The following is a 134,343-nucleotide window of genomic DNA, read 5'->3' as shown; positions in this document are numbered from 1 at the left end:
GAAATGTACACTTCTTTGGAAGTAACTCATGCTCGAGAAGATTTGGTGCTCATCTTCAAGTGAGAAGAAATGACACAGTGCAAAAGAAAAAGGAGATCAGTAAAGGCGAGGGACAAAGATGGATTATAGTCACCAACATATTCATGAAATGAAAACAAAAGACAGCATTTTATGTGCATTTGGGGATGCAGCTCATCCCACGTCACCGCCTGCAAGCCTTCCACGTGCTCACTGCTTCCCCTGCCTTAGCCAACAGATGACCATCAGCACGCATCTCGTAACACTGTAGAACCGCCGACCATGGCTCCCTCGCCGCCGCGAGGCACCTTATCCTCTCCGGCGCCGGCTCCTCCTTGGCATTGCCTGCGCGACGCACACTGGCCCATCTCATTAGCCTGCCTCCAACACCTACCTCTTTCGGAGCAGACTATATAATAGCTTTCTCTAGCTACGCGACTCTGCCAAACTCGTATCTCTCTTGTGAGTCAAAGTGAGAGGGAAGAAAGAGGGGGAGGAAGTAATAAGGGAACAAGAGAAGTAACATCACTCTAGCTAAGTCTCATGGTGCCTGTATCCAAGATCTCCCTCCATTAGAGTAGACATTAGATCTCAAGCTAGCCGGTGCTACAGAGCTCATCTTTATAGACATTCTCCCATGGGGCCTTCCAGTATGCATTTACCATCACAAACACATCTTTGGATCGTCAATGTCACAAATCTCCTGCTAAGAACTCATGCACAACGCCTTCAACTTCAATCATACTTGTCCCTGAAGACCGCCTGATACCCATATCACACATCACCTTTCGCACCCTCAACGCATCTTCTGTTCTACCAACCATAGCATAAAGATTCTGCAGCGCTACATATCGACCTTCTTCCAATGGTTGGAGCTGAATGAGATGCACAGCAGCTTCTATGCCTAGTTCATACTTGCCGTGGGCAAAGCATCCACCTAAAAGAGCACCCCACGCAGATGCATCAGCTTCACACGGCATGCTCTCCAGTAGCGATCTCGCCTCATCTAGATGTCCTCCACGAGACAGAACATCCACCAGGCATCCATAGTGCTCGGCGCTTGGCTCGATCCCGTAGAACCTTGTCATGCAATCCAAACATCTGCGAGCATCGTCAACCATGCCAAAGTGACTGCAAGCCATCAAAACCCCGACGAAGCTGATCCTGTCCGGCCTCACCCCAAGCTTCATCATCTGCGAGAAGAGGGAGAGAGCACTGGTTCCGCATCCGTTTATCGCGAATCCAGTCAACATGGTGTTCCATGACTCCAAGTCCCTGGAACCGTGCTCAAGAAACGTATCCAAAGCAGCATTAATCTTTCCACACTTGGCATACAGATGCACGAGGGAATTGTTCAGCGTCGTCGTGCGCCTAACCTCCGGATGCCTCCTGAGATAACCATGGATCCATTCACCCAAAGCAAGACAGCCTATCTGAGAGCAAGCCGAGAGGGCACCGATGAGCGTGACCTCGTTCGGCCTACAATTCGACATCTGCATTTCCCTGAACAGTTGGAGAGCATCCTGCGGGAGCCCGCAGTGAGTGTAAGCACTCAACATCGCGTTCCAAGCAACAACGTCCTTCTCCATCACCCCATCGAACAAGGCCCTCGCTTGGGTAATTTCACCATTCTGGGCGTAGCCGATGAGCAAGGCGGTCTGAAGCGCAACATCCTTAACAAGAACTCCGTCGAACGCCTTGCGGGCAGAGTCCAAGTCGGAGCAGGAAGAGTAAAAGCTGATGACGGAGCTGGCGACGAATCTGTCGGTCCCCAGTCCGGCCTTGACGACGCGAGCATGGACGGCTCTGCCGTCATGGGAGGACGCGAGAAGGGAGCTCACCTTCATGGCGGAGATGAGGGCGGATTTGCTGGGCACACGACACCGAGGGAGAGCGTCATGTGTGCTGTGGGAAATGGAGATTTCCGAGGGTAGCGTTGCCGCCATATCCTCTTTGCTCTCGTAATGTTTGCGGGTAAAGAACGTTGTTTATGCTTTTGCTCCGTTCGACGGCTCCAATTGCAGTGTTTCTCGGCAATCAGAGCCACCACCACATACATACACACGAGATATTTTCGAGTGATGCTTATGGCTATCATTGTCTTGAATGATACAATTTCTTGATGTGGTTGAAACATATATATATATATATATATATATATATATATATATATATATATATATATATATATATAGTTCATTCATTAAGGTTGAAACAGAGTCTACTGAGGTGGTTCCAATATTTACTGGGCCTTCAGATCCATCGTTTTGTGATCCATGGTTTGAAGGCCAATTCAAATCAAAATAGAATGTGGATAGACATTATCTAGCTTGAAACAATAAAACCAAAGAATGATTTATACTTAATTTTTTTTTTATTGTAGAGGACACATCAAGAGAATTAAAAGAAGTATTGCCAACAAAATAAGAATTTTATCTTATCATGAACATACAAGAAAACACCTCAAGTAGGTACGAGCGCAAAGGTAGCAAGTCTTCTCCAAAAATAAAAGAATCTCTTCAAGTCAAAATACTGAGGATAGTTGACCTCCTCTGTTATCATCGCCATGAATAAAGAAAATTGGTAGAGACTACAAGTAGATGTCATTGACTTGTAAATGCAATTTAGACGATTTAGGTGGACTCAATGTCTATGATTTTTAAGAATAATTCAGTCCACTTAAATAGAAATGATCCAAAGTGGAGATGTGCATGACCTAGGTAGGTGTTGAAATATAATGATCCAGGAGAATCTTATTATTAGAGCCTAAAACCAATAACAAAAAAACATGAATAGCTAATGGCTAATGACACACATTTAGGAAAGAAATTTCTTGCATCTGAATTCAAAGCAGCATCTCTCAAGAGTTTGACGGCTTTATGTTCCAAACATTATGTATCATCTTCACACAGTACTTGGTGGAAGCTGTTGCCATATGGTTTTTGTGCATCATTGGAACTGTTTGACTATGAGAAACCTTTTACAGCATTACAATCACATGAAAACTTGTGTCTGTCAAAACTGCAATTCCAAATCTCTGGAGTCAATCAGAAGAACACACCCCACAACATTCAATCTTTTGATGATTTATGAAAAAAAAAATCTAGTAATGAACTTTTACCATATTTAATTTTTATCAGAACACTTATTTTATTTAAAAACTTGTTAATATTGTAGAACCAAATTGTATTAAGCATGATCGATTCATAGACCGATTCAATCTAGTTGAGATGTCTCGAGTTAAGTCAATTCGGATAAGATCCTTTTAGATTAAGTTGTGTTGGGTCAAATTTCTTCTACCAACCCATGAATTATCTCAGCTTTCTCCTCCTCCTACTCCACTTCTTTTGCATCATCTCCCTCTCAATTAGTTTCCTCCTCCATCTCCATCATCTCCTCCTCCTCTTACTCTACCTCTATCACCTCCTCTCTCTCTCTCTCCATTAACTTTCTCCTCCTTCTCCCACTTTGTCGCCTCCTCCCTTTCTCCATTGACTTCCTCCTCATCCCACTTCATCTCACACTCCACCTCCATCGTCACGTCCTTTTTCCACTCTGTCGCCTCCTCCTCTTACACCACCTCCATCTTTACATCCTCCTCCTACACTATTACCTCCTCCCTCTCTCCTTTGCCTTCCTCATCCGCCCACTCCTCCCCCTCTTTCACTGTTCTCTCCCTCCCCCTCATCATCTCTGCTTCCTCATTCTCATAGTTTTACCTAAAATTTTTTATTACACTCGGGTTACAATCAAGTTACAATCATTCACACAATCTATTAAAGATATATTAATTTTTATAAAAAAAATTCTAAATTCACCATAAAATAAAAAATTAGTATAATTTGTTAGAATTATATTATAGTAGAATTCTCAAAGTTTTGATAATTAATTATCCTAAAATTATCTAAAAATAAAAAAATATTTATTTTTAAGATAGGTTAGGTGATCGCATTTAACTTAGTTCAATTTCTAATGTAACTAAGCTAACATAGGAAATAAAAAATATATGATTTTATGATTAGTTTTATGATAAATTTAAGATAATTTTATATAAAAATATTATATTTTTAATATATTATGTGAATGAGCATAACTTGAGTGTAATAACTTTTCTAAATAATTTAGGATAGTTTTATATAAAAATTAATATATTTTTAATGATAACTCATTTTTAAAATTTTATGATAAAATTAGGATAATTTTATATAGAAATTAGTATATTTTTAATATATTCTATATGAATGAGCGTAACCCAAGTGTAATAGTTTTTTTAGGTAATTTAGGATAGTTTTATAATAAATTTAATATAATTTTATATAAAAATAATATATATTTTAATACGATTTGTACATGAGTATAATAACTTGAGTATAATTACTTTTTAAAATAAACTATGAGAAGGAGAAACAGAGGAGGAGGGAAAGGAGGGACATAAAAAGAAAGAAAGTAGAGGAGGAGGCCAAAAAAAAGAAGGGAGGTGATGGCAAAGTGTAAGGACGAGAAGATGTGGAGTAGAAGATAGAGAAGAGGAGAAGAAAAGGGAGGAGGAAAATGATGAAGAGAAAGGGAAGGGAGGAGGAGGAGAAGAAGAAGGAGGAGACAAAGTTGGAGGATAATTTGGAGAAAATTAAAAGACAATCTAGGATTCAATTGAACCAAATTAGATGATTAACATTTAGTTAAATCGGTCTGATCTGGTTCATCATAAAAAAAAAAAAATCAGTTTAACTCTAAATAATCATCATCTTTTTATAATTTTATTGAGGATATTTTAATCAAAATAAAAAAATACTTCTAATAAAAAAAACAGAATGCCATATGTTTAAACTCGGTTACTAAAAATGTGTGTTTTTGATAAATTACTGAATTATTTTCTTAAGCCATGTCTGCATCTCATTTTCTTGTTATGACTGCTAAGACAGTGCAACCTCAACCTTATAAAGCTGTACTCATTTACAGCCTTGTTAAGATGTAAGGAGTGATGCAGACTGTGCCTCCAAGAAAGCAATAAAAATGTTGTCTTATGTGCTTAACTTGTTCATAGGCCCAGAAAATATATAAAGTTAATGAACTTTCTGAATTGAATTGGTCACACTTTTTTCTTCTCAACGACTATTCCTTCACCTACACCCGTACTGATGTGTTCGTGTTCTTAACCCTATTTAGGGTTTTAAGATTGAACAAGCAAGTCGCAATTTAGGTTGATTCATTTCAGAAAATTTTCTAGGGTGATTCGACTGTGATTTTATTTTGGGGGGTCTAAAAATATCGACCACCTTTATGTAAATAAAAATGCAGTAATTTTCGTGGACCTTTTGCATAATAATCACAATGCTAGTTAGGTTGATCGTGATCCAACCTAGATTTTTAGGTGACAACCATCCGTCTTCTCATTGATCATATATCTTCAATTTGGAGATCAATGATTGCTTCTTTAAAGTGAACCTTTTCTTTTTTCTCTTTTTTTTCTTTTTTCCGTTCTTAGATACAAAAGATTTGATATAGAGATCTTTCTCTATCTCTTAGTACAACAGCTATTTCTCTATGAAGTACTGCACATATCCATATGATCATGACGAGATTTAAGGTAGGAAAAGACTTTGATGTTAACAACGAATAGTTTTTATTGCCATCACACTTCCATTTTTAGGTCTACTTCCATGGCATTTTAATAGTTTCAATAAGATGCAGGAAGAAAAACTGAAATGTAAAAATTCTAATTTTTTTAATAAAATAATACAAATGAGGAAGAATTTGTTAAATTTTACCATTACAACTGTTATTACATTGAGGCTGCCGACTGATGACAGCTTGGTTTGGTTCAGAAACTATAGATTCATCCTAGAGAGTTGACGTGGCGAACTATTATGGAGAGTCGACGTGAGGCGTGAGCATACAGAGCCACTTTGGAGAGCTGGCCTACGGAGATAGGCATGAGGCACCGACGTCGAGAGCAAACGTAGAGAGCTTCTTGCTTGTGGATGGAACAAACTGGTCTAGGAGGACGAACCGTCTTGCTCATGGGGGAGTCATCTCGTAGTACCTCCTTTGTTGCGCTGGAGATCCTGCATGACAGGTCAGCATCAAGGGATGTCTCGGCGTGACCTTTATGATGCTTAAGTCAGAGGGATAGGGGAAGAAAGAGTTAGCAATATTCAGGAAAGTATAGTGTTTACTTGCTTGCCCCTATTTGGCATGGGGCTCGATTTTTATAATGTAGGAAAATCTATGAGCGACATTACATACGTAGCGGAAGAATATAAAACAAAAATCTCAAATTTCCCAAAAAGGTGTTCGTCGTCGTGCGAAAATTGGTACGCAAAGACCCACGAAACTGAAAACCACGTGTGAGATAGTTGTATTACCTAGGGAGATCATATGTTCCTAAATTCCTATAGATCTGTAGAAACAGATAAAGGAGGTCAAGTGTCCTCCTCTCTAGTGGCGATCCACACGATAGGGGCTGCGAAGACTCCTCTCTAGCGACGATCCACACGATAGGGGCTGCAAAGACGCTCCTCAAATTGCTACCCAAATCTCCATACCTGTTGGCTAAGGAGGAGAAGGGGAGAGGAGAATAAGAGATGACAACTAAAAAATCTAGTCTATGGTCCTTTGGTTCCCTCTTATTTATAGAGGTCCCTTGTTAACTTAATGGATCCTGCCCTATTAGGTATTGTATCTCTACCAATTACCCAAGCCTCTTAGATTAGTAGGTCTCTATTCAATAATCTCTTATTAACTTTTATTAGATCTCATCTATATGTTCCAATAATTTAGGGGCTTAATGGATATCCAATAAGATAGGGGCTCTAGTAGATATATCATATCTGAACCTCTACTCATTGCAATATCTACCATATATGTATGACCTTTTAAGCCCAATATCAAGCTGACCGTGAGTTATACTTGTTAGTACTCCTTTTGACTCAATAAATTATTATCTTCTTAATAATTCACTCGACTTATCGACTGCGGACATACTAGGCCACTACGCCATAGTCCCGAAATGATATAGGAGAATCCTGTTAGGACTGAAATCGGTACGGGTGAATTAGTGCCTTCGTAAAAATTATGTCGATTCGAAAATCTTATTTGATAAAACTCATATCAAAAAGATATTAACTTAAAAATACGTTCATAAGCGTAGTGAAAGTAAAAAATCAATTTATAATGTAAATGAAAAATATAAATTAAATATAAACAAGATTTATAGTGGTTCGATCGTCGTGATCTACGTCCACTCTTGATTCCTCTTCACTTGAGGCCACTAGCTTCCGTTATAGACCCCAAATAGCTTAAAAAATGAGTGAAAAAAAATCTTATCCCAGGTTTCCCGGGTCTTGGCGGTACCATCGCTATTATTGGGTGGTACTACCTATCGACTGACTAACAACTGACGATTCCATATATCTCAGTCTAACATTGATACTAGGCAGTACCATTGCCTAGTCTAAAAGATTGTGACTGGCGGTACCATCGCCCAGACTGGCAGTACCATCGCTTGACATAGTCTGGGAGACTATGTCTAGGCGGTACCATCGCTATTACAGGTTACTGAATGGGCTAAACAATAAGCCTAATTCAGCCATGATTTAGGCCCAATGAGCCCCTAATCAAGTTGGCATGGTTACAACTAAAACCAACTCAATTAGACCTAACAAACTTGATCTAGACATACACGATTACAATCATGAATCCTTTGTCCAACATGTCATTGGTTCATCCAACGCTTTGTCTAATCCTTTCGATGTGTCGTCTTCTCTTGTGGTGTATTGTCCAATTGACATGTTGACCTCCATAATATCTGATCTCCTTAATGCAATGTCCGATCCTTCTGGCCCGGTGCCCGAACTCATGGCATGAAAACTTCTACCGACATGTCGACTGATCATCCGGCCCGACGTCCAATCTTCTTACATGTTACACTCTAGCTCAATGTCCAATTCCTTCTACTTTAATCGATTTGTCTTTTCTGATCGAAGTTAGTCCCGCATCACTCAAAATGTAGATTAGGTCGTAAACTCATTAATTGATTTCATCATCAAAATCTGAGATTCAACAAATCCAACCCTTTGGACCTATTTGTCCTTAGTTACTATGTACATATAGTCCCTCATCTATCTAATATCTTAGAGACCATATACCGGGTATGGTGTTGTCAGACTCATATAGTTTCTTCTCGAGTCTCACTCTAATAGGATTTTCCTGGAGAACTCTTTCTCTCTCAATCCAAATGACCTTGGCCAAGGAAACAATGTCATGAGTTAGTTTATGACTAATTGAGTCGATTTTGGGATGAAATAATAACAACTCAATTAGAGGTCAATTGGGCCTGAATTAGGATTGAATTGGGCATGTTGTTTGGCCTATTCAGTGACCTAGTAAGGTCTGACTATAGTACCACCCAAACTGTGTCTCCTAGACTATGTCAGACAGTGGTATCGCCAGATTGGGCAGTTGTACTACTTATTGTCAATGTCAAACTAAGCGATGGTACTGCCCATTATCAGACTGACAGGTGGTGGAACCGCTATTTATTAGTTTGTTAGGAGGTGGTACCGCTAAGATTTGAGAAACCCAGATGAGACTTTTTTTGCTCCATTTTTGAAGTCATTTGGGGTCTATAAATATCCCAGCTATTCTTGTTTAGAGAAGCACGAATTTGAGCAAAAAAAGGGGAAAGAATACCTGAGAAAAAAATTAGAAACTCTCTTAGGATTTAGAGTCTTTTCCTCCTAGAGTTAGAAGTTTTCTAAGAGAAGAGTAAGGTCTAAAAGAGAGGTGTAAATGTTCTCTCTCCTGTGAAAAGGAGAAAGAGTTGTAAGGGTAGTTGATCTTCGCCCGTTGAAAGAAGATCGGTAGTGGAAGTCGGTGGTCTCGAGTAAAGAGGAATCGAGAGTAGATATATGTCACGACTACCGAACCACTATAAATCTGGTTTGCATTTACTTTAAACTTTCATTCTATTTCTTACTTTCACTATGCTTAAGAACGTTTTTTCAAGTTAACATCTTCCCGATATCGGTTTTCATCGAACAAGAATTTTTAAATTGATGAAATTTTACGTAAGCACTAATTCACCCTCCATTTTAGTGTCGATTTCGATCCTAATAATATTGTCCCGAGGTTGACAACGATGCTGGGTGATCGGGATGGCATTCTCTGTCCGACCTTTTAGCCGCTGTGCGTTAAGCAAGAGTGATCCCTCCTTCGGTCACCTAGAAGAGAGGTGGGGGAGGCGAACCATGATGTCATCCATTAATGCGAGGGCATGATCTTTTCTTTAACCGTGGTGTCAATAAAGAGTAGGTCTTGCGAGCTTTTTTTGGGAAGTCAGGACATGCATGGATCGTGAGCTGATCCCTTGTTGGCGGCTATAGAGTATTGGTGGGAGCTTTCATACTTTTACTTAAGTGGCCTTCTCGATCCGAATTGTGTGATGAGTTGGTACTGCTAGTATTTTTCCTATCAATAACGTTTTTTAACCTTCAATGGAATGTCAACTTACATGCTGTTATTTTATACTTGCTATGTTTATCTATGACCTACATGCCAACATTAATATGTTTTTGTCTTTATTTCTAGATGTTGATCAAAATTAGGATACATTAACCACAACAATATTAGAAGCCTTGGAAGATTGCTTGTCCCTTCCTTTATATACTGAAACGATGGGGCCATGCATGTGATTTTTAAATGCGATGATCTGGCATCTCAGAATTCACCGTATCGGCAAAGATGCAGAGTTCCACCGCAACACACACACGCAATCTATTACTGTGATAAATAATGCAACTATCAGCATGACAATTCGTCGTGCATGACCTACATATAAGTAATATGCCTGATTTTGTGTAACTGCAAAATATACTTTAAAAAGGATGAATTCATAAAAAAAATAGTTGGTTTTAGAAAGTATCTCTTATTTTCAGGAATCTGATTTGGAATTAACATGCTTTTCTTTTTGAGCCGATCTCAAGATGTATTTCTTTGAGAATCATCTAAATTTTATTTACATCAAGAAAAATTTTAATAATAACTTTCCGATGCTTAAATCAATTGATAAATTGGACAAGTACGATGAACATATTTAGTGTGCCTAGAGGCCCCTTTTATAGTGGGCATTCTAAGTTGTTACAATCATCTATTGTATGTATCGTACGATTAAATTCGAGTGTAACTATCGTTTGCCTATGTTGAACTCGGGATTATGAAGTCTTTCAACATATGGCATTGATCGGACATGACCAATTGTTTTATATATATATATATATATATATATATATATATATACACGGAGATATGTATCTCACGGTCTCGGGGAGTTGTTCTACTCAGCGTTCAGTCTCCTGTGACTTGGATTTGTTGTCGGGCAAAATAATTATGACATGTTTGATGGACACACTTATTCCCTCCCCCCTCTTTGCCAGCAATAATTGGTTTGGCACACACTTCAAGTCTATGTCACGTTCGACGAATCGGTGAAAATTGGTTCACGTCTCCTTCCGTTTATTTAATGGTAAAAAGCGAGGGACGTCTTCTCATTGTCGAGTACAATTAGTGTGGAATTGAATGACGATAATACGTCACATTCATCTTAAAGACTCCAGCCATGTGATTGAATGATACTTCTCGGGAATTATCGTCACATCCTCAAATGAAACGCAGCATTTCTTTTTGATGTCATCTTTGGCGACGAAGACGATATTATCTTTTATTGTCACGAAAGTAAAAGCATGCCAATTAGATAAGAACATTTGTTCAACGGATCATTTCCCACTTTTATTGAAGGGAAAGTTCAAATTTGAAGTACTATTAAAAAAATTCAAATCAATAAACAATATGGTTTTTCTTGTATTTTGCGATAGGGTTAATCTACGGTATGTGACCGAGAAGCCATGAGGGAATCTTTTTCTATCTCATATGGCAACAAAGACCAATCATTGAACGAATAATTTCCCACATTGTTCTGATTTTTATGTTTTTTTGATGTCACAAAAAAATAATTGGATCAGACACAGAGTGGCCACTTCCTTTTGCTATATAAGGACTTGGTAATAGGAGGAGAGGGCCCAAAGGAGAGATAGGAGGAAGAGCTATGGCCAGTGAACAGATGGCGGAGCCTCTGCTTGGGAGCGGCAAAGAAAGAGGAGACTTGGAGGAGATCAGGAGCTTGAAGCAGTTCCTCAAACAGTGGGTGGAGGAGAACAAGAGGCTGTGGTACTTGGCAGGCCCCTCCATCTTCACCTCCATCTGCCGCTACTCCCTCGGCGCCACCACCCAGGTGTTCGCTGGTCATCTCACCACCCTCGAGCTCGATGCCGTCTCCACCGAGAACATGGTCATCGCCGGCCTCGCCTTCGGCATCATGGTAATGCAACCGATCAGATCATCCTCTCTTTCTTGTCTCAATATCCTGCGCTTTCTACTTTCCCAGATAAGAACAATAGTAAGACATAGTTATGTTCATGGATATGCATCCGATATGTATATTGGAACCTGATATTATCCTGTCATGTCATGGAATCGGCTGTCTTTTATTTGGATTTTGTGGATCCAATCCATTGTTTTGAGTAGTTCAAATCAACCTTGCTGCTATTTCTCTTTCCAATCTCCTCTGCTTTGATCAATTGCAGGATAAAAAATGCCCTGTAACTCCTAGAAATTAATGATAACTCTTGTCCTTATGCTTTTATTATCTTTTGGAGGGTAATAGAAGATTATAACAGATAATAATTTTATATTTTTAATATATTTTAATCCTCAATCGATTTAAATATATAATTTAAGTATAGGATCAATTAATCTATAGATCTGATCACGGCCTCTCGCCCTCCTTACTGCTGCCTTAGAGATCTTCAGATCAAGCCCCACTCTTAACACTTGATTTTGATTTCCCACTTTTAGATTCTAGCATCGTCCGACTCCTCATATCTCCACCGTCTGTAATTTCACATATCTAATCCTCCCTTATGTACTTCTCAATCTCATTCATTAGATCAACAATAAATCAGATCTTTACCAACTGTGCATCCAAATCAGTTAATTCTATATTTCTCCTTTTGTATCACAATATCTTCGTCTTCCTCATCTTTATTTGATATTTTTATTATTATTTTATCATAAAATAATAATTAAATTTAATTTATAAGATTTATATATATTAATATAGTAACTCTCCAAAAACGATAACTATGCATCCTAACGAGTACAATTCATCAACCTCTTCTTTGGATATGATTAATCATACTACATTGATGACTCTCTTGGTTGTCCGTGAGAAAAAATTTAAATATTATGAGAACATATTCCAATAACAAATTCTAATCATAAGTTATGACTATGATAAGAACATTTTATTCTACAAGTCATTCAAGGCTCAATCGTTAGCTCTATAACACCACTAATCTCTTCGTGTAGCATTACAGTATAATATGGTCCAACTTATAAATTACTTTTGTCGATCACTCTCACACTTGTATGCTAAGTTTTTATCTACTATAATGAAAATAAAAATAACATAAGAGGGAAGTACTATTGTTGAATATATATACAATCTAAAAGTTATTAAAGATGAATTAATTTTAATAGGTCATTCCGAAGAAATCATTGTTCATACTCTTGATGACTTATGAGACAAATATAAAAAACTAGCGATAGTAATTCGAGCATATGACTCACCAATATTATTTAAAGAATTGTATGACAAGTTGATTGATCATTAAACATATTTGAAACGGAAAAAGAGGAAGACAGGACTAGCTACTATAATTTAATTTAATAAAAAATCTAAAAGAAAAAACAATCAAAGAAACAAAAATTTTAATATGGGACTGAACAAGATACCTCCTTGATACATCGATAACACACAAAGTCATCATCCTTCATTACACTATTAATTCTTCAATCATGATGACAATTTCAAAGTAAATAATTCAAGAAATAATTTCAATAATAATCACTGCAACTATCGATGGTTTTATGATAGTTTTATCATCCAAATAATAACAATCAACAAAAAATCATTAATTAGCTCTATGATAAAATTAGACATTTAGTAAAAGTTTATCGATCTCGACCCAAACCTATTGTTATACACAAGCTCATCTTAACTACTTTGACTGTTCATCCAAGCAATATAATTATTAACTTTGGTACTTCTCATTATATTACTTTTGATCTATAAAATTTATCCATTTACATTAATTATAGAGACAATGAAGACATTATCATTGGTGACGGTAATAGAATCTCTATCACTCGGTTCCATAATACTTAATACACACACAAACACTTTTACGATTGATTATGTTTTGCATGCACCTCATTTCAAAAGGAATTTTATTTTTGTTTTTCAATTTTGCAAATAATATAACGTTACTATTAAGTTTTTTTCCTGATTCTTTCTTATAAAGAATCTGAGCACAAGAATATCATTATTCCGAGGCTAGAATAAAGACAATATATACGAGTAACCATCAATTTCATAAATCATTCCATTAATCGTTCATGCTTTAGTTACTGTTCTAGTTGATATGTGGCATTGTCGTCTTGGTCATTTGTTATCCTTCATTCAATAATAGCTAATTTCTCGTTATTCCCTTTCAACTTCAAAATCAAATAGAGTTGCAAATATGCTTGCATTAATAACAAAAGTTGTATAGTACCTTTTGAAATGTTTTTTATATCTTATATTTAGTCATTTGAAATTATTTATATTGATGTATGAGACACTGTCTCAACCATTTCCTATGATAATTTTAAATTTTTATGTAATTTTTGTTGATCGCTTCACTAAATATAGATAGTTATATCCTCTCATTTTATAAAGATGATGAAAATTTTTTTTTCAATCTATCATTAAAATAATTTTCTCAGATAATAACAAGCTCTAACATTATATCTCTTATTATGTTGAAAACAATATCTCTAAGTCATCAACGCACCTCAAATTCTTTTACTTTCTAAGTTTAGTCATCCAGATGACGATCAACTATTGTAAGAACTTGCGATCCCCTCCCCTTCCTTCCCTTTCACTGTGTGGTCCAGCAGAGACGGAAATTTCATAGCTGTTCTGTACCTGCAATGCACTTGGCATTGTGCCCTTTGCTTGTGATCGTCTTCTTTTACAGTGTCAAATCGAGCGTCGTTGAAATGGAGACTTAACATCTCTGAGTTCTACTAGATGGGCATGGGAAGCGCCCTGGAGACACTGTGCGGCCAGGCCTATGGCGCGAAGCAGCTCCACATGCTTGGCGTCTACATGCAGCGGTCCTGGGTCATCCTTCTCACCACGTGCACCTGCCTCTTGCCGGTCTACCTGTTCGCGGCGCCCATCCTTCGTCTGTTCAAGCAGGACGCGGATATCGCGGAGCTCGCCGGGAGGTTCTCCCTGTACATGATCCCTCAGCTCTTCGCCTACGGCCTCAACTTCCCCATATCCAAGTTCCTGCAGGCCCAGAGCAAGGTCATGGTCATGGCGGTGGTGGCGGCGATCGCCCTCGTGTTCCATGTTTGCTTAAGCTGGCTTCTGATAGTCCAGTTCAAGCTCGGCCTCGTCGGTGCGGCAACCTCACTCAACATAGCTTGGTGGATCGTAGTGCTCGCACAGTTCGGCTACATTGCCATGGGTTACTGCCCTGGTGCTTGGAATGGCTTCAGCTGGGGGGCTTTCAGGGGATTAGGATCATTCGCCTGGCTCTCAATAGGATCTGCTATCATGCTGTGGTGAGTAAACCTCTCATCTTTAATGCATTGCACCAAGTCGTTGCTATCTCAATCATGCTGCATTACTCATCTACGATTTCTAGCTTGGAGTTCTGGTACTACATGATCATCATAGTCTTAGTGGGCCGCTTGGAGAATGCTCAGATAGCTGTGGCCGCCGTATCTATCTGGTGAGTTACTCGTTGATACATGATCGTAGACGTAGCCAATTGCTAATGCTTGATTCTCAACTATTTGTCTTGCACTGGCAGCACCAACATTAATGGTTGGGAGTTCATGGTGTTCTTCGGATTCAATGTTGCAATCAGGTAAATATATACTCACTTCCCTTTGTTTTCGAAGCACAAGAGGCTTAATTACCATAAGATGTTTGGTTTGGGTAATGGCATAGCGTGAGGATATCAAATGAGCTCGGAGCAAGAAGGCCGAGAGCAGCCAAGTTTGCGATAGTATGCGTCATTATGTCGTCGTTGACGCTGGGACTCATCTTCTTTACCCTCGTCTTGGCTCTTAAAGATGTGTATGGGATTCCCTTCACCAACAGCCCCGACGTAATCCGTGCTGTCTCAAGTCTCGCGGTGATCTTCTCCTTCACACTCCTCTTCAACAGTGTTCAGCCAGTCCTAACAGGTAGGAATTCACCCATGGCTTTCATATGCTCGTGAAGACTAAGTGCAGAGTACAGCAGATGGTGAAGATCTATATCGTTCATAATCAAAAAATTTGATGCAAGCGAGGCAGTTCTGATCCCAACTAATACAAGAAGCATCAGGAATCTGTGCTAAAAAAAATAAAGAGGTTTCGACTAATATGCTTGAGGTAAAAGAGACAGAGAGAGAGAGAGAGCTAATCCGGTGCAGGATTGCAGGTGTTGCAGTAGGAGCTGGGTGGCAATGGTTGGTGGCTTACGTCAACATCGGGTGTTACTACGCGTTTGGGATTCCCGTGGGCTGCTTACTGGCGTTCCATTTTGGCTTTGGAGTTCAGGTATACATGTCACAAGCTGGAAGAGGGTCTCCCTGGTGGTTTATGTTTCCTCCTCCGATCCTTTGCCTTGTTGTGAATGATTCTTATTGAGTCGAGTTCATTAAACGCAGGGGATGTGGAGCGGGATGTTGTCGGGAGTAGTCTTGCAGACCATGATAATTGTAGCCATGACAGTGACTACAAACTGGAACAAGGAGGTCTCTCTCTCTCTCTCTCTCTCTCTCTCTCTCTGACAGACATCTGACCGTGTCTTGATCATATCAGGCAATGGAAGCAGATTCTCGAATAAAGAAGTGGAGTGGTTCAATCGAAGAAACCAGTATGAATTATAGAACATCTGAAGGACCAGATAATCTTGCATAGTTCATGGTCGTCAGTATTAGCGAAGATGAATTCAATAAATATTCATTCAGTAAGAACTATGTTAGCTTTTTTTATATTTTTTTTTGTCAGAATATATTTTTGTTGTGTGCTACAAAAGGTTTAGAAATCTCACGCTCACAAATATCCATCTGAACTAATACAAAAACCATGAAAAACTATTTTGTTGTATTTGGAGATTTTTAGGAAACAAACGCGACTTCCATACCATCTTCACAATCTAATGGGGTGCAAACCTTATGCTAGTTCAGTTTCAACATCAAAAATCTAAGAGCAAATTGAATTTTATTATTCTTTTCAACATACAAAATCTTCACGAGAAGACGAAGAAAAAGGCAAGTTATATCAATTGCAGAAGAAAGAAGAAAAAGGTAAGTTATATCAATTGCTATCCATCTTTATATCTATAAGCCCTCTTTGTTTCTTACATTATGTAATTCTATTTAATTGGATAAGATATATTATATTTTTTATAAATCGAAAACTCTAGAAACAAAGTGAAGTTGCACGAATTGTTATCCATCCTCGGATCAATCAAGTCCTCTTTGTTTGTTAGATTATATAAAATTTTTTAAGAGATAATTTTGATAAGAAAGACTCTTATAATCACATATCTTAAATCCTTTATTCTCATTTATAGATAAATATGATCTCCTATATATTATATATGATACATGATCTATTCTCATCTCTTTTTAACTCATATTCCATCGCTTATAGTATTTCTTTCGATGATAGGAGAAAAGCTGAAGATAAGTCTAATTCTCTTGATCAGTATTATTGAGTTGTACGGATCAAATAAAAATATTTTTAATAGTATCGAAAGGCATGCATGCTAATAATATGATTATAATTTTATGTTTATAATTAATATTAGAGTTAAATTAATATTTTATATATTAAATATTATACTTTAAATATATATAGATATATTTTGTATTTATATTTATTTGTGAATATCATTCGCTAATGAAAAGTATTATTGATCTGGTTGTTCATCTTTCCTTCTGAGAAAACGAAGGTTTCCTTGCCCACGGTAGAAGGATCGTCATGAACATTGGGTTTCCTGTGTTGTAGCTGTGGTCAGAAGCGGGCGGCGACCTGATTGAGGGCTGTGGGCATTGCAGGCGGCCGAGGGCGATGAAGTCGTGCATCGCAGGAGTCGGTGGTGAGGATCTCTGCGGAACAGTGGCACAAGTGGGACTCGGCCGCGCACTTGGTCGTGGCCGAGTGCTGTACTCGGGCGTTGGTCGCGGCCAACAATGCCGAGGGCTGTGAGGTTTCATAACGCATGCGAGCGACAGACATCCGCACACAGTCGACGCCGCAAACAGCATCGCCGTCGTTCGATTGGGGACAGATGGTGACGGAGGCGACGCCCAACGACGATACAGCGTCGCGGCAGGGTTGTCCTCGGCCAAAGATGACGCTGCAACGAGGAACGATACTTCCCCGTGTTCCTTCGCTGGCAATGGGCGTCGCAGTGATGTTGGCAGCGACGACGCGTAGGACAGACGGCGGTGCAACACTGTTGATCGCCGATGAGGGATTGTGCAGACGTCGTGCACGACGGAGAGCGGCGGTGAGAAATCGCTGCAACTGCTCGATTAGGGGAAAGCCCTAAATTTCACCCGGTCAACTTCCCCAATTTTATTTTGATATGGTCAAAGTTCTATTTTGATCGAGCAAACTTAATTTTTAACTTTACTCTCGTCGAAGTTCTATTTGGTCAGATATGTCCAAATTGGTTTTTGACCTAATTTTGACATGCCTTGGTTAAATGTTTGACCAAAATCTTATTTTCGATCCTGATTTGAGATTTTGATTGGATTTTCATTTTGACTTTTGTCAAAATCTAAGTTTGATCCAGATCAATTTTACTTTTGGCTGACGTAATTGGATTAATATTTACTTTTGATAGCTCAATTTTGGGTTGTCCGATTAAAAAGGATTAATATGTCTAATTTAGGATTTCATATGATATTTTAAAAATAAATTATTAATTTTTTTTCTATTTTTTCATAAGAAATATTGATAAAATTGTAATATTTATGATATTTAAATTAAAATTATTATATTTAAATATTTATTTAGTTATTCATATACATATGTTTAAAAATTATGAAATAATATTTATTTTTTAATAAAGGCATGATCTTTATTTTATCATAATTATAATATTTTCTTTTATATTGATTAATATTTAATAATTATTATGATTATTATTATATTATTATATTATTTTTATATAAATTAGATTAATAAGAACTTAAGTAAATATTATTTATAATTTATATTCTTAAGTTTTATCTAACTAGTAGTCGTTAAAGTGGTATATTTATCATCTATAAGATATGAGATATAAATTATAATAAATATTTATCATCTATAAAATATTTTAAAATATATTTTATATTATTATATTAGTTATAGAGTCGCTAAAGTGAAATGGATTAATAATTTATAAAATTATATTAATAAATTAATTTTAAATTATATTAAAAATAATATTTATAAATAGTATATATAATTAGAAGATCTAGAATCTATTTTAAATAATTATATGATTGGGTAGGATGATATTATTTTAGGATTATATATCAAAAGTAATAATATTATTTTACAATGATGGTATAAATAAATTTTGAATGAACACTGGATATTTAATATTCCACTTATGAGTAAAATATAGATGAAATCAATAATCATATTTTGAAAACTTAAAGCATTAATATTATTTTATACTTTATAACAGTACTTCTTTCTAAGTATTCTAATACTTTTAATGTTAAATTATTGAAGCATTAATGTTAAATTTTGAATGTACTTTTGATTCAAATTATTGTTACAATATATATAGTCCACACTTGGTATATTACATCTTGATATAGTATTACTTATTGAAGGGCCCGTAGACTTGATTGATAAAAGCACTATAAAATAAATTAATGAAATGAATGTTTAGAAAAATAATAATAAACTTAGTCTAATATTTATAAGAACAATAATTGTAAATAACATCAAAACTTAGGATAGTGCACAAAAGTATTTGAGAGCTGTTGAAGACAAACATAAATATACTAATAAGTCATTAGTTGACACATCAACGAGAGAATTTACAACGACTTATGATGACACTCGAGGGATTTAAGATCATATCCCTAATATAACTGATAAAACCATAAAACTTAAAGTATTAAACATAAACGTAGATAATTTTTTTCTCATACAATTCATCATTAATTCTCTTCGTCAGCCTATTAATGATTCATACAAAATAAATAATGATAAATAAGGTTTGAATAAGTTAAGTAGTATGTGTATTTAGGAAGAATTAAGTTTAAGTCATGAACGATCTTATAATGTTTTGATTATTATTCTAGGAATTGGTAAAAAAAAAGGTTACAGCGTTATCCACAAATTAAATTTATTAGGTTTGAAACTATTAAGCAGACTAATAAAAAGAAAGTCATCATAGCAAAATATTTTTTTGGTCAGAAATAACATATAAAAAGGACTATGTAAGACTTAGTTTGAAAAAAAAAATATATAAACTTGACCTTTATATGATTTAAATTAAATATTATAAATATTTTTTTAATACTTTATAGATTGATTTTGGTACTTCAACTCATATTACTTATAATATGTCGATATTTTTTTTAACTCGAAACTAAAAGAACATGAAAAAATTATCGTTATGATAAATCATCTTAAAAAGAAAGACGACTTATGGCCTATGCCTGTAGATGAGTAATCTAATGGATCTTACATACATATGTTTTTACTAATTCTAGAAATTTAGTTTCTTCCTATAAAATTGATGAGTTATTATATTATATTTCTTTTACCGATGGTAAACTTAGTATATTTTATGATTCAATAAGAGTAAATTTTGAAATTCTATGTGATGATTTATACAAAATTAATTGAGTCTAAGTTTACAAAGTCATTGGTGATCTTGTAATCAAATTTTGGATTGAAATATAATTTTAATGATAAAATTTTCTATCTTGTCACATGGATATTTGAGATATTTCTCCAATAAAAGAATCAAAATATTGGTAAAGAATAATATTTTGAAAAATTTAGATTTTACTAATTTTGTTTATATAGATTGCATTAAAGGAAGAAAAAATAAGCACATAAAAATAATACTACAAGAAGTAAAAAACTCTTTAAGATTATTCATTGATATACGTTGACCACTTCATATTTTTTTGTTTCAATAGTAAAAGATATTTTATCATATTTATAGATAACCTATCAAGATATGTCTATATGTATCTAATACATAAAAAGTGATACTATTAAAATGCACATAAATGAATTCGATAGATATTTAGATAAAAAGTTAAATTATCAAATCTAATAAGAGAATTAAATTTTATGATAAATATGATGAGTCAGAATCTTGGTCTTTTTGTTAGATTTTTAGAAAATCGAGATATTTATACTCAGTATGCCTTTACATATATCTCACAATATAATGATATCGTTGAATGATAAAACAATATAATTATAGATATGATTGGAAGCATAATGAGTTATTTCTTTGTACTTGAGTCGATGTAAGGGTGAAACTCTTAGGATAGTTATGTATATCATAAACAAGATTCATAGTAAATAGATTTCTATTAGGAAATCTAGTTTTAGACATCTATATATTTACAATTGTCATACAGAGATAAGAGTCTTTAATTCAAATAAAAAAAATTAGATACAAGAACTATTTCTAGTTATTTTATTGGTTATTCAGAAAAATCCAGTAGATACAAATTTTATTACCTTAATCATGAGAAAAGTATAATCTAGTAATTTAATATTCTTAAAAATGATAAAATTAATTGGAGTAAAAAATCATGAAATATTAATTTTGATATAGAAGAAATACAAGTTGATGCTCGTTTATCATTCCCTATTCGAGAGATTATTGTTTCTCAAATTACTAAATAACAAAATAACATTAATGAACTCGTACATGATGTCGGTGCTAATGATCATGTAGAACAACCATAACATATATTTTTGAGAATATTTTAAAGAGAAACGAGACTTGTCGTTACTGATGATAATGTGATATATCTACAAAAATTAGATTATGGCATAGGAATCAAAAGGGACCTATTATCATTTTCATAAATCATTGAAAGCAATGATCCTAAAAGGTGGTACAATATAATAAAAGAAGAGTTAAAATTGATGAATCAAAATAGTATTTGAAAACTCATTGAATTACTCAATAATTATAAAAAATCAATTACAAATGAGTTTATAAGGTGAAACTTGACTCAAAAGATAATATCGAATAATATAAAGCCAAGCTTATGGTCAAAAATTTTTCTTAAAAAGGAGACATCAACTGTAATGAAATATTTTCTCTAACGAGATAGATGTGAAAATAATATTTTTGAATGAGAATCTACATGACAAAATCTACATTGAACAACTTGAAGGATTCGTATAAAATGAAAAAGAAAGTTAGGCTTGCAATTTTAGGAAATCCATTGATGATCTTAAATAAATTTTGAGATAATAGTATATAAAATTTTATGATATCATTACTTCCTTTGAATTTAAGAAAATATTATTGATCAATATATATATATATATATATATATATATATATATATATATATATATTTGTAGGTCAATGAGAACAAGCTTATTATATTTGTCTTATATGTGAATGATATTTTACTTGTAAGTAATAATCTTGGTTTATTATACAAAACTAAGGTATTTCTTATTATGAATTTTAAGATGATTAATAGGAATAAGATATGTAGATGAGACAACTTATGTTATTCGCATTGAAGATATTTAGGGATAGATCTATATGATTGTTAGGAATGTCTTAGAAAAAATATATTGATCGAGTTTTAGAGAGATTTAGTATGTAGTTTTGTTTAGCTAGTGATCACCTATAAATAAAGATGAAAAATTCAATCGTCCCAATAATAACTTAGAAAGGAATCAAATGTTAGTTTATTATAACGAAGGATGTTTGTTATGAATACATAATTGAAAGTCTATTATATATTCAAATATGTACAAGATCATATATTAGTTTTATAGTTGGAATGCTTGATAGATACCAAAATAATCTGAGAATAAAATATTAAAAAGTTATAAAACAAAGTGATGATATGTCTATTGACAAACGATTATATGGTTACATATATGAAATTAGATCTACTTGAAATGATGGGATATTCATATGCTGATTTTATAAATTATCTTGACGATAGGAAGTCTATTTTGTGATTCATATTCATATTAGTTGAAGGGGCAATTTCATCTAAAAGTATAAAGTAATCACTTATTACATCATTAATAATGAAAGCTAAACTTGTGATATGCTTTGAAATCATATATCAAGCTTTATGGTTGTAGAATTTTATCTCCGGACTTAATGTGATGGACTTAATTACCAGATCACCGAAGATATTTTAAGACAATATTGTAATAGTGTTCTTCTCTAAGAATGATGGGTACTAGAATGGTTCAAGCATACTGAGATAAGGTACTTGTGGTTAGAGAATATATTCAGAAATAATAAGTGTTAATTGAAAACTTAATTACCACTTTGATGATTGATGATCTACTTACTAAATTTTTACAATCTTAAATGTTTAAATAACATGGTTGGGGTTTGTGAGCAACTCGTAAAAAATATGATGATATATTATTATTTATATTTATATTTTATTTAAAGTTACTTTTTTTGCTATCATGTTTATATTTATATGTATATATATTATAGTTAAATGTAATAATAAGATTGTCTGAAGAAGACAAAAGTTATAACGATTATTAAGGAATACATTACGAAAGATCAATAGTATCATGGTATATAAAAGAAAATATGACATTGATAACATATAATCATTATGATTTATATTAGTAATAAAACTTAATGAAGTATTATTATATTTATTGGATTTATTGACTTATTTTAAAATTCATGATCATGTGTAAAAATTTTTAAAATCTAATTATATAAAATTATTTTTAAATATTTTATATTTTATATTTTATTAATTAATGAATCATGTGAAACAATATTAAATTATATTATCATGTTTAATTGATAAGATATATTATAATTTTGATTGATTTTTTATTATGATTATCAACTAATAAAAAGAAAATTCATAGTAAGATGCCTTAAGGAGATGATGTGAGGACCTCTTGTTAATCATTTCTCCAAACCCTCTAATCTCACTTATAAATAAATAAGAATTCTTATGGAGTACAAAACACACATAATCTATTCTCATTTCCCTTTAATCCATATTATATTATTTATAGTGATCTAGGATAAAAAAAGAGAAAAATATTTTGATGTATCTAACTATAAAATATATTTTATAAATAATCTTAATGACATGGAAAGATACACATCTTAATCTCGATTTATTATTATTTGATTTCATATTTTGACATTAAATTTATTTTACATAATAACATAATTATAAATTTGTTTTACATAATAACATAATTATAATTGTATGCTTCCACTCTTTTCTCACAAAATTATTTAACTGTTTATAGTCACTTATAAAGAGTGTTAACCCTTGATCATGATTAATTTCATAACTATTTTTTGCTCAATATATTTAAATAAAATGTTTCAAGAACTAGGAAACAATTAGAAAACTATTGAAAAATCCATTACAACACAAAACACTAATCTGCCAGTGACCTAAAACTATTGAAAAATCCATTACAACACAAAACACTAATCTGCCAGTGACCTATTTGTCTTGACAAACCTAAAGATTAATAGAAATGCTACTATAGCATTACATCCAGCATTAGACATGAACCATCAATCAGTTGTGTATCTGACCCAAGTTCCACTAGCGCGCTGGACATAAGGAATAGCCAAAATGTGCAGTATGAAATTATTTACAGAACAAGATAGCTTTGTTAGTATCATCTGGGAAATCATATTCTCTAATCTTCTTTGTCATAATCCTCGTCCTCATCTATCTGCATTGTTAATTGTACAAGTCTTGATGGTTCTATGCTGATGCTGCCTACTCCATCGGGAACAGGCCAAGCTGGGTGCTGTTCTTGCTTAGTCTCCATGGGTGAAGTTGCAGCTACATCAGTAACTGCAGTCGAGGAAGGATGTTCACTCTGATGAGTGCTTTCCTTCTCTGCGTCTTCATGCTGACCTGGCAACGCCGAGGGGGCCTCATCATGTTCACCAAACATGCTGCTGTCATCCTCATACTTCACATATCCTACATCTCTATGCCTTGTAGGTGGTCGTCCTCTACCTCTTCCTCTGCCTCTTCCACGTCCTCTAGGGTTAACATTAGCATTTGTCATAGCCTGTCATAAAGTCAGCTATCAGAAAAAGGAAAGATCTAATTACTTTGCAGAAAAATCAAGCAAATACGAGCACATATACTACCATCTTAGAGGACCTTGACTGGAGATCCTCATTGCTCTCAACTTCATCACCATGTGGTAGTGTCTTCCTGACCGTTTTCTATGACAGTCAGTGATTCATTATTCATAGAAATAGTACCATGGTCGTAAATGAACATGATTAACAAATTACCTTCTTCGACAAATTCCTTTTTCATCTTCACAAGGTTCCATGCCACCAAGGTTTGGTACCTTGTTGACAACACCAGTTAAGAAATCATAAGCATTGTAAGTCTTCACACACTGTTTTCTGTAAAGGTCGGAAAAAGACAATGACGAACTATTACTAATGACATCCACTGTTCCAATCAGCTACAAACTTGTTTAACTTTTTAAAGAGAATATGTAAGATAGAATAAAAGAATTTGCTATAAAATAAGATCAGTTCATAAATAGGTTTACCATCAAACTTAAATTATTACGCACATAATAAACTGCATGTGTTTTTTGGTGAGGAGCGAGTCTTGAAAATTTGTCAGGTGGACCTTTCTCCTGCGCGATGTGATGATTTTTGGTTTTGAAAGCCCGATTTACATGGGAGTGTTTCTACAAAATTTGCTTATGCTTTTCTCCTCCCTAACCAATGTGGCTCGGTTGACTAAGGGGATTGGTGGCGCCAATTGTGGAAGCTACCATCGATACCTCATATTAGGGTGTTTTGCTGGAAGCTTTTACACAGCCGCCTCCCCTTGGCTAAGAGATTTGTCAAGATGGGGATGGGTGAGTCATTCCTTTGTCCTCTTTGTGCTGATGCCCCTGATTCTCTTGAGCATTGTTTCTTTTTGTGCTAATTATTCATCTTCTTTTGGCAGCTTGTGAACTAAAAACTTCATCTTAATTTGCTTGCTCCTTCATGGTGTATGGGTGAATGGATCATTAAAGGGGCTGATTTGGAGGGTGAACTGGGACTCAAGGTCACTGCCCAAGGGGAGGTGCTGGTTTTATATTACGCAGTGTGAGTGTTAAGCCTATTTTTGTTGGATGTAGGTTTTTGGAGAAGGGAATGTGTGGGATTGCAAGCGGTTGTGGTAGTCGTGGCTAGATTGCAAGCGGTTGTAGCTGAAAGATTTCGGCGAGTATATGTGAAATCTGATTCATTTGATCCTTATCAATACTTTAAAACACATTTTGCATGTTCCATGGTCCATTAGAAATGTTATTCTTCATATTTGGGCCGCGTTGGATTGTTTTGATGTATATAACCTTTCCATGTGTATAGGGAGGGTAATGAGATGGCCAATTGGTCGGCCAGGTATGCTAGGGAGTCTCAGTCTTTTATTTTTATAGAGAGGGGAGTGGCCCTCTTGGCTGAGTTTTTTGATCCACTCTAATGCTAGGAGTGTCTTTTGTAATCCTTTGATATAGTTAATCAAGTTTAGTTTCTTTGGGAAAAAAAAGAAAAGAAAACATCCCCTACCACAAGGTCACCTCATTTTTGAACATATATCTCTTTTTATTGTGCAATTAATACCAATTGAATTACATAACTAAAGCTGGATAAATGAATCTTCTCCAACTGTTTAGCTCTATTAAAGACCACATCCATTAATCAAAAAATCATCAAGATCACTAATATTTCTAACCTGGCTGTCTTTGCTCTTCCTGCCCCTTTATCACATAATATTTCTCAACCAACAAAACAAAGTGAACATTTCATCAGCAACTGCAATAATCATTATCAAATACAAATGCAACAACTTCATAAAATCACTTAAGACTTCCAGATCCACTTCTGATTTCTGTTAACACCAAAAGTTTCGAGGATCTCTAGACAAGTAGGTTAAAGGGTTGCATTGAGTTTCATTGTGCTGAATCTTCGAAAAAGCAAATTATTCTCTCCCAGAAGGCATCCAAGTGAAGGCCTACTTAACAAGTAATGCAATGTGGAAACAACATGCATGCCAAAACCAAGGTAGTAACTGATCCCAACTGATCTCAAAGCAGAACCGATATGGACAAGTTATATTAGTTCCACGAATTTAATGTATCCATAACATGTAAGTTTCCAACCCCAACTCACTGTCCCACAGTTGCGAATCACAGATTAACTCCCACGTGCTCACTCCCAGGCATTCAGACCTACCATTTCTTATAGAGTTCCTGAAAGCGACTCAGATATTGAGATTCATTTCTAGAAGCATATGCTTCCTATCACTTTTCTCGAACAAACTCTTTATGCAAAGCCAATTGTACATGTTTACTGCACATATACATAAAGTTCCTGATGGAACCTCAGAAATTATTGTTTCTACAAGCATGCTTCCTGGTGCTATTCTTGAATAAATACTTTGTGCAACATAAGTCAACCATACATGTTTACTGCACATGTACTATGTATGACATTCTTAACTCACCTTATTTTTCTAGTCATATTCAAATATCAAACATTGAGGACCATCATGTTTAACATCGAATTTTCAGACGGGAATGCAACCATAGTACAAAAATAAAGCAAATCCAAGTACTAATATTTCAGTCCTGATATCCTTTGTTAAACTTATCATAAAATTAAAAACAGTGACCAGGTTAGACAACTTAATAATTGTTCCTTAGATATGATAGCAATAATCAAATCTGCTGAATTTTAAATATGAAACTGCAAGTTCACTGAGGAAAAAAAAGGTGTGAATTTTCTTACAAGTGTGATGAATTCAATGTCTTGGCTCCCCTATGAAGGGTGATTTCATATGTCCTGTCACAAAGATCTTGCAAGAATAACTCCAAAGCTTTTGCTGTCAGTCAGTCAACAAAGAAGACATCAGCCACTCATAAAATGGCTGCCACTTCCGCAAATAAAAGATAAAAATTACAATATTTCAAAGATAAGAACAGAAAGTATTGGCAGAGCTCTACTTGTTCTTTCACGATACGCACATACTGAAAAAGAGGAACTTTATTGCAGTAACTTGCAGAAAGTAAAAGCAAAAAATCATAAGACAAACAAGTGAAATAAAAATCACATACCAAGATGAATACTAACCGATCACCTACTCATATTTCTGAAGAAAAAAAAAAAAACAGAATCAAAGGATTCCCTTTGATTGTCCCGGCAAGAAAGTTGCCAATCATAGTTCCTCGTGATATAAACATTGGCTTCTCTTGAAATGTCACTAATGCAATATATAAGCAAACTAAATTGCAACTTCATTAGATTCAGCATGGTTCCATGTACTTGTTCTCTTCAGTAATAATTTAAAGGCTTAGTCAAGTTAAAACATGCAGTAATCATACGAACTTGATTTTATGCATCTAATAGATACATGTGCACCTATAAAACATTAAGAAAATATGTTTTTGCCAAATTGGGCACACAATACAACTGCACCAATTTCTGAAACGTGGATTCTTTTTTTTTTAAATGAAATGCCAATTATAGGCAAGATATGGCTCAAAACTCAGCAGGTATTGTTAGAGGAGGCTAACTATATCATGATAAATACAACTTGATTTAAGTTGCAAATGATCTCAGCACAGTGCCATCATTCGAAGGTCCATGATGGTCAACTTATGAAAGCCAATGTGAAAAGTATTGTCTCCCCACTAAACGAATCTTGGTCGACGGTAGCAGTCACAGGACTTCCGGTGCATTCATGCCTTATTAGTCAACTATAAAATTTCTAGTTAAGCCTTCTATCTTTTGAATGTCAAATGAACTGGATATGCAAAGGAACATAAATGAAACAGACATTTATGTTTCATTAAGGTTCGAAATTTTCTACGCATGAACTGGATATGCCAAACCTATGCATCAAGGTTCGAAATTTTTACAGCTACTGGTTTCCATGAGAAATCCTCATTATTGATTAGTGCACAGGCTGAAGCAGGTAAGTGGCTAGTAGAAAAGATGTTGACAGCTAGTAGTACAACAGAAATCTAGCCAAGAGATATAAGTCATCACAAACCCAATAAACTATCATAGTAATGTCAAAGCAAAGCACAGGAGATATGAAGAAATAGATCCTTCAAAAGAACAATGAGGGAGCAGAAACAATAATGCAAGTTCATCTCTTGTAAACTAAATAATGAGATACAAGTACTTCATCAGAGACAAAAGAGTATTCTACTGCATGGTGACTAGAACTGCTCAAACACTTACAAACAAGAAGAGGCACAGCCGATGCAATTTTGCCAACATCTTCATCTGCTTGCATTATCTTCTTTATTCGTGACTGTTGAAGCAAAAATAAAACAAAAGGCATCAGTTCCAACTCATTGCTCAAATGACAACACCATAGACAAAGCACCAATTTATTTTCCCAATGGCATGACAATGTTAAACAAAGAAAGTACAATAAGTGGTTTCCTCTAGAAGATCATATACAACAACCACCATGAAAAATTATCCTTTAGTGATACTTCATTGAAGTAACTTCAGAAACAATCATCTAAATCACAAAAGTAAGCCGAAAAAATAATTTGTTCTGATAAGTTGGGTCCAGGATAGACCGTTGCACTAAAGATCAATAAATTTTAATCAATAAATTTTTAAATGTATAGGATAAGTGGGAGGTGATGACACACAATGACCAATCCTGAAAGACACTTACCTAATATACCAGAAGCTAATGGTGCGCTTGCACCATGACATCTACAAACATGGACAACACAATACAGGGAAGCAAACATAATCCATACGACACCAAATATTAATGTCATGAATTCATTGACTGTCAAGAAATCAATTAAGACTAAATCTAATTATAAGAAATATCCGAAGTGAGACAATTGACGAAGAAAAAGGTTCACTTAGTAATCATCAGATTACAAAATAATGTTATGAGTATATGCATTCAATTGTAACACAGTACATTTAAATCCTAGGTACATAGAGAAAGAAGCAAAGGATTGTTGCCAACAGTCCATCACTGACACAGAAAAGGAATCAATAACTTAAAATGATATGGAAACGCTGTGTATTTTATGTATGCTTCCCAATATATGGGAAGCATCCAAGGAAACCAAGCTATCTAAATTAAAAATCTGATGGACTGTCGGATGGATCTTTTGGATAGAACACATTGCTCAGACCTTAGGATTATTCAAGCACATAAGGTGAAACTAAAAGCCAAAAGCAGTCGTACCATACAAAAGAAAGATTTGGATGAGAACACTGTTCACCACATGCATGTTTCTTTACCACCATACAATGATCCACCTCATGTGCGTCAGACGTATCGGCAAAGGTTGCAACCCTAGGCATCACCGTGTCAGTGGCTGAAAACATACTCACCTGTCCAGTTTCTTCACTGGCTAATTTAATCCCCAACCGATGGCTATTTGACTATTATTCTGACATGCAGCACCACAATAATTCCCTAAACTCACATGCTCTCAATGCGCCCATGGTTAATGGAGAAAAGAAACATAATCAACAATATTGGAAGATCCAAAATGAAAACCTAATTTAGGGCCTCCTCGATCAAACGAGCCATGAGGCAAATCAGAGATCCCACAGAAGAAAAGACCGATTCACAAATCAAACAACAGATCCACCAAAAATCCCTCAAATCATAAGAAAGCCTAGCGAATCCGTCGTTCCAAACGACGGAAAAAGACGAATGGTCAAATAAGGGGGAATTACCGCAGGGAACCGAGTACCGAGCTTCTTCCTCATCTCCTAAATCCTCTTCTGCTTCCTCCTCCACAAATTACCGATCCAGATCTCGCTGATGGATGCAAATTACAGATACAGCATCAGCAAGGGTGAAATTTACGCGAAGCAAGGTGAAAAAAGGGAGAAAGAGCTTTACCGGTCGCCGCATATGATGCCGTGGTCTTCGATCGTGATCTATCGTTCCATCGATCATTCGTCTTTACCTTGCCCCTGCCTTCCCTTCTTCTTCCTCGTTTCGCTCTCGATTTCTATGTACGAAATAGAACGCGAGCGTCGGATCGGAAGGAGATTCGGGGCACGGCTTCGACCTTTTCCCCGTTTCTTTTTCATTTCTTGCACTTGCGGTTTTTTTTATTTTTTTAATCGAGATAATTAGGCAAGTCACAGAACACGTGGCCACATCCGCGAGACTGTCACGGTTACGATTCCGCCGTCAAATTGTGATCGTTGACTTTGGAGATATTCTAATTGAGGTCCTTCAAATTCAATTATTCTTGGTAGACTACCTAATCTTTTAACGAATAAATTTGGATGATTTTCTCAGAAAAAAAAATCCTTTTTTCACTTTTTTTTTGAAAAAGCCTCCACATTTTTATTTTCTCTAAATCATACTTTTAATTTAAAAATATCCAAATTACTCCTAAGTTGTATTAGATGGTTGAATTTGGTTTAATCATTTAACCAATAGTTTGATCTGAAACAATTAAACAACGATTTCATATAACACTACATTCTATAAAGGACTATGGTCCAAATTAACTAAAGCAAACCTTTAGCTAATTCAATTCCAGACTATTTTTAGAATTAGAACAAACTTCATGTATTGCTTGGGTTAGTTCGGTTGACATGGCAAAAATTATTTTAATATTTTTCATTTAAGTTAAATGTAATTTATGAACTCTCATCTGACATAAAATATTTAAACTCATGTTAATAATATGTTTATTAGATTCTTATAATTCAATACACTTTTATTGTTGGACTAAACCTGAATGTGTCTTGTTTAGTGGCAGCTCCATCACACATTGCTCATGTATTACCATGTTTAATTGTTTTTAATTTTTATTTATGTTAAACATAATTAATCATAAGTAGTACAAAGGTTCAAAATATTTAAGTTCAAGTTAACAGTAATATACCATCAAACTTTTGTAAAACAATCCACATCTTTTTTCTTACTTATGAATTAAATCAGGATTTTTTTCCTACATCAAGTCATAATACAGTGTATATGAAATCTAGTTTAGTAGTAGTTTCATATTGTTCTAATCTCGCCTATGGATGCCTTTTTTTCATTTGAATCCCTCATAATATTCAATACTATTGATTCATAATATTGAAATTTAATTTATTAATAATAAATCCATCCACGACTGTACCCATTGAAACACTAAATCTGTAACACTGTTGCTTTTGAGTTTGAATTCATTCATCACTTTTGATAGTCGTCCTTTACACCGTGGTAAAGGGGTCATTACGGTTTGGTCCGATCCCGGGTGCGTAAAATTGTCCACGTTGGTGTTCGAGCGACGAAGATCGTCGTCTGATTCGATCAGGCTCAAACTCTAGCTTCGAAGATCGAAAACTCCTCTCGGTTGATCGCCTGCTTTTCTAGCGTCAGTCCCTGCACACGGGTTGGGGTTGGGAAGGGGGCTCTTGACTTCGATCCCTCTGAAGATTTAGTTAGAACTAGGTGAAAAAATCAATTCAGACTCCCCTGTTGGTGGCCCTATGATGGGTTTTTATCCTCCCGTTGGGGAGTCAACCGTACATGTCATGGCATCGGGCGATGGTGTTGTACTCGGTAACATCCTAACTTTCGCGGACCTATGTTGTACTTGGTCAGCGTTGTCCCGATCCTCACAGGACGATACTGTACTCGGTTGGAACTATCCTGATTTTCATGGGACGACACTGTACTCGAGTGGCGCTGTCTTGCGAAGATCGGATGGCACGATACTCGAATGGCGTCGTCCTGCGAAGATAAGATGACGTGATATTTGGTTGGCATCGTCCTGACTTTCGCGGGGTGGTTCTGTAGTTGGGTAGCATCATCCTGCGAAGATCAAACGGTGCGATACTTGATCGGTGCCGTCCCGAGGGATCGGAACGGTATTGTACTTTGGTGGTATAGCTCGTTATACTGACCTTGATATTGTCGGAGTTATGCACAGCGGTTGAAGGGCAAGCTGTCAAAATATGCCCTATCAACTAAAGTTTTATATCGAGTCACTCGCGGTACTCGGTGTCCGCATTTGCTATAGATGTTTGGTGCCTTCTATTATATATAATATGATTGATTTCTCCCTCGGACGAGGCGTTGGACCAAAGTATGATGACGATGGAGAAGGTAGAAAGAGAAAATATGAGACAGTGACACTGCAACTACCCAAATGGTACTCATTTCATCGGTCATAAATGCTTGATGAAGGCTCTCTTGATTTATCAACCTTCTCGGCTTCCATCCAATTTATTATTTATTCATAGGAACCGTGTAATAGCTTGTGATACAAAGTTTAAGTCCGCTGCCAAATTCAAGGATTTCATATATGTGAATAACAAATCATAGTTTATTAATTAGATACGAGGAACACAACATAATCATAACAAGCTTCTACTTAATCCTCTCACCTAAGCACTATACTTTACTCTTATTCCTATTTTCTAACAGATTTCTTCGTTGACTAAATGTCGAATTCAATTTTTTAGCTCACAGTTCACAGTCGACCGTCTCAACCAAGAGAGAGAACTTAACTACATGGAATTCTGAAAGTAGATCTACCACCATAAGTTTGTGACACTGACACTGTGAAGAACCTTCGTCGCTGCTGCCATCATCATCATCATTATCATCTTGTTCTTCCTGTTGTCTTAAATCTTTAGTTAGACTCTTGCAAATACATTATTATGATTCATATTATATCATTACCTTCCCAATTTGGTTAGGCAAAAGCCACAGGCAGAATTCTCAAGTAGTACCTCTCGACGTCAACCACTACCCATTTAATTGCTAGCATCCAAAGGCCTGCCATTTGATTCCCATGGCCATCGCCGGTAGTCGAAGCCGACCGCTCATCCGCCTATGGGTTGTCCTCGCCGCGGCGCTGGGGCCGGCGGCTTCCTCCGCCACCGGGCTCGGCTTCGAGTTCCACCATCGGTTCTCCGACCGCGTGCGGCAGTGGGCTGAGGCCCGCGCCATCCCCGGCGTCTGGTGGCCCGAGAAAGGCGCCGCCGAGTACTACGCCGCCCTCGCTCACCACGACCGCGCCCTCCGCGGCCGCTCTCTCGCTGACGCTGGCGGCTCGGATCTCACGTTCGTCGACGGCAACGCCACCGTCAGGCTCAGCTCCCTGGGATTGTAAGGCCCATGTTTCCTTGTGCTCCTCTTCTCCTCTTTCGGGTATAGGGCCTGCGAGTCCAAATTGTGATCTTTCTTCTCCGAAAAGATTGCTCTTTTGATCTGGTTGAATATTTGGATTCAGCTTGCATTACGCGATTGTGGCGTTGGGGACGCCGAATGTAACGTTTCTGGTGGCGTTGGACACCGGGAGTGATCTGTTCTGGGTGCCCTGTGATTGCTTGCAGTGCGCTCCCACAGAATACGGAGTAAGCCTATCGAATCCAATCCTTCTCTGTTCTAATCCTCGAAGCAGCTTTGTTGATCGGTAGTCCTGCTTATTGGTGGATTAAAGATCACAAAGTCACAAGGTCTTGGAAACATCGGTTGAGCATGCCATCTTTGTTGGCATGATACACTGTTTTAAAAAATGCCGGATTTAATGTTCATCCTTCTGATTGGAATAGTTAAGAGTGAACCAAAAAAGTTTAGAGATGGATGAGAAGTTTTTATTCCATTTTATTGTTTGTTTTGGTACTTATATCTGATTCATGTATTGAAATTGCAACAGAACCTTATGTTTGACATATACAGTCCCAGTAGATCATCGACAAGCCAATCCATCCTCTGCAACAACAGCTTATGTGACCTCCAAAATAGCTGCCCTGGAGCAACCAGCAGTTGCCCTTACATTGTTCAATACTTATCTGAAAACACTTCATCTTCTGGAGTCCTAGTTGAAGACATTCTGTACCTGACGATAGAGGACGCTACTGCTCGAGTTGTTGAAGCACCAATTGTATTCGGGTAGGTTGCCTTCAAGAAGCACAATCAATTTAGGCTTAAACTGGCTAATTGTGTTGGTAACTTTCTATCTGTTGAATCCTGCAGTTGTGGAGTGGTTCAGACTGGTTCATTTCTACGCAGTGCAGCTCCTAATGGCTTGTTTGGACTTGGCATGGAGAAGATATCAGTGCCCAGCATTTTGTCTAGTAAGGGATTGACTTCAAATTCTTTCTCCATGTGCTTCGGACGTGATGGTTTTGGTAGAATTACTTTTGGACATAAAGGTAGCTCAGACCAACAAGAAACTGCACTCATTATTGACAGCAGACAGTAAGTGTCATTGTTATCTCTGCTTTATTTCCATTACATTGTGGTTGGATCAATGATTCCATTGACTTTTTAGCATATCATGTTCATATAATAACTTTTGAATGTTTCTATGCAGCCCATCCTACAAAATCAATATAAATGGAATAATAGTCGGGAATAGTTCCACTGACATGGTGTTTAGTGCTATTGTCGACTCTGGTACCTCCTTCACATACTTGGCTGATCCAGCTTACACAAATCTCGCTGAGAGCGTAAGATGTTTACATCTTGACAAGGTTTAAAACCAAATTTAGATTATTTAGCAATTATGAATCTCTTGTTTCCTTTTTGAACAGTTCGATGAACAAGTTCAGGAGAAACGGTACAAAGCAGATGCAAATGCAGGTTTTCCTTTTGATTATTGCTACGAGTTGAGGTCATCATATCTACGATGAAACAAGCCAATCACTTGAAAGTTTAATCCTTTATAGACATTATCTAATATATTTGCTGATGATTTCTGCAGTCCCACGCAAACTACAATCTCAGGACCTAAAATAAATCTAAAAACAGATGGTGGAAGTGCTCTTCCCGTTAATGATCCAATTATTGTGATTGAGATTCAGGTAAATTCATCAATATGTTATCTGTCTATTCTAGCAAGCAATATATGAATTTATTTGCTTGTGTTATGCAGAAAATGCAGTCTGTATATTGCCTGGCTGTTCTGAAGAGCACTGGACTGAATATAATTGGACGTAAGATTTCCATACACCCTTTGCAACATATATCAAAATTTCTTATTTCTTGTTTCATATTGAAGATTATAATTTCCTGGTAGAAAGACAAAAATCTTGATTTTGAATCATAAGTGTACTTTACTCCTAGTTATTTCATACTCTAAAACTTCAGGGTGATATAATTAACAGAAGATCTTAAAGAAGTTCGAGAAAAATATTTCTAATCTATATCCTCCTAGACTAGATTTTGTGCAGTAAATGATCTGGCTTTTTTGATAATAGGATTAAATACTGAAGAAAGTCATTTTTCTCCAATTAAATCTGGAATCTGACACAAATTTACATGCTTTCATGCAGAAAATTTCTTGACAGGGCTTCGCGTAGTCTTTGACAGAGAGAGGCTGATCCTGGGTTGGAAGAATTTTGACTGTAAGTATACACCCACTTCATAACATATTTCACAAGTCAACTCCGAAGCAGATTTGAGTGAGATTACCAATCCTTAACTATGCAGGCTACAGTTTGGAGAACTCTGGCAATCTCTCTGTGCACAATTCTTCCACAACTCATCCAGCTGCTCCTGCACCAAGCACTTACACTCAGGAGGCCACAAAGGTCAGGAGCAATACTGCTCAGGCTCCAGCAGCAGTTGCGCCTTCAATCCATTCATCACACTTCTTTACAAGTCTCTTCCTGACATCTCTAATTTTCTCTCTGGTCAGCCTCTAATGATTTCATTTCAGACTCTAAGCCTCATACCAAAATTCACACAGGGAGCTCAGTGATTATAATGTTTTCTTTTTACCTTAATCCTTACTATACTTCCAGTCCCATGAATTGTCTGATGTATAAATTGCAATTGATGCCAATAGAAATCATTCCATGTAAAGATAGATGTTATAAGTTAGCTGTCTGTAATTCTTGCTAGCTACTATTAAATGTCAAACTTATATAAGAAAGTCATCTTTCTGCGGAAAGAAAATCCACATTATGGTAGCTTATGATTTACGATTGTTGTTTCAGCATAACAAATCATGCCAAATTTCTCATGACATTACTAAATCCTGCTGGGAAGAAAAATGAAGAAAAAATAGTATGTTTCTTCTGATTAAATTGAGTTTTTTCTCCATTTTTCATCTTACGTTTGTGTGTTGTCTTTTAAGTCGATTTTCTATTTTAAAAAATGAAAATAAGAAAATTATGTCAATATATTCAAATTTAAAGATAATCCCTCTTCCTATTAATTTTGGGTAGCAAAGTCATTTTGCTGATGAAAATAAAGATGGAGATATAGATAGCAGCATTATCTACGGGCCTTTTTGGTTGCAAGGACACAAAACAATAATATCATCACATAATACTAACAAAAGCACAATACAGGAAAAACTTTTCACTTTTCTATGGGCTTTTTGGTTGCAGGGAAACAAAAAAATAATATTTTTTATTAAAAACTTTTTTATATAAGATAAATTAAATCTTTTTGTATTAGAAGAATAAATTATTATTTTTTACAACAGTCCTATTCGGAAGACATAACGAAAAGTTATCAAATGAGGTTATGAGTTCTCTTTATTTTTTGAAGTATATATTATGTAATATTTCATAATATTTTCATATACAGCAAGCATGTTTTTCCATACCAGATTAGTATTTATACTACAAATACGTTTCTCGTACCAAAAGGGGAGTAGCGGCTCTTGATCTCCGTATCCTAATCATCCTACGGCAGTGGTTTTCTCGGCCTTGATGGTAATTAAATGGTTGGCAAGGGGCTATTAACCGGCCAAAAATCGAGACGGAGCCCTAAGCCGGAAGGAGACCAGTTTTCCCGGCTCCATCGAAGGATTGGCTGATACAAGATGAAGCGGTCTGCGGAGGTAAGGCAGTGCGGGGAGCCCACTCGATCCCCTTCTTTCTTTGTATTCGTTTGTGTCCGCTTTCCTCGGGTTTCTCCTCCGCGCTGACTGGTTCGTTTGGGGTCAATATCTGCGTGTTTGTTCGGTTTTATTTGGACCTCTTGATTTCCAGATGCAAGTTGGCCCAACTTGGATCCCTTGTTCCGTTTTCTTCTCTACTTAATCCTTTTCCATTTGAAGTTTGAAATACTGAAGGACGAAGATCATATATGCACAGAGTATATGCTTCACCTCGAATTGGAGATTAGTTAAGCAGGTTTTATGATCAAGTGTTTCTATATCTGAATATTGTTAATGCTATCTCACTGCAGGTTGTGGTAGTGGGAGTGACCAAAATGGACTGGTTCATGCTAGTGCCATTGAAGCTTAATATTGATCTCAGATGCAAGATTTCTGCTTTGTATTTGGACAGATGCTTGCTCTGAAGAGTATTTTCTGTCTTGTAGCGCTGGATTATGGATAGGAGTTCTAGTGTCATGCTATAGCCTTACAATGTATCTCTATGATCCCAATATCTTAGGCAGCTGTTAGTTTCATCTTTATAGGTAGACTAATTGTAGGATCTAATTAATAGATCGGTATATTCTTTTATTATTTATTGATAGTGTGATAAGTGCTTAACCATCTTGTCCATTCTTACTCATGAGTTACCCATTTTGATGGCTGTGGTGCTATCTTGTAATAACTATATTTTAGTCAAATTAACATGTCTAATAAAAAAATTTGACAGATTTTTGCATTAGGTTCAGCTTAAGATTTTCCGTGAAGGCTTTGTTTTGGCATTTTATGTTATTGCAGTCGTTTTTTCTCTTTCCTACTTTATGTTTGGCTTCTTGTTGTACTTAAATCCATTATATGAGTATGGTAACTCAAACAGAGAGCAAGAGTTCTAGTCAAGTCATGAGAAACTAAATTAATATTTGAAAGGGTCCTGTTTTTGGGTTGTTTGGTGTATTTGCATCTATTTAAACTTGTAACATAATTCTGTCTATGTCGAGTTCTCTATACTATTAAATGGATATCTCTTCGCAACAGGCACTTTGCTGTTTTTCTTTCTGGCACTAATTATGTTAATAATCTGGACTTTTTCTAATGTAAATGCTTCCAACAAGTGTTCAATTCAAGACTGATTATTTTCTCTTTGTTTTTTTTCTTTTTTTTTAGTTGCTACCTTCTGTTTCTGAATTCCTATCTCCAAGCCTCATTAATTGGCCCACATTGGCCACTACAAAAGGGTATCTCCGCACGCAAATTACTGTTAGCATATTTGGATTTTTCATGCTGAAAAGAGCCTCTGACAGTAAGTTCAACTCTCAACTTGAGAGTTGAGACAGCTCCATTTGTTGGAGCTATTCTGGTAGTCAGCATCTACGCTTCAATTAAAATCTTTTTATTTGAGAAGAAAGCACAGAGAGTAGAGTGCTGTCTCAGTTGCTCACTGTGAGTTTTGCTAAGTCTGATAGAGAAAGGAAAATTATTCATGCATGAAACTGGAAATGTAGATAATTTCACTGACAAGTTGTAGGAGAGTTTACTGGCATGTTTACTGATTAATTTCTGAGTCAGATAAGGATGTCAGGTATGTGGTTATAGCTATGTTGCTTGCTTGCTGGTATACTTATCTGGTAGTTGAATAACAATATATAGATTCTTAACTATAATGCAATTTCCCATTGATTGTATCTTGAAACAGTCACATGCTAGTGTTGGTATTCTGTTCTTGTTTGACAGAAAACCATGAGTGTTTAATGAATTTATTCTTTGCAAAATAACAAAAATCAAAGTAATTTAAAGCATGATTTTAGATCTGAATACTGGGCAGCATGCAACGTAAGGGATCAGGAGAGAGAGAGAGGTTATAAAGAAGACGACAACAGTTGTTAAAATTTTAAAAGAAATTGCTGCAATTATCAGACTAGTTCGGGCGAAAAACCCTTCTCTACATACCGGCTCAAGACTGGACCAATAAACACTGTCTGGTATGTACCAAAATTTGATACCATTGAAGAAATATCACAATGTTGCTAAGGAAGCAGTCAATTGAGATCCTCCATTTTAGTAAAGATCAGTTGTTAATCTGCTTTAATGGGATAGCAGTAAGGGAAATGTCTGCTTAATTAGTTGTATTCTACCACATGAATTGAAGAGGTTGTTTGGTTTTACAGGATGGATATATGCTGGCTAACTGCTTTTGTAACAGAGGCAAATATGGGCATACAGGAGTAAGGGAGCATGATCTGATATTACTGACGCTGCACTGAAAGCTTGCTAAGAAGAAATAGAGGAGCTCCTTGTTATCACTTTTATGCTCCAACAATGTAATTATATATTTGTAAGATATCAATGTTTTTTTACAGTTGATCACTATAAATTTGACTGTAGTGATGATGATTGTGGAAGCAGCAAGGTTCACTGATATCTTGTTGTAATTGTGTGGTTATCATACAATCATCCTTGATCATGACTTTGTTTGAATGCATTACTTTTTTACTTTTATTGTGAGATACGTGGAAAGCAACTTCCATCTTAGTTTTGGATACAAGAGATGATCCCAATGAGGTAAAAAGTTGTGTGGTAAGATTTCCGAGATGATCTATTTCCTCTGTTCACAACAAAGCAGGTGGATGAAAATAATAATAACTTAGTTATATTGTTGCTTGCAAGCTGTTCTTGGAAACATAGGTAAACTGAATTCTGATATCAACCTTTTTTTAACCTACAACTTAGTCTGATGGATCAATATGCATATTAAATATAAAAATAGTTCTTCAATATGAAAGAATTTTTTTCTGGGCAGTTTATGTGGTTTTTGTGGCCTTGGCTCTGAGTTGTAATTGGTCAACTTATTCCCTCTTTGACAATGCAGGTTCAGGGTTTCAAGCCTTTGTCAATAATTTTCCTGGGTGAGGCAAGTTTCAAGAGACAAAGCCTTAACATGGATTTTATCTTCCCTCCTCTTTGGAAAGCTTGTTGAGAACAGTTGCAATCTGATACCAGATTCAATGGCTTAGAACTCTGATTAATTATGTGAAATCTTGTTCACAAAATGCTACAGATCCAGAACTGTTTTGATAACATGGTCTTGTTCCTTGATTTCCTGGCATGCATGTGAGTAAATTTGAAGTAGTTTCTATAGCTGGATGCTATTTTGTCATTGGATGACAGAACTGACTTTTTTGGCCCACAACATTAGCCTTTCAGCCAGGCCTTCAATATCACCTGAAACGGAAGATGTTGTTTACCAAGAAACAGTAGTGCAAGTTGAGACTGCATTGTCATATACCCCCTTCTAAACAAGTATGTCTGTTCCATCTTATACTTTGATCCTAGGCTTGTGTGTGTCAAGGATCTAGGTTGTGGTTGAACCTTATCCCAAACAACCATGGTAGTAAAGTGTGGTCTTCCAGGATCTATCTTGCCAGATGGTTATGACCGACTCTGTCGGTGATCTTGAGTCAGAATCCATCTGGTTTTGCCACTTTTCTTGAAGGACTGATGAGCTTCCATGACCATTTCTGTCGGTGATCTGGAATCAGAGCCCATTTGGTTTTCCCACTTGAAGTGAAACTGCACCTGATGAGCTCCCAGGCTTGTCCATCACTCTCGCCTGGACTGCCTTCATCATAAATCCAAGCCAACCAACCCTGTCTTGGTTGCTGGCACTACAGAGAGATCAGGAGCCATGTGCAGGGACACATGACCATGTGATCCCTCTCATCTAATAATTCCAGTGAACTGGAGCACCAAATGGTTCGCATTGCAAACGAAAAATGGACCAAAATTGCCACAGATAAGGTCTAGAATATAGCTATTGGGCACCCCACAAGGTATGGATGTGACTGCATCATGCCATGTGCAAAGCTTGCATCCATTATTGGCTTTCTCCTTCTCGTATAAATCCCCACCATGGATCTTAGCATTCAGTAAAGAGAACTAAGCTTGAGGCAGTTTTATCTTAACGATGGATAGCGGTGTTGGACTTGTGCTGTTGATGGTATTGGCGGTGAGCTCCACGTTCTGCGTCGTGGAGGGCTTCAAGCCATCGGGATGGACGAAGGCCACCGCGACGTTCTACGGCGGAAGCGACGCCTCGGGAACGATGGGTGGGATATCCGTCGGCGTCATGCATTGTTGTATCTTGTTAGCTTAATCCGATACGGCGCTGAGTCGCGGTGGATGGTTTGTAGGTGGAGCTTGCGGGTACGGCAATCTGTACTCGACCGGGTACGGCACCAGGACGGCAGCTCTGAGCACGGCCTTGTTCGGCGACGGCGCAGCGTGCGGGCAGTGCTACAAGATCATCTGCGACTACAGGGCGGACCCGCGGTGGTGCCTCAAGGGCGTGTCGGTGACGATCACGGCCACCAACTTCTGCCCCCCGAACTACGCCCTCCCCAACGACGACGGGGGGTGGTGCAACCCTCCTCGCCAGCACTTCGACATGGCGCAGCCCGCATGGGAGAAGATCGGCATCTACCGCGGAGGAATCGTGCCGGTGATGTTCCAGAGGTGAGTCTCCTGATTTCCCGGTGACAGTCTTCGTCTTCCTGGTTTCGTCGAGTGCTCGACCGATGGGATATTGACGCAGGGTCCCGTGCAAGAAACATGGTGGCGTGAGGTTCACCATCAACGGGCTCGACTACTTCGAACTGGTTCTCGTCAGCAACGTCGCTGGCCCTGGATCGGTCCAGTCCATGTCCGTCAAGGGATCCAAAACCGGGTGGCTGCCGATGTCCAGGAACTGGGGCGCCAACTGGCAATCCAATGCCTATCTCAATGGCCAGCCTCTTTCCTTCAGAGTCACCACCACGGACGGGCAGACGCTGGTCTTCAGTGACATCGTTCCGTCTAACTGGGGATTTGGGCAGACCTTCTCCAGCCGCTTGCAGTTCAGCTGAAAGGCTGGGAAGCTTCCGAATCTAAGATTTAGGTTGGCTGCGGCATGCGAAATATTTTGCTCGACTTGCCCGCCGTCCTGCGAAGTACGTGTGTTGTGGATCGAAGCTGTCGCTTGAAGCATTAAGTGGAGGTTATCTTGCTCGCTTCTCTTTGAAGATTAAGAGAACGTCAATGGCATTGCTTTTGCTGTGAAATAAATGCTGAGCGTTGTATTAAAAGAATATATATATATATATATATATATATATATATATATATATATATATATATATATATATATATATATATATATATATATATATATATAACTTGATAAACTCTTGTAATAACATATTTGTTGCTATGAATTTTAATAATAAGACCATGGAACGAAAAGGTACAAATGTTTGGCTATTAATCTTTTTGAATCTTTTTAAAATTAACATGGGTTATAAAAAATAATGGTAAATTATAATCATGCCACAATAGTTTGTACTGAATGTTGGAGAAGGTTTGAGTCAAGATTAAGCCTATTCTCATTAGCTTCAATAAAAGTATTCTTCAAGGCATCTTTTCCTCTCTCTCTCTCTCTCTCTCTCTCTCTCTCTCTCTCTCTCTCTCTCTCTCCCCCATCTCTCTCTTTGATAGAGCAGGTGTGATTCCGACTCGCTAATAATTGCTCACTCCTTCCAACCGCTGTTATCCAGGGAGGTTTTGCTGGATTTCCATCGTATAAAGATACATATAGTGGAATGTGATGACATTTGTGCTTTGGCTTTGACTAGTGTTCTTATGCCTCATCATTAATATTTCCTGTTCTGTTGAATGATTCCTCCTCTACCAATCTCTAGCCAGCATCTAGCTACTCTTCATTCAAGCTAAGTTTGCAGATCTGCTGCAATCAATCACTCAGTAAATGAAGTACCAGTGCGTTTAAAGTACACAATGACATAATCCAAGTCATAACTCCCTCTTCTTCTTCTCCCTATAGATTACCACCTACCCTTCACCTCCTTCAGACGACCTTTCCCTGCTAAACTTGTACTCCATTTCGCCATTAAGGAAAGCCCAGCCTAAGCATCTCCTTTTGCAGCTCTGCACCTTGAATCAATCTCATGGCTCAAGAGTAAAACTACGTACGCTTTATATTTATTAGTCATGAGGACTGAGCAGTGCATGCGAGAAGGTGGGTTTCTGCAGATGAGCTCCAGGTTATAGAGGAGGAAGCCTTCATGGTGCAGGGCATGGACTTCTCTGCAATGTGGAGAGGTCAAAGAAGACCCCCTCGAAAAGATTGGTGTAAGAGAAGACACTGTGTCTTGTTTTGTTGATGGGTTCCCTTCCTGCATTCCGTAGGTCTTCTTGTTTGTTCTGCTTCAGTTTGTTTTGTGAAGGTCTAAAGTATGAATGCATGTCATATTCTGCAAGTTGAATAATTGTGTTTAGCTCTTTGTTGACTGTATATTTGTATATATGTAAGATTATTCCTTTTATTGTAAGATTTACTTGAGTTTGATGTACAATCTTCACAGATGGATCACAGATGGTTCAAGTAAAGGACAAACTAATGGGTATGTAAGGCTCTGATGTTCAGCCCACTAAAAATTAAACATAGAAAATAAATTTCATTAAAAATGAGTAGCCAATGCACAAGACTTCTGAGTCATTAGTCTTATCCTTCCATATATTTAATTTGTTTCTCTGTGCTTAGTATCAATTTCATTTGTCATAAATAATTAATGGAAGTAGTCAAATATTTTACTTGATAATGGAGTTATAATTCAGCATGTGAGTCTAATGTATAATTCTTGGCACACTAAATAGGCAATTCATTCCAGATGAGTACATCCAGGCAGCTAATGATCCTATATGATCATATTGGTAATGCAGTAAGAAGTACTTTAGCAACAATTAAAACTGAAATTACAAGCATTATATTATCTACTAAATTAGGTTATCATGTTTCTTCTCTTCTCTTAAAGTTGTCCAATCAGTTAAAATTAGCAAGCAAGTGAAACCATAATTCATTTTTTTTCCTTAATATAGCAAGATTTGTGTCTCTTAGCCCACATCTCTTTGATTAGTATTACTTAATAATTAAGTAGCACAAAAAGAGAACAATATGAACCATCAATTTGCATGCAGATGATTAATCAATCATCCAATGTCCAAACTTGAAACAATATTTGTTGATCATGTGATGCGGCCTAATTAATTGAGGGGGCCAACACGCATCTATCAAAGAAATATTTAGTCAGCTTTTATGTACTCAATCGAACTGAGAAGAAAAAATTATGGAGAACTCAAAGAATATGCGCTATCAATCAAGCAATGTCATGGCATTGTCTCGGCTGCCGCCGGGGAAGGCACAGCATTGGCACCCATCGTCATCTCCTGCGCAACCATCCTCCTGCTCCTGTTGATCGTAATCAAACACAAGTACACATGCTCCTCCAGCTCTTTCAGCTGCTCCGCCATACCTGCCGTCCCGCCCTCCACCTCCCTCGCGGCCTCCCTCACGAGCTGCCGCTCCCTGTCCCTCAACACCATCCTCGCCACATCCCGCTCGTGCTCCACCTCGTCGTGCACCCGCCGCACCATCCGGCTCATCGTGTCGAGGTCCCTCCCCACGATGTACGCGCCCTTGGCCGCCGAGTCTACTTGTGCGCCAAGCTTCTCTAGGTACCTCGCTTTCCCTGCCCTCGCCCAACTCATGGCCGTCAATGGTGCTGTCGTCATTATCGCCGGAGCTATTGCCACCACAACCCCGACGCCGATCACTGTGTGCACCGCAATCACTAGTGCAACTGCCACGGCGATGCTAATGGTCAGGATTCCGGTGGCTTTCCTGGTCAAACGGATAAGTCGCGCCCTTCTGAGGATTCTCCGGTGCGCTGCCGTGAGTTGCTGCATCAGACGAGTATACTCGGATTGCGCAGAGTGAAAGTGAGCAAGGTTTTGTGGTTGGAGCGGATTCTCTGTGTTGACGAGGGAAGCAAGACGGTCGAACGCGGTGCAATCGCTGTCATCAGAACAAGCAAACGATAGTTTGTAGAGAAGATGTCGGATCGACCGATGGTGCACTCTGGTACGGTTGATGGAGGCCAAAAGATTCGTGCAGGCGGTGCAGGCCTGTAAGGTGACGTCAAAAAATTCGAGGAGGAGGGAGTGGACTTGGAGGTGGGCGCTGCGGTCGTCAGTGACGGCCGTCGCAGCGACAAGCGATTCTTGACTCGGCTCGAGAAGGAAGTCCGGGAGGTCAGCGTACGGGAGAGGAGACGACTCACTAGGCCGGCTCGAATCTAGCTTCTCCTCTGGAGAACCGCCATCGTCGTCATCACTGCCATCATCCTCCGAAGACGAGGAGGCGATAGATGAGACAGTTCGCCGGAGCTGTTGATGGACTTTGGAGCACATGTCAAGGAAAGATTTGGTTCTGAGTGTCTTCTTGTACTCCTCATTGACATTCAACGGGCTCCGATAATGGTTAGGGTTCCTCGCCATGGAGAGCTGTCCTCCTGTGGGAAGAACGAAGAGGCAGACAAGCAAGAAAAGCCAGAGAGATAAGTCCTGACATCATCAGCATGCTTACTTGAGGAGAAAGTAATGCAATCGTTTAACTTCCTGTCATCTCACCAAGAAATGATTCCTGCTATTGGCTTTTTATTATTAAGCTTTAATCCCATCTTAATAAAATTGAGATACGACCAAACAAAAAAGAAGAGATTAAAATGTTCCTCACCAGCCGCTAATGAGTCGCTGGATTTGGATTTGGATTTGGATTTGGATGAGGAAGAATGCATCCACTTCCACCGCATCGCCTTCTCTTCCAAACTTGACGCTCGTACTTGCAGCGAAGCTCACAAAATAGATGCAGAGCCTATAGAACCTGCAATGACTTGAAAGCTTCAAAGCGTCAGCTGCACTGCCGTATATATAAGGCAACCAGAGTCTGCCGGAAGAGGAAGGCAGGCAGGAGCTTTCTTAAAAGGCACGGGAAGAGGCGGCTGCAGAGTCCCCACCACCACAGGACGAAGCCGTGGCACGCGTAAGAAAGCTATGGATTCCTCCTTCCTCCCCACGCGCCTCCATCTAACTGTGATTGCCGCGTTATCTTCCTTAACTTTGCCTCCCTCTTCCTGCCAACAAGCTTGCATCTGAGTGCAAACGCCACAAGCACACGCTACATGGTGAAGCCTCGGCCACCTCTCTATCCTCTTCCACTTTCTCACGCTCCTCCTCTCCCTTATCCCTGTTTCCCTGTGATTTTATCTTTTATGGCCATGTAAATCCACAGAAATCTACTGTTTCAGCACATAAATAGAGTCGATTTGACAAGGGAAGCAAGTTAAAAGTCAATTTAGCATGTAACTTTATCAAAAGTCAACATAATTCTATAAATGTATCTGATGGATGTTCCATGTATCGAGAAAAACACTCAAGCTAAGAATATTTTTCCATGTTTATAAAAGAAAATCAAATCCTTTATCATATAAGAATAATTAGCTATCAGACAAAAATCAACATTCTCTCTTGAATGAAATCTTGTGCATTAATTTTCGCAACCTTAAGATCTTCGAAGAGAAAGAAAACATAAAGAAAAATTAAGAACGGTATTGGAGCATCTAATCCTTGACTTTGAAGGAATCATCTTTCTTCATCAGTATTATATTTGAGAGTTGAGCCTTAGGATATCTTTCATGCTAATATTAGGCCATCTTTATCTAGCTATGGCCTTCAACGGGAACTCCGGAGAGAGAAACGGACATGTTTCCGTGTCCACATATATATAGAAAACAAGGTTTTGTAATATAAATGTGGCCATCGAGGAAGTCGTCAAACAGAAATAATGGAGACATCATACTATAATTCGGAAATCATGTTGTATTATATTTGTAGGACGAGCAAGTAGAAACTTTGTTGAGTGACTTGTTGCATTATCATCTACATAGCTAAAAATAAGATGCTCATGAAGGTATTGGTTTCTTGTGGAGTCGGGGTGAAAACCAAGAATCGAGTTGCTTCCGAAGCTCAAAAACAAGATCTTTAATGTTTATAATGTATATGAATTTATATTATTTCTGAAAATTAAAAGAACAGGAAATAACCCGTATAATGCAAGAAATATTTGCTACAAAAAAAAAAAAAAAAAGATTGGGTTTGAGTGGGCACGGAGTGCACTTCACCATCAACAACATCCTCCTCCTCGTCCTCCTCCTCAGGATCTCAATCTGACACAAACAAAGCTAAGCAAGGTTCAACCCCTCTCATGCATATCCAACTAATGACGGTGGGGCACATGTCCTGTCTTCCCGGTGACTTGGCTGCTGCTCAGTTTTAGTTCCTCAAGAAAAGGTTTCCGTTCCGTGCGATGGGCGGCAACAGAGACGAAGAGTCGTGATTCATGTGAAGCGATTGGGTCACACGCGGGTCACGTCCGAGTCGAGATGCATGCGATTGTGATCCAAATTTCCAGCTCACTGTTAAGCAGGACTTGGCGCACCGACGTCAGCCGCAGGCCAAGTCAATGGCATGACGACTAATGCCCCGTATTGTGGGGCCCACGTTGCCGACCACTTTACAGAAAGTCAAAAGGTCACATAAATATTGCGTATGCTGATTTGGGCCACGGTGGCGACCAGTATCGTGGGGCAGTAGCGTTCTGGCAAAGTTGGAAGGCGTGACGTAGTGGTAAGAAAATAATACCTTTTTTGAAGACTTGGACGTATAAGGTTTAGGCTATTTGATTCGAAATGATACTGGGACTGTTTGATTACATGTTGTAAATATTTTGAAAGGAGAGATTGCCTGCACTTGGAACTGATACCTATGCTTGAGGTATTACGACTTGCCTTGGAGTAGGGGGTGGACTTCTGATTATTGAAATCGACTCATTTGAGATGGTCAAGTTGTTGACACCTTCAATTATCTCTCATTAAAAATTATTTAACCTTGTTAGAACGATTAAATGATCATTGTGCTGATTGATTGCTTGCTTTTGCCAAGTCAACCAAAAATTCTTATTTTTGAAAAAAAAATAAAGATTGTATATACCTTACTCTCGAATTACTAAAATGTCCATTCATATAGTCAAGACAATATTTGTGGCTAATAAGAGGAAAAAAAAAACAACAGAAGGTATTTAGAGTTGACAAACCTACACATGTATACAGTATATTATAGCATTTAGCAGATGTACATCAAAAGTTGTCCTTGTTTACTTTGAACATTTAGGTATAGCACACACTCGCACTAATCTTGACAGGTTGGATATATGGCAACTAATCAATGATACCATAATAACAGTTTGAATCACTGATATAATAAAATTAATCAACCATAATAACATACCTGCAAAGAGTCATACTGGAAACAAATGTTTTACAAGGAAAAATGGAGGCCTTCCCTAGTTGAAACATATCCTCAGGACCTTAAAAGATGCAGCTTAGTATGAATCCTTGGTTATCCCAAAAAGAAAAAAAAAAAACTTGGTTATAGCTGATGCTTTAATTATTATTTTTGGGGATCCAGCTGGGGCCTAAGACTACATGATCATTGGTTGACAAATCTGAAAGAGCTGTGGTGTAGCATTGTCACTTTCTTCTTGCAACTGGCAACTCCTCTGTTCAGATAGCGGTTACAGAATCCTGCACCAAAATGCCTCTTATAAATGGATACAACACCTATGGCGCACAATGAGGGTGTGGCTTTATGACGAGAATCTTTGGCAACATTCTGGTTCTACATGCAGAAAGCAAATTCAGAGAGATTTTGTAACTACAATCAGATGATACTGGGCTCCGATGACTAAATTTAGTGCTAGCCAACAATAGGCTTTAGAAAATCCACGAGCAATATAAAAACGAGAGTCAACTAGGAATAAGTTGTTTTACAACGAACGAGAAGGATCAGAGACCATAGTTTTATATTTCCTTTTAAATGGTCAAAGAAGCCAACAGGTTGCAAGAAGCACACTTCAAAGTAGCACAACACATTTTTGAATGAACTTAAGAGCAAAACATGTGCAACTGTAGAATTGAATGCAAATACTAATTTTATGCCCAAACTCAAAAACATGACACCAGTAGCAATTGAAATGTTATTATACATGTCAGTCTCCACAGTCAGCTTCTGTCTAGTAGGTGAACAAGATAGTTGATTATATTTGAGAATGAAAGCTCCTAATTAGTGTGACTCCATTGTCTGGATGTGAAAAACAGAAATTATGAATGAAGATCCACAGATTGGTCAAGAGAGGTCTGAACAAATAAAGGATGAGAAAGGACAGGAACAGAGTGAACACACTTGCAGTGAATAGATGCCTTGTGAATGACCTTGGTTCACCATCTGAGATTACATGTCCATATTTGACTTTCTAATGTTAAGTAGGATTGATAAAATTCTACCTTTGACAATTAAGCAAGGAAGGGAATACTCGGTGCAAAGTATAAAGTTTGGTTCACCATCTAAGGTTACATATCAAATTTCCATGTTTGAGTTAAGCATGTTTAATAGGATTAGCAAAATTTCACCTTTGACAGTCTGTTTATTTGTCCAGTGATAAGTCATAAAAGACAATACCTTTGTCGTCTCAAGAAAGGCCTCTCAATTTCTTGTAGTCTTCATGGCTCAATAAGGAATCTTTGATCTTGGGCCAATCTATTGGCTTTGGCATTATAATTGCTATGTATCCTTCTCTGTCAGCCTACGCATACAAACATGTACATGGATCAGAAAATAAGAGATAAGAAATCTGTATTTTAACACTAAAATGATATTCTTATTCTGCTGCTAAAGAGGCATAATTTTCACGTTGCTATACCACAATAGAAAAATGACTAACGCACAATAAGCCATATACTAATCATTTAGATTTCTATATTGAATATTTCGAGTAATTTAGCTTTGTGTGTCAGATTATCTACAAAAATAAATAAATAAATATCCATATCATTTCTTGTATATAATTGATATTATTTGGTCTTCCTTGCCCTAAATTGAGATCTCTAGCTTCATTGACCTAAATCAATGCACCAGTGCAATGCTCACACATTTTCTTCTTGCTTTGTGTTGCATCTAACTTTTTGCAAATGCAGTCATATCTTGCTCTATTTACTACACATACAAGATATCCATTATGATAGTCTCTTCTCAAATAAACTAGCTTTTAATATACCCAGTTTCCTGAATGTTTAAACCTCTGACTAATAAAGAATTTTTGGCTTCTATCTTATAAGATTTCAAAACAATAAAGTCATATTTGCCTGCCACATACAATTTTAACCACCCTGCACCAGTAATACAAGCAATATTAATATATGCTTTTCATCAACTGAACAATATATATTCAGCATATATTCAACAAAACTGGTCCTGATAAATGTTCTATTGGATTCTTTCTTAAAATCAATTCCTTTCATCAATATTTTGGTTTGTTTCATGGTTTTTAATTTCATTTCGACCAGTATGTACTGGGTGATATTTACCAGTCCGAAGCTAAATATATATGCAGACTATGCCTTCTTGCTTGGTTAAAAATAATTATTATATTTTAATTTTAGGGTTAGAATCTTTAACAATCTCTCTCTCTCTCTCTCTCTCTCTCTCTCTCTTATGAAAGAGGATTTCTCCTCACACTGTTGCTAGTCTGCCAAATACTCCTCTTTTCCTCCTCCTAGTCCATTCCTCTCCCTCCTCCTCTAGCTCTCATCCTCCCCCTCCTTTCCTCTCCTTCTTCTAAAATAATTGTCTAAAATAATAATCACAAGAAATATCAAACTACAAAAATTAAAAACCACATCATAAATTTAAAAAAAATCCCCAAAAACGGCTTCTATCTGATCACTGATTAGATAGATTGTTGTACAAAATCAGGACCACGCATTATGTATTATCTTCATGAGGAAAAGGGGAACTCATACTTACTGATGAATTAAGTAGATCAGGTTGCTTAAGTAATCTGTCATTTACCTCTAAGAGGGAACCTTTGACACAACACCTGCAGAAATCAGTCACCAAAATGATATATCTAAACATCACTACGGCTTAAATTTGAAGACAAACAGAGCTCCAAAATTTCCAACCTCACAATAAATTCTTTTCCATTTGCACAAACTTTACACAATGAAGTTTTGGCATCGAAATGCTGTGCATTCTGCAAAACCAAGCAATTCCATCATCGCTCAAGCCTCAACAAACAACAATCCATCAAGCTTAGCACTTCAACTAATCGACAATCTTCTTCAAAGTTCACTTACCCTTTTGCGCTTTCCGGTGACCTTCATCTCGCTCCGGTCAGATTTCCCCACATTGAAATTCACAGCTGTTACTCCACCTTCCTCTCTCAAGGCGACATGGCTTGGAGCCAAACCGACTACACACAATCTATGATCATAACCCGGAACAAAAACGGAAAACATAGACAGATTATGTCTCAGTTTACAGAGTGGTAAAGAAAAGTCTGGTTTTGGTTCATGTCTTGTGTTACCCATTGGCATGGCGATATACGTACTGATCATGCCCTGGCTTCAGAAAGTCTGAGTAATAAATTTTATGAATTTGAGAGTTCCTCTTCGAAATCCTTCGATCGTTGATGAAAATTTCCCAAGGTTTAAGGAGTACCTGCGGCATAGTAGCGAGCGAAGTTGGACTCCACAGCCGATGGAGGAATTGACGGGAGATCCTTTACATCTGGTATGAGAAGAGACCTGAGCTCCTCGTCTTCTACTATATTGTCCATTTTCACTAGAGCATCGCTCTGTAGGGGTTCGCCCTCTTCTCCACCCCCTTCCATTGTCGAAACAAAACGAGGTCTTTCGAAGCCGAGAAAGGTTCTTATGGGTTCAACCATCAAGTACCCAACGATCAGGATTAGATCTACTGGAGGCTTAAGGTAAATCCAACGGTGTCAGTTTATTTTCTTTACATGGATTCCTTAGAAGCGGCCGTGAGAGAAACCCATTAAAAAACCCTGATCTGTTGTCGGTCGAGTAACAAAACCTCATCTGAACCCTAATCTTAATCTCGCAGAAGATGGCGTTCGCAGGGCGGTGGTTCGTGTGGCCGCGAAAAGCAACCCGGGGGAACGACACTCTCCAACGAGGCTCTGTGCCGATCACGGTCTCGCTGACGCCGCTCGTCGCCCTGTTCCCTGCGAGGAGGAATCTCATGAAGTCTCATGTATGATCGGATCCCTAATCCGTGGCTTTCTCTATTGTAGATTCTCAACTTCGTTTTGTACATCAAATAACTTGAAATAGAAGAGGTGTAAGTTCTCATTGAATGGGAGTCATATGAAACTTGCTCCTAATTATCGAAGAAGAAATGCAAATTTGAATCTTTTTGGGTAGTTTTTTCTAACAGTGCAAGAAATTGCACTGATGTACAGAACGCAATATCTCATAGTTGATCCCTTCAAGAAGTCTCACGTCGAGAATCTATTTCTTCTTATTTAGATTGGCATTATGTATAGAAATATGGGCATCAGCCAATTGTAAGGGCATTTTTCATGTACCTCAGAGAATCCTCTCATCCATCGTTAGCATACTTATCACCGTAAAATTTATTGTTGCTAGTGTCTCAGCGTATTTTTACCTAGAAAATATTTTACTATATTGGATAAGAAATCATTCGTGCTTTTCTGTTACTCTTTTTATCTTTCGCTTTTAGTAGATTTTCTTTTGTTATTTTACTGTTGTAGTTTGTTGGCTCTATTTCATGATATCATGTGAAAAGTAGCTGTAGCTTTCGATTATCCTATCCGTATGGTAACATTAATAAATGTTGGATGTGAGGAGGTGCACTGGCGTTTTTTGGTTTGGAAACTTTCTTGTGCTAGTGGCATAATTTTTGCTTCTTGAGTACCTTTTTAGAATTTAAAACTAGCAAGTAATGCTTATACCTTGCCTTTTCATTGGTGCTATGCTTGTTCTTTTCTAACTTCTATTCAGATGCTTGAAGGTGGTAAATTCTTGTCATCTCAATAACATATATATTTACCTCAACCTGATGAATGAAGATCATGTATGTGCATAGAAGCTTGATTATTCTGCCAGCATAAGATTTGGGACCTTTTTACTATATTATTACTTGTATTCATGTCGCCATATGACTTGTAATTTTTCTTAATTTTCTGATGGTACTCGATGAAGACTATGAAATATATTGAGCTCTGCTATAGACATTTATACAGGACATGCAATTTGTCAGTCTTTAACTAAAATTTTGGTTTCTTAATCCCTAGGAATATATGCAGTTAGATTTTCTGGTTTCTTGAGGTTACATAGGACTGTTATCTCAGCCCTATGCGTTCAGTTGGTGCCTGCATTAATGGACCCAATCTTTGGAAACTTAGATTTAATGCCAAGGACTGTGGAATAAGTGGTTCAGCCTTGTGTTTAAGGGCTGCCAGAGAGCACTAAAGGCCTGGAATTTTTTTTTTTTTTTTGTCTCAGATCATCTGCCCTTATTAAACAATAAAGTAATAATTTTGAATGAACTAGGACTTTGATGAATATATCTTCCTTGGAAAGAAAACAAGCAATAGTGTGATACATCATTTGTTTGATGCATGTCTTGTGTCGCTTGTCATAGATGTTGGTGTTTTCAGTTTTACATTGCATGACTCACATTCTAAAAAGTTTTGAACACTAATAAAACATCATCATTTTGTGTAGTGAAGTCACGAGTTGTTTGGGCGCTCGCCCAGGCGAGGCCCGAGCGCTCGCCTGGGCCCAAGCGTTGAGCGAGTTGAGCGGACACCTGGTTAAACTCATGCCAGTTCGAGCTTGAGTTGAACCAAAGAATCGTATCTGATTCGATTAAACTAATTAGACCCTTAATCGGTGGCTGCAGAGTTCGATTAAAACATGTCCACACACGAGACCTAATGCAGAAACCCTTTCTTACATGGTTTTTGTAGGCTAATTACAGATTACCCCATGTAGTTAAACCTCCTTAGCATTCCAATCCCTAGACTTTGAAAATTTACATTGAAATCTCTATAATTATGAAAGTGGAACATTTAACCTCATCTACCCTAACATCGTTGGCTTTACTGATGAAAGATATAATACGTGACAGCATGTTCATGAATAACACGAAAACGATAGGCAAAAGGGTAATTTTATTGGTGATGGTGAACAATAGTGCCGTGGGTGGCTGTTGTGGTGGTGGATGGCAAAAACAACACAGTAGTCGACCTTGTTGATCTTGATCTAAACATTGACAACGAGGAAGCAAAGCAGTAAGACATGTGCATAACACGTCTCATATAATTATGAAAGTGAAATATTTAATCTCATTTATCCTAATATCGTTGGCTTTACCGATGAAAAATAACACGTGACAATATGTGCATGAATAACACGAAAACGATAGGCAAAAAGGTAATTTCAATGGTAGTGGCGGACAATGGTGCCGTGGGTGGTTGTTGTGGTGGTGGATGGCAAAAACGACGCAGTAGTCGGCCTTGTCGATGTCGATCCAGACATTGACAACGAGGAGGAAGAGGAGGCAGAGCGGTGAGGCATCTGCGTTGGCGCCGAAGGAGAAAGAATAGGGAGGTGAGGCATTTACGTCAGTGTCGCACCGCTTTGCCTTGTCTTCTTCCTCTGGTGTTGCTCTACATCTGTGTTAGCATCGGAGGAGGAAGAAGAGGCAGGTGACTACCGTGTCGTTCTCGTTGACCACCACCACAATAGCCACCAACGACGCCACTGTTTGCCACCATCGTTGAAATTATCTTTTTGCTCATCATTTTCATATGATTCATGCACGTGCTATCTCGCACTGTATCTTCATTAGTAAAGTTGATAGCACTAGAGTAAATGGGGTTAAATGTTTCACTTTCATAATTATAAGGATTTCAATGTAAATTTTTTAAATTTAGGGATCAAGATACTAAATTGGTCTAACTAGAGTGGGTAATATGTAATTAGCCTCGTTTTTGCACAGCAGTGGAGTTTGTCCCATCGGCGAACAACGACAGCAGCGACAGTGTCTTCCTTCAGCAGCAGCAACAACGTCTTCCTCCAGCGGTAGCAGCGACGTCTTCCTCCAACAGCAGTGGCGGCAGCGGCAGCGGCAGCGGCTTCTTCCCCTCCCTCCCGGTATATCTCTCTCTTTCTCCTCCTCCCTCCTCCCTCCTACCTCTGCTTCATTCACCGCAGCACTCCACAGCCACTTCCCTATTATCTCTTCTCCTCCTTCCCCATTCACTGTAGCCCTCCTACGTTCACTGCAGCCTCTTCCCTCTTCCCCTCCATCTTCCCGTTCATCGCTGCTTTCTTGCCCTTTCACCGCTGCCTTCTTTCTCATTCACCGCAGCCCTCATACAGTCTCTTCCCTCTTTCCCTCCCCTCTTCCCCGTTCACCACTGCCACGTCTTTGCTGTTTGTCAATTTGAAACTAGAATAGCTGCCTGCTTGGCTGTTAGTCTTTGTTGTTTGTCTATGTTTGTGAGAACAGCAGCTGCTTGCTGTAGTGAATCAGTAGTGAAATGTCGATTATGATTGCTATTGCTGTAGTGATTAGTGCTACTTTTTAGTGTCTTGGATTGTCGTTGCAGCTTTAGATGGTGACAGGATTGAGATGATGAACAAGATCTTAATGATCTTTGATGTTAATCTCACTTTATTTTGTCATTTTGTTATTCGATATGGACAACATAATTTGGTACTTTAAATGAATGCAAGTTTGATGTGATAATTTTGTTTTAATTTATTTTTATTAATCGTGATATATAATTTTTAAATTATAAAGCTCTTCACTTTGCTCGAGCGAGGCCTAACGCCTCAGCCATTTTGGGACTATGGCGCCAAAAGGCGCCTAGCGCTTTTAATCACTGATTTTGTGGTAAAATATTATCAGATCTAAATCCTATGTGCATTTTGAAATTTATTTGGTTCAAAAAGATGTTAAGGTGTGCAAAATATTTAAGTAGTTTTAATGGAAATTCTGATTTAGGGCTGTAGAAGCGAGACTATTAGGAGAGACCTAAAGCTAGTCTATTGAATGGAGTTCTGGGAAAGAGGAAAACGTGAAGCTAGAATTTCAATGTACTTATTACATAAAGTACAGAGTTTCAATACTGAGATAGGATCATTCAGAGACTTGTAGTAGTTGAACGCTAAATGTTAATTAATCAGAAGTCATGAGCTCTTTTGTTAAGAAGCAATTTTTTTTTTTGAGGAACCCTAATCCTAGTCTATTGATGGAGTCATGGAGTTAGAACTTGAATATGGTATTACTTAAACTACCTAGAATTTGAAATACTGAAGTAGGATCAGACAGAGACTTATAGCAGTTGAAAATTAGACTTGATTAAGCTGTTTAATCTGCAAATGAGTTTTTTAAGAGAACCCTTGCTTAGCGAATGCTTTCATGATTGCTTTACAGTTTTCGTTATCTTATTGGTGAGATTTATGGGTATGGTTGAATAACCCATTCTCTTGGGCATCATAGATTTAGTGTTTATGGTTACAGGACATGCAATGGGTAAGCTTTCCACGTACTGAAGTGAAGTATCAATTTGCTGGATGTTTTATTCCTATAAAACTGATGTAAAACGAATACAAGGAGACTACCAAGATAAATTGGTTCTCCGCATCTGTAGAGATTCTGAAACTATTTCCCAAAGTATGAAACTTTCTGGCTGCTACCAGAAGTCCATATCTTGACCTCATTTGCAATCAAGAAGTGGAGAAACAGAGATAAATGAAGTTGAAGCAACATATTTTTCATTTTGTGTTACTCTTACCTGCATACTAGTTTGACAAGGGAGTCAAAAGGTGTAGGTCTAGAAGTCATCAAATTGCAGAGTACATGCATTTTTATTCAGTCCATCAGACAGCAATAAAGTTTAACCAAGAAAACATAAAAGTTGAACCAAAAACTTAAACAACAGAATTCTGAAGCTTGTTTTGTCTTCACACCAATGGAAGATAGTGTACTATCTTGATTCATTTTATTAGCTAGTAAATTCTTCTCTCAGATCATACGAAAAATCATTCCAGGCTATTTGTAGTTCATAGGACATGTGTTCTAAATTAAACTATTTAAGATGAATGGATGAGGCTGGATGCTGACTGTTGATGAGTTGAAACTTGCTGTTGGAATAAAATGACAGGTGCTCATATTTATGCACAACCTGTAATTCTTGAGTTATTTTTTATCCTTGATGTCAAAAAGGACATCAGAGATAGGTGCATGACATGGAGACCAAAGACCTCTAGATTTGTCTTCATGAAATAATTATACATTAGTTTTTAATGGAAATTCAGAATTTTTTTTCACTCTGTATATATGTGTATATTACATTAAGATTATACGCATACCGCGTATTAAGTTTGTCTCTTCAGCAGCAATTTGGAAAGATCTTTTAGTCCATTTTGTGCTATCATTTGCTTTCTTATCGTTTCAATATTGTTACTTCAAAAGATTCAAGCGCTTTCTCAAATAACAAAAGACCAAAATAGAAGCATTATATGTCTTCTTTTAAGCATGAAATGTCCCTTAGGCGAGGTAGGGACTGTGTAGTGACTCTCTTTAGTTCCTGTAAGGATATAAACCGCAAAACTCTTATTGTCTTATCTTATTTAGATTGGTTCAATGGTTGTTTTTTGTACCCCTTTCAATTCACTTTTGACATTTTTGATATATGTTCTCGAACATGAGTTGGGGTGATCTCTCTTTCTTTCAATAGAACTAAAAGTTGGCAGTGGGTAACCTAAATGTAGCAGCTATCTATATATTTAGGATGAATGGACATGGGTGGAATTGGCACTGATCAATTCAAGTATAGCAAATATTTATATACTTTGGCTGATAGGTTATGGGTTTAGAGGTCAAAGATGTTCCATCACATCATAACATTAGGGTTCCAGTCACCTATATTAATATAGAATAATTGGATCAGAACAGAAGCCATACAATAATTGGTGATCCTAACCCTGTATTTTATGATATCTAACTTGACAAATGTGACATTCTTTTGACAGAAATAATATATTGACTTCTAAACTTTTCATACAAGAGACTTTGCATAACAGAGCTCAAAGTAAAAGACAATTTGGATGATCACTTGGTCCTCCATAGATTTTCTGACAAATTTGACTAACCAGTTATTTAAATTTTTTCCATTTGGCTTTTATTGCATGTTGAAATCTTAGATGGAGTAAGTTACACTTTCAATTTGTTTGACATATTTGGTTTTGATCAAACTGTTCATGGTGCATGTTGTGTCGCAGCCCAATCATTTGGCCAGATGAAGGAAGCAGAAGGTGTTTCCACCAAAAGAGAGGGAATCATGCAGCTCCTCAAATTGCATCGCACAAAGCTCCTGTCCAAATCAATTTGATTTGGCATTTGCTTGTCGGAACCCAAACCAGATCACCTTCACAACCTGAGACAAAAAGGAGATATGTTGGCTTTGTTATCAGCAATCCCATTTCTGCCCTCATGCACTAATCTTTCTCTTTCCTCTCACAAAAATACTGCTTTATATCCCAGAATTTGCTCTCAAAAGCTCTCTGTATCTTTCAGGTGCAAACTCGATCCATGGAATCAAGACGTCTCTCTCGATCGGAATAGCTTCTTGTCCGTGTCCAATGATCATGAGAAAGTTGTTGGGACTTTACATTTGCTGCGTGTATTGAAATCTAAGCAGGAGGTGAACACAATCTTATTCCAGCGCGCATGCACAGCGGAGAACAGCGAACGATTCCCCACCACCTGTCATCTTCCTGTCAGATGAAAGCTGCCTCCCTGTCCGTAAACCATGGAGCCAATCAAACCAAGGCGCTGCAGATTCTGAAATGGTCACATCCCAACAGATATCCTTTCCCCTTCTCCGCCACATCCAAAGCTGAGTCCTGTTCGTTTTTGGAATGCCGCCCATTTCCTCCTCCCTGCCATGAGTCTTGTTCTGACCACAGCCCGATGAGCAGCAGAACATATCCAGAAAAAGCCACAAGGAAGCAGAAGCATGGAAAAGAAAGAGGGCAGGCACTTTTACTGCGCACCTGGATGCCACGGAAAAGATGATAACCATGGTTGCTCCTTTGCTGCAAGCTAAATTGTCATACTTGATAGCAGTAAACTCCACTGTGGAGCTGCAGAGTTCAGATAGATACTCAAAACAGATAGAAGAATTCTTCAAGTACTGCAAAAACATACCAATGTTTGCTTTTCAGACCAAATTCAGGTGCATCTGAAGCATCTGAAGACCTCAACTCCGTCTACATGCTCTGACCAACACGAAGCAAGTGAGAACTGTTATCTACAGATTTGGACATGGAAGGATTTAAACGGGAGGAATGTTCCTGCGGATCTGAATCGCGAAAAGTGCCTTTCACGTCATGATCTGAATCGCGGCCTCTGATCATGGTATGTGACTCACGATGTGATCGGAGCGGCAGTGCGATTCTTGATGTGTGCCACATCCTGTCGTCTTGAGACGAGCCGGGACGTGGAAGCATGTACCACGAAGGTAAGAACAGGATCATCTTACAGCTTTTATGGGGCACATTAAAAGCTCTTCCTCGGACCAAGGATCGATCAACAAGCAACACTAGCGAGCAACAGCAAGTTGATGCTTTCGAGTACTATATTATGTTTTCCTGGTCCTACAGCCCCTTTGCAAAGCACAACATGATAACCAGTGTGCTTTTGAGTCGGTGCCTCACAAATCTGCAGTGAAGTGCCTGCCCTCTTCCTCCAGGTTTTCTTCTCGATTACTTGCTCTGTTTACCCTACCTGATATGCATGGAAGAAGTTTGGAAGGACATAAGCCTCAGCACCCTCCACCAAGACGTGCCCTCAACCCCTCTCCTCTCCTTCCACCACCACCACCACCGGACCTTCCACACTTCCAACCCCACCACCACCTCCTCTTTCGGAGGCATCACCCTCGAGGACTTCCTTGCGGATGCCCCCAAAGAAGCAACTCGGGTTCCTCCTCCAAGCAGCCGTCCTCCGGCTTCGATTGATCCCAGTCCTGACAACTCCGTCAGGTTCTTTGGCTATGATCTCAATACCAGCGCCTGTGATTGTAAAATCAGTGGCTCTTCCTTCAACGACGCTCACTCTGAGTGCACGAAGAAGCGTTCACCGGAGCAGCAGCCTAACAGGAGCATCGACGGCCAAGACGGCGCCGAGCGCAGGAAGAAGCGGATAATCAAGAACCGCGAGTCGGCTGCTCGATCGAGAGCCAGGAAACAGGTACTGTCTCTTCCAATGATGACCACTCTCAAATGGGTTCAAGAATTCTAACCTCGATCGTCTTCCACGAGACAGGCCTACATAAATGAGCTTGAGCTAGAAGTTGCTCGTCTGCTGAATGAGAACCATGCGCTAAGGAGAGAGCTTGAAGAGGTAACTTTTAACTCCATCCTTGTTTCTAGAGCGACATGTTAGATGATCTATTGTGGTTCTTCTCAAAATCTGCGACAGCTGCGTATGACAGTAGTAGCTTCACAGAACCCCACTACTTCCAGGCGTGCGCTGCAGAGAACTGTAACAGCTCCATTTTGAGTTGGAAAACCAAGAAAAGAAGGTTGCCTTTGGCAGCAAATCCCACGTACAAGCCTGCTCTCCGATCTGTGTTCCAGTGCTTCTGATCTGTGCTGGTGTAGATATGGCAGAGTCCAACAAAGAAGAAGAGAACAGCACAGTATATTGATATGTACACATAGGTCCGTGTCTTTGCTTTCTTCCAATGTGTATAATTATCGCCACTCGGTTTGGTCTTGCTTGTATAGATATATAAATTACTTGAACAAGGAAGAATGGTACAGATCTGTGTTCTTTGCTTTGTCCCGATGGCATTCTGTCAAACCATGAGCATTTCTTCAACCTCTGACACTTGGCACTAACGCCTGTGTGAATGTGAAGTAGTTGGTGAGGAACTTTTGAGCATTGATGGCTTCCTGATGGGTGTTTGATGTTTACATTGTAATGAAAATGTAGCAGAAAGAAGGAGATCCAAAACTCATTCACCTAGAGTTATAATTTACATAAAAGATGTAATGATCCAAATATCCTCTCCCTCTACCAATAGAAAAGAAACCTTGCCTGGAACTGGATTAAGGAGAATACATATAGAGATCACTAATTAGAGGTGACAATAGATGAAGTGAAAAAGATTTTGCAGTCATGGCTGCGACAGAAGAAGAAGAAGAAGATGAAGAAGAAATGGTTACAGAGTGACAGAGAAATCAGGATCACAATTTCGTTCCTAAGAGCACAAGAATCACAATAATGTATGACTCCAAGTGTACGTACACCATTGTTCATGCAAAACACTGCGAGTTAGGTTACGAGACGTCGGATATGGTGTACACTCGGAAGCGCACTAGTGTTCTCTACGTCGCATCATTCAACAGTAACATTCCATCTGCTACTCTGACGCCATGAAAAAGACGAGAAAGTGGCAGTGCCACCCTCATCTCAGGAATCAAAAGAAGGGGACAGCAACCGGTAGGAAGCTTAAGAGATGCATGGTTAGCTGACTTGTACGGTTTCATTTCATGGGATTCTGAGAACACTAAGTATCGATATTGCCTCTGCGGTGATCAACCAAGAAACGAGAATAGCAGCAGCTGATGTCAGGATTGTCACATCAGCCATGGCATCTTCAACAAAAAGAAGAGAGGGAAGGGAAGAGAGAGGAAAACAAGTTGCGATGTTCCATTCCAGTGATTGCTGGGATCAAACCAAAGCATGCTTCTGGATCTCAGCAGTTGGATGGGGGTGGGGGTCGTTCTTGCACATATGAGCTTTTGGGGTGGAGGGGCGGTGAGATGCTTGGGCGCATTGATCCTAGAAAGTAGGAATCAAGAATCACAGGAAAGTTCGACTTCTTTAGCAAATATTGAGCGGTCTTTTGCGAGGAATAAGTTCTCCTATTCCAAAAATGATTACATCCAAATCTAACATAAGATCATGATAAGGATAAATATAAAATAATAATTTTATTTTTTATATATTTTAATTTTTACTCAATTTATAATTTAAGAATTAATCACATGATTTGAGTGTATAACGAATGAAATTATCATCACTTTTACAATAAATTTTTCCTAATATCAAAGCTCCAACCAAAGATTCCATCCTCTCCTTACCTTCTCCTATTTCCTATTGTAATGAATAAGTTTCCTTATCAAAGCTTCATCGTTGATCTACCCAAGTGATAGTTTGCTGATTTGCCTTGATCGCTCCTTCCTTGCTAATTTGGCCAAGCGATAATATTGATTTGTCCGGCATCAACGATTCATCATCTGTATCTTCTCCCCATTGGTGATTTGTCACATCTCATATTTATTTAAAAAAATAAATCATCATTTCGTTATTCATTATTTACAGAAGATTCTTTTATTTTATCTTTCAATTCCAATCCCTATCTTTATAGTACTAAATATTTTTTAACTGAAAAGAAAATCTTTCAAATGTTACAAGTGATGAAAAAGTTTCCTCTAATCAAACCTCAGATATGTTAAGTAGTCGATTAATTTGAAAATAAATATAAGATAAAAACCCATGAGTAACCACATATGGCAATAGAAACCTTAAAAATTATAAAAATAATATCTAATATTTATAATATACATATATATCAATAATTTAATATGAAATGATAATATATCAATTTATTATGAAACTCATATACAAGAAAAATAATGATAATTATTATATAATAAACAAAATAATACACATACAATATATCTCGATGATATACATAATAATAAAGTAATAAAAGCATACATCATAGTATATGGAGAGGTTTATTTTATAGGATGGATTTCTCTAAACAACGGATGGAGGGAACTTATATTACACTCCAAACAATAAAAGAAGTGGTATCCCTCATTTATCCAAGTGGAGATATGTTTCTCCCAATGGTAAATGGAGGAATTATCTAACTGTCATGTCTGATAACCTATTAATCCCCAAAAGGAATTACCTTACTAACCCTTAGTAAGGATATATAGTCAATCATGATTATTTATTCATATTCATCCATTCTGTATCCAAAATATAGTATGATAAAATTTTATGAAGAATCATTTTTGAAGTATGATCTACTAAACTATGTCTATTGGTGGCTCCATACTATGATGGACCCTTAGCTTCTTTCATAGTTTACACTTCTAATATGGATCACTTAGCATAGTCATATATACTACATGGTAATAATCATATTAATATCATTAATTTAATCAAAAAATCAATAATTATTTTTAAATAATATCTTTAAATTATAAAGCAACGAGATATCAACCTTTTGATAGTTCTTAGTCAACTAGAATCCAAATTGGAATAACTCAATTGACTTGAACCAAACTCAATTCAATTGGGATATGATGAAACCAAACTCAAATGCTCATTGAGTTGGTATAAAATTATCCTAGACTGATCTAATTTAGATTTGATTAATTTTAATTAGGTCAAGTAGGCTTGTATCGATTAAGTTAGTTTGGAATCATCATGAACTAGCTTGGACCAATTAAACATAGTGTGATCTCTCACTATGATCAATCTATTCTATATCACTCCATAATGGTTACATCCCTTCGATTACATCGATTCTACCTTATCAAATCTAATTTGTTTGATTTGATCTATATCAGCTCCACCTTAACTATCAAATTTAATCTATTCTAGATCTGATTAAATGTGATCATAAGGTGACACTTCATCATGTGCTTCATCTACTTTCTCAAGTTCTAACACTCTGGTTGTTATTTCATCTAGAAACAATAGGTTTTCTCAATCTGCTAAGCTTATATCTATCAATGCAATCACTCTAATTCATTCCAAGCTATCCACAATACGTTTTCTTAATATGCTAAGCTTATATCTATCAATGCAATCACTCTAATTCATTCCAAGCTATCCAAAGGGATAATTATGCATCTTAGTAAGAACAATTCAACCTTCTTTTTAAATCTATTAAGCTATGTCAATAGTTCCCTCAATTGTCCATCTAAAAATATTCAAATAATAGGAGGACCAACCTTAAGAGTAAATCTTAATCAAAAATTATAATTACATCAAGACTACCTTATTCTACAAATCATTCAAGCAGTTATTAATTATATAGCACTACTAATCTCTTCCTGTAATGCTGTAGCAAAAACATTATTTACTTTGTAAATTACTTTCACCGATCACTCTTACACTCGTATGCTAAGTCATATTATTTACTTTGATTAAAACAATCAAAAAGAAAGTTTTGTTAATTACATGCAAAATCTAAAAATTATTATAAATGACTTAACTTTAATCAAGGTGTTATAATTTTTTAATTGGCATATTAATTTTATATGACTTAAAGTACTAATCCAAATACTTAAATTAAATTAATAATAATATACTTATTAGACTCTTATAAGTTAATCTTAGTCATGCCTATTTCCGATGTGGGACTAATCAAGGTATTACAATTACACTATCAACTCTCTAACTATAATGATAACTTTAATCTAAATAACTCAGAAAATAAATTCAACTATAATAATCACTACAACTATCAATAGTTCTGATGTCCCAATGACAACAATCAACAAAAAAAGCCATCTACAAAACTTTAATATATTTGTTCTAATGGAAAATGTGAATATCAAGCTCTAATAACTTATCTTTCATTATATAGTATATAATATCTTAAATCATCATTATATATACCTTAACTAGTTGACCCTACTAAATGAAAGCCCTAACATTTAGTTGAAATTAGTCTCACTCACCTATACCAAGTTTTCATACCATTAACCTTTTGGTTAGTAGTCTTTATACATCTCATTAACCAAATTCTCACCCTAATCGTACAACACCAATCATTATTTGAATGACTATCTTATAAAATCTTAAACTTTAAAAAACTTTAACTATTTGATTACTTATGTTATCCCTAGTTATGCCCCTATGGTTCACACAAGTTAATACCAAGATTGAGGTCATGCATCTTCATTAAATGCACTCTTAAATATAATACTTTTTTGTGCTTCGATCTATATCACATCATGATATTTTTATTAAGTATACTTTTTTCTTTCAATATCTTGCCCCTTCAATAATGTGAGCTGCTATAATAATCATCCATCATTGGATTCATATATATACACATCAAGCTCCCTTAAGCACACCTCTTATCACATCAACCAATAGTTTCCTTCTAGACCTATACTCACTTGTTACTCTAGTTGAACAGCACCTCACCCCTTCTATGACTTCTAAATCCATCTCTCCATCATCTCAATTTGTAACATTTGAAGCAATACCCTTAGCACCATAAATAATATCTTTATCCTCTTCTCGATCAAGTGACACTAAAGTTCAGCAGCCTGATCAGGTACGTGTCACTAACTCTTCACTGATTCTCATACTTTTACACAATCTAATAATACCATTAAGCCTAAATATCACACAACAATATGCTCACAAATTGACATTCAAATCATGTTAAATTTTTAATCTTCATACTATATAAGCTCTCTACCCAACTCTATCGAACCCACAAACATAACCTAAGCCCAATAATGTTATATGAATCCTTATATCATCTCATCTCACAAAACATACTATTGAAAGTGAATCTTTTGAATGAAGCAAAATTTAGATGAATCCATTACTAGATACAAAATACGTCTAGTGGTCAAAAGAATTCATCAATGACCAGGTATTGATTTCATAAATCACTTCAATCTATTTGTTAAATCGATAATAATTTGATTTATCTTAAGTTTGGCTATCACTTAAGGTGGGCATGTACACCAAATAAATGTTAACAATATTTTTTTTAAGGGATCTTAATTGAAGTTGTATTTATATAATAACCCTTTGGTTTCATCCACTCTCAATATCTAAATCATGCTTGTAAAATATGAAAAGTAATTTATTGACTTCACCAAGCTCCAAGAGTTTGGTATACCAAACTTGCTCATTTTTTATGTTAGTCAATTTCGTCAACTTTAAATTCGAAGCTCTTTATTCTTATGATAAGGATATACTATATTTCTATTGATTTATATAGATAATATTATCATCACAAATAATAATTACATAGAGGTCAAGTAATTTCTTAAGTAATTATCATATCGATTCTCCGTTATAGGCCTACCAACCTTAAGCTATTTTTTAGGAGTGAAGTAACTTTCATATCTTTTGAATTTTTTCAATTTAAAAGAAGAACATTCAAAATCTATTATCAATGATGAATATGCATAATGCTAAAGAAGTTATCACTCTACTCTCCTCTACCGAGTTACTTATATGATAATAGTCTTATTACGGATCACATACAGTACCAACAAGTACTTGGTTCCTTATACTATTTATTTTTTATACATTCAAGTATTTTATTTATAGTTAATAAATTATCATAATTTATACACCAGCCTTCCAATACTCATTGGTCAATATTAAAACATATTTAATGATATTTTAAAGGAGCTCTCAATCACAAACTTCTTCATAAACACTCATTCCTCATTCTTTATAATTTCATGGATACCGATAAGGTAGGAAATACTGATGATAGAATATCTATATCAACTTATATTATCTTCTTTTGATCATACATAATTAGTTAAAGTTTCAAGAAATAGAACACAATTATAAAATCCACCACTGAAGTTGAATATCGAGTCATCACTACCATAACTATAAAACTTAATTTGATTACCAATTTAGTATATGAACTTGGCATCACTTTTGAATCCACTTCAATAACATACTATGATAATATCGGTGTCACTCACCTATACTTTAACTTAATGTTTCACTCTCGTATGAAATACATTATTATCGATTTTCACTTTATCAAAAAATAAGTTGTCAAAAGGTAATTATGTATTTCTCATATCTATACTTATAACCAACTAGTGAACCTCCTCACAAAACCTCTAGCTCACAGGATATTTCAATCACATCATTCCAAGATTGACATTCTTAACGAAAACTCAACCTTACAAAGGTATAATAAAGGATTATGATAAAGATAAATATATAATGATAATATTATTTTTTATATATATTTAACCAATTTATGATTTAACGATCAATCGTCATGATATATGTGCATAATTTGAGCACATAATTGAAAAAAAAATCTCTCTATTAAATCTATATAAATATACATTACAAATCATCATCATTTTCATAGTAAGATTTTCAAAGTCAATCTACAACATAATAGTGGATGGTTATTATAAGTTAGTCCAATGAAAACCCAATAACTTGGCTCACCAATGGCCCTAATGGCCCTTATTGGAGACCATGGGAACTCAAAATTTATATGATTTTAGGTTTGATAAACTTAAATAATTTTTTTTAGCTATTACTGATTTGGAGTTAACTAGGTCTTCTTTTGTGTTTATCTCAGTTCAATCTTAGACGAAGAATTATTCATTTGACTTTGAAGGTGTCAGTAAGATCGTATTGAGAGTGTTTCGATAAATATCTCTTTGATGCCTAAGTTAATGTATAGTTCAATGATATATAGGAGGCTTAAGAGCAATGTTTAAATATATTTGGGGAATATACTTGGGAAACCCTTTTATAGTTATCTATATTGACCATTATTATGATGATAGACATCGATCACGAAAGGTGGATGTAATAATGTATTTATCTTAGATTCAATCGCATTCGTATAGCACCAAATCCTAGATGCAATAATGCATGATATATTTGTTTGATCTTATCATTATAGCCTAACTATCAACCTCGTGCCAACAGCGCATTAGTTAACGGTTTTAGGTGTTTGTTTGCATGGCATTAAGGTGTCGGCCCATATAGCATTAACGTGTTGACCATATAGGTTTAAGATATCGACTTGTATAGCACTAAGGTGATGATCGACCATACTATCATTAAAACACTTAATTTTTTAATTGATGATGATTATTAGATAACAATTATTATCCTTACAGATAGCTCTCCTTCAAAACTCTCTAAGAGAATACTGAACTTTTCAATTCCCTGTGAAATTCCTTTACTCACAATCAAGTTTTACGAAATCTAAGGTAAAATCAAGACAACCAAGCTATCTGTAGCCTCTTTGATTCAAAAAGAATTTTTTTTGTCCAATGAGCTTGGACATAATCATTTGACTTTCACTCATGAATCATATGAACTTCTTCATAATTCTCAGATATAACTTTGCTACCTTGGGTTGACTGTAAATTGATCATCATATATGCAAATAGGATTGTTAGTACAGAGTAAATGATGTGATCTTCTTGTTTGCAGCTGACTTCACGCCGGTATGTACGACGGAGCTGGGCATGAACTTGCCTGCCATGTCTCATGTTCTTTCTCTTCATCGTCTCTTCAAGCCTGGATGCAAGGTGAGATTCCCGATAGTGGCGGATGATAACAGAGAGATGATTAGGCAACTCAACATGGTGGATCTAAACCAGAAGGATGCCGATGGAGTTGAGATCCCGTCTCGGGCTCTCCATGTGATCGGCCCGGACAAGACGATCAAGCTCAGCTTCCTTTACCCTGCAGCCACCGGGAGAAACATGGACGAAGTGGTGCGGGCGGTGGAGTCGCTGCAGACGACTGCAAACTTCAAGGTGGCCACCCCGGTGAACTGGAAGCCCGGAGAGCCGGTGGTCATCTCACCAAGCGTTTCCAATGAGGAAGCCAAGGTACTGTTTCCCCAGGGTTATGACACGGTGGATCTCCCATCCAAACAGCAGTACCTTCTCTTCACCAACCTCTGATCCATCTGCTGGAATGGTCACTTTGTGTTGTTTCTCTTCATCCAGTCTCCACTATGAAGTTTCTCCTCTATGCATACCTTTGGTACTTGAGTGTGTGCTGTAATCACTCTTCTCCTTCTTCTTCTTCTTATGCTTCCTGGATCCAGTAATTTGATGTTATAATAAGGTTAGTCGGAGCGTAAGTGTGAAGCAGAATGGAAGTTCCACCAACATCTCAGCTGTGGTCTTCTCATGTTTGGGACTTATTTTTGTGTAGTTTTGAGCCCCTGTCCTGCTTTGGCTCTTAAGTTCTATTTCATTTTAGATGAATGTTAATGAAAAGTAAATATTTCCATATTTTGCAAGAATTGGTGCCCTCTGTATAATAATTATATAATGAAGATAGGGGTATTTGGTTGCTCTTAAAAGATTATGAGAAAAAATAGAGCACCAGATTATAGTCTAACCATAACCACTGTTGCTTCATCTGTCTGTCATAGTTCTCATCAAAATCTAATCTAAGTGAGTAATACTTGATAATGCGTTTTCTGCTAATCTTTTAATCTCATATTTGTGCATGCAATCTGTATGTTTTGGTCCTCGGAAATCCAATAATAATATCTGTCAATGGTTCTCTTTATTTATCCTTCTTGGCTATTAACATGTTGTCTTTGATCAATGCTTAATTTCATCAAAATTTTGCAGCTTCCATCATTCAAATAGGATGATAGCCTTCTAAATTATTCATGACCAATACAAACGCATAAACACCGAATCCACACATTCTCTATGTACCAAGAAGACGCCCCACACATTCTTTATATACCAAGAAGACGCCGAAGACCATCCGTGGCGCCGGCATCGACGCCACCTCCACAAATGCCTCCCTTCACCTCTCCGAGTCCTGCTTCAGTCGAACCTTCGCTCTTGGGCTTCGTCAGAGGGAAACTCGGCAGCGGAAGACTGCTCGGTGGTGGCGACTTCGAGTACACCGATTGCAGGAAATCTGTGCATCTGCTGTCATTCTCATCTACCTCTACCTTAACCAGTCTTTGGAGTGGATCCCGTGAAGCAACTGCAATGGCCTTCGCCTTTGGGTCCTTGGTGGGAGTCACAGACTGGCATCTCGGCTTCCTCTTGTTCTGTTGATGTGATCTCGGTCTCTTGCTCGGAGAAGGGAGAGGCACAGGATTCGTCGGAGGGAGGGGGAGTAGCGGCGATTGATGAGGACGAGGAGCACAAGGAAAAGAAGAACGAGGGGCGTTTAGTGGAAGCAGATCGGTGACAGAAACCAGAACACCCTTGGTAGCCGCAAACCTCCTGAGACTTACCGGAGATCGATCTACGAGAACACTCTCCATCACACCGATGATCTCTACAGGAATCAACTACTTTTATCTATCTTCTCACAACCGGAATCAAGGAAGAAGATTACAACTACATGTAAAGATCGTTTGGGACGCTCTGTGGTCCGCAAGGCGTTATATAGAGCACAGTGCAACGGATAGTTTCACATCACTTGGGTCCTTTTATGATGGCGGAGTTCGCTCGTGGTTTGCCGACAGCCGCTGCAAGACGCAACTGCAAGCCCCGAGAAAGCTGCTCTTGGGCGGCAACCGGCCATTTGATGTGAGCCGTTGGATCTGGGCTGTGTTATAACCGTTGGAATCATCGCGGCCGTCGTTGGACAAAGGGCTACCTCAGAACGGCACGTGGAAAGCGATGGACCAGTGCTTCACCTTGATTTGTTGTTGACTTTTGAACCGCTGTTGACCGTCGAGGAAAGGTCGATATCATCGTCATCTTCTTACATTTATTTGGGGTTGCTTCGGCAAAGGCCCTCTTTGGGTCATTCGATGTTCATGCTGGCCTGTTCTTGAGTTTTCCTTTTCTTTTTCTTGTCATTTTATAGCCACTTTGGTAGTAGATCCGTAAAACCTACTAGTTTTAGATAAACGTGGTGTGCAAATTATTATTATTATTGTTGTTGTTGTTGTTATTATTATAACATTCTAATCTCTGTCCAGTTTCAAACTGTTTCTTATCGGTAGATACTTCTCGGACAAGCATTGAATGAAATCATATATAAGGTTCTCCTGTGTTAGAAAACTACATAAGCAACCACTTGTACCAGTGTACACAATTCCTCCAATACCATATCTAGGAAGCGTTAATATACACAACCTTACCACTCTAAATATAAAGATAATCTCCAATACGAGATGTAGGGAGAGTAAATATAATCTCTAGATACAGAAATAATCTCCAATGATGGACAGGATTAAACTGGCATTTCATATTACCAGAACTCGGAATCATGTTGTTGCCCGTCCAGTAACACTAATAAAGCAAAATAGGTAACATCAACATAATTAAAATCTGACATCATGACATTAACAATTTCAACCAACAAACAAAAGAGAATTCCATGTAAAATGAAAGGAGAATTCCATCGGTAACATACAGCATAAAGCCCACAAGTTTGAAAGTCTTTGGAAAATAGGAAAAGCAATTAATTGAAAAGGAAAAGTTAAGCACTTCCAAAGTTAAGTATCTCTAGAAGGGGCCTTCTTGGCAGCCTCAGCTGCAGCTTTCTCTGCCTCTATTTCAGCGACGATAGCATCGATCTCAGCTTCTTCGAGTTGACGAAGACCATGTTCCTTGGTCATCACAGCAATTTCTATGTTCTTTCCTCCACTCTCAACAACCTAAACAAAGCAATTACAATTATTCTCATCAAGTTCAAACAAAAAATTGCATTTATTTTCTTTTTTCTTTGGTGTTTCCATGAGAAATTCCATAACAATTGTCTGTTGGGCAATAGGAGAACAAGCCAACTGATGCTTATAAGGGTGTTGCAACTAGTTGCTAAAGGAAAGACAAATCGTCCAAGCAGGAAAACGAGCATAAAAAATGGCAACGGAACTAATGTTCAAAGGCATCAGGAGTTTAAATACCGAATAAAGTACATCTTGATAAATATAGTAGAAAATTGCCGCACAAGGATACTGAAGAAATTTAGGACTGCGTAAGAACTCTCAAGACAATTAAAAGAGTCCATCTGAAAAGAAGAATAATAAATAAAAGTATAAAAAGGTTATGAGGGCATCATAGCAAGTTGCATTTAAATCTTAAATAAATAATAAAAATAACAATAAAAGGATGTAAAAGAAATTTACCTTTTTTCATGATAACAACAAACTTTAACATTGTCAATCATGTGATATTGCTTAAGTCCAAAAAATATCACAAGACAATCCTACAAAATGATATGTTTTTGCTACAAAAAAAAAAAAAAAATATATATATATATATATATATATATATTGTAAAATCTAGGGAGAATTAATGTTCTTTGACTCTTCTATATTGTTTCACTAGTAAAATGCAACATTGAGACATAAATTAACTTCAAAAACTGAAGAGCCTGCACTTATGTAATTTTTACATCCTGGAAATAAGTCCTTGACAAACAAGTTTTATTCCCTACAATGAAATGCAGATTTTGTCCAACCTCGTCGCTTTATCTTAGTTGACCACACAAAATATAATAGAACAATGATCTGCAGTTCACCACAAGGAAAATTCTACTATCTTGTTTTTTAAGTATGAACTACACATGATATATCCGTAGATTCTTTCGCTAAGACTTGCTGCATTTGACAGCATATTCCAAAAACAGGAGACATGATGCAATCCTCCAATATGCAGATTTAATATTGCTTGTACTTGTTGGCTTTGTCATATTTCAAAACACACCTGGAGTCACTTATTTGAAATCACATACATGTGAGGCAATTAAGAGTAATCTAGCAATAATTTCTATGTTGCTTACGGCTTCGTTGTTGTTGTTGTAGCAAAAATTTCTATGGCCTAAATAATATCAAGTCCAGATTGGAAGTAGCATGATTAAGCATAAATACAAAAAGAAAAGACAGAATCTATTTTTCCTTACTTGGTCTAAATAGCAATCATTACAACTCAGAACCTCAACAGGTAGTTTATCTACCTTGTCCAACCCACCATGCATCAGCTTTAGCCTTTGGTTGTTTGAGTGGACTCAAAAAAATTAGTGACTTAAAATAGACATGGAGTGCTTTGCGTTTGCTTCTCACCTCTTTGTATACCTTTAAAATGTTAACATCCTCGTTCCACAGAATATGCAGTCTCATATTAATTTGAGCCATTTTTACTCCATGTCTAAGGCATAAAATTAAAACCAACTAGTGGTTTCAATATGATGATTATTAACTTGAAATTGACAAGTACTTAAGAACATTTCATTCCCTAAATGATAAAACTTCCGTAAGTTAATAAATGTAAAATCAATAACTTTTTTTTGTCTCGGCATCTAAAGCTAAGCATTTCTTGTTGTAGTTAACTAATTGGCATTTCTGGTATCAATTAAACAGCACTACAAAAATTAATCTAGTTTACTAGATTGCTCACCACTAGATCCAAATGTTCATCAACCATGGGAATCATAAACCTTCTAAGTTATGTAATGACGAATTCAATCTGCTCCGTAAGAGTAGTACCAGTACTCCTAGTAAGTCCTAAACAAGCTAGTATAGTAGTTTGGGATATTCAAAAAAGATAGGGAGATAATGGAGGTTATGGAACCAAATCTGAATCAAGAAACAGGTTCTAAAACAAACTCCTAATAAAAATACAACTTTTCTGAGCTTGAATATGCCCATCCATAAGGACTGGGTCGACACCATATGGACAATCCAAGTGGACGACACGAGAAGCCCTTGTTTGGGGCCTATTTAGTTTTGTGGGGGAACAAAGACTCCAAGTACACCAGCCAACTGCAACAATGGTTATTTTCACTCCTGGAAAAGATTTGCACTAACTTGCAATGTATGTTTATACATTTAAAGACTTCCGTACTAGTTTAGAATTCTAATTATATTAAAAGATCTCAGCGCTGGTAGCCCTGCAGATCTAAGCCCTCAAACACTCACTCATCCTTGAAGAACTATCATTTCTCCACTTTTATGCTAGGTAAAGTTAGATTAGTTAGTAGTAAACTTAGTTGACAATTTGTGGGAAGCTTCTTTTCCACCTTCAGTTGGAGAAGCACGCATTGGAGTCAATAATCTTCGAAATTTTAAAGTCTTTGTTACTTTATGCTCAATACCTACTTGATTTAACACTAACACTGACTATCCAATGTCAGATTCTGACATACATAAGCAAGGTCATGTTTAACAATCACAATTTTTGACATAAATTTACATACATATGAAATAATGAAAAATAAATTACTCAATAATTAGAAGAAATGGTGACAATGTGTAATTCAACAAACTAACGATAAGATCAAGAGATCGCCTACCTTAATTAACAAGACCTTAGACATCTTTAACCTTTCAAGTCATTTTTTCGTAATATAACTACTCAAAGACAAATTTAGCAATATAAAGCAGTTGTCTCGAAATAATCAAAAGAAAACCAACAGGGTTATTTATGGAAACAACAAAATCATCAACCAAGAAGTAAGAGAAAGAATTTACTTCAAGCAGTGCTCTGATGGCTAATTTCACTGTCTCCTGCCCGGAAGTCTCCTTGTAATTCTTCTCCAGAAACTCCCGCATCGAGTTGGAGTTCCTCCCGGTGGCGTTGGCCTTCCAGGCTGAGAAGGTCCCCGAAGGGTCGGTCTGGTAGAGCGCGGGCACGCCGCTGTAGGGGTCGAAGCCGACGATGAGCGTGGAGAGGCCGAAGGGCCGGACACCGCCGCTCTGGGTGTACTTCTGCTGCAGGCCGGCGATGTAGCGGGTGATGTACTCGACCGTGACCGGGTCCTCCACGGTAAGGCGGTGGCTCTGGCACTCGATGCGGGCGCGGTTGATGAGGACGCGGGCGTCGGCCTTGAGGCCCGCGCACGCCAACGCGATGTGCGTGTCCAGGCTCACGATCTTGCGCACCGATCTGAAACAAAGATCAAGAAGGAAATGATCACAGGAGCCCTAACAAAATCGGGGATCACGTGGAGGATACCAAAAGGAAGACGGAGTACCGGGAGTCCTGGAGCTTGGGGGTGGACTTCTTCTCGACGCCGAGGACGATGGTGTCGGTGCCGCGAACGCCGACGGCAGCGTTGCCCTTGCGGACGGCCTCGAGGGCGTACTCCACCTGGAAGAGGTGGCCGTCGGGGGAGAAGACGGTGATCGCGCGGTCATAGCGGGCCATCTGTTTGGTACCGTGCTTTGTTGCGACAACAAAGAGCAGAAAAAAGGATCAGAAGACAGAGAGGGTTTACTTGGGGAAGAAGAAGGGGCACCAGGGCTCTCGGCCCAGTAATATAATTATAATCTCACGGAAGCAATAAACGAGCATATAACATAATGGATGCTTATAACAAACTACAATAATAATTGCTGTGAAATATATGAATAAAAGAAGGATAAAAAAGTAAATTTCTAAAAAAATACTATTTATAACCCTTTACTATTTATAATTTTATTTTATTTTATTTTTTTAATATTTCTGATGAGGATAGTAATTATGATAAGACTTGACTGACGTCAACCGACGCCTCACGCCTCGATCGGTGCGACTGCACTCGGTCAACCGAACCGGAACATCGGCTGAGGTGCATTAACGCCTACTCAAGCTCGGTTCTTCATGCCACGTCAACACCCATGTCAGACGCTACTAGCCTGCCTCCTGCAGGCGGGCACATCAAACAACAATAAGCTTCTCTATAAATACCCTCTCGTTCATCAGAGAGAGGGGGAGCAGCGAGACACACACAAACACTCCTTCATCCTGAAACCCCCTCCACATCTTCATCTAACTTGATCGTCGGAGGGGTCGAGTCGAGCACCCCGGCCCGACCTTTGTGCAGGTACGAAGCCGAAGGTCCCCGTCGGTCCTGCAAACAGAGACGATTACACCGTCTCGATCAGACACCGCCCCCGACCTCCTCAGCGGGCTCGTGGAGCGCCCCAGGGAGATCCCCGTCTTCCGGACCAGAACCGAGCCGCGTCGGCCGCGAGGCCACGGCTCAAAGTTATTTACACCAACAATTTCAATACTCTTTTTATAAATAAATATAAATACGTACTGGGTCAAATAACATTGAGCAAGTAAAGACTATGGGAGCATAATGGACAGTAGAGAAAGTGGGCTAAGAGAGCCTTAACAACAAAGAGTGCAAGCTTGGAAGCGACGATCAACAAGGAGCACCAAGGATTATGAGAAGAAGAAAAAAATGGTAAAATCAAAACTAATGGGGTTATAAATAGTAAATTATTATTATTATTATTAAGGGGTTATAAATAGTAAATGGTTGTCAATGGTAAAAATAATTTTAAATATTAAACTCTAAAAATATCTCTTATTTTTATTTTTCTTTTTTAGGTTAGCGTTTTTTTTCCTATTTATTTTCACAAAGCACTCCTTATTTCCTAAAAGATAAGACTACTCCTTACCTTTGCATCGTTCATAGTTATAGTTGCCTTTGCCCCACTTCTCGTTACCTCCGCCACCACCCCATTGCCCCCACCTCTGCTCTCTTGCTCTACCATTTCTATCCCTTATTCGTTGTTATTATGGACTCGATGATGTATAAATGCTCGTAGACCTCTTTCTCGAGGGAGTTAAAGACATGGGATTGATCAGTGGGATGGGGAGCCAGTTAGGGTGGTGGTAATCAAGGCCACAAGTAGGTCTTGCATTAGGACTATCAAGGTGGATAGAGAAAGTTACCTATGCCAAGTGCCAACACAAGTCATGGTGGCGATCACGAACATCATAGACTACTGTAGCAATAACGGGAGAGACATCAATCGATCGATGGTGCACTTGGACTAATGGGTGTAGGTGAGGGGCTTGTTGTCGGTGGCACAGTAGGCGATGATAAAGATTCTTGAGTCTCAAATTTTGATAATAAAATTAATTAATAAATTTAATAAATAAAATACTTCAACTATGGACTTAAACCATCAAAGACAATGTTAAACTAGAGAATCGAATATTGTCTTATTAAAAATTAGATATCCGGTAGGAGGATTGATCGACGTATTGAAGGATTAAACGATATATCGAACAATATACCAAAAGAGTGGATATCTTGTTGGAAGAAGTGGTTGCTGATTTAAAACCTTTTTTGAAGATAATTTGAGGTGCAATTGTGCTTTAATTGAACTAAATTTATCATATATCAAGTTAAGGTCAAATTGGGTTGAATTCAAAATAGAGTTATAAGGTTCTCTTATGAGCCTTAAAAAATATTGTAAAAGGTTATTGATATGTATTGAAAGAAAGATTAATAATGAAAATCAATAGAATTACTATAAATAGATTTAACTTTATATCTTTGCTTGGTCTCTTATTCATACTTATTTCTTGATCTGTAATTTGTTGAAGTTTACAATAACATTAATTCACGCCTTTCGTCTCTTATTCATACCTATTTCTTGATTTATAATTTTTTGAAGTTTACGATAACATTAATTCACAGCTTTCGTCTCTTGGTCTCTTATTCATACTTATTTCTTGATTTGTAATTTCTTGAAGTTTACAATAACATTCATGTCTCTCTTAGTGTTATATCATTCTAAACAAAGATCTCACGCCTCTCTTAGTGTTATATCATTCTAAACAAAGATCTCACGAAGCTCTCGAAGGAGGAGGGTATGTCGATAACGACAGTGAGAAAGAGGAAGAGATGAGAGGAGGGAAGCAAGGGCAATAGAGCCTTCCGTAATTTTATTTTTTACGAAATAAAAAATATTACGTGCGAATAAACGATAAATGAAAAGCTGATAGGGCAAAAAGCGAATAATTTTTTTTAAGAATTTACCCATAAAAATATCAAACAAAAAAGTACGGAATGGTGAAGAGATTCAACTGGCATATCTTTAGGGCAAGACATTTCGTCAAACAGTTGGGCGTAATTCCGTCTTCACCCTCACCGGCAAGCCTCCCTCCATCCTCATCGTCATCGCCAGCTGGTGTCTCCCCCTCTCGGCCGCCAACTCCACATCGAACCTCTCCAAGATGCAGGCTGCCAACGCCTTCATCTGGATGTAGGCCATGTCCTTCCCCAAGCACGTCCTCGGCCCCGTGTGGAACACCGGGTAGAATGCTGGGCTTTTTGGCTGGAACACCCCCTCATCTAGCCATCGCTCAGGCCTGAACTGCCCGCCGTCCGGTCCCCATATCGCCTCCCTTCTCCCCATAGCATACGCGTTGTACATCACCAACCATCCCCTTCCCACTCGTACGCCGTCCGGCAGCTCGTCCGCCTCTCGGCACTCCCTCACCACAAGCGGCACCGGCGGGTACAGTCGCAGCGACTCGGATATGGCCGCATGCAGGTAGTTCATGTCCCTCAGTTCCTCCAGCGTGAACGACTCCTCGCCGATGTTTCCTTCTCGTTGTCGAGATCGGATCTGTTTGACTTCATCCCTTATCTTGTCCACCACATCGGGCCGTGAGGAGAGGGCCCAGAAGAACCAGGTGAGCGCCGAGGGCGTGGTGTCGCGCCCGGCTAGCACGAAGCTGATGAGGATGTCGCGAAGGTACTCGTCGGAATTGGCGCTTCCCAATGCAAATCGAGAGAGGAAATCATGGCCGCCGCTCTGCGGGTCTCTACTCGACCGCACGCATCGGTCAACAAATCCGTGGACGATCTCCATCGACTCCCGCAGCTGCCGCTCAGTTCCGATGTCGAGCCACTTCTTGATCCTCCAAACGAGCGTGAACGGCTGCATCGCCCGATCAACGCTGAGGCGCGTGGCCTCGTCGAACGCGTGGAAGAACCGCTCCCCCTCCTCGCTTCCACCCCCGAGGCATCTGGGGTCCTCCCCGAACACCAGACTGCAGATGTTGTCGAACGCGAAGCGTTCAAGCACGTCCTGGAGGTCCAACACCTCGCCGCCACGACTGGCTTCCGCCAAACAAGGAAGCAGCCGGCCGAGGAGCTCGTGGCGCACCTTGTCGAGTACGAAGGCGCGGAGGGACCTGGTGTTGAACTCGTAGCTGGCGGCCTTGCGCTGGAGGCGCCACTCCTCGCCGTTGGTGTTGAGGATGCCACCGCCGAGGCAATCGCGGATCGTCGAGATGATGGCCTCGCTCTTAGGGTAGTTGGCGAAGCGAGTCTTGGCGACGTGCTCCACGTTGGCGGGGTTGGCGGTGAAGACGAAGGGGGCGACGGTGACGGTGGGGGTGGGAGAGGCCAGGATGAGCTCCGTGGACCAGTCCAACATGCGGCGGCTGTTCTTGACGAGATGGGGAATATTACCTACGACGGGGTAGCTCCCGAGGGGGGTGAACTTGCCCGGATTACTACTGTGTCGGGAGCGTCGGGGCTTGAAGAAGAGAAGAAGGGCGGAGAAAAGGAGCGAGAAGCAGAGGACAAGGGACAAAAAACAGAGCTCCATTTTGCCAACTGCGTTGCCTACCCTCCTCAGTCCTTACCGAAGAGATTGTTGGCGTGTTCGTGACGGTGTTCAAGCTGCCGCCCTAAAACAATGGGAGAACAGTTGAGGTGGGGAGAGGACAGAACTGGAAAACCAAAAACCTTGTAATTGATGTGTGATTGGACTTTTTTTGGATGTTCCTGTATCTCTTGGAAAGCAAATCGGATATGTGGAACGGATTTTTTACACTTTAGTTAGATCATATGTTACGTTATTATCAAATCATAATATGTTATTTTCAAACATTTTTTAAAGAAAAATAAAAACGATCTACAACCAAAACGGGTTCCCACCTCACCTGTGGGTTTCAGATCAATCATAAGACCTGAGAAACGTTTGGCATCTCGATCATGTGCGCTTCAGTCTGTAGATGCAGTCAACACAGAACGGATCAAAGTTGGAATGCATGATGAGCATGCTGAATTTATTATGTGATGTTTGGTTGGCACTGTCGGTGACTTCTTGTAATGGTCGGACGCAGGAAGCGACATGGTTTAGGGATCCATCACTTGTCATCGCACTTCCCATCCCAAGCGGCTACATGCACTGTTCTTTAAGCTTCAAAGATGCAAGAAGAAAATTTGTTGACATAATCTCAGTTGAAGTTCTACCGAACGCTGCGCTGCGCATCGAAGAAAGCGAACACCAGTAAGTCTAACCAGTCATTTCATCAAACACCCTCGATCGCCTTCACCCTCACGGGCAGGCCTCCCTCCATCCTCATGGTGAACGTCAGCAGGTGACGCGGCTGCCTCCTCTCCTCCGCCACCTCCACGTTAAACCTCTCCAAGATGCCGGCCACCAGCGCCTTCATCTGGATGTAGGCCATGTCCTTCCCCAGGCACATCCGCGGCCCCGCGTGGAACACCGGGAACACGAACGGGCTCTTCGGCCGGAACACTCCCTCCTCGTCCAGCCACCTCTCTGGCCTGAACTCACCGCAGTCCGCTCCCCACACTCCTTCCCGCCTCGCTATGGCGTAGGCGTTGTACATCACCGTCCATCCCTTCCGCACCCGCGCCCCGTCCGGCGTCTCGTCCTCCTCCGCGCTCACGCGCGGCAGCAGCGGCACCGGCGGGTACAGCCGCAGCGACTCCGATATTGCAGCGTGGACGTAGGCCATCTCCCTCAGCTCCTCCAGAGTGAACGTCGCTGCCTCCTCACCGTCGTGTCCCGGTTGCCGCCGAGACCGGATGCGCTTGACCTCTTCCCTTATTCTGTTCACCACGTCGGGTCGCGAGGAGAGGAGCCAGAAGAACCAAGTGAGCGCCGAGGGCGTCGTGTCGCGCCCGGCGAGCACGAAGCTGATGAGGATGTCGCGGACGTACTCGTCCGAGTTGGCGCCGTCAGCCGCGAACCGGGAGAGGAAGTCGCTTCCCATGTCGCTCTTGATCGGTGTTGATCTTCTCGCTTTCACGGCCTTCTCGATGACGTCGTGGACGATCGACATCGATTCGCGGAGACACCTCTCCGCACCGACGCCCAGCCATTTCTGCAGCTTCCACATCCAGGCAAATGGCCAGTTCATCCTCTCGATGCTGAGGTGCGCGGCCCGGTCGAACGCGTGGAAGAACCGCTCCCCCTCCTCGCTGCCGCCTCCGAGGCACTTGGGGTCCATCCCGAACACCAAACTGCATATGTTGTCGAAGGCGAACCGCTCGAGCACGTCCTGAAGGTCGACGACGTCGCCGCTCCGGCTAGCCCTGTTCAGGAGGGGGAGCAGCCGGCCAACGAGCTCGCGGCGGGCCTTGTCGAGGACGAAGGCGCGGAGGGACCTGGTGTTGAACTCAAAGCTGGCAGTCTTGCGCTGCGACTTCCAATCGGCCCCGTTGGAGTTGAAGATGCCGCGACCGAGGAAGTCGTGCAGGGTGGCGACGTCAGCGTCGCCCTTGGGGTAGTTGCCGAAGTTGGCCTTGGTGACGTGCTCGACGTTGGCGGAGCTGGCGGTGAAGACGAAGGGGGCAACGGTGACGGTGGCGGTGGGGGAGGCGGCGACGAGCTCCGTCACCCATTCCAGGAGGCGGTGCCGGTTCTTGACGAAGTGAGGGAGGTTCCCGACGACGGGGTAGCTCCGTAAGAGGGTCAAGTCAGCGGGCTCGGGAGGACGCGAGCGTCGCCTGCAGAAGAAGAGGAGGGAAGAAAAGAAGAGAACGAAGAGGGCGGCCACGGAGCAGACGTCCATTTCCAGCACCATAATTGAGTCGCCTTTGGTTGTCATCGCAGGCCTTACTAGAAAGAAGAGAAGCGCGCAGGATAACACAGAAGTCGCGTGACTACGGCTTCGGCAAGTGCGCCAATTTAGTGCACCAACCGGAATCCACCGTCTCCAGTCACATGCGTCAGTTCAGGGTTCTATTTAATGATAGAGTCGGCCTTTCGTTGTCACCGCTCGCCATACTCCAGAGAAGATAAGCGCATCGGATAACTCAGACGTCACGTGACTACAGCTTGTGCGCACTAAGCTAGTGTACCGTGCTCGCGGGAATCCACCGTCTCCGGAGACATTGGTGATGATGCGTCAGTTAACGGTTCTATTTAATGGTGTCTCTATCTGAGGGCAACAAGTCCCTCAAACCCTTCAAACAAGTCCGTCTATGAACTGCACGTTAGCAGTGGGCAAAGCCGCAAAGGTGCTTCGTTAACTAGGCGTAAAAGGTGTCTCAATTGCAAACCCAGTCTTAGTCTTCGAGTGAAAGACGTTTTACATTTATACACATCGAGGAAAGTACTGTTGTCGTTCAATCATATTTATGGATATAAAAAATTATTTCTGAATTAAGAATTGATGAGACGTTAAAAATATAATGTTTCAAGATCGATCATTTGCCCGATTTGGTAGTTTTCATGATTCTTTATTATTGTTATCAATAATTTTTTTTATCATGCTAACGTAAAATTGTGCTGCCATCACGGATGATAATGTAGAAGCGGTGCATTTGGAACATCATACAAACTAAGTGATTTTGTAAGAAAGTCTATAAGTTGATTAAAAATATAGACACGAGATACATATAATTATTTCTGATAATTTGATTTTTGATGTAGTGAAATTAGATTATTATATTTCATATGAAAATAAAATATCAAATTTGAGTATAAATAGATGGCATGGATATTGTCATAATATATTATTGGACTAGGTTGAAAAGTGATATCGAGTTTATGGGGCAGGTTGATAATCTAGTTGAGCTCTAGTGACAATGACACAATACTCAATTTTCATACTCGATTATGCGACTATTTTTTATTTGTCGGAGCTTTTGATAGAGTTTGTTTTGATAAAGATAATATATACTAATATAAATATTTTATCGTTAGTATTGCCTATCCAATCATAATGAATGCACGAAGATGAAAGGATAATTATTTTCAAAAATAAAAGTCAAGAGTCCCTTTAAGATATTATACAATATACCTTGGTATAGACAAGTAGTGGAAGGATCAATACATGGACTATAATAATTTATTGACTATAAATAGAATGTTTGGACTAATAAGAGGTAATTACTTTACGAACCAAAGTACATATTGATACTATATGAAATTCTTAGTAGGACTAATATCTTATAATTTGAATGACTTAGTGGAGAAGAGTATGGTAGCTATCTCTTTAGTATTTTACATGTTTGTTCTTGATAATACATCTAAAATATACTTATTTTGAGAGAGAAAAAGATAATGAATGTGAATACAACCTCTACATCAAGAAAATAACTTAGTAGCCATAGATCCTTAATATAGAATTTATTTATTAGTTGCTTAAGGAATTATTTGATCTTAATAGAGTTATCTGTTGATGAGGATAATAATTACGATAAGACTTGCGTGATACCCGCTGACGTCCCACTCCCCTGTTAGTCCAATACCGCGTGACTGACACGGGTTGGAACGCCAACCGAGGCCCATTAACGATCGCTCATGTTCGATTCCACACGCTACGCCGATAGCAATGTCAGATGTCATCAGAAGGTACGATCCTACCCCCTGCGGGCAGGCACATCAGGTAACACCGAACTCCCCTATAAATACCCTTGCATTCTTAACGAAAAGGGGGGGAGAAGAAAAAACAACCTCACCACGATTATTTACTGACTTGATCGTCGAGGGGTCGGGTCGAGTTCTCCCGTCCCGACCTGTGTGCAGGGACGAAGGCGAGGCGTTTCTCTCCGGGCGCGTTGGCCAGGAACCTCCTCCCGAAGGAATCGACGACCCGTCATCCGGACCCGAACCAAGCCGCGTCGGCCCCGAGGTCACGGCTAAAAAGTTGTTTACACTAACATAATGGCGCTAGGAGGGCCGATGTCAAGGGATCGCCAGGCCGACTCGGCCGAAGCCGTAGTCGAGGGGGCGCATCCGGTCGGGGTTCCAAGGGAACATCCCCCGCGGATAACTCTCCGTAGTGAATACCCCGCCGCAACTTCAGAATGCTATTGGCGAATCTTCAATGACCAGGGCTTGCTACCGCCCGACGCCCCCTCCATCAAACCACCGCCCGTCTTGTCCGAAGCTTTTCTCGACCTCACCCATTAGGTCCAAGTTCTAACCGGTATGATACAGTCCATTATTCCGCTCGTCTCAGGAACGCTGCATCCCCCGGCCACCGAACCGGTGCGACAGCAGGAGCCGCCTGCTCAGGCTCAGGCGCAGCCCCTGGAGCTTCCCACTTCGCCTCGGGTCCCGTCGTCCCCGCTCACTGATCGAGTCACGACGAACCGGAGGGGCCACACCCAACCCGAGGCCTTTCCTTCGGCCTCGATGGACTCCCTGCGAGCCCAGTTGCTCCTCGTCGGTCAACGGCTTGACGAGGTACAGAAAGAGGTCCGCAGGTCGAGAGGAGAGCTCGGGGAGGACATACATCAGGGATCCCCATTCGTCCCCGAAATACGGGATCAGACGGTCCCACAGAATTTTCGTCTCCCCTCTCTCGACACGTACGACGGCTCCACCGACCCAGCGGACCACATAGCCGCCTTCCGCACCCAAATGACACTGTATGGAACTTCTGACGCTTTGATGTGCAGGGCGTTCCCCACAACACTAAGGGGACCAGCCCGCACGTGGTACGGCAGCCTGAGGACCGGGACCATCGCCTCATTCGACCAGCTCGCTAGAGATTTTGAGCTCCACTTCCTAGCCAGCGCGCGACCAAAACCGTTTGTTGCCTTGCTTCTCGAACTACACCAGAGGGAGGACGAGTCCCTCTCCCACTTTGTGAACTGTTTTGCAACGCAGATTTGGGGATTATCTGACGCTCACCCCTCTCTATTGATGCATGCGTTCATGACAGGACTACGACCTTCCCGATTCTTCTGGTCCCTCATTGAGAGACCCCCCTCCGCGGTACCGGAGATGCTTCAGCGGGCAAACCAGTTCATCGCGGCTGAGGCTTGGATGGCCGGAAAGCAGGAAAAGCACACGAGGGTTAGACCGGAGCAGGTTCGCGGGCAACAGCCTGCCACAACTAGGCGCAGGCTGGACCAATCCGACCTACCCGCTCCGAGGCCTCCTCTGCCCCCCCTAGGCACATCTCGAACGGAGATATTTCTCCAGATAAAAGAGAGAGGGTTACTCAGGGCTCCCGTTCCAATGAAAAACCCGCGAGAGCTCGCCGACCAGTCCAAGCATTGCAGCTTTCACAGGCAAAATGGGCACGACACCGAAGACTGCCGTGAACTGAAGCGGCAGATCGAGGAGCTCGTTCGCGCGGGCCACCTCAGTCGGTACATCCGACGTAACGGGGAGTCCTCGCCTCTCTCGGAGGGCCCCGTGGAGCGCCATATCGATGTCATCTCCGGAGGACCAGCGGTTGGGGGAACCAGTATGTCGGGGAGAAAGGCATACGCCCGTTCCGCCAGGATCGACGCTCCCCAACGTGGTCCCGACCCCAAGCTCGCATTCCCTCTCGAGGACGTCAAGCCACCGGAGCACGACGATGCGCTCGTGATAATGGCTCGAATCACTAACGCCTAGGTGCAGAGAATCATGATCGACACCGGAAGCTCGGCCGATGTGCTCTATCTGGACGCCTTCCAGAAGTTGGGGTTAACAAAAGAATCCCTAAAGCCTATCTACTCGGCGCTCATGGGGTTCACCGGCGACTCCGTCTCGCCATTGGGGACTGTCACCTTGCCCCTCACCTTGGGAGCGTCGCCTCGAACAAAGACGGTGATGCCCACCTTCTTGGTGGTGGATCTTCCTGCTACCTACAACGCCATCCTCGGCCGCCCCACCCTCAACAAAATCATAGCTGTAGTCTCCACCTATCATCAAATGGTGAAGTTTCCTACCCCCGCCGGGACAGGTGAAGTTTGGGGAAGCCCCCGAGAGTCCAGACGATGCTACTTGACGGTAGTCTCGCTGCACAAAAAGGCGAGGACTGACCAGCCTCTTGAAGACCCGAGAGAAGAGAAGCGGCCGACGCCACACCCGGAGCCGATGGCGCCCATTCGCGACGTCCGAAACCACTCCTGCGCGGCCTGTTCGCCCGAGTTCAGCTCCTCAGCAGTAGCCGCCTGTGTCGTGCTCTTCGGCCTCATGACGCCCGAAACCACGCCTGCGCGGCCTGTTCGCCCAAGTCCAGCTCCTCGGCAGCAGCCGCCTATGTCGTGCTCTTCGGCCTCATGACGCCCGAAACCACGCCTGCGCGGCCTGTTCGCCCAAGTCCAGCTCCTCGGCAGCGGCCACCGGCGTCGTGCTCTTCGGCCTCGCGACGTCCAAAACCACGCCAGCACAGCCTGTTCGCCCGAGTTTAGCTCCTCAATAGCAGCCACCTGTGTCGTGCTCTTCGGCCTCATGATGCCCGAAACCACGCCTGCGCGGCCTGTTCGCCCAAGTCCAGCTCCTCGGCAGCAGCCGCTTGTGTCGTGCTCTTCGGCCTCGCGACGTCCGAAACCATGCCCGCGCGGTCTGTTCGCCGAGTTTAGCTCCTCGGCAGCGGCCATCTGCATCGTGCTCTTCGGCCTCATGACGTCCGAAACCGCGCCCACACAACCTACTAGCCCGAGGGGGCTACCGCCCCAACGACCGAGCCCAATCCGATCTGTGAGTCGCTCTTCGAGGTTCCTTGGCCATTCACTACCCAGCGCCGTGACGGCTCACCCGACCTTCCTCGATCGCCAAGCACTACGAGTTTACGCACAGGGCAGTGTACCGACCTTTGGCCGACGAAGAAAGCTCTTTAAAGCTAAAGCCATGCCTCAGACCCCCCCATTACGGCAACTGACACATAGCTTCCTTTGGGGGGGGGGGGGGGGGAGAATGATGAGGGTAATAATTACGATAAGACTTGTGTGATACCCGCTGACGTCCCACTCCCTTGTTAGTCCGACACCACGTGACTGACACGGGTTGGAACGCCAATCGAGGCCCATTAACGACCGCTCAGGTTCGATTCCACACGCTACGCTGATAGCAATGTCAGACGTCATCAGAAGGTACGATCCTACCCCCTGCGGGCAGGCACATCAGGTAACACCGAACTCCCCTATAAATACCCTTGCATTCTTAACGAAAAGGGGGGGGGAGAAGAAAAAATAACATCACCATGATTATTTACTGACTTGATCGTCGGAGGGGTCGGGTCGAGTTCTCCCGTCCCGACCTGTGTGTAGGGACGAAGGTGAGGCGTTTCTCTTCGGGCGCGTTGGCCAGGAACCTCCTCCCGAAGGAATCGGCGACCCGTCATCCGGATCCGAACCAAGCCGCATCGGCCCCGAGGTCACGGCTAAAAAGTTGTTTACACTAACATCTGTCATGATGAGTTAATCCATATAAACCAATAAGTATATGATGTCTCTCTTGTCATCAGCTATTTGATTTAAAATTGGCAAAGCTGATAGACATTAAGAATGTACCAAGTTCATTATATCAAGCTCTTGCAGCTTGATTAAGTCTATATATATAGTTTTTAAGAGTTTGTATATATGATTGCGACATTGAGGATGAATAAACCCAAATGTTGTTGTATAAAAACATCATCAGTCAAGATTCTTTACAAGAAAATATTGTTAACATTTAACCATCATAAGTGTCAACCTTTAGTGATAACTAAACATAGGATAAATCAAATTATTGTTGGTTTGATGACATAATTTATGGTTTTTGTAAATTCAATATTCGATCATTGGTGAAATCTTTTATTTACCAAATGTGCTTTGTATCTGGTAATAGATTCATCTATGTTTTACTTTATATGAAAGATCTACTTACTTCTATAAATATTTTGTATGGATTAAATGACACAAAGTTTCATGCAAGTAAGACATCATGTTCTTTATACATGACCTAACGTCAATAGGAGGATTTTTAAACTTAGAGTGATTTTTGTGGGTTTGGTAGGCTCAAGTAGAGTGTTTATGGAAGTGTAGAGATCAAAAATCTATTATGATTTAATATTATTATTTTTAAAGCATATTTTTATGTGATGTTCATGACTAGGTTATGTTTGTGGCATGAGAGTTGGTGATAAGTTAGTGATACATAATCAAGCTGACACATGATGGTGTTACTTAATTAAGAAGAAGACAAATAGCATATCTTATTATATTGAGGGTGTAACTACAACTATTGGTGATGCATAATGATCGAGTGAAGCCGTGTGACAATGTGAAATCAGAACAATAATAGAGTAGGGATTTCGAGGAGTGCTAATAATTGAGTTATGGGACATAGAATTGACAAGATATTGTCTCGAGAGAGTTTGGTTTATTCCCCTTTGAACCTAGTGATGGATGGCAATGGTGGCTCTCACCATGGAAGGAGTAAGATTTTAGAAGGAAAAATTAGATTCAATGAATATGACATGATGTGATATAAAGATCTTATTAATTTATGGATCAAAATATTAAAAAGCATGATACTCAAGAGAATACCCAATGAAGATAGCCTAGATCTCGATTCTAACTTATGTGAAGTATAGGATAAAATCAATGTTTCACAAATAATCAAATACTCTTAGTCTATAAAGACTATAAGGTTTGTGAGACAATCCTTCAAATGGTAACCGAAGTTATATGTTCATGATCACACATGATGTTGACCATAAGACGAGTGTCATTTAGACTTGATGAAGGAGAGTGAGATTGGTTTTAACCAAGTATTGGTGTTTTTGTTCGATGAAACCAACGAGTTGGGGCATGTTTGATGATGACTTAATATATTATATACTGCAGATTAAAAGGTAAGATATTAAAGCTTGATATCAGAGTAGACTATTTTAATGTTAGACTTATCGAAGTTTTGGACCACCTATTGAAAATGAGTGAAGATTAAAGTAACTTCATATTTATGTTTATATTTATGTTTGAGATAGTATAATTATATACATTTGATGAAATAATCCATAAAAATAACATAAATTTAAAGTTGTCAAAGGAAATTATTAAGGTAGGATCCTAGATATTAGTGTAAATAACCTAAAGTGGTTCGAAGTAAGATATAGAAGATATTTCAGAAGGTAATTTGTGACTTTTATTACTACGATATGAGTCACAATGAGCACCTTTTATAGAATGTAACGAGATGTTAATACATTAAATGGAGGATAATGGATGGCCAAACCGATGATGCTATACATCAATTGGGGTAGAAATTGAAACAATGGTAATTGGTTAGACAATTTATGAAGTTGTTAATGATAACCACTTGTAGATATTGTTTTTCCACCTGTAGATATTATTTTTATTCTGACGAAGGATACCCCTATGCATATCACAAGAAACAAGTTAGGAATGAACCTAATAAAAGTATTATTTTGTTTAGAAATTTGAGAGATAAATATAAGAATCTTTTTTTCTGTGGGGTGCATATAAAATATCATCAAGTTTAAAAGCAACCACGTGTAAATTAGTGTGAGTGAAGAATTTTATTGTTATCTCCATTGATGATATCTTTATTACCGTCATAGTTAGCATGGATGAATAAATTTTGTAAGTTAAAGATAATATGATGTGAAGTGCGATGATCCAATTGCCATGATGAGTAGTCGGATTGTTCGTGATCTTTGCTTGATACTAGTTGGGTGTGATGTTGAGCTTTTGTCGAGATTAATATAATTTTATTATAAGTCTAATTTTATTAGACAGTTGACATATAATTCTTTGTAAATTATTGTTGTTAGGATATCATGACTCATGATAGTTGTCTTGAATTGTTTGGGTTAAAGTTGTCCTTGGTAGTATATCATAGGATGGTGACTCTATGAGTTACTACAGGAGATGTCTTGTTTGGCTCTATGAAAAATTCTTATATCTTGATTGTCTTTATCTTTAAAATTTTAGTTGAGCAGTCCTTAAAATATATATTAATGATATGTTAAAAATAAATCCATCATTTCTTATCTGATATGCTGCTTCCAATGATTTTCTATTACTGCTGTCAATGATTCTCTATCATTGGAAAGCATGTGCTTAGTTGATATGATTATGAATTTGATGTTGTGATAAACGTGCAATCGATCTGCTTTGTATTAAGAACAGTAAATCTCTGGTTCAATCAATCAGAGAAAGCTCAAGTTTTTGTGAAGCTCAAATTTCTATAGGCAACCAAGTGAAGCGAAAGGGTTAAGACCCCGTTTGGGTAAGTGATGACTTCAAAGGCACATTAACAAGGTTTACACGAGCAATGTGGTGGTGTAGCCTTAGCCCTCAAGAACCACTAACTCCTACTACTCTTGCAGCAACAGCATGGGGTGGCAAGGAAGCAAAAGCGGCTGATTTCTTCATCCCATCGGTGCTTTGGTATCTCTCCTGTGTCGACGATGACAACCTTCTTCCTCGGCTTCACATTGTATGTATGTTCCTGCTCCTCCATCAGTTGCAAAGAACGTATCCGTACCTTGAATAACCCTTCCAAAGGCAACATGCTCCCCATCTAGCACAAATGAAACTTTAGATATTTGAACTTAAACCACTCAATATTGGCACTATTATTACATGATGTGAAACTGAAGTGGTCCTTACCAGCTAGCCTTAACTGTGGTGATGAAGAACGGGGATCCATTGGTATCAGGCCCCCTGTTCACCATTGAAACAATTCCTGGAAGGGCAAAACAAGCTAGTAAGATGTCTTGCATGTGCCGAACAGTACCATTAGAGAATTAATCTCTGTAGTTAACTGTGTAAATGAATCAATAAGTTTTGTACAAGAACAAACTTCTTTTCCGAACGTATTCTAACAATAAGTTGTCTACATTGATTCTTTCCCATATTAACAATTAGCTTTTGTAAGGGAAAATCCAAGGGGTATTGTCCAGTTAATTTTGCATTAAATAGAAACTTCAAGAACATTACAATCATGTATATGGAAAACCTAAATTTCACTTATTGCCAGCCCCAGGTCACTAGAATTTAGAAATATAACTTAGGACAACATATGAAATGGAAATCCAAGCCTGCACGTGAATGCTTTATGGTGAAGTTCTCATCAGGAAAGGTGCCACCATGATAGATTCACTGCTCCTGCCATTACTGTTAGTGATATCGCCACCTTGTATCATAAAACCGGAAACTACGCGATGAAATTTTGTACCCTTGTAGTGATAATTTCTTACACCAATTCTGTTGCCCTTTTTACCTGCTACCAAATCATAGGTGCTATACAATTGTTAGAATGTACATGTTTGATAAAAGATGAACAAAATCAAATAACAACACAGGAATAGCTACTGATGCAAGTGCAAATACCTCTGTGCAGAGGGCTTTAAAATTTTCTGCACTATCCACGAGAAAAAAAGAAATGTGTTAGCTGACATATCGGGAACAAGATATGGTAAAAATACCTAACTGGAGGACATGTTCATATCCAAAGTTCTCTTTTTGTGTGTAATTAAGAACATTATAGTCCATACTCAAAAAAATAATTATAACACCTCCAGTAACAATCAACATTAAAAGGTATATCCAAAATTTGGGAATTTCAACCAATCCGTATATTAAAAAAGTTGGAAAGGTATAGTTCTGAAAACCTTCCCACAGCATCTCTTGAAAGTTCCACACTATTCTTGTACTGTACACTTGTTTCCACCCAACTGGTGCATATATGCTAAGTGGTTGCATATGTAGCTTACTAAAAGACTCAAAACAACATCTAGGGAGCAGACAAATACATGTTCATGTACCAATCACTTAAAGCAAACTATCAGCCACAGTATACCGATGTCCCATATACAATTTTCCGAAGTTCAAAAGAATGGCAGCTGTGTCTAAAGTGAAAAGCCCAAGAATTATGACAAACTAGGAGTTAAACATACCAACAGTTTTTGGCGCCACTTCTCCATAGAGTCCAATAACAATCCTACCTGCATAAGATCACAATGAGTTCTGAACATAATGATACTATTTTGATCTTCAGCTGGAATTTATAAATTCAAAAAAGTTAACTATGATTGTGTATCATTGGAGTAGGCAGCAAAAATGTCACATAATTTTAACAACCAAAATTGAGGAAGTCCTTGCACATGGCATCGTTGATATTTTCATGATGTCTAAAAAGAACATGATATGTTCTATCACAAAAAAAAAAAAACAAAACAAAACTTAGTTACTTCAATACAAACTACTTCATAAAACTAAGCAAAAAAAGGAATCATCATTCACCATAGGTTTACCCCACCTTCAGCTAAATAAATTGGTTATCTCAAATCCAGTCTCTAATTTTAATACTATATGTGTAATTGTTGGTGTAAACAACCTTAAGCCGTGGCCTCGGGGCTGACGCGGCTTGGTTCGGGTCCGGATGATGGGGGATCTTCCCGGGACGACCCTGGAGACCGCTGAGGTGGCCGACCGCGGTGGTCCGATCGGGACGGGGTCACCGTTTCCTCCGAGAGGGGGCTCCTTGCCTGGGCATCTAGCAGGAGGCCTCCGTCTTCGCACCTGCATAAAGGTCGGGTCGGGGTGCTCGGCCCGACCCCTCCGACGATCAAGTCAGTGGATGGTAAAGGGGGTTTGTTCAGCTAAGTTCTCCTTGTGTGCCTCCCCCTTCCCGTTCAGAATGCGAGGGTATTTATAGGGAAGCTTACTGTTTCCTGATGTGCCCGCTTGCAGGGGACAGGCTCGTACTCTTGGTAGTGTCTGACACTGGTGTTGGCGTGGCGTGAAGGACCGAGCCTGAGCAGGTTGTTAATGCGCCTCGGCCGGCGTTCTGGTCCGTTTGACCAGGTGCTGTCGGGTCGATCGAGGCGTGAGGCGTCATCTGGGGCAGCTGACGTCAGCCCGAGTCTTGTCGCCATTATTACCCTCATCAGTAATCATCGATGATTATTTCTCCCTTAACATAATTAATTACCATTAATAATGTGTTGCTATATTTAAATTATTAACTTCCTTGTTTATGTAGTATGGTTAAAGAAATGATTAAAATTGATTTTTTTAATTATATGGACAAGTTAAAAATGTTGTCAATCAATTAAATTATTAATTTATTTATTTTCTAATGAGAGATGTGATTTTTAGAAAGTAAATAGTTCAAATTTCATTATTGTGTGTGAACATAAGAAATAAATATTACAATTCTATCTTTGTGTGTGAAAGTAAAATAAAAATAAATTATTTTTACCTTTAGGGGAGAGCTCATATTCTCCAATAAAAAGGGAGTTCCCTCAAAATTAAATAATAATAATATTTTAATTTTAAAATATTATTAATAAATAATGATCATTAAATTGTATGTTAGAATGATTATTTAATTTAATAATAGTTCTAATTCATTTAATTAGACATATTTATGTTTCAAGAACTTATATATATATTTTTATTATTTAATTAGTTTTAAATTTTAGAATCATGAAAATGATTATTGATTTTCTCCTATTTTTAGATTAAATTGATGATATTAATGTGATTGTTACCACGTAGTATATGTGATTATGCTGTGTGGTCCACGTTGAAAGTACAACATGTGAAGGGAGCTATGGGTCCATCACAATGCAGAGCCACTAATGGATATAGTTTAGTAAGTCATACATCAAGCATGGTCCCTCAGAATATTTTATCAAACTACTTCTTGAATGCATGCATGAATGAATAGATAAATGTAAATGAATAATCATAGTTGACTATGTATCTCTACTGAGGGTAGATAAGGTGATTTCCTAAGGGGACTACCAGGTCGTCAAACATGATAGTTAGACGATTCCTCCATCCACTGTTGGGATAAATGTGTCCTCGGTTGGGTAGATGAAAGATACCACTTCATCCATCGTTGGGAGTGCGAGATAAGTTCTCTCTATCTGTTGTTGAGAGGAATCTATCCAGTAGAGTATACCTCTCCATCCGCTATCGGGAGAGTGCACTATTGGCTGTGATGTACGCCTTTGTTATATAACTGTTATGTATGTCATCGAGATGTGTTGCATATGACCGATACATGATTTTGTTTACTGCATAAGAATTATCATTGTTTTTCTGACACATGAGTTTCATAATAAACTGATATGTTATCCTTTCATATTAAATTATTAATATTTGTATATGTTTCACGACTATTGAAGATTATTTTTATGATTTTTCAAAAGTTTTTACTACGTGTGATTGTTGATGTGTTTTTATCCTATATTTATTTTCAAAATACCCTACTACTTTGTAATAGATCTGAAACTTAAATGAAGATACTTTTTCATCACTTGTGCCCCTACTAAGAAAATATAGTTTTTTTTTTAATTAAAAAATATTTAGTGTTGTAAAATTAAAGATTTTAATTCAAAGGAAAAAAAGAATTGTAAATTATGAACTATGAAATGATAGTTTATTTTTTATAAATATGGGATGTGACAGTTTGACATCCAGTACATAAAAAATCCTAAAAGATTCACGCTAAGATGCAAATGAATTTATTGTTCAATTAGAAGGAAGATTTCACAAAGCCTTACACAATAGAATCACAAAATTTTCAGGTCGTAGCAGCTTTATTTTACTTACAATAAGAACTCTCTTCAGAAGTTCTATTAGCACCAAAACAGAACTCAAATAAACTAATTAGTCAAAAACTTAAAGTTCATTAATAAGAACCACCATTTTAATAGAATGCAAAAAAACTAATTAGAATGCCATAATATAATTTCAGTAATTTATACTTATATAGGTCTGTTTAGAGGATAAAGTAAACTGTGATTTATAAACTTCAAAATCACAAAAAAGATGAGAAATACTGTCTACTTATCAAACATAACCCAAGTTCTTATATCCTGCATCATATTTCTGAAAATATTGATAACTACATGGAACATTTAGTTGACACTATTGGGTGCTTAAATGAACCTGATGCTTGCATCACATGCAGCACCATAATATTCACCACAAATCCATGAAAATAATAGTAACTCAGGCAATCATATCAATTGACACTAGTACTAAGCCATTTAAAACATTTAATGTATATTTTAACAAAAGGACAAAAGCAAAGGTCTTTCTCAAAAAGTTTTACCATACCTAAGACATGAAATCAAGATGCATAACTTAGATTTTGGCATAGAATTACACAGACTTAAAACAAGTGAGCTTTAATTCTTTCAGCACAGCAGAATTATCATCTAATGACAACACTATATTTGATGCTAATGAACCTTTTCCCAGGCTACAAGGCTACCAGCACCGATATTTGACTAATACAATCGGACAATAGGTTTGAACCAGAAGAGTTGACATTATTATTCCATGCACCAAGTCAAAAAGTTAAAAGATGGATGGTTCATTCCAGAGCAAAGAATATAATAGCAGTACTACATTTGATACTATTTTCTACAATAATAGTAACAATTATTATATAGTCAACTATACGGAATGCCTCTCACGCTCCTTATAACCAATATACTGAATTTCAAGTCTGTTGTTGTAAAGTCTTACAATGATCATGCCAATTTAGGTTGGAAATCCAACTCGATATGCAACCTCTCACACTCCTTATAACCAATATACTGAATTTCAAGTCTGTTGTTGTAAAGTCTTACAATGATCACGCCAATTTAGGTTGGAAATCCAACTTGATATGCAATGCAAAGGTCAAGGCAAAGTTGGCCACATGATTGGCATTCTATCAAAATTTTCCATGTTTCCACTTTCAGTTTGATCTATCAATGGTGGACATGGTCAAATATTCCATGACAGATCCCAATATGACCATGTCTAATTAGAATTATAAATATTCTAGACATAAGGCCTTCAACTAATCCACTACATTTTCATCTCTCTATGTTGCACTTGTCATTACATATATTATTCTTGTCACCATAGACTAACAAACCCAAAAATGTCGACAAAGAAGAAAAGCATGAGAACATACAGAAGGTCCATCCGCATAAGCCAGTGGAAATTGCTTAAATCAAAGGGACAAGAAAGTGAAGAAGGATAATTTGTTCAATTGTCAAGTTCAAACAAACGTTTTAAATAACCACAGAACAGTGTCATGTCTGTTTTATGTCAATCCGCTAAAACTGAAATGTGCTAGTGATCTCACCAACTTTTAAGCAGTGTTTGAAAACAGCACCGTGTAAATTAGATCAAATAAAAGGAATTACTGAAGTGAAAAGACTACTGTCAGGTGATGCCAAAAGGATATTAGGTCGCGTTAGACGTCTGGCTTCCAGTTATAATCTCATAGCAATTTTCCTTTTTTCTGATAAGATTCACAAAGAATATTAGAAATTAAGCAGCAATCTTCACGATAACCCAAATCATTGGTCAAATTCACCACCAAGATCAAGAATTATGACAGAGCGCATGTCCAGGCATCAAGTTCAAGTGAAATCGAAAACAAAAATTAGCAGAGAAAACATATAATTCAAGATCCTAAAGGGGAATAAAAGGCAAGGAGGGCAGTGGAGCCGAAAGAGACGGAGGAACGGCTTAGACCTCCTTGTGAACGACGGAGAAGACGAGAAGAACGACGGCGAGGGCGAGGAGCGCGACGAGGACCCTCCGCTTCATCTTGCACGGCCTCGAATAGTGTGCGCGGATCCACCTGCCGTCTCTGTAACCCTCGTTGCTTCCAGTTATTTCCTCGATCCCTCACTTGCCGCCGCCACCACTGCGCCAAGTCTCCGTTGGTAGCTCTCCTTGTTTTTCGTGAGCTCGAGAGGCATAAAAAATGAAATGTACCCAAAATTTGTGCTTTTTTGTGGGTGAACTTACAATAATATCCCTTTGAGATCAATTATATTTCAAATGTCCATCTAAATCTAAGGTTAGACATGTCATTTAGATTTAATTATCTTGACCATTAGAATAGAGATATGAAAATTCTACTTAGCATTAGTATCTTAAAATGATACACTTAAGAAACTCTGGTTGATATAAGAGTGTCTGAAGCTTCCTGCCATCAACTTTCTCATCCCTTAGATTCTACGGACATTTTTTCATTTTCTATATTAAGGTTCATATTTTTATTCTTTTTAGTCTCACATATTAATGATACTATTTTTCTTTTTTAATCAAAACATCAGCCAAAATGATCTCAGATACTTTTTACTCTCTCTCTCTCTCTCTCTCTCTCTCTCTCTCTCTCTCTCTCCGGCATCATAATCCCGTTGCCGCAGTTCTTCAAGAAGAAATTAAGCAGATCTGCTTGTGAATTGCGGTCAATTTTCTTCAAGTTTTTAATGTGAAAGAGATTCTATGTTGGGCGCGGAATCCCTGTTAGAGTCTGCGGTTGCTTTCCCGAGATTCTTGTCGCCACATGAATGGAAATCGACAAGATATCATCCAGTCGTAAGAGTTAAGACTAGATTTAAGATACGTATCGTATCAAATATATCTTAAAAATTCTAAATATTTACATTTTACAAAGAGGAAAAAAAATCAGCATAAAACATATTATCCAACTATGGAGATCGGATATCTCATACTTATTCTATCCAATCCGCTTCTGCCAAGCTACCAGCACTGGTCTGTCTCCCACATCCGACGTGGACTTGAGGAGTAGAACTGCCCCGGGGGCCGCCGCCCCACGGTCGCGGACGCCATCGACGACGCGGCCGCTGCCATTACCCTGCGGTCGTACTCTACGCGCTTCTCCGGGTCGGTGAGCGTGGCGTAGGCGGCATGGACCCGAATGAACTCGTCCGCGGGCGCGGCCCTGCTAGCCGCGGCCACGTCTGGATGGCACACCCGCGCAAGCCGCCGGTACGCCGCCTTGATCTCCCCGACCGTGGCGCTGGCAGGGATCCCGAGGACGTCGTAGAGCGTCGCTGCAGCTGCCGGCGGTGGCACCGCAGTCGTTGCGCAGCGGGGCCAGAGTAGGCGACGGCTAGGACGGGAAGATGAGGACGACGACGACGAAGACGGGAGGGAGGGGCTCCGGATGCGAAGCGTGGGGAAAGCGAGGGTGGACGACGATATCATGGGCACACAAGGCGAGAATAAGTTGTTCGAGGTGAGGTTAAGTGGGATGTCAATCGAAAACTTCCGAACGAATTGATATATAGAGGTCTTGAAAACCATGGGAATCCGAATTGAAGTGGAGAGCTTATCCGCGTTTACGGCGAGCTGAGTCAGCGACAGCGTGGGATTGGGTACGGCTGTCGGCAATTCGAAGGCTGACACGGCTACAGCCAAAGGTGTGGAAGTCAGGGGACGTGGGGAAGAAACGGTGAAGCGGGTGGACCTGCGAGGGATGGACAACGTACGAATGGATAACGTTGACGGGGTGGCGTTGTTGAGGGTTGACGACCATTTGGTGGCGACAACGGAAGGAGGGCCAGCGAAGCAGAAGAGGATCGTGTCGTCATGTCCCTCGTCATGGTTACGGGGACGAAACGGAGCATTGATCAGTGCTCATAAACTATATTATTGAACGGAAACCGAATAAGCTATTTATATAAAAGGGCTGTAGAGGCACATTGGTTTGATAATTATATTCAAAACATCAAGTCCTATCAAGAAACAGTAATGTGCGCAATGCTTCGCAATGTTTCTTTTCAGACCAACGGCATAGTACAACAGGAAAAAGCTAACTAACAATCTAACAATCGGATGTTTAAAAAAGGAAAGTCCAACCCAAGATCCACCATTATGTATCCCATAGGCGCTCACATTAACAATCCATCTCTAACCACTTTAAAGAAAGAAAATCTTGCTACGCATGAAAATGACTACTTCATAACTTAGGATGCCACAAAGCAGGCCTCTCATGAGAGAAGAGGCATTGAAGTATTGAGAAGACGTTAGATTCGTCGTGTGTTAATTCAAACTGATATGTGCAGAGGGTCACACTACGCCAGAAGGAAGCCGTAGCACAAGTTGACCACCAACAAGACTGCAGGAGAAATATAAGATGATGCAAAAGCAGAATTAGAGACTGAAAATTAAATCGCATACAAAAATCTACAACGAGAAAAGCTGTATTACCTCTTCACATAATAGTAACAAAAATCAGCTAGGATGAAAGTTTGCACAATTTCAGCAAGGAGAACCATTGATGGCCACAAACCATAGCCCAAAGCTGTCAACAAGCGTCCTTGAGTATCTAGGACCTGCAAATGAATCATTTGTTTGCTTTAAGACATGTTAACTGTTAGAGTACAACTGGCAAAGAAGCTAGCTTTTTTTTTTCTTTTTTTTTTTAATGGAACTAATTGTCAAAGACTTCTTTTGCCTGACTCATCAAACGGCCTATCCCTTTCATCTCATACTAGATTTTAAATAACGAAGCAAATCTACATGGTAACATATGCAAGGGTCTCCAGATAATTCATCTTTGAGATGTTTACATCTACATAAATCCCTCCAAAATAGTTATTTATGTTCTTGTTGTTTATTTCACAAACTTAAGTTTTTTTCCCAGTTGCTTAAAGAACATTTATGTTCTTCCTTTTTTTCATCAAAACCCTTTGAATTTTAGGAGAGAGATTCCAAGTGAAAATTGTCTAAGCAACTCGAAGGCAACACTAATGAAACTTATTTCAGACTACATTAACTATAAACCTGAAAATAGCAGATAACTCAAACAATATACACATAGATCTAGGCATTTTAGGACATATATATGGAAAAAAAGGCCCATATTTAACTCATACCAACTTAGCTGCATGAGAAACAAGGCACAAATGGCACATGGATCATCGTAATCACGATTTCATGAGAAACAGAACAGCATATCAAACTTGACTAAAGTTAACTGTATGAACAAAATGTTGTATAGATTTTTATTAATTAATATTGCCCTTTAGCTGAAAGTCTAAATACTGATAGTATAATTAGAAACAGGACCAGCACATCAAACTTGACCAAAGTAAACTGTCTGAGCATGATGCTGTATGGATTTTCATTTATTAAATATTTCCCTTTAGCTGAAAGTGTAAATACTGATAGTTTTATGGAAAAAAGACTAGGGTTACACAGAGAGAATAACACAATAATAACAAAAGTGTTCTTACTATTTCATTATATGATTATTTGATCTGATTCAGTTACAAGTAGGGAAAAATTATATAACAAAAATAATAAATAAAAGAAATGTGATGTTCACACAATGTTTTGCCTAGTCGAGTATGACAATTTGTTGCTGAGGCAACACTAGTAAACAAGAGGGAGAAGAGACGATGGGGAGAACCAATGATCCTCTTGCTTGTTCTTTCTATTTTCAGCTACATCTACCACCAGATTGACACATCCAAAAACCACGAAAACCATGTCTCACCTCCAACCACTTACAAATTCCGAGCACAACCTCCATCCAAGTTGCCTTGACAACCCATTTTATCAAGACTGAGATGTTCAACAAGGTCCCTAGACTTCTGGTTACCTTCTTTCATAACCAGATACACATGGTAGAATGTTGTATGAAGGCAAACCTTGTAACCACAATATGGCACTAAGGTCTCAAAGAGCAACAAGACTTTACTATCTTATGAATTTAAGCAACATAATAAGAGGACAACAAAAGAGACAATTTATTAGTGTATGAATCCATGTTTCCCAATAAATAAATAGTCTTGCAAGCTAGGAGTTCCTTCCCTTCATTTTTTTTTACCTCTATAATGCTAAACAAATAGTATATTATCATCCTATGATCATGATTATGTTTAAGAAAATTACTGTTGAACATACATGGGTGATAATTAGTAACATGAATCACATGAAGCCTGTCAGAATTTAAGTATGAATAACATTACTGTAAAACAAGTTTCACAACAAACCAAACCTGAAGGACCCAGTGAGCACAACTCAGAAATCTTGCAACCCCAAGAGCAAAAACATAGTGAGCTGTGAATGGTTCTACAATCTGCAAAGCATGTTTTCTGATACAGTAAGAATATATCGATTCAAAGATGTACAAGGTTCTCAGATCTCAAGTTGTACCTTTGTGTTTTGCATCAAACGTAGCTGTGGCAACACTGAAACAGCTTCCAAATAAACACAAAAGGCCCAACAAATCCTATTGAAGATATTATGTGAGGTTGAAGGATGAACTGCAAGGGCTAACAAAGCACAAGGCACCACCTATAATCACATAATGGAAGCAGAACTCAATCAAGTTATAATCTTATAAATCAAAACCATACGTCAGTACACCAGTACGGACAGGTAAGGCGAACCATGGTATTTTAAACCCAACCTTTTTACATAGCATTTAGCTTAAAAGATGTTAGGAAGAAAAGCCAAATGTATAATTTTCGCTTAAGATGAATCTTCTGAATTTTGATCACATGTCATGATTTAACATTCTACTAATAAGTGACTCCATTAATCAAAAGGCTCTACAGAAGACAGTTCCTAGCAACCTAAATAGGCTAGCCTAGATCTTTAATTTGACCACTCAACACGTGGGTGAGTCTACTAATGTCACCATACTAAAGTAGCCCATGTTAAATCACATCCAAATCAAACCTACGGAGATTGAACCCAAGTCAAGACCAAACTGAGTGCTGAAGAGAAGTACTAGTTCCACTTGGACTAAAGAGGAGTCCTATTAGGAGTGTTTTATGTCTTTAAAATTCCTAATATGTTTTAATATAGGTATGGCTAGATATTTTTATAGTTAAAGAGTCAATTTCTGAGAGTACTAAGATCCTCTTTGAGAAGATATGAGACTGAATTTTCTTGTGTGCATGTAAGCTCTAGTTTAGTCTCATATTGCATAAACATAAGAAAGAGCAAAGGTCAAAAGTTATAAATAAAGGTTTTGTAGGGTCTCTAGGCATCAAAATTTAGCTTATCAAATTTCTCTCTCCATTGTTCTTTTCTAGCCCTTCTCATTACTTCTTTATCCTCTATATTGTCTCAGAAATGTCCTTATTTCATCAAAGAAAGAATGCACTCAGTAGAAGGTATGAAATTATAACACCATATAATAGTGTTCATATTTACCCGAAGAAAATATTATAGTGCTTATAAGCATGTTTTCTTATACAAACCAATTGAAATTGAAGAAAAAGCAATTGAAGAACAAATTCATCAATCATATACAAACTATCCAAGTAAAATAAAATTATAGCTTTAATTTAGAGTACTTATTGGACATAAAAGAGATATCTTACCACATAATATATGGCAAAGTTGTCCTTATCCTCCATGTAACTTGACTTCAGTTTAAATCTAATCATGTAAATGACCCAAAGGGTAGTAGCAAGTGTGGCAGTATCTAGCACAGTGTGTATATCATATTCCATAACAAAGCTGCAATACATTCTGACAGCTAAAAACAAAGCTGTTAAGTCCTGGGACTTCAACGAAAGGCCTGCAATGTAGTCATTGTAGTAAATAACGTGAAATATAAAGCCACAAAAAAGAAAGTGATAATTTAATCCATTTAAGTACAGTAAGAAGAAATAAGAAACAGCTTCACAGTTACATAATACATATATATCTTGATTAACCTTAAAACAATCAACTATTTGAAGATGCATGTGAATAAACTACAAAGTTAGAAAGTTCTGTTTTTCAGACAGTATTTGATGCCCTGAAAGAGGATCTTCCAAATTCCAAGAAAAAAAAAATCAAAGTTAATTTACTTTGAAATGCACAACGGACTCCCAAGACACAAGCAACACAATTTCCTATACAATTAAAGGCAAAGAACCAAAATAATATAGAGCACTTGCATCAGACAACTCAGTTCGACTTCTTATAAATATTTCACAATTCTGTCTTCTCATATGCCCTTTAAATGATGGAATAACAACAATGATAGAACAAGAGTCCATGGGAAAACATAAATCTTACAATAAAAGATTGATAAACTCAAATCATATAAATCAAAAGTAGGCTTTTTAAAATCAGTCATAGGCAGATATGTTTTTACTCATATTCCCATGCTTCAGTTAGACCGAGAAAAGTTGCTCTAGACTCATCATCAACCACCCACAGTCTTTCTTTCATCTTCTTACTAAATTAGGTTAGTCCTTATGCAATATACGCAATAAGATTATGAGTCATCATAGAACACAAGCACCTAAACATTACACAAGGTGCCTGTTTACTCAAACTTTATATCCTGAAGGAAAAGGCACCAGCACAAGCAAATAAATCTGGTACCTATAGTTTGACTCTGATAGTTGTAATTTCATTAGTCTGAATCAGATCTTTATAATACAAAAAACCATGACTCTTTAGATGTCATCTCTGAAGTTCCCACCTACTGTTTGTTGACATTTTACAAACTTAGCTACTTTGATCCAGAAATTATTAACTGGAATTACCTTGTTATTTAGATGCATATCTGTAGTCGAATTCATTTGATTCTCACGGATTTCAGTTGGTGATCAGCGAAGAAATCATCTGTTACCTCACGAACCATATTCTGTATGTTTAGTAATTTCTGCCCCCAAAACTTTTCAACTTTGCAATCAACTAATAGTTCTGTGCTATTGACAGTGTCAAAAAAGTCTCCCTTGAACTTCCATATCAAAACCCAAATGTTAACAATCAATCTAAATAAGATGAACTCTTAACTAAATCAGAACCCTCAACGAAAAATCAAATCCTCCCTCAGCCCATATGTTCCATCAGAAGGGAAGGGCAAATATCTTTCTGTTCATCATATATAGGGCATCTGCAACTTGAATCTAAAAATTTTCAGAATCCGCCTTCTCACTGCTCCATCCAAAAACAAATCAAGCACACAATAGCAAAACAAGATACGAATTTATCAGATTCAATGACTTGAAAGCCAATTTCTTGCATCCATAACAGATCAAAATAAAACAACAAAAGAAATGGGAAGACAAGGCAGGCACCGGCACAGGTCCTCTCCTTGGTAAGCTTGTAGATGAGGACGGAGATTCCAATGGCGTGAACAGCCTCAGCCGCAACGAAGAGGTTGTCGTGGTCGTGGACGATGAATCGGAGGAATACGAGGGCTGCCATGCCCGCCACCACGCCCAGGAACGCCTTCACCTTTGACGGCTGCCGCCTCACCCATGCCGCCACCGCGTAGATCGGCCGTCTGCCCCCTCTCATCCCGACGCTTCGCTCACGGCGATCCTTCCCTTCTCCGAATCCAAGAAGCGAAGAGCGCAGAGAAAAAGAAGACCTTAAACTTCGTTTTGGTTCCCAAGCACTGCTGGGTGGCTAAAACACGTTACGGTATTTATAAGACCAAAAAGCACACTCTTCATACACGTTGAGGTCGCACTTGCGTGTCACAAGCGGGTCCCGCAGACCCCTTGGTAGCCCTATCACAAGGACGGTAGTTATTGGAGTAAAGGGAACAGGTAAGAAAACAAATTCATATTACACTCCGACCATCGATATCGGATTCTATTTATAGACTCCGAATCCGAACTTGGTCTACGATGCAATAGCAGTAGGAACATGGAAAGTGATGCGTTGCTTTCATCGATATCGACTCTGTTTTGGTGGCATTTGTGAGTGCCTACAGCACTGCTGTCATCTGTCGACTTAAAAGTACTCCTCAAAGCTATCTATCTTTTTGTTTCTCTTGGCCATGGAGACAGATCAGTGCATGCTTCTTTGAAGAGTGGATCCAAGGTTGAAGAAGATCTCACAGCTAATCTTTATCAATGGTTGGTCCCAAAACTTGAGCTGCGGAGAGACTCCACTTGAAGAAGAAGGAAGTCTCTGGATCATTTTGTATCAACATGCTATCAGATTTATCAACTCAAAATTGAGCCTGATGTCACTCTTAACACTTCCTTCTGTCAGGATTAACTTCTCAAAACTAAGTTGACTTTAAGATTTTTCTGTTCATTTGTCTACAGTACCATTTTATACAAGTCCAATTACATTTTAGATGAGCAATATGGCAGTGGATAACATTTAATCATTTTAAATACAATGCTCCCAATGTAGCAAAGGAATTAATGCATCCAGCATTTCAACTGCAAAGGAATTAATTTATCCATTAAAGATCAAGGTGGAAGACAGAAGAAGAGACAAATGCTTATAAAGGATTTTATGCTGGAATAAGAATGCCTTTCTTGGAGTTTCCTTTGTCTGGAAATTCCCTTTTCTCTGAACGCCTATGCAGAAGCAAACAGAAACATAAATGATATAAAATAAAAAAAATTATAATTAAAATCAATTAATAAATATTTTAATCCAGCTTATATATATATATATATATATATATATATATATATATATATATATATATATATATATATATATATATATATATATATATATATATATATATATATATATATATATATATATATATATATATATATATATACTTGATGCCCTATGATCCTTGATTATGATTGCCAAATATAATGTCAAATATATTTTCTAAAAATAATTTCTTTCTAAAGGTAATTAAAAAAATATATAGATAAGATTTTGAATTTTTTAACTTTTTGATAAATAAGTATGCCATCATTAGATTGATATTTTAGGTTAAAAAAGTATTAAATGAAATCTTAAACTCTCAATCTTTTGATAAATGGGTCTAATAAACAATCACCATAACAATATTTTATATATAAATATGTTGAATAAAATTTTAAACCCTCAATCTTTTGATAAATGAGTCTGATTTATTATCACCTGACCAATATCTTAATTATCAGCTAGCTATAAAGAGCATATATTGAGTTATAAGAGTTGCAATGAGTGTCTGTAGGATTCATTATAACGGGTAATTGAAAACCTTAATTTTAGTAAATCAAATCATTAAATCATCGATATATGTTTAGAGCGATTTAAAAAAATCTCTATTTTTGGATTTTTTTTTTTTGTGGGTATCACTCTCTATTTTCAAGTTTTGGAAACAACACTCCCTTTTCATAATACCCTTTTTAGGGATTGATGCATAAGGTGGACAGGTCCAGTTATAATGTTTTTATAATATGTTACAGTAATTTTAGTAATATTAAAAAAAATTATAATATATTATAAAAAAATACTATAATATAATATTTTTAGACAAATTTTATAAAAACTTTATATTTATAATGCTTTTACACTACATTGCAGTATTTCCTACACTAGGAAAATACTATAACACAATAATATAATAATACTAAAAAATATATAATATTTACTGTAACAAACTATAAAAATATTAAAAAATATATATAATATTTGTGTACTATGTTATAATATTTTTAATAATTATATTTTTTATTATATTATAGTGTTTTTCATGTATTGTTGAAGACATTGTAATATAGTGTCAAACACTCTAATTGGATCGGTTCACCCAAACCGATTGGAAAATGAAGGAAAGGGAGGTAAAGAAAAAAAAAATTATTGGGGGGATTTCAAGTATCAAGTAAAAAAATATATATTATTTTAAAATTATGAATATAGGGATTTTTTTTTATAAAGGACCACTTGACCGGCCTTGGTGCAACCCACAGGCGAGGAATTATCCGCTTTGGACGATGGGGATTGAGCTCTTTTGGAGCTTGTGAACTCCAAAAGGCACCTTTGAGGGTAAAGCGGACTTATGAGCTCTTGGTTCCCATACTCCTCGATCAATATGGGACTACATGGTCTTATAGGAAAAACTCATTACTTTTTAATTATCATTAATTCATAATCCGAATAGTTATGTAAAGACCCAAAAGTATCTTTGCGATTGACCTAAAAAATCATATTCCAAACTATTATAAAAATACATTATCTTCTACCTCATTTCTCACAAATATTAAATTGATCTAATAAATATAAAAAGTCATTTTCCACCTCCTCTTTAATCTTCAAATTATCCTATTTGATTATCTATATTATTTTTCATCAGTTTTTGTCATCAATAATAAAAGATGATTTAGCAATTAGAAGAAGAAGAGAACGGAATGAAGGGGGAAGAAAAAGAGGTTATATGGAAGGAGCTAGAAGACTTCTTTTATAATTAAGTGCACACGTATTTACATCCATTTATAGAGATGTGTCATAGGAATATTAAAAATAAGATTATAAATAACAAAAACTGATTTCTATTGATAATTCCATTTTGCTATGAATCTTGTTATTGATAATCCTCTTACTATTGATAATCCCTTAATATATATATATATATATATATATATATATATATATAATCTTACTATTTATAGTTCATCAATTACCAATCTTACTTTTTATTTTTACAATCTCTTATTTTATTCGTCAGAACTTTAGCTGCGTTGCTCAAGAAGAATATAGCAGTAGTAGAATGAGAAAAAAACAAAAAGAGAAAAAAATAAAATAAAAATGATTAGAAGAAGAAGAAAAGGATATTTATATCTATTTGTAGAGAGATATCTTAGAAATATTAAAATTTTATAAAATAAAATTATAAATAATAAAAAAAGAATTATTAATAAAAATTGTTTTTACTATTTACTATTGTTGGTGTAAACAACTTCAAGCCGTGGCCTCGGGGCCGTCGCGGTTTAGTTCAGGTCCGGATGATATGGGATCTCCCTGGGACATTTCCCGAGATCGTTGAGGTGGTCGATTGTGTTGGTCCGATCGGGACGGGGTCGTCATTTCCACCGGGAGAGAACCCCCGCCTGCGCCTTTGGTGGACGACCTCCGCCTTCGCACTTGCACAAAGGTCAGGTCGGGGAGCTCGACCCGACCTCTCCAACGATCAAGTTAGTGGATGGTCATAGGGGGTTTCTTTGGCTAAGTTCTCTATGTCTCCTCCTCTCTTTTCCTCGGAGCGCGAGGGTTTTTATAGTGAGAATTACCGTTGCCTGATGTGCTAGCCCGTAGGGAGCAGGACCGTACTTCTAGTAGCGTCTGACATTACCGTTTGCGTGGCGTGAGGGATCAAACATGAACAGGGCGTTAATGCGCCTTGGTAGGCATTCCGGTCCACATTGACCAGGTGCCTCATCAGGTCAACAGAGGTATGACGCGTCACCTGGGGCAGCTGATGTCACGCGAGTCTTATCGCAATTATTATCCTCATCATATTCCCCCCCGGAAGGAAGCTATGCATCGGTTGTTGTAATGGGAGTTCGATGCATGGCTTCGGCTTTGAGAAACTATCCCTGCCGGGCGTTTGCCGGTCCGTTGCCAAGGGTGCAGGGGTCGTGGAGTTTAATAATTAAGGAGGGTTGCAGCGATGGCCCTGGGGTAGTGTGCGGCCGAGGAGCGCAACTCAGTCGATTAGGCCGAGCAGAGGCTATGGTCACGTAACCGAGGGGCATGACTTAGGCAGGCGGGCCGCGCAGAGGCAGTGGTCTCGGGCAGCATGGAGCCGAGGAGAACGACGCAGGCGAGTAGGCCGTGCAAGTGTGGTCTCGGGCAACACGCAACCGAGGGGCACGGCATAAGCGGGCTGGCCGCGCATGCATGGTCTCGGGCAACATGTAGCCGAGGAGCACGGCACAGGGCGGGCAGGCCACGCAGGCGTGGTCTCGGGCAGCATGGAGCTGAGGAGCACGACGCAGGTGGGTAGGTCGTGCAAGCATGGTCTCGGGCAACACGCAGCCGAGGGGCACAGTGTAGGCGGGCTGGCCGCGCAGGCATAGTCTCGGGCAACATGCAGCCGAGGAGCACGACGCAGGCGGGCAGGCTGCGCAGGCGTGGTCTCGGGTAGCATGGAGCCGAGGAGCACGGCGCAGGAGGGCTGGCCGCGCAGGCGTGGTCTCGGGAAGCATGAAGCCGAGGAGCACGGCGCAGGCGGGCTGGCCGCGCAGGCGTGGTCTCGGGCAACATGCAGCCGAGGAGCATGACACAGGCAGGTAGGCCGCGTAGGCGTGGTCTCGGGCAACATGTAGCCGAGGAGCACAGCGCAGGCGGGCAGGCAGCGTAGGCGTGGTCTCGAGCAACATGGAGCTGAGGAGAACAGCGCAAGCGGGCAGGCCGGGCAAGTGTGGCCTCGGGCAACACGCAGCCGAGGAGCACGACGCAGGCGGGCTGGCTGCGCAGGCGTGGTCTCGGGCAGCATGCAGCCGAGGAGCACGGCGTAGGCGGGCTGGCTACGCAGGCGTGGTCTCGGGCAACATGCAGCCGAGGAGCACGACATAGGCAGGCAGGCCGTGCAGGCGTGGTCTCGAGTAGCATGGAGCCGAGGAGCACAGCGCAGGCGGGCTGGCCGCGCAGGCGTAGTCTCGGGCAGCATGGAGCTGAGGAGCACGGCGCAGGTGGGCTAGCCGCGCAAGCGTGGTCTCGAGCAACATGCAGCCGAGGAGCACGGCACAGGCGGGCAGGCCGCGCAGGCGTGGTCTCGAGCAACATGCAGCCGAGGAGCATGACACAGGCGGGCAGGCCGCGCAGGCGTGGTCTCGGGCAACATGCAGCCGAGGTGCACGGCGCAGGCGTGGTCTCGGGCAACATGCAGCCGAGGAGCACAACACAGGCGGGCAGGCCGTGCAAGCGTGGTCTCGGGCAACATACAGCTGAGGTGCACGGCGCAGGCGTGGTCTCGGGCAACATGCAGCCAAGGAGCACAGCACAGGCGGGCAGGCCGTGCAGGCGTGGTCTCGGGCAACATGCAGCCGAGGTGCACGGCGCAGGCGTGGTCTCGGGCAACATGCAGCCGAGGAGCACAGCACAGGCGGGCAGGCCGTGCAGGCGTGGTCTCGGGCAACATTCAGCCGAGGAGCACAGTGCAAGCGGGCTGGCCGCGCAGGCGTGGCCTCGGGTAGCATGGAGCCGAGGAGCACAGCGCAGGTGCGCTGGCCGTGCAGGCGTGGTCTCGGGCAACATGCGACCGAGGAGCACGGCGCAAGCAGGCAGGCCGTGCAGGCATGGTCTCGGGCAACATGCAGCCGAGGAGCACGGCGCAGGTGGGCAGGCCACTCAGGGAGAGAACCCCCGCCTCCTTCTAGCGCCAAAAATGTTGGTGTAAACAACTTCAAGCCGTGGCCTCGGGGCCGTCGCGGCGTAGTTCGGGTCTGGATGATAGGGGATCTCCCTGGGACGTTTCCAGGGATCGCTGAAGCGGCCGATTTCGTTGGTCCGATCAGGACGGGGTCATTGTTTCCACCGAGAGAGAACCCCCACCCGCGCCTTTGGTGGCCGACCTCCGCCTTCGCACCTGCACAAAGGTCAGGTCGGGGAACTCGACCCGACCCCTCCGATGATCAAGTTAGTGGATGGTCGTAGGGGGTTTCTTTGGCTAAGTTCTCTGTGTCTCCTCCTCTCTTTTCCTCGGAGCGCGAGGGTTTTTATAGTGAGAATTACCGTTGCTTGATGTGCTGGCCCGCAAGGAGCAGGACCGTACTTCTGGTAGCATCTAACGTTGCCGTTGACGTGGCGTGAGGGATCGAACTTGAACAGAGCGTTAATGCGCCTTGGTAGGCATTCCGATCCACGTTGACCAGGTGCCTCATCAGGTCAACAGAGGCATGACGCATCACCTAGGGCAGTTGATATCATGCGAGTCTTATCATAATTATTACCCCCATCAACTATCTATCTCGGGAACTTCTAATATTCTTAAGATGCCTCCATGCAAAATGAAGGTAAATGCCTTCAACTCATAACTTAATTCTAATAAACTCCAACTTCTTCCATTTAACTTATATTTCTTCCTTTTTCTTCTTATTCTTTTTCCTCTTTTTCTTGTTCTCGTAATCACATAAGGATCTTTTATCATCAATAATATAAACTGATAAAAAAATAGATAATTAAATGAAACGATTTGAAAATCGAAGAAGAAGAGATAAAAAATATTTTTAAAATATTTATTAGATTGATTTAATATTTTTGAGGTTTAAGACGTTGATGATATTTTAAACTTTTTCATAATAACATAGAAAATATCATCGTTTGAGAAAGTATGAATCCAAAAAATATCATATTCATATGATTGGTAATTAAGGGATTACGAGATAATGGTATGATTGATAATCGAGGATTATATTTAATAAAATTATATTTTATTTATTATTATTTTTGAGATGGTATAATAATAATAATAATAATAATAAAAAATATATATATTATTTTATTATTATTTTTGAGATGGTATAATAATATTTCTCTTGACCATGCAGATATATGAATCACACTTAAAAATGGGCATGCGGACAGATGACGCACCGTCTTAAAAAATCACCCATATGATTTATATATCGAGTGAATTACACTTAAAAATAATAAAATGTATATGATTTATAAAAACACTTACCCATTGATCACGGTTTATATGAATCAGTGGGATTTATAACAATAGTGAGATTTATATGAATCACACTTAAAAATCGCCCATATGATTTATATGCCAAGTGATCACGTACCGTCTCTCAAAAATCGCCTATATGCTCATATAATTTATATGCGGATGGATATATACACATGCCATCTCTCAAAAATCCCTCCAAAATTACCCATATAATTTATATGCCGAGTGACCACTTAAAAACAGATATGCGGACAGATCACGTACCGTCTCTCAGAGTTGCAATGAATTTTGACAAGCTCTATGGACCAATCGATCGAGATCGGACGGTGAACACTGTTCGGGGACTTCCTTTCCATTAATTCGAGTGACAATTCGCGGGCTACCGTTAATAGTCATTCGCAGGCATTGGTGTCGGCCGCCCTCCCGCGGGACAAGAATCACGGTGTTCTTTCAAGAAAAATGGTGGGTCCCAAGCCGTGTGCTGGGGATCGTGAATCAAAAATGGTGTTCCCTGCATTGTGCGAGACAGGTGACCATCGCTTGTTGTCGGAGCGGGGAGCACCGTGTAAACCGGTGCGTGACTCCAACATGTGGATGCTCCACATGAAACAGCGAGACAGAGATTTTGACCAGTGAAAACGGGGGACTAGAGAGACACGACTTAACAACGACGTGGATGCCGCTTTAACCGCCACGTTGTCGGAAGCATAATGAGACCTCTGTGGCGAACGCGCCCTGCTCAGCGCACGCGACGCGCCTTTCGTACGAGCGGCCTAGGAACCTTATCCGCTCATCGGACGGCTGTGGGGGCTCGGTAGAGGCGGGGCCCAATGGGTCGGCGACCCCACGGGCACTGGGCCACGGGCCCTCCCGGTCACTCTCTATATCTGCCCTGCCCGAGATAACGACTGAGCGCTGACCTCTCCTCCCTCTCTCTCCCCGCTCCCCGCTCCCCGCAAAACCAAAAACCTTCACCTTGTGTTCTTCTCCTTCCGTGTCTAAGAAGATGGTAGAATTGGCGGAGCTGCCGAGTCGCCTAGCGATCCTGCCCTTCAGGAACAAGGTCCTCTTGCCTGGGGCCATCATCCGTATCCGCTGTACTTCGCCGAGCAGGTAATCGACGATCGAAAGATCAATCTGATTGATCTCTGCTTTTCTCACCGAAATATAGTTTTAGTGGAATTCTACTGATAATTGGTTGGATTCGTTGTGAAAAAAAAAAAACTTTTTTAAGGAAGAGAAGTAGACGATTAGGTTAAAAGGGCGCGTTAGTGGGATACCCTTGGTTTATGTTAATGAAGACGGGAAGTTTTTGAAAACGGTGTGCTTGGTTGAATTGCGACGCTTTAGTTACCAATTACGTGTGAGCGATAGTTTTAATACATTTTTTCTTTTAGCAATGTTTTGATTAATCGTATGGGATTGTGGTGCTAATGTGTTGTTTTGCAGTGTGAAATTGGTGGAGCAAGAGCTGTGGCATAAGGAAGAGAAGGGTTTGATTGGCGTGCTTCCAGTTAGGGATACTGAGGCTGCCGCCGTGGGGTCAATGATAGCTCCAGGTAATTTGGTTCTGTGTCTATCTCCTTAGCTGATTAAGGAGAATATTTGGTTTCATGTTCGGCTATCTGAAGGTATGGGGAGCGATTCAGGGGAGCAAAGTCTGAAAGCAAAAGCAGATGTGGGAGAATTTCAGAATCAGGATGCAAACAACGAGCAGGAACTTATGCACTGGCACCACAGGTGGGTATTGTAAATATCCATTTCCAAAAATTTCTATTATGTTTCAATAAATTGCACGTGCAAATTTTACTTTCAACGTCAAAATATAGCAAATTAAGGTTTCTTGATGGTTGGCTTCTTTTTGTTCCTATGCTAATAGCTACTCAAAACTTATTATCTTAATTCAAGTGTTTAAAATTTGTAGCCAGCTGAGTGTTACTTTATTGTTGCAGTTACTACCATGTGTTCTTCAGAAAAAACCAATATAAGTCATCCATGTTGAACTTAAAAAGATCTATCTGTTGGATGTGTTTGAAACTTTGAGTCGCATTACAATGGATGACCAGAGAGACAGATATCTCATTTTTGTAATTATCTTATTTTACATTTGTAAGGATGGATTCCTAATTAGATCTTTAAAAGATGTATATTGCAATTGAGAATTCCAGAGTGGAAAGCATAGAGAGTTGGCAATTTTGGTTATGTTAATCCTTTGGACATGAGGATGTTCCTTTGGCTATTCCAAATGGATCTGTAGTTATGGAAAATGCTGTGAGGACAAAAAGAGCGAGATATATCCCTTGGCCAACATATTGATGATGTACACAATTAGTTATCTAAGTCTTATATCAAGCTGCTAGGGTCTGAGGTACCTAAGTTGACACCAAAGTTGTGAAGTAATCTTAATCACACAACTCGATTGAGGTGCTTAAGCTTTCTTATACAGTTGAAAAACCTCAGTAGAAGTTGTCTACTTGGTTAATCTAGGGGTTCTCGGACTTTTCAATTTCTACCAGATCAATGTAATTGTTTTGAGGCTAAATAGAAATACATTATGCATCTTTTGTTATTTAGAAAAACATCAGTGGAACTTGTTATCCTAAGTATTTGATTCATCTATACAAATCCTTTGTGACTTTTAGGTGCTTAAGCTTTCTCATACAGTTGAAAAACTTCAGTAGAAGTTGTCTACTTGGTTAATCTAAGGGTTTTTGGACTTTTCAGTTTCTACTGATCAATGTAATTGTTTTGAGACTAAATAATACATTATGCATCTTTTGTTATGTAGAAAAACATCAGTGGAACCTGTTATCTTAACTATTTGATTCAGCTATACAAATCCTTTCTGGCTATCCTGTATTATTTCTGCAACCATCATGTGCATATTGTATCTCCTTTCCACACCCATTCTTAGGCCAGGAAAAGAGTGTGGAGCACATAACTTTTGCTAGAATGAGTAAGCTCCTTTCCTATGGAGAGTTAGTAGTTTTAATCAAGGGATTGATATCAACTTTGAACTGGTTTCTCGACAATAGATATTATTTCTCAAATACTTATTTGTCCACCAGCCATGGGGTGAAATTGAGATATTGAGTAATATATCTTAGACCATTGTCATTTCTACTGATGGCAAACAAACTATTTCCTAGGCTTGTTCACTTTGTATAAGAGCTCTTATGACACAAATACACATCTGAATATTTATGTTAGCTATAAAATTTCATTAACAAGACTTTGATTTTCAGAGGAGTTGCTGCTAGAGCTTTGCACCTCTCCCGAGGAGTTGAAAAACCAAGTGGGAGGGTTACCTACATTGTTGTTCTTGAAGGGTTGTGCAGGATCAGTGTTCAGGAACTCAGTACAAGAGGAACATATTATGTTGCACGTATCAGCCGTCTTGATTTGACAAAGTCTGGTAAGGTGCTCTATTGTGATCCATTGTTCATTTGCCTGTTACATATGTTCTGTTCCAGTGCCAAATTTCCTTCATATACATGCAGTTTTTCTTGGAAGAGATTAATTTTCTTCTCATATGTGTTCTTGTGGGACTACATATGGTGGAATTTAGTGCCTTTTAGTCGAAGGTTAAATGAATATAGTGATGTGGAGTTACAATAATTCATATGGCATTTACGTATACTGTTGTTGGTTGTTACCATATGTTTTCTCTATAAACTTTCCAATAACAAGCACAAGTTTCGGTCGGTAGCCCAGGTTCCCAACAAATTGGGGTGTAATTGTGACATTGCAGCTTGTTATGTGTTTGTCATTGTTACTGGATGGGCAAAGGCCTAGAGAGCTCAGTCATTTTCAATGACCATGTAAATTCTGTTCCACTAACATCGGTTTCAATAATGGAGACATCCTTGCCTCTGGGCCTTTTGGTGTTCAATGCGTATGGTAAATGATAAAAAAGGTTCTTATATGTCAAGTCACGTGAAAATTTTTCTTTCATTACTAATACTGCAATGCAATTCAGTAAATGAGTACTATAGCACAGTTTAATATAACAATTAATGGAGAAACTTACTACATTAAAAATGATAACTAGATTTTTCTAAACAGAAATGCTGAATGATGCAACATATTTATGTCTATAGAGGACTCTTGTACATCATGTAGTCTGCAAGTAAAAAGGGATAATTTGAAAAAGACAGGAGGTCCTGGCAAGCGGAAGTCGGAAAATAATGTCTTAAGATTCTGATTATAATTTAGCGTCATGCTGTCCTTGTTTATCTATTTTGTTCTCTAAGGCCTTTTCTGTAGATTGTTTCTTGAATTTACTCTGTTTGTGATAAAAATGAATGAAAAGTTTGATTCCTTTTCACAGGTTATAATTTGATATTGATTTATTTAATTAGGATTCAATTGAGAATAAGGAAAAGCTGACCTATACTTGCTTCCAAAATCCAATAGCAAGAACAATATAATATCATAAAGTTGACCTTTTGGTTTTTATAAACTGTTAAATTCACGATATTGTCAAGTCTGAATTGAAAACTTTCAGCAACAAGTACTACCCAACTTAATGAAACCAGATGTGGATCTCTTTGGTTTTATAATTCTTATAGATGTATCTTCTAATATTTCATGTTTCCACAGCAACTTATGATTCTCTCTTATATACCAATATTTTTTGTTGTTGTGTATTCTGATTACACACTTGGACATGAGGCTAAGTTTAAGGAATGTTGGTTGTCTTTTACCATGATGTTTGATTGAAGTTTTCCTTCTTCCCTTTTTAAGTGTTTGGGTGAATAACCTTGAGATTTGTTATCTCTATGTGCACATATATCAATAGTAAAACTTGTAGTGATAACTACAATTCTTTTTGCAGAAATCCTTGGACAGTTTCTTGCATGTGAGGCATTAACACATTGTTATGTTTTTTTTTTGGGGTTGCTTAGAGCTGGAGCAAGCAGAACAAGATCCAGATCTTGTTCTGCTATCTCGCCAGTTTAAAGCTACTGCCATGGAGCTAATTTCTGTTCTTGAGCAGGTAAAATGTTTTATTTTGAACATTTCTATTAACATAAAATTGTGCTTATTGGCTTAAAACAGTAGGGTTTGGTCAAACAATATAACAACACTAACAAAAATATAGACCATCTCGCTTGTATTTAAACCCCAAGTATCTTATAAGATGACATTTTTATAAAAAACCTGAGTTATATTTTTGCACATCTTTTCCATGAGTCTTAGCTTATGGTATGTAACTGTATTATTATGCTCTGTGATTTCAAATTTTTTTTAAAAGGATTTTGAAGTATTTATGGTTAATTGTTTGTGTTTAAATTGTGTGTTTGTAACATTGGCTGGAAGTCGTTCTCTGTTAGTTTATGTTAGGTTATCTGATAGGGTTGCTCACATTTCTTATGCCACTCTCAGAAGCAGAAAACTGTTGGTAGGACAAAAGTTCTTCTTGAGACAGTTCCTGTGTATAGGCTGGCGGACATATTTGTTGCTAGCTTTGAGATAAGCTTTGAGGAGCAGTTATCAATGCTAGATTCAATTGATTTAAAGGTTCGACTCTCAAAGGCAACTGAATTAGTGGAGAGACACTTGCAGGTCAAGTTTGCTGTTCCTTGATTTTATTAATTATCATGTTTCTTCATCTTAATGTAATTTTGTGGACTGGTATGCAAGGAAGGTAACTAAGTAGGCTTTTCTAAAATATGTAATATTTTGTCATTGATATCTAGACAAGTGTTTATAATATAAACTTAACATCTACTTGTTTTCTCAACAGTCGATTCGTGTGGCAGAAAAAATAACTCAAAAGGTTGAGGGTCAGTTATCAAAATCACAGAAAGAATTTCTTCTCAGACTGCAGGTTCGTTACTCCAGCTGCCCACTTTTTGAGTATTTGGTGCCTTAAATCTCTTATGCTCAAATCTTCTCTAGATGAGGGCTATAAAGGAAGAACTTGGTGATAATGATGATGATGAGGATGATTTGGCTACCTTGGAGAGAAAGATGCAGAGTGCAGGAATGCCTCCTAATATATGGAAGCATGCTCAAAGAGAACTTAGGTGCGTTAATTACCTATTTAATACGTAATATGACATTTGACCATGTGTCATATTTGGTTGGGTGGCTGCGATATATGTTTTCATCAGGAAGTACAAGCTGGTTATATAACTGGAATCACAAGGTTATTGAAATAATCACTTTCCACCTACATACCAAAGTAAAGATGTTGATTGCTGAATTAATTGCTTTGTCTCAAATCATTACTAGGAATGCATGCACACATTATACATACAATTTCATGTTTAGGCCACACTTGTCTGATGTCTCTTGTGAATGACTTTTATTTCTCAATCTTTTCCTGTATCATGCTCTGTCTCTCTTAATTATGTAGAGAGGCATGTTTTTTGTGTGATTCTTTTAATAATTGTAAGAAGCGTGTTCCCATGGTTGAATGATTTTGTTACTGAGGCAAGTTACATATATATATATATATATATATATATATATATATATATATATATATATATATATAATTTATTGCATGTTTAGGCCACACTTGTATGATGTCTTTTTTGAATGACTTTTATTTCTCAATCTTTTCCTGTATCATGCTGTCTTTCTTAATTATGTAGTGTGAGGCATGTTTTCCATGTGATTCTTTTAATAATTGTGAGAAGCATGTTCCTGTGGTTGAATGATTTTGTTACCAAGGCTCAGAAGAGTACGTTAACTACCTACATCAGAATTTGAAAATCATTCTCAATCCTCATTCCTAAACCTTTTCCCATCATGCATATTTTATGCACTCTCTTGTTTTTCCATGCTATCCTTAAAAACCTGAAACTTTGTAGTACTGTTTTAACTTCTGTGTCTAAAGTTGCTCACTAATAGAAAGCAGGTTTGTTCAATACTTAATGAGAATCAAAGTAGATTATTAAAGACTTTGGAGAAAATATGTTTAGGTAAAAAGGGTAGGATTAACTGTCTAAGTTTCCTTTATAATGATGTGCTCCAAGCTGGAAAAGATTATTTGATTGTACCTTATGTTCTTATAATATCTATTGTTGACGTATTGAGATTTGACTAATTGAGGACCAGGATACAAAGCCTCCTTTCATCAGAAAGAAATCATTCAGTTATTTATTACTAAAGAATAAATAGATGTATGTCTTACTAGTGTGTTTGATAAAAAAATCAGTTATACTTTTCTGTGGTTTTCTTTTCTTTTTCCCTTTCCGGGTGTTATTGATGGAGGCATGGGACCATTGAGTTTCATTATGTATAAGATTCTAAATATAGAAGTGTGCCTAATTATTGGAGCTCTCAAAATGCATTAAACATGATGCTTTGATGCTGCCAGTTGTCGTTTACTCTTAAAATGTTACCACGTTTATTCTTTATAGTGTCAATGCACTATACCTGTAGAGCACCAAAAGAGAAAAAAACCTGAACCATGGTTCTATACAGCTCTGCGATGTCTGGCTTCCAATTAATTTCGTGCAAGTGTCAGATAATTAAATAAATAGATCTGACCTTTTGATCTTGCTTGCAGGCAACTGAAAAAGATGCAGCCTCAGCAGCCTGGATATGGCAGTTCACATGGATACTTAGAGATTCTTGTGGATCTTCCATGGCAGAAAGTCAGTGAAGAACCTGAACTTGATCTTAAAGCTGCCAAAGAAAGTCTCGATCGTGATCACTATGGGCTGGTCAAAGTTAAACAACGGATCATTGAATATCTAGCTGTTCGAAAGGTTAAATTTTTATCTTTATATTGTGACTTTATTTTTTTGTACTTTTAATAACATTGCATCTAATTAGAATTAACACCACTGTTTACAAATGCACTGTATTGCAGCTTAAACCAGATGTCGGAGGTCCTGTGCTTTGTTTTGTTGGTCCACCTGGAGTTGGAAAGACATCATTGGCATCATCAATTGCAGCTGCTCTGAATAGAAAATCTGTACGTATATCTCTAGGTGGTGTCAAGGATGAGGCTGATATAAGAGGACACCGAAGGACGTACATCGGAAGCATGCCAGGACGTTTAATTGATGGATTAAAGGTTTGCATTTGTACTTTTCTACTGCAAGATATTGTTTGGTGAAGTAATCTTCTTTTCTTGTGTATTCTTTTTTTTGCCTGGTTGAGGTTAGTTGTTAATTTTTTCATTTACACTTCTAATATGTCCAGATCATGGGGCTTAGTTTTAGTTTTACATTTTACTTATCCTTCCTCTAGAGTTTGTCATTAGAAGTTCTCTTTTGTTCTTGTGTCATGGGCTAGAATTAATTTAAAATTCAGAATGTTAGTTATAGACACAAGCTTAAGCAAGTATTGCTAAACAAAAAATTATGATATTGATATCTAGTTATAACATGTGCTTATGCTAAGAAGTTATAGAATCTAACATCTATGTTATGCTTTACAATATTGATATACTAATGTAGAAGAGTTAATTCCAGGCTTGACAACAAAATTGGACTATATTATCATTCAATAGATTAAGCATGATCAGAGATTGTTAAGTTAATTGGCACATGTTGGCACAAGTTGAAACATGCAGTGCCTGAAGAAGTTTGGCACATGCCATGTCAATTCATACCATATCGGAGATACATGTGGCTAGACCCACTGTTGACCAGCGCTGGCCGGCCATAGGGTTGTGTTGAACAGCATGGCACAGAATTTTGCTGGGCTGGAAATATGTCAACATGCCCCTATGATATGAAAATCCTTCATCATGACGATGATAACATTACATAAAGCTAAGGATGTAGAAATTGAGAATCTTGAGAACACAGCATGATTTTCCCATACAAACAATATGACAGAAGGACAAACAATAATGAGTAATAGGCCAAACAAATACCATTTTGTTTTGCTAATAAAACAGAAATGAAAACTTTTAAACTTTATGAAACATTTTCTTTGTTGTTATTTCTTTCTTTTGCTATTTGTATCTGGAAAAATCTATTACTATATACCAAGGTCTGCCATACCGAAGCGTACTGCCCATATCGGGCGGTACTTACCGGTCCGGCAAGTTACCGGTACGCGGACCGCCCGGTACCGCTACAGTGCTACAGTATTATACCGCTCGGTACACCAGGGTGTACCGCTCGGTATGCCCTGATGTACCGCCCGGTACGCCCTGATGTACCGCCCGGTACACCAGTACCATACCATACCGAGCCCGGGTCGAAACGCCGGTACGGTACGGTATAGCGAACCTTGCTATAGGCATCCCAATCAAGGATTGTCAAGCCATTCGGCATGTGTTGGCATGGTGGAGATGTATTGTGCCAAAAATAATATCAGTGGCCATGCCAATCCTTACTCAAGTTGCTAACATATGGTGAGACCAAAATTTTGGCCTATGCTAGTTAGTACAGGGGTATGCTGATCAACATAGCAAGGAATCCTACTATGCCATAAAGCTATCAGCATGCTTCAGTGCTTCTATGACAATTCTTACCTCGATTGTTTTTGCACTTAAATAACAATGATACATAAGATTAGGGCAGAACTGAATATTTGTTTAACATTTTGGCAATTTGTGGAACCTTATGATTCCTGTTATATTCTTAAGTGTACAAAAATGCCTTCAATACTCATAGGAAACATCTTTAAAGAGCCACTTTCGACATGAAGGCTTGCTCAATCATGCCTCGAGGCTTTAAAACCTATAATAATGCCTCTAGTATCTAGCATGTAATTATTTTGAATCTGATCTTTTCCAGAGCAAGTTGACTTAGGTTCAGCAGTCATGGCTTCATTTTTTGTCAGCCTGATCATTAGTAGTTTTCACTTAGTAATCAATTACCACTATTAAGTCTTTTATGTTACTTATAGAGTATTGCAGACTAAGCCTAATATTTCTTTCATTTTAGTATCTTGTCTGGTTATCTGTGGAGGTTGCTTTGTTTCAATGGCTATATGAAAATTGTTTCAGTTGCCAACATCTACAATTCATATCACTTACAACTGCAGAGAGTGGCTGTTAGCAATCCGGTTATGCTGCTTGATGAAATTGACAAGACAGGTTCTGATGTTCGTGGGGATCCTGCATCAGCATTATTGGAAGTCCTTGACCCAGAGCAGAACAAGACTTTTAATGATCAGTATCCTGGATTATGAAATTATAGTGTGTGATCTTTTACGCTTACACTACTGCATTAGTTCTTCACTTTAAATATATGAAAATTTCATTAATATTGTTTGCTTGCATAGGTTGCCCTTGCACATGTTTATTTCAAGATGCACTGTTTTGTTTCCTTATTTACTAATTGAATAGCTTCATTCTGAAATTGCCCTTCAATTTTTATTTTTATGGTTGGTTTCTCTTTACATTTTTTTTTTATTACTCAAGGAATTTCTGTTACAAACCATAAGCCCAATAGGTGCTGTACTGCCTTTGGAGTATTGAGGGCAACTGAAAGTACAATTGATTTTTCAACAAACTAGAATTAATTTGTTTGTTGTTTCGTATGCCTTTTGTCCCAAATTGATGTACTCTGAGAGGGTTCATTTGTTGATGTGGTGGTACTAGATTTTTTCCGTGGATGATGGTCAATTCCTTCTCATTAGATTATCAGTATTATTTAGATGGTATGGAGATGGATAAAGTTTTATAAGATGCTTTCTGAGGAATTTATCTTTTACATAACCTCAATATATGTTTTGTATCTTATTTCTTAGTTCAAGTAAATTACTTAACTTGTCTTTTCAGTTATTTGAACGTCCCCTTTGACCTGTCAAAGGTAATTTTTGTTGCGACTGCAAATAGAATTCAACCTATTCCTCTGCCACTCTTGGATCGGATGGAAGTCATTGAGCTTCCTGGATATACACCTGATGAAAAGCTGAATATAGCCATGAAGCATCTTATACCACGAGTCTTAGACCAGCATGGTTTAAGCTCTGAGCTCCTCCAAATTCCTGAGGTAGAACTTTATCTCATGTCAGTTCATTAGTAATGGAACAACCTTCATGAGCCAGTGAAAATTTTTCTATTTGCAAGATATTGATATTAATTATTTCATAATAATCTCCCCCAAAATGATGAATTTTATGATATTGATATAAATTTCATCACAATCTTCTGCAAAATGATGTATTTTTATGGCTTTGCGCTAATAATGTTATTACTGTCTGCTCAGTAGTTTGTTGAAATTTGCAAGTGTTGTATTTTTTTCTGCAATAGGAATTCTAATGTATCTTCTTGGCTAGTCTACTAGGAGATTTTTAGTCAGTCCTCTTAATGTTTCGGACATGCTTGTGTGTGACATCTCTATATTCTTTTTTTTAGATGGATTTTAGCCTCAGTTACGCATGGAAGAAAAGTTATATATTTCTGATTTGCTCCAAATCTGCAATCCAAATACATTTTTATCAAAGATCATCAATCTAAGTGCAACAAAATTATTTTTGAGGTTCAATGAACATGGTTGGGATCAACGTTTACCTGCACTGTCAATACCGAGCTTATTATCATCATTATTTTTCTGTTAAGATTAGGTGAAACCGAAGTGCCTGGATGCTGACTTTCCAGGTAACCAGGAACTGATCTGGATATCGAAAGCAACCTGATACTAATAACTTTTAGGCACTTACTCTGCTATCAGGCAATAATATGTTATTCATTAAATAAATAACATGTTAATGATATTATTTGATTGAATAAAATAGTATTTTTCTTTTTTTTTGGATGAATATTAGAGAACAGGAATTCTTTATTCTTCCTCAGTCTAGTGTTCAATTAACATGACTAAACCCAGTTTAATTAATTTTTGCATTATAGTTTGTTAATGAGGTTAAGGAAGGTGTTCAATGAGTAGATCTTTTACGGTTGAGCATATTTTTAAAATTTTGTTTCCCATTCTGGTTTTCATTGAACCAAAAAGCAGAATGCTTTGAAGATATGACCTATTTAATGGAGTGGTAGTTATATCATGGGTAGATATATCATGGTTTTAGAAACTAGTATAATAACTATTTTGACAAGTTGTCAGACTATTGGAGTACTGAGACATCGATAAGAGTGAACTTGTGGTCCAACCATTCTTTTAAACCATGGTTATAACTCTGGTTGTATGCAAGCATTTTACCATTATCTTTTGACTAACAACTTATATCCTATGTTATGGAGGATAAATGCATTAATTTCCATTTATTCCATGATTTGAACCATGTACTCGGTGAAATTTCCTGACCCTAAGCTGGGGAACAGTGGCAGCCATAATCATCCTGCTTATTAGTGTCCATGCTATGCACGTAGTTGGCTACTCTGATGTAAAGTATTCTGCTAATATAATTGTAAATATGGAAAATAGATAATATTTAGTCATATGAAAGTATATCGCAGCTTCATAACATACATTTTTGGAAGTGTCTATGTAAGTAGTTGGATGTAGGTAGACATTCATGGTTAGTTCATTCATGTAGACACAAAAAAAAAAAGATGCCCCCTATATGCAATTGTTATGTAGTTAAAGATCATCTACATTCTAGCCTTTTTCAAGCGTATTATAAGCGCAATTGATAGGTGGGAATAATCATGGAATATATATCAAAAGTTTATAATTGGTTAATATCTTAGACCAATTCCATAAAGCTGATATAAAGTGCCATCAGGGGAAGTTATGGAAGATAAGTATTTTCCAAAAAGTCATGCTAGTTGGTGGATACAAATTTCTAACTTCTTGGTGGCAGTTAAAGCTCATGCAAATCATAGAGCAATTACATGTTTTTTCTTAGACCTGGGGAGGGTTCAGGAGAAGCAGAAATGAAAAGCTTTTCTAGTCAGTGATTCATCTTGAAGCTACAAATGAGCCAATGTGCTAACAAACAACATAGATGTTATTTTAACTGACAAAACTAAAAGTCATACTTAGACGTGTATCCATGTCTATGAGCCTATGAAGAATACAGAGATGCTTTATTTTTACCTGTCTAGATGTGTACATTAGATTTGAAAGTAATCACATTACTAAACATATAGAGGATCAAATGGCACCACAAATTAGATTGTGTTCCTTGGGGCTAGCATTCTCAAACTTTTTATGGCTCGCTGTCTCTTTTCCTGAATGTTGGTGTTGAAAGATACATGAATAAGTCAAATAATCATTTCTTCATGCCCAGAGGTCCTAATCAACAGTGATGGCAAGCATGATTCTTTTCTTTCACGTACCATTTTGCTGATCATGATCCAGCACTCTTTACCAATGAGTGGCTAGGCATCATTTTTATTTGTAGGGTGACTCTCCATGTTGGCAGTTAAGTTTTCCTTCTCATGGATGTATAACAATGTCCTGTCAGTGATTAGTCCTTCCTAATGCCTGAATAGGGTATGGTGACGCTAATAATTCAGAGATATACTAGAGAAGCTGGTGTACGTAATCTGGAGAGGAACCTAGCTACTTTGGCTCGTGCTGCTGCTGTCAAGGTTGCTGAGCAAGATTCCACCATGCAACTTAGCAAAGATGTACACCCAATGACAACTTCCTTTTTGGACACACGAGTTGCTGATGGTGCTGACATTGAAACGGAAGTTATTCCTACGAGCGTCAGTAGACAGGAGATATCAAATTCTTTCACAAGTGCCTTGGTGATGCTTGTAGATGAGGCTATGGTGGAAAAAGTGCTTGGGGTACTCTCTCATCCATTATCTTTAGTTCAGTGCAACTATTTCTTATCATGTTTTGTACTCAACTGTAACTTGTCATAAAAAATTACTAAGATATAGCCAACATGGAAACTGCAGCCTCCTAGATTTGATGATAGTGAGACTGCAGATCGGTTAGCAACTCCAGGAGTATCTGTTGGGCTTGTCTGGACATCCTTTGGTGGAGAGGTTCAATTTGTTGAAGCCACAGCAATGATGGGCAAGGGTGATTTGCATCTTACTGGACAACTTGGTGATGTTATTAAAGAATCAGCACAAATAGCTCTTACATGGGTATTTTCTATCTGCTTTGTTTCATCTGCTTCTTCTCATGTTGAGTGTTGTGCTCTTGGTACACAAAATATTTTTGGCAATACATGCATATTTTATTTTCTCATCTGCACCACAAGTTGAAGGATTTTAATTTCTTGAACTTCTTTTTCTTTGTGCATTTTTCAGTTCTTTTAATTGGATCATCTTATATGTCCTATATATAAATTTCAAACAGAGATTATTATTACTGGTATTCTGTGAGATGAAACATGCAAGGTAGATGTACCCTTACCCACCAGCCTGTTAGCAAAGGTGGGGATGACTTCATAAGAGATTGCTTATAGGTCTCAAGTTCATCCAAACATATATTTCCTTAGGACAAACCAAAATTATTCATTTACCCAAATTTAAATGCACTAGGAATATGCTCAACAAAACAGTCCATACATATACTCTAAAACTAGCATATGTTGTGTAGAGTTTGGCCAAGAACTGGTGTCAGATCATATAGTTTGGTACCAGTTAGTATGCATTTTTTTACTTTTCTGGTAACGCCGGCTGGGTCAATATACTGCTTGGTATAGTGGTATCATATCAACTTGATCGGATATCGTAGTCAATAAAATAGTGAGATTTAAATTCTTGCATGCAATTGAAGAGGATAATCAATCCCAAGCTGAAATCCATGCATGAGTATAAGAATTGATAAACCTTCAAAGAGTTCCTCTGTGCTAGGATACAAAATTTAGGTATTACTAAACTGTCTTTTGAAATCTATTGATGCTGCATCGTGTGTGAGTAACGTATGCCTATGTACCAGCTGTCATTTGCGAGCTTTCCCAGTTTCTGTTTGAACTTATGTTTCCTTTTTCAAACAAGTAAATTATACTAGCTTCCAGAGTCAGAGTTATCACCTTTAGTTTTCTATATGTCATATATTTGATTTTAGCTTGTTTCTACATGGCAGGTGAGGACAAGAGTAGCAGATCTTAAGCTGTCAGCAACTGGTGAAATTAATTTGCTCGAGAATCAAGATATTCATATACATTTTCCTGCTGGTGCTGTGCCGAAGGATGGACCATCAGCGGGAGTAACTTTAGTGACATCATTAGTATCACTGTTCAGTCAAAGAAAAGTTAGGGCAGATACTGCAATGACTGGGGAGATGACTCTCAGAGGCCTTGTATTGCCTGTCGGTGGTATCAAGGATAAGGTATCCGATACTAAGTTTTATGCCCCTCTTATATCTGGTATACTCTAAAAAAATGTTAAAAGCCCTATTTTTTGTATGATTATGTTGTCAAAAGTAGTTTTACAGTCTGTTCTTTTTAATTAAGATATTGGCGGCTCATCGATATGGCATCAAACGAGTTATATTGCCTGAACGAAATTTGAAGGACTTAACTGAAGTTCCATCAGCAGTTCTTGGTGGCATGGAGGTACATTGATTTCAATGGTTATATTTTGCTTGGCCCTTTTTGATGCATATTATATTGTCTGGAAGATATATGATTCACTTAGTTGCTGGATTTTGAAATTGTATATGCAAATATTATGCATATTGTGATGCATTTTGAGGTTATCAACTGATTATTTTCTTTTAAAAAATAACCTGGAAATTAGATAGAAGTTTATTTAGCAATGCAATTCAAGCAGAAGGATTTAAGCGAGCAATTACAAAGTTGATGGCAATTATGAAATGAAAACAAGATCTTGCAGGTCCTTTTTTGATTGATGCAATTATTATAATTAAAAAATGTTATTTTTTAATTTTATACACATATATTAGTTTCTTTTCAAAACCCATCCAGGAATCTTTTATCCTCTTTGGTCTCTTTCTTGCTGCTTGGAGAACTGTAGGCATCCATCTTGACTTTTCATTAAAAATACCAGCATGGCTGATTTTCCATTACTTTCATTCCTGTTGCTATATTACCAATCTAACATTCTTGACTAAATTCCAGCCACTAAACATGATTGTTGTCGCATATTTCTTTCACTAAACATTTTTATACTTCCTGTGTTCATTAGTCTGTGACTTATCTTGGCAATTCCTTTGTGGGGTAGAGCTTTTTATAAAAATGCAAGAGAATTTTGTAATGTAACATCGTTAATTTCTTAACCATAAAAACTGCAACAGATAACTCCGTCATTCAGAATAGGCAACAATCGGTCTCGATGTTTGAGGAATTGTAACTGGAATTTGGGATCGACACTAAAAATCTTGACTGGGTGAATCTGGTCCATGTTGCTGAATCAGATTGGTATTGGTCATATTCAGTCTTTAGCTGTTTCCTTTTTTATTTTTATTTCTTGATTTTTGGGACTTCAAAGTTCAAACCCATCTGGAAGAACCAATAAATGGTTGTTTTTGTTTTGTTAATCATTCTTGGACATGTAAATAAGAGGCATAACATTGATGAGTATTATCTTTAGATCTCTATTATCTTTGCAATATGATTTAAATTTTTTGAATTGGTTACACCATGTCAAATCCATTCTTTTCCTAAGATGCTACTAGTTGATTCACGAAGTATATTCATGTCCAACCTGGAAAGTGTAGCATGCCTTAGATTCATATCCCATCAATCCTAAATACCAATTCGTTACTCGCTGTATGGACTAAGAATTTGTTACTGATTTCTGATGCTTATGTGCCAGAAGAATCACTTTTCCGCAGCACTTGAAAAGAGATTCTGACTAAGATTCTTGCTAATACTTTTTGACAGATGCTACTTGTGAAGCGCATTGAGGATGTGCTGGAGCAAGCATTTGAAGGTGGATTTCCCTGGAAACAGCATTCCAAGTTATAGCATCCATGTATCTCCCCTTGATAACAAGAAGATGGATCCACTGCTCAGACCTGCAGTCGCAAACTTACGTGAATGATCACCACCAATCACTTGGAATCCTGCAATGCACAAAATGTCACTTACACGAATCAATGCCCAATCGCAGTACGTCCGATGCTGCATCGGTGTTATTTATATTCCAGTTCAGTGACTGTATTCTGAGGGAGATCAGTGAAGCAAGAAGCGATGGCATGTGCTGTTTTGCATGTACACCTACATCAAGCTGATGACTGTTGATGGATATACAGAATCAACCCCATTCTCTCCTGCCAATCAAAATCTGAACATTTGATGTCTCTTCAACTTTACGTTCATCTTAGTGACTCTTTTCTGTGAATGCAGCATTGTTGATTGTTCCTTCAACGCTTGCTCTCAGGTTTCTTATCACGGCACCGAAGCCTGTCAGGATTGGTATGAGCATTGATAGGAAAATAGGCACCTAAATCGGATTTTGGATGATAGGATATTTGGGTGGATGATAAATCGAGTTGGGATGGGTGGAATTCGGAAGGATGGATGGATGGATGATAACTTTTACATAAATGTTCTATAAAGTGAAAGTAAGTACTTGTATCACACTTGAATGGTAGGTAAATACGATCTTTTGTGGCTTTCATGCGGACACATGCTTGCAACTCTCCGAACTTAATTGCTATGGTGTGTGTATCCAAGCGATTTCTCCTCGTGGAATGCTTCTTATTTTGACTTTGTGGCTTGTCGTCCGACATCTTAGAACTTGATTGTCGTTGTGTCTCCAAAAGATTTATCGTCAGAGTTAACTTATCTGACAGACAATGCGTTTCTTATCTAACTTATGTTTGGCAGAGAAAAAAAATTGGACATCAATGACGTTGACATTCGAACACAATCTTTTGAGACAAATGCAATATAATTGTCGTCCAAATCACTTAGAAAATTAGGTTCCCATATTTATGGTGGAAAAGTTTGAAAAGGAAGCACGGATGGGTTTAGTCAACTTTCTCCGTCAAACCTAAGAAAATGAACTATCCAATAGGATAGAGTAACTCATCGACTCGAGTCATCTTTGTAATCATGGTATACTAATTTTTCGTGACTACAGGGTATTATTATTGTGAAGAAAGAAAGAGATCATAAGGTACTATTAGTTTAAGATTAAACCAAATAGAAAAAAAAAAACCAAGATAGAAAATATATATATATATATATTGAACCTTTAAAAAAGAAAAATACTTATAACATGTTGAACCTCTTTCAAAAAATAATATTAACAATTATATCATCTCCAAGGACCAAAAAGGTTCAATAATTTATCATATCATGATCCGGTTCAATGAGCTATCTGATCCATAGCACCAATTTAACGTGGATCTTGTCCTTATAACTCATTCATTTCATCTTTTACTTTTGTTGTCGGAGTAAATGGGATATTACATGGATGACCAACAACAATATGATCCTTTTTTTTTTGTTTGTCCAAAAGTAGAAGAAATTAGAGATTTCAGTCAGCATGTCATCAACTGTTGATACCATCAAACGATGAAAAAAATACTCGACACTCTCAAGCTTTGGTTTAGAACTTCAAAATAGGATTTACATTCCATAATTAACATCCTAAACCTTTCCAACAAGCAACAGATTTATGTACTCCTCAAGCAAAGGGAGCTTCTGCTCGTCATCGTAACTATACATCACTTTCACCATCCGTGCCATGTTTAGGCATGCCATGACGAAATCTTGAGAGAAGGAGCTTGAAGAGAAGAAGCACTCCTTATTGAGCTCCTCCCATGCTTTAGATATCATTAGCATCACATGATCTCGAGCACCTTGCCCCGAGCAATAAGGGTTCTCCTTCATGAAGCATTCCAAGTACGACCCATCGAATCCATCTTGGTTCTCATCCTGTAACATGATAATTAAATCCTATATTAGTGCAAGGTTAATTACACTTAAGTTTAGTGGAAATTAGAAATCATTTATTTATAGTTTTATACCTTGGCACTTCCTAGATCATCCCAAAGTCGAAGAATTTTCGCAGGAGAAGATATTAGCTTCGGATAACTCTCTATAAGATTCACGTTGTCATGTGTTAAACCTTGTCCTAAAAGAAAGAATATGTGTATCAAAACCACCGGCACACCGCAGCTAATCGTGCCGTTTCTCATGTAGTCATCAGCCATCGGAACACGGCTATGTGCAAACCATTTCGCTTCCACCATAAATGCATTGCATAACGCTATCCACTGCAAATTCAAAGAAGCTGTATGTTATCCTTTTAGAGAGAGAGAGAGAGAGAGAGAGAGAGAGAGAGAGAGAGAGAGAGAGACGCATATTTATTTTGAGGCAAAGTAATTTGATGTACAAAAGAAATGTGTAATGTACCGATTTTGTCAAAGAGTTGATTGGATTCCATCCATGCTCCTTGAACACCATTTGTGTGATCTCATCGGTGGTGTTGTACAGTGCCATGTAGCATATTCTCATGTAGAAAGGAAGTGAATCAATGGCCGAAATCTCCCATCTGCAATCCATTAGGTTTGGTATAAACATATAATCCTCAAGTAATTTTGTGGCATAAGAAGTGATGATTCATTCTTACTCATCGATGGCCTTTGTGAAGAGGTGGAGTTCATCCAGTGATCCATGTACATCATATATGTCGTCGAGAAGATAAATAAACGAAATTACTTTCGTCAATGCTATTCGATACTTTGAGAATTTGGGATTCGGAAGAATTGTCATCGACCATGTGTACCATTTCAACGATTGATCTCGGGCAAATCTTAGTTCTTGTGCTAATCCCAAGTTCTTCCACCAGCTATAACACCACCAAAGCATGTCAATGAACTACATAAACACATACATTTCACAAAGAAAATTAAACAAGTTGGAAAATTGACACTTAATCGGGTCTTCATAATGACAAAAATAATCTTATTTTCTTCAATTTTCTCTTATCACTTTTTGTAGAATTTGTAGGGACTATTTAGTTCAAACTTTAGAAAATGTTTCTTTTTTAGTTCGACAATTATTTTATGTCGATCATGTACTTGTTTTCGATTTTGATCTCTCATGGAAACTAATAGACACCAAAAACTAATAAGAATTAGAGACTTCCAAAGTAAAACTTTTTTTTTTGTGTCGAATGAGTATTTCTTTCTTGCATAAAAAAGAAAATGTACCATGTAATCTCGTTCAATTCCTTTCGATGCAATGACTGAATCAAAACGAAATCGGTCCTCGCGAGCTCTTGAATAACCCCTTTCCTTCCTTCTTCTCCGCGCTGATGGTTAAGATATTGTCTTGCTTTATATCTCTGCAAACTCATATGGTATGGATGATCTAATGTCTGTTGAATGCATTTGACAGAATCAGGTTCCATGTATGTCATTGAGGACTTAAGGTAATCGGTAGCAAATATGTTGGCTTTATGAAGTATGTTTTCGCCTGTATTCAAATTTGATGCTTCGAATAAACTTATCATTCCATCAATCTTTTCGGTAAGAGATGTCATGAATTCTCCATCGTCATCCAAGAACCTGTGGAAGACATCTAAAAAGACAAAGGTTTCCGTACAATTAAATTTACTAAATTGAAATGATTTATCATAAGAAACACAAATAAAAATGCATGTAGCCATATGCTTTTCAATTCAACAATAGAAAATTGGATCGATAGCTATCGATATTACTACTATTGTGAAATGTACATATTGAGTTGGATTTATGGCTTCTACCAGCATGCGAATGGAGGAACTCAAATATTACTACTATTATGAATTTGTGATGGTGACAACTAATATCCATTTTGCATTAGATTTCTTGGTGAGAGTTATGTTTCTTTGCCTCTTCAGAATGGCTTGTGATTTACTATGAACTAATTTGAATCTTCAAATAAGTAAGAGCTATTTATCATTAATAATTCATGATAAAATGATAAATAAGATTAGAAGAACTTACAGGAGGATATAGGATATCGAGCTTGTCTTAGTAGTCGAAATAAAAGAGTAATATTGACAAAATTATTTGTTTCTCCACCAAGTATATTAGATCGTTTGTTGTATAAGGATTCAATAGCCGCATCGATCTCATCAGTAAAATGATAGTCAATGTCTAGTTTTTGTAGCAAATCGATTGCTAACATCACATCTAATTGGGTTTTCGACTCATAAAATAAGCTTCTAGCTTCCATTAAGTTCTTCTTGTGTTGAAGATATAAAAGTTCCTGTAACATAAAATAAATTTCGAAGTTGAGAAATGTAACAAGTATATATACTTTTTCAATTATAGCAATTTAAATACAATTTACAATGATAAAGTTATTCCAATCCTTGCATTAAGGTACACACAAGTATTAAGATGATGATGTAAATATGAAATGCGAAATACATAATATTTGGCTATCTCCTTTGTGTCGAATCGATATGTCGTATGAGTGATTGAAATACATAATATGTCGTATGAGTGATTGAAGCTGAAATATTAAGACTATTTTGAGCACAATAAGAAAATATTTCATTGCAAAGTAAATGATTCATAAGTAATTTACTTGGTGCATTTCACCAAATCGAACATACTCTTCTGATTCAAGAACAATAATAGATATGACATATCTCAGGTACAAACGTAATGAGAGTCACATTACATTATGAATCAAATATTTCGTAAGCTAATTTTTAGAAGAATCAACTCAGCACATTGATGATAAATGAAAAAAAAAAGAAAAAAAAGAGAGTATATTAGATAGTATCCTCTTGACCTTGTTTGCACCAATATCATTTGTCTGAGTGATAAGTTTTGCCACTTAGTCAATATCATTTTCTAAGGAAAGAGTAAAAGGACTTATCAAATACTTTCTCATACATGTGACGAGGGTCAAGTGATATTGATATGTTTTAATTTTTGAGTGTCACCAGTGATTTAATCAATAATATATATATAGTTAATATACATCTATACAGTTTATTTCTATTAAATAAACAAGTATATAAAACATAAAACACTTAACTTAAATGACCCTAAATACTTTCAAAGGATACCAATGTAAACAAGAATTTCAACAATTATATAAATTAAATTAACTAGTGAAGATTGATGTCACATGCAAGTTTTTAGACATTGGAGAGATTTACATGTTAAACTTGAAAATAAAAAAGTGATAAATATGAAGGCATATATATATATATATATATTCAAAATATTATTAATATCTAGTTAAATATGTCGGACGAGCAAGAGTTAAGATGTGTGTTTTCGTTCCTACTAATGCAAACAAAATATGCAGCGACCAGACGAGGAACTCGTGGAGGCGAAATAAGAAAGCAAAGTTAGATGCGTAAGTATATATCAATCTTGTCAGCAAGGATATGTAGTTGTGACCAAGCTTATGTATGGTTCTCACTTCATGATCATTGGGCACCAACAGCAGCTGCTTTGGATATTGGATCGTAGAGCTGAAACTTGTGGTGCTCATCACTCCACCATTGTTGGGCACCAACAGCTGCTGCTGCTTTGGGTACTGGAGCTTAGAGGTGAAGCTTACGGGAGCAATGCTGCCATGGTTGGTCTCCAGAGAGCAGCACCACTTGTGTCGGAGAAGGGAGATGGTGTGACCAAGCATTGTGGAGATGAGAAGGTCGATGACCCCATTGTGTGCACTCTTGCAGTGCATTTATAGTGGAGCTGCAGATTCTCGTGCTAATCCTGTCGGGCCATCGTGTCAACTTATATCCACAAAAAAGAGAAAAACAAAGGAAATGAAACTAAAGATCCAATAGAGCTGAAACTTGTGGTGCTCATCACTCCACCATTGTTGGGCACCAACAGCTGCTGCTGCTTTGGGTACTGGAGCTTAGAGGTGAAGCTTATGGGAGCAATGCTGCCATGGTTGGTCTCCAGAGAGCAGCACCACTTGTGTCGGAGAAGGGAGATGGTGTGACCAAGCATTGTGGAGATGAGAAGGTCGATGACCCCATTGTGTGCACTCTTGCAGTGCATTTATAGTGGAGCTGCAGATTCTCGTGCTAATCCTGTCGGGCCATCGTGTCAACTTATATCCACAAAAAAGAGAAAAACAAAGGAAATGAAACTAAAGATCCAATAGAGCTGAAACTTGTGGTGCTCATCACTCCACCATTGTTGGGCACCAACAGCTGCTGCTGCTTTGGGTACTGGAGCTTAGAGGTGAAGCTTACGGGAGCAATGCTGCCATGGTTGGTCTCCAGAGAGCAGCACCACTTGTGTCGGAGAAGGGAGATGGTGTGACCAAGCATTGTGGAGATGAGATGGTCGATGACCCCATTGTGTGCACTCTTGCAGTGCATTTATAGTGGAGCTGCAGATTCTCGTGCTAATCCTGTCGGGCCATCGTGTCAACTTTATATCCACAAAAAAGAGAAAAACAAAGGAAATGAAACTAAAGATCCAATAGTCTTGATTCCAATGCGCAATATTGTTAGTTTGGTATGTTCTAATTATATTCAATTTATTTAGAGAAATTTTAATTAAATTTAAATTTTTTGATGGATTATGATCCGATTAAAGATTCAAGTAACAAAAATAGTCATAAAAAATTAAGATTTATTTTTATTTTTATAAATATATCTTGATTCTTAATATTAGGATTTATTGTTGGGTCCAGTCCATATGTGGGCTTGGATAATTGGGCCTATTGAGCTCAAATCAGTAAAATTAAAAAAGAGGATAGAGAAGATGAGGAAAATAGATCAGAGATTGCAGTGTGCGACGGCGTGCACAGAAAAAAGGAGAGAGAAATAGAGAGAGAAAGATTAGGTTTCTGAGTTTTTTACTTGACGATCTGAAGCCAAACGTTGTCAGTTTCAGCCCAAATTTTAT

The 134,343-nt window shown here is 38.5% G+C and overlaps 18 protein-coding genes and 2 long non-coding RNA genes across 29 annotated transcripts; 8 read left to right on the top strand and 12 right to left on the bottom strand.

Moving 5' to 3' along the window:
• Positions 1-710: 710 nt before the first annotated feature.
• Positions 711-1,964, bottom strand: LOC135611349 (pentatricopeptide repeat-containing protein At5g56310-like). Its single transcript, XM_065107078.1, has one exon. The coding sequence runs from the start codon at positions 1,962-1,964 to the stop codon at positions 711-713; it is 1,254 nt and encodes a 417-aa protein (XP_064963150.1).
• A 9,122-nt stretch (positions 1,965-11,086) lies between these two features.
• LOC135581522 (protein DETOXIFICATION 33-like) lies at positions 11,087-17,952 on the top strand. 4 transcript variants are annotated; one of them, XM_065090625.1, is made up of 9 exons: positions 11,087-11,392; positions 14,207-14,748; positions 14,832-14,918; positions 15,000-15,056; positions 15,140-15,378; positions 15,617-15,735; positions 15,846-15,932; positions 16,000-16,147; positions 17,244-17,952. In XM_065090625.1, exons 1-8 carry the CDS (start codon positions 11,120-11,122, stop codon positions 16,096-16,098), a joined length of 1,503 nt encoding a protein of 500 aa, XP_064946697.1. In that variant the 5' UTR covers positions 11,087-11,119; the 3' UTR covers positions 16,099-16,147; positions 17,244-17,952. The 4 variants fall into 4 exon arrangements, with proteins under 4 accessions (XP_064946697.1, XP_064946689.1, XP_064946696.1 ...); XM_065090617.1 differs by having other exon boundaries at positions 17,194-17,952; XM_065090624.1 differs by having other exon boundaries at positions 17,138-17,952.
• Positions 17,953-23,750: 5,798 nt separating this feature from the next.
• LOC135597538 (uncharacterized) lies at positions 23,751-30,503 on the bottom strand. The gene is made up of 7 exons (XM_065090599.1): positions 30,312-30,503; positions 30,143-30,227; positions 28,658-28,730; positions 27,200-27,293; positions 24,695-24,811; positions 24,545-24,611; positions 23,751-24,462 (listed from the first exon to the last, which is right to left on the bottom strand). The coding sequence occupies exons 2-7, from the start codon at positions 30,173-30,175 to the stop codon at positions 24,079-24,081; spliced, it is 768 nt and encodes a 255-aa protein (XP_064946671.1). The 5' UTR covers positions 30,176-30,227; positions 30,312-30,503; the 3' UTR covers positions 23,751-24,078.
• Positions 30,504-33,084: 2,581 nt separating this feature from the next.
• On the top strand, positions 33,085-36,355 carry LOC135597531 (aspartyl protease family protein 1-like). Its single transcript, XM_065090578.1, has 10 exons — positions 33,085-33,533; positions 33,658-33,781; positions 34,084-34,319; positions 34,404-34,628; positions 34,744-34,879; positions 34,964-35,043; positions 35,134-35,233; positions 35,305-35,365; positions 35,705-35,776; positions 35,862-36,355. Exons 1-10 carry the CDS (start codon positions 33,217-33,219, stop codon positions 36,074-36,076), a joined length of 1,566 nt encoding a protein of 521 aa, XP_064946650.1. The 5' UTR covers positions 33,085-33,216; the 3' UTR covers positions 36,077-36,355.
• A 491-nt stretch (positions 36,356-36,846) lies between these two features.
• Positions 36,847-39,759, top strand: LOC135597541 (uncharacterized). Its single transcript, XR_010481300.1, has 2 exons — positions 36,847-37,224; positions 39,429-39,759. It is a non-coding gene; the product is annotated as an uncharacterized LOC135597541 (long non-coding RNA).
• Positions 39,760-41,179: 1,420 nt separating this feature from the next.
• On the top strand, positions 41,180-42,378 carry LOC103971167 (expansin-A11-like). Its single transcript, XM_009385127.3, has 3 exons — positions 41,180-41,366; positions 41,451-41,772; positions 41,852-42,378. The coding sequence occupies exons 1-3, from the start codon at positions 41,225-41,227 to the stop codon at positions 42,159-42,161; spliced, it is 774 nt and encodes a 257-aa protein (XP_009383402.2). The 5' UTR covers positions 41,180-41,224; the 3' UTR covers positions 42,162-42,378.
• A 1,907-nt stretch (positions 42,379-44,285) lies between these two features.
• LOC103971156 (putative UPF0496 protein 2) lies at positions 44,286-46,354 on the bottom strand. The gene is made up of 2 exons (XM_009385117.3): positions 45,884-46,354; positions 44,286-45,659 (listed from the first exon to the last, which is right to left on the bottom strand). Exons 1-2 carry the CDS (start codon positions 45,957-45,959, stop codon positions 44,476-44,478), a joined length of 1,260 nt encoding a protein of 419 aa, XP_009383392.2. The 5' UTR covers positions 45,960-46,354; the 3' UTR covers positions 44,286-44,475.
• Positions 46,355-48,441: 2,087 nt separating this feature from the next.
• On the bottom strand, positions 48,442-51,957 carry LOC135581474 (uncharacterized). 2 transcript variants are annotated; one of them, XM_065090541.1, is made up of 7 exons: positions 51,763-51,957; positions 51,629-51,677; positions 51,399-51,525; positions 51,225-51,295; positions 51,067-51,139; positions 49,723-49,846; positions 48,442-48,882 (listed from the first exon to the last, which is right to left on the bottom strand). In XM_065090541.1, exons 1-6 carry the CDS (start codon positions 51,932-51,934, stop codon positions 49,733-49,735), a joined length of 606 nt encoding a protein of 201 aa, XP_064946613.1. In that variant the 5' UTR covers positions 51,935-51,957; the 3' UTR covers positions 48,442-48,882; positions 49,723-49,732. The 2 variants fall into 2 exon arrangements, with proteins under 2 accessions (XP_064946613.1, XP_064946608.1); XM_065090536.1 differs by having other exon boundaries at positions 48,442-48,788; positions 51,763-51,956.
• A 141-nt stretch (positions 51,958-52,098) lies between these two features.
• Positions 52,099-60,957, top strand: LOC135581455 (bZIP transcription factor 27-like). Of its 5 annotated transcripts, none has more exons than XM_065090551.1 (5): positions 52,099-52,320; positions 55,096-55,250; positions 58,389-60,360; positions 60,436-60,513; positions 60,636-60,957. In XM_065090551.1, exons 3-5 carry the CDS (start codon positions 59,905-59,907, stop codon positions 60,756-60,758), a joined length of 657 nt encoding a protein of 218 aa, XP_064946623.1. In that variant the 5' UTR covers positions 52,099-52,320; positions 55,096-55,250; positions 58,389-59,904; the 3' UTR covers positions 60,759-60,957. The 5 variants fall into 5 exon arrangements, with proteins under 5 accessions (XP_064946623.1, XP_064946627.1, XP_064946620.1 ...); XM_065090548.1 differs by having other exon boundaries at positions 52,102-52,320; positions 55,099-55,250; XM_065090571.1 differs by having other exon boundaries at positions 52,102-52,320; positions 55,099-55,250; positions 60,619-60,957.
• Positions 60,958-68,426: 7,469 nt separating this feature from the next.
• On the top strand, positions 68,427-68,870 carry LOC103973703 (1-Cys peroxiredoxin-like). Its single transcript, XM_009388344.3, has one exon. The coding sequence runs from the start codon at positions 68,427-68,429 to the stop codon at positions 68,868-68,870; it is 444 nt and encodes a 147-aa protein (XP_009386619.1).
• A 797-nt stretch (positions 68,871-69,667) lies between these two features.
• On the bottom strand, positions 69,668-70,210 carry LOC103973692 (uncharacterized). The gene has a single exon (XM_009388333.1). The coding sequence runs from the start codon at positions 70,208-70,210 to the stop codon at positions 69,668-69,670; it is 543 nt and encodes a 180-aa protein (XP_009386608.1).
• Positions 70,211-71,218: 1,008 nt separating this feature from the next.
• LOC135597507 (proteasome subunit alpha type-7) lies at positions 71,219-75,166 on the bottom strand. The gene is made up of 3 exons (XM_065090527.1): positions 74,875-75,166; positions 74,372-74,786; positions 71,219-71,557 (listed from the first exon to the last, which is right to left on the bottom strand). Exons 1-3 carry the CDS (start codon positions 75,045-75,047, stop codon positions 71,396-71,398), a joined length of 750 nt encoding a protein of 249 aa, XP_064946599.1. The 5' UTR covers positions 75,048-75,166; the 3' UTR covers positions 71,219-71,395.
• A 2,461-nt stretch (positions 75,167-77,627) lies between these two features.
• On the bottom strand, positions 77,628-79,718 carry LOC135597504 (cytochrome P450 CYP94D108-like). The gene is made up of 2 exons (XM_065090516.1): positions 79,584-79,718; positions 77,628-79,328 (listed from the first exon to the last, which is right to left on the bottom strand). Exon 2 carries the CDS (start codon positions 79,244-79,246, stop codon positions 77,741-77,743), a length of 1,506 nt encoding a protein of 501 aa, XP_064946588.1. The 5' UTR covers positions 79,247-79,328; positions 79,584-79,718; the 3' UTR covers positions 77,628-77,740.
• Positions 79,683-81,945, bottom strand: LOC103971092 (cytochrome P450 CYP94D108). The gene has a single exon (XM_009385044.3). It carries the CDS (start codon positions 81,501-81,503, stop codon positions 79,956-79,958), a length of 1,548 nt encoding a protein of 515 aa, XP_009383319.2. The 5' UTR covers positions 81,504-81,945; the 3' UTR covers positions 79,683-79,955.
• A 1,888-nt stretch (positions 81,946-83,833) lies between these two features.
• Positions 83,834-85,255, top strand: LOC103973678 (uncharacterized). Its single transcript, XM_009388313.2, has one exon. The coding sequence runs from the start codon at positions 83,834-83,836 to the stop codon at positions 85,253-85,255; it is 1,422 nt and encodes a 473-aa protein (XP_009386588.2).
• Positions 85,256-89,718: 4,463 nt separating this feature from the next.
• Positions 89,719-96,362, bottom strand: LOC135597497 (uncharacterized). 2 transcript variants are annotated; one of them, XR_010481279.1, is made up of 4 exons: positions 96,130-96,362; positions 90,967-91,580; positions 90,244-90,856; positions 89,719-90,154 (listed from the first exon to the last, which is right to left on the bottom strand). It is a non-coding gene; the product is annotated as an uncharacterized LOC135597497 (long non-coding RNA). The 2 variants fall into 2 exon arrangements; XR_010481278.1 differs by having other exon boundaries at positions 90,244-91,580.
• A 787-nt stretch (positions 96,363-97,149) lies between these two features.
• LOC103971083 (chaperone protein dnaJ 11, chloroplastic) lies at positions 97,150-97,617 on the bottom strand. Its single transcript, XM_009385033.3, has one exon. The coding sequence runs from the start codon at positions 97,615-97,617 to the stop codon at positions 97,150-97,152; it is 468 nt and encodes a 155-aa protein (XP_009383308.2).
• Positions 97,618-98,166: 549 nt separating this feature from the next.
• On the bottom strand, positions 98,167-103,774 carry LOC135597493 (uncharacterized). Its single transcript, XM_065090490.1, has 6 exons — positions 103,452-103,774; positions 101,754-101,953; positions 100,576-100,716; positions 100,418-100,498; positions 98,623-98,747; positions 98,167-98,530 (listed from the first exon to the last, which is right to left on the bottom strand). The coding sequence occupies exons 1-6, from the start codon at positions 103,672-103,674 to the stop codon at positions 98,482-98,484; spliced, it is 819 nt and encodes a 272-aa protein (XP_064946562.1). The 5' UTR covers positions 103,675-103,774; the 3' UTR covers positions 98,167-98,481.
• A 7,892-nt stretch (positions 103,775-111,666) lies between these two features.
• On the top strand, positions 111,667-127,847 carry LOC103971065 (lon protease homolog 2, peroxisomal). The gene is made up of 17 exons (XM_009385011.3): positions 111,667-111,859; positions 112,196-112,305; positions 112,378-112,486; positions 113,992-114,161; positions 115,654-115,745; positions 116,135-116,314; positions 116,496-116,579; positions 116,651-116,778; positions 118,272-118,473; positions 118,578-118,784; positions 120,713-120,843; positions 121,452-121,665; positions 124,068-124,370; positions 124,485-124,679; positions 125,626-125,871; positions 125,996-126,097; positions 127,388-127,847. The coding sequence occupies exons 1-17, from the start codon at positions 111,753-111,755 to the stop codon at positions 127,469-127,471; spliced, it is 2,664 nt and encodes an 887-aa protein (XP_009383286.2). The 5' UTR covers positions 111,667-111,752; the 3' UTR covers positions 127,472-127,847.
• Positions 127,848-129,038: 1,191 nt separating this feature from the next.
• Positions 129,039-133,756, bottom strand: LOC135597486 ((3S,6E)-nerolidol synthase 1-like). Its single transcript, XM_065090471.1, has 8 exons — positions 133,296-133,756; positions 132,890-133,191; positions 131,449-131,713; positions 130,672-131,041; positions 130,089-130,307; positions 129,872-130,010; positions 129,484-129,732; positions 129,039-129,391 (listed from the first exon to the last, which is right to left on the bottom strand). Exons 2-8 carry the CDS (start codon positions 133,157-133,159, stop codon positions 129,104-129,106), a joined length of 1,800 nt encoding a protein of 599 aa, XP_064946543.1. The 5' UTR covers positions 133,160-133,191; positions 133,296-133,756; the 3' UTR covers positions 129,039-129,103.
• Positions 133,757-134,343: the final 587 nt, after the last annotated feature.

The sequence above is a fragment of the Musa acuminata genome, chromosome BXJ1-2 (genome assembly GCF_036884655.1).
Source record: "Musa acuminata AAA Group cultivar baxijiao chromosome BXJ1-2, Cavendish_Baxijiao_AAA, whole genome shotgun sequence".
In the NCBI taxonomy this organism is placed as follows: domain Eukaryota; kingdom Viridiplantae; phylum Streptophyta; class Magnoliopsida; order Zingiberales; family Musaceae; genus Musa; species Musa acuminata.
Note: the sequence above shows the minus strand (reverse complement) of the source record. Positions and strands in the feature narration are given on the sequence as shown.

Bases quoted from the DNA above. Each gene is read 5' to 3' on its own strand.
- LOC135597538 (XM_065090599.1), bottom strand. From the start codon at position 30,175: ATGAGGAAGAAGCTCGGTACTCGGTTCCCTGCG. The intron at 27,294-28,657 runs GTAAGTGTTTGA...ACTGACTGACAG, and splicing joins GGCTGTGCCTCTTCTTGTTT to CAAAAGCTTTGGAGTTATTC. The intron at 24,612-24,694 runs GTAATTTGTTAA...GAAAACGGTCAG, and splicing joins AAAGGAATTTGTCGAAGAAG to GAAGACACTACCACATGGTG.
- LOC135581455 (XM_065090555.1), top strand. From the start codon at position 59,905: ATGGAAGAAGTTTGGAAGGACATAAGCCTCAGCACCCTCCACCAAGAC. The intron at 60,361-60,435 runs GTACTGTCTCTT...TCCACGAGACAG, and splicing joins GATCGAGAGCCAGGAAACAG to GCCTACATAAATGAGCTTGA. The intron at 60,514-60,635 runs GTAACTTTTAAC...CACTACTTCCAG, and splicing joins TAAGGAGAGAGCTTGAAGAG to GCGTGCGCTGCAGAGAACTG.
- LOC103971065 (XM_009385011.3), top strand. From the start codon at position 111,753: ATGGTAGAATTGGCGGAGCTGCCGAGTCGCCTAGCGATCCTGCCCTTC. The intron at 116,779-118,271 runs GTGCGTTAATTA...TCTTGCTTGCAG, and splicing joins CATGCTCAAAGAGAACTTAG to GCAACTGAAAAAGATGCAGC. The intron at 118,474-118,577 runs GTTAAATTTTTA...ACTGTATTGCAG, and splicing joins AATATCTAGCTGTTCGAAAG to CTTAAACCAGATGTCGGAGG.
- LOC103971156 (XM_009385117.3), bottom strand. From the start codon at position 45,959: ATGCGGTGGAAGTGGATGCATTCTTCCTCATCCAAATCCAAATCCAAA. The intron at 45,660-45,883 runs GTGAGGAACATT...TTCTTCCCACAG, and splicing joins CAGCGACTCATTAGCGGCTG to GAGGACAGCTCTCCATGGCG.
- LOC103971083 (XM_009385033.3), bottom strand. From the start codon at position 97,617: ATGATATCGTCGTCCACCCTCGCTTTCCCCACGCTTCGCATCCGGAGC.
- LOC135597504 (XM_065090516.1), bottom strand. From the start codon at position 79,246: ATGGAGCTCTGTTTTTTGTCCCTTGTCCTCTGCTTCTCGCTCCTTTTC.
- LOC135597486 (XM_065090471.1), bottom strand. From the start codon at position 133,159: ATGCACTGCAAGAGTGCACACAATGGGGTCATCGACCTTCTCATCTCC. The intron at 130,011-130,088 runs GTAAGAATGAAT...AATGGATTGCAG, and splicing joins TTCACAAAGGCCATCGATGA to ATGGGAGATTTCGGCCATTG. The intron at 129,733-129,871 runs GTACATTACACA...TTGAATTTGCAG, and splicing joins TCAACTCTTTGACAAAATCG to TGGATAGCGTTATGCAATGC.
- LOC103973678 (XM_009388313.2), top strand. From the start codon at position 83,834: ATGATACAGTCCATTATTCCGCTCGTCTCAGGAACGCTGCATCCCCCG.
- LOC135597531 (XM_065090578.1), top strand. From the start codon at position 33,217: ATGGCCATCGCCGGTAGTCGAAGCCGACCGCTCATCCGCCTATGGGTT. The intron at 34,629-34,743 runs GTAAGTGTCATT...GTTTCTATGCAG, and splicing joins CTCATTATTGACAGCAGACA to CCCATCCTACAAAATCAATA. The intron at 34,880-34,963 runs GTAAGATGTTTA...CTTTTTGAACAG, and splicing joins ACACAAATCTCGCTGAGAGC to TTCGATGAACAAGTTCAGGA.
- LOC103971092 (XM_009385044.3), bottom strand. From the start codon at position 81,503: ATGACAACCAAAGGCGACTCAATTATGGTGCTGGAAATGGACGTCTGC.
- LOC103973703 (XM_009388344.3), top strand. From the start codon at position 68,427: ATGAACTTGCCTGCCATGTCTCATGTTCTTTCTCTTCATCGTCTCTTC.
- LOC135597493 (XM_065090490.1), bottom strand. From the start codon at position 103,674: ATGAGAGGGGGCAGACGGCCGATCTACGCGGTGGCGGCATGGGTGAGG. The intron at 100,499-100,575 runs GTACAACTTGAG...CATGCTTTGCAG, and splicing joins GTTTGATGCAAAACACAAAG to ATTGTAGAACCATTCACAGC. The intron at 98,748-100,417 runs GTTTGGTTTGTT...ATTCATTTGCAG, and splicing joins GTGCTCACTGGGTCCTTCAG to GTCCTAGATACTCAAGGACG.
- LOC135581474 (XM_065090541.1), bottom strand. From the start codon at position 51,934: ATGGAAGGGGGTGGAGAAGAGGGCGAACCCCTACAGAGCGATGCTCTA. The intron at 51,526-51,628 runs GTAACACAAGAC...TTATGATCATAG, and splicing joins GTATATCGCCATGCCAATGG to ATTGTGTGTAGTCGGTTTGG. The intron at 49,847-51,066 runs GTAAGTATGAGT...TTGTATGCGTAG, and splicing joins CTGATCTACTTAATTCATCA to GCTGACAGAGAAGGATACAT.
- LOC135581522 (XM_065090625.1), top strand. From the start codon at position 11,120: ATGGCCAGTGAACAGATGGCGGAGCCTCTGCTTGGGAGCGGCAAAGAA. The intron at 11,393-14,206 runs GTAATGCAACCG...GAGTTCTACTAG, and splicing joins GCCTCGCCTTCGGCATCATG to ATGGGCATGGGAAGCGCCCT. The intron at 14,749-14,831 runs GTGAGTAAACCT...TACGATTTCTAG, and splicing joins GGATCTGCTATCATGCTGTG to CTTGGAGTTCTGGTACTACA.
- LOC135611349 (XM_065107078.1), bottom strand. From the start codon at position 1,964: ATGGCGGCAACGCTACCCTCGGAAATCTCCATTTCCCACAGCACACAT.
- LOC103973692 (XM_009388333.1), bottom strand. From the start codon at position 70,210: ATGGAGAGTGTTCTCGTAGATCGATCTCCGGTAAGTCTCAGGAGGTTT.
- LOC135597507 (XM_065090527.1), bottom strand. From the start codon at position 75,047: ATGGCCCGCTATGACCGCGCGATCACCGTCTTCTCCCCCGACGGCCAC. The intron at 74,787-74,874 runs GTACTCCGTCTT...TCTTTGTTTCAG, and splicing joins CCCAAGCTCCAGGACTCCCG to ATCGGTGCGCAAGATCGTGA. The intron at 71,558-74,371 runs GTAAATTCTTTC...TGCTTTGTTTAG, and splicing joins CCATCAGAGCACTGCTTGAA to GTTGTTGAGAGTGGAGGAAA.
- LOC103971167 (XM_009385127.3), top strand. From the start codon at position 41,225: ATGGATAGCGGTGTTGGACTTGTGCTGTTGATGGTATTGGCGGTGAGC. The intron at 41,367-41,450 runs GTGGGATATCCG...GATGGTTTGTAG, and splicing joins CGACGCCTCGGGAACGATGG to GTGGAGCTTGCGGGTACGGC. The intron at 41,773-41,851 runs GTGAGTCTCCTG...ATATTGACGCAG, and splicing joins GTGCCGGTGATGTTCCAGAG to GGTCCCGTGCAAGAAACATG.